The sequence below is a fragment of the Myxocyprinus asiaticus genome, chromosome 24 (assembly GCF_019703515.2).
Source record: "Myxocyprinus asiaticus isolate MX2 ecotype Aquarium Trade chromosome 24, UBuf_Myxa_2, whole genome shotgun sequence".
Lineage (NCBI taxonomy): Eukaryota > Metazoa > Chordata > Actinopteri > Cypriniformes > Catostomidae > Myxocyprinus > Myxocyprinus asiaticus.
The window spans coordinates 18,407,288-18,551,466 of NC_059367.1; the positions used below are offsets into that span (position 1 = coordinate 18,407,288).

Consider the following 144,179-nt stretch of genomic DNA (forward strand, 5'->3'; position numbering starts at 1 on the left):
ATTTGTGCAGAGTTGTGCAGATACTTAAGTGACTTAGAGTGTGTCATGGGAATGTCAGCAGGAATTAATTTGCAGACAAAAAAATCCAAGCTAATTTTAATTTACATGAAGTGCAAGTAACCTCTTTCCCACAGATAACTATAGGCTTGATAGGCTGAACACTTTCCCACTTGTGTTTGCAAGACAGGGTACAACGTGACTAAAGGCCTCCCGGGGTAAAAGGCACTTTTGATTTTCTTTTCTTCCAAAACATTAAACAGCAACAAAATCAACCACAATACTTTCTTTAACACCTGTTTGTCACTATACACCGAAAAATATTCCTGCGTGATCATTGCATGCAGTGTCTCAAGTTTAAATTTGAGGTAATTTGATCTAATATTAAATTTTTTTAAATGTTGCAAATGTAATGTAGCTAATGAGAGTCCCTGAAATTATCACATTCATTTTAACACAAAATACTTATCATTTTCAGTTTTGTTTTCCAGTTTTGTTTCCATTTCCATTTAGTCATTAAGAAGATGCTTTTATCCAAAGTGACTTACACTACCTGGCCCAGAAAAAAAGTCACATCATAAAAAAACTGACAATAGAACTCATGGCTATGTTTAATGGTGAAAGTAAGAGCATTTCCACACACACAATGCAACGAGAACTTACAGGACTGGGACTAAACAGCTGTGTGGCCACAAGAAAGCCATTTGTTGGTGAGGCTAATCGGAAAAAACAACTTCAATTTGCTAGGGAGCATAAAGATTGGACTGTGGAGCAATGGAAAAATGTCATGTGCTCTGATGAGTCCAGATTTACCCTATTCCAAAGTGATGGGCACGCCAGGGTATGAAGGGAAGCGCATGAAGCTATGCACCCGTCATGCATAGTGCCCACAATAGAATACGAGTTTTTTCTTTCCTGACAGCACAGGCATATTCCAGGATGACAATGTTAAGATTCAATGGGCTCAAATTGTGAAAGAGTGGTTCAGGGAGCATGAGGAATAATTTTCACACATGAATTGGCCACCACAGAGTCCTGACCTTAAACCCACTGAAAGTCTTTGGGATGTGCTGGAGAAGACTTTACAGAGTGGTTCGACTCTCCTGTTGTCAATACAAGATCTCAACCAAAAATTAAAGCAACTCTAGATGGAAATAAATGTGCCTTGTTTAAGTTTTTCGAAACAATGCCATGACAAATGCACGCTGTAATCAAAGCTAAAGGCGGTCCAACTAAATATTAGAGTATGACACTTTTTGTTTGGCCAGGCAGTGTAAAAATGAGGAACATAGCAAGCAATTTGTCATACAAAGTTCAAAAATATCTACAGTGTTGTACTGCCAAGCTCTCAAGGTAGCTGGAGTAGTATAGGTGCTAGTGCAGAAGAAACAGAGAAGTATATATATATACTGTATACACAGAAGTTTAAATACATTAAGGTTGAAGTCATTAAAACTTATTTAACCACTCCACAGATTTCATATTAGCAAGCTACAGTTTTGGTTTAATACTATAGTCGTTTTGATGTTTACCTACTTTGTGCATGACACAAGTAATTTTTCCAACAATTGTTTACAGACAGATTGTTTAACTTTTAATTGACTACATCACAATTCTAGTGGGTCAGAAGTTTACATTCAATAAGTTAACTGTGCCTTTAAGCAGCTTGGAAAATTCCAGAAATTATGTCAAGCCTTTAGAAAATTAGCCAATTAGCATCTGATAGGCTAATTGGAGTCAACTGGAGGTGTACCTGTGGATGTAATTAAGGCCTACCTTCAAACACAGTGCCTCTTTGCTTGACATCATGGGAAAATCAAAAGAAATCAGCCAAAACCTCAGAAAAAAATGTGTGGACCTCCACAAGTCTGGTTCATCCTTTTGAGCAATTTCCAATCACTTGAAGGTACCATGTTCATCTGTACAAACAATAGTATGCAAGTATAAACACCATGGGACCACGCAGCCATCATACCGCTCAAGAAGGAGATGCATTCTGTCTCCTAGAGATGAATGTTGTTTGGTGCGAAAAGTGCAAATCAATCACAGAACAACAGCAAAGGACCTTGTGAAGATTCTGGAGGTAACAGGTAGACAAGTATCTATATCCACAGTAAAACAAGTCCTACTATATCGACATAACCTGAAAGGCTGCTCAGCAAGGAAGAAGCCACTGCTCCAAAACCGCCATAAAAAAGCACATGGGGACAAATAATTACTTTTTGGAGAAATGTCCTCTGGTCTCATGAAACAAAATGGCCATAATGACCATCGTTCTGCTTGGAGGAAAAAGGGTAAGGCTTGCAAGCTGAAGAACACCATCCCAACCATGTAGCATGAGGTGGCAGCATCATGTTGTGTGGGTGCTTTGCTTCAGGAGGGACTGGAGCACTTCACAAAATACATGGCATCACGTGGAAAGAAAATTATGTGGATATATTGAAGCACCACCTCAAGGCATCAGCCAGGAAGTTAAAGCTCAGTCGCAAATGGGTCTTCCAAATGGACAATGACCCCAAGCATACCTCCAAAGCTGTGGCAAAATGGCTTATGGACAACAAAGTCAAGGTATTAGAGTGGCCATCACAAAGCCCTGAACTCAGTCCGATAGAAAATTGGTGGGCAGAACTGAAAAAGCATGTGCGAGCAAGGAGGCCTACAAACCTGACTCAGTTACTGTACACCAGCTCTGTCTGGAGGAATGGGCCAAAATTCCAGTAACATATTGTGAGAAGCTTGTGGAAGGCTACCCAAAACATTTGACCCAAGTTAAACAATTTAGAGCAATGCTACCAAACACTAACAAAGTGTATGTAAACTTCTGACCCACTGGGAATGTAACAATGCTGGCAGTGCTGGCAATGACGAAGATGTGAAGATGAAGAACCCAAGTGCAGTTTATTTACAAACGTGATAACCAATAACCCTAACTACAAACGTGAAACATAAAACATAAACTTGACTATGACTTGACTATGGCTTGACATAAACGTGGCTTGACTTAAACATCTACAATCACATTCAATACTTGACAAAGACACAATGGAAAACATGAGGCTTAAATACATGGACATGGGGGAACATAAACCAATGAAAAAACAGAACTCTAACAAGATAATTAAACAAAACCAATGAAAACATGACACATGAACATGGAGGGAAAACAGGAATCACATGACAAGGGATCACATGACATGAAACAGGAACTAAACTTTTCAAAATAAAAGACATGAATCAACAAAATACACATGACATATCCCCCCCACTAAGGGGCAGCTCCCGACGCCCCAACACATAAACAAAACATGTAAAACATGACATAAATTCAAAGTTCTGTAGGGAGCTGGGGGGTGTCTTGAGGCGTGGGACGTGGCGAGAAAGGGCGAGGGGCATAGGACCAGGGCAGAGTCCATGGGGGGTGGGGCCATGAGAGGCTCGAGGGGCGGAGCCATGGAAGGTAGAGCCATGAGAGGCTCGAGGGGCAGAGCCATGGAACTTGGTGCCCGGAGAGTAGCCGAAGACTCGAAGGTCCAGGGTGGAGCCGATGGCAGGGAGGAGCAAGGCGGAGCTGGGGGATCGGAAGACTGAAGTGGAGCCAGTGGGACTGAGGAACAAGGTGGAGCCATAGGGAAGGAGGTCCCTGGTGGAGCTGACAGATCGGAGGGACGAGGCGCAGCCAGAGGATCGGAGAGCCAAGGCGGAGCCAGGTGACCGACAGACCAGGAGGAGCCGGAGGGATGAGGGACCCTGGCAAAGCTGACAGGCTGAAGGACCACAGTGGAGCCGAGGGAACGCAGAGCTGAGGCAATGTCGAGGGACTGACAGGCCAAGGCGAAATCCAGGGCTCAGAGGGTCCAGGCGGGGTCAGAGGGCCGAAAATTCCCCTTGCCTGCTCAGGAGAACTAAGGGTGGGTATAAGGGTGGAAACCATCTCCAGGTCCAACTGCTCAGGTGTGGCTGTGACGTGGCATGGAGCAGGCTGAGGCGTTGCTGTGACGTGGCATGGAGCAGGCTGAGGCGTTGCTGTGACGTGGCATGGAGCAGGCTGAGGCGTTGCTGTGATGTGGCATGGAGCAGGCTGAGGCGTTGCTGTGACGTGGCATGGAGAAAAAGATGTGGAACTCTGGCTCGGCGGCGGCCATGACGCGGAACTCTGGCTCGGCGGCGGCCATGACGTGGAACACTGGCTCGGTGGCGGCCATGACGTGGAACTCTGGCTCGGCGGCGGCCATGTCGTGGAACTCTGGCTCGGCGGCGGCCATGTCGTGGAACTCTGGCTCGGCATCCGCCTCCTCCACAGTGAACATGGAACCAATGATCTGTAGGGCGAGGTCGATATATTGAGCCAGGCTGAGGGAACTGCGACTGCCAGGCATCAAGGAGGAGATCGGCTCACTTAACCCCACCCTAAAAATGTCCTTGAGGGTGACCACATTAAAATCCACCTGGCTGGCCAGAGCGCAAAAGTCCTCTACGTACTCCTCCAGGGGACGATTCCCCTATGTAGCCGTATGAGTAGAACCGCTGGGTGCATTGTCTAACGGTCAAGTATTCTGTAACGATGCTGGCAGTGCTGGCAATGACGAAGACGTGAAGATGAAGAACCCAAGTACAGTTTATTTACAAACATGATAACCAATAACCCTAACTACAAATGTGAAACATAAAACATAAACATGAACTTGACTATGGCTTGACATAAACTTGGCTTAACTTAAACATCTACAATCACATTCAATACTTGACAAAGACACAGTGGAAAACTTATTTAAATACATGGCTTAAATAAATGGACATGGGGGAACATAAACCAATGAACAAACAGAACTCTAACAAGATAATTAAACAATAAACCAATGAAAACATGACACATGAACATGGAGGGAAAACAGGAATCACATGACATGAAACAGGAACTAAACTTTTCAAAATAAAAGACATGAATCAACAAAATACACATGACAGAATGTGATGAAAGAAATAAAAGCTGAAATACATAATTTTCTCTACTATTATTCTGACATCTCAAATCCTTCAAATAAAGTAGTGATCCTAACTGAACTAAGACAGGGAATGTGTTCTATGATTAAATGTCAGGAATAGTGAAAAAATGAGTTTAAATGTATTTGGCTAAGGTGTTTGTAAACTTCTGACTTCAACTGTGTGTATGTATGTATGTATGTATGTATATATATATACAGGTGCATCTCAATAAATTAGAATGTCGTGGAAAAGTTCATTTATTTCAGAAATTCAACTCAAATTGTGAAACTCGTGTATTAAATAAATTCAATGCACACAGACTGAAGTAGTTTAAGTCTTTGGTTCTTTTAATTGTGATGATTTTGGCTCACATTTAACAAAAACCCACCAATTCACTATCTCAAAAAATTAGAATACATCATAAGACCAATAATAAAAACATTTTTAGTGAATTGTTGGCCTTCTGGAAAGTATGTTCATTTACTGTATATGTACTCAATACTTGGTAGGGGCTCCTTTTGCTTTAATTACTGCCTCAATTCGGCGTGGCATGGAGGTGATCAGTTTGTGGCACTGCTGAGGTGGTATGGAAGCCCAGGTTTCTTTGACAGTGGCCTTCAGCTCATCTGCATTTTTTGGTCTCGTGTTTCTCATTTTCCTCTTGACAATACCCCATAGATTCTCTATGGGGTTCAGGTCTGGTGAGTTTGCTGGCCAGTCAAGCACACCAACACCATGGTCATTTAACCAACTTTTGGTGCTTTTGGCAGTGTGGGCAGGTGCCAAATCCTGCTGGAAAATGAAATCAGCATCTTTAAAAAGCTGGTCAGCAGAAGGAAGCATGAAGTGCTCCAAAATTTCTTGGTAAACGGGTGCAGTGACTTTGGTTTTCAAAAAACACAATGGACCAACACCAGCAGATGACATTGCACCCCAAATCATCACAGACTGTGGAAACTTAACACTGGACTTCAAGCAACTTGGGCTATGAGCTTCTCCACCATTCCTCCAGACTCTAGGACCTTGGTTTCCAAATGAAATACAAAACTTGCTCTCATCTGAAAAGAGGACTTTGGACCACTGGGCAACAGTCCAGTTCTTCTTCTCCTTAGTCCAGGTAAGACACCTCTGATGTTGTCTGTGGTTCAGGAGTGGCTTAACAAGAGGAATACGACAACTGTAGCCAAATTCCTTGACACGTCTGTGTGTGGTGGCTCTTGATGCCTTGACCCCAGCCTCAGTCCATTCCTTGTGAAGTTCACCCAAATTCTTGAATCGATTTTGCTTGACAATCCTCATAAGGCTGCGGTTCTCTCGGTTGGTTGTGCATCTTTTTCTTCAACACTTTTTCCTTCAACTTTCTGTTAACATGCTTGGATACAGCCAGCTTCTTTGGCAATGATTGTTTGTGGCTTACCCTCCTTGTGAAGGGTGTCAATGATTGTCTTCTGGACAACTGTCAGATCAGCAGTCTTCCCCATGATTTTGTAGCCTAGTGAACCAAACTGAGAGACCATTTTGAAGGCTCAGGAAACCTTTGCAGGTGTTTTGAGTTGATTAGCTGATTGGCATGTCAAAATATTCTAATTTTTTGAGATAGTGAATTGGTGGGTTTTTGTTAAATGTGAGCCAAAATCATCACAATTAAAAGAACCAAAGACTTAAACTACTTCAGTCTGTGTGCATTGAATTTATTTAATACACGAGTTTCACAATTTGAGTTGAATTACTGAAATAAATGAACTTTTCCACGACATTCTAATTTATTGAGATGCACCTGTATATATATACACTATATTGCCAAAAGTATTCGCTCACCCATCCAAATAATTGAATTCAGGTGTTCCAATCATTTCCATGGCCACAGGTGTATAAAATGAAGCACCTAGGCATGCAGACTGCTTCTACAAACATTTGTGAAAGAATGGGCCGCTCTCAGGAGCTCAGTGAATTCCAGCGTGGTACTGTGATAGGATGCCACCTGTGCAACAAGTCCAGTCGTGAAATTTCCTCGCTACTAAATATTCCACAGTCAACTGTCAGTGGTATTATAACAAAGTGGAAGCGATTGGGAATGACAGCAACTCAGCCACGAAGCGGTAGGCCACGTAAAATGACAGAGCGGGGTCAGCGGATGCTGAGGCGCATAGCGCACAGAGGTCGGCAACTTTCTGCAGAGTCAATCGCTACAGACCTCCAAAGTTCATGTGGCCTTCAGATTAGCTCAAGAACAGTGCGTAGAGAGCTTCATGGAATGGGTTTCCATGGCCGAGCAGCTGCATCCAAGCCATACATCACCAAGTGCAATGCAAAGCGTCGGATGCAGTGGTGTAAAGCACGCCGCCACTGGACTCTAGAGCAGTGGAGACGCGTTCTCTGGAGTGACGAATCACGCTTCTCCATCTGGCAATCTGATGGACGAGTCTGGGTTTGGCAGTTGCCAGGAGAATGGTACTTGTCTGACTGCATTGTGCCAACTGTGAAGTTTGGTGGAGGAGGAATTATGGTGTGGGGTTGTTTTTCAGGAGCTGGGCTTGGCCCCTTAGTTCCAGTGAAAGGAACTCTGAATGCTTCAGCATACCAAGAGATTTTGGACAATTCCATGCTCCCAACTTTGTGGGAACAGTTTGGGGATGGCCCCTTCCTGTTCCAACATGACTGCACACCAGTGCACAAAGCAAGGTCCATAAAGACATGGATGAGCGAGTTTGGTGTGGAAGAACTTGACTGGCCTGCACAGAGTCCTGACCTCAACCCGATAGAGCACCTTTGGGATGAATTAGAGCGAAGACTGTGAGCCAGGCCTTCTCGTCCAACATCAGTGTCTGACCTCACAAATGCGCTTCTGGAAGAATGGTCAAAAATTCCCATAAACACACTCCTAAACCTTGTGGAAAGCCTTCCCAGAAGAGTTGAAGCTGTTATAGCTGCAAAGGGTGGGCCGACGTCATTTTTAACCCTATGGATTAAGAATTTGATGTCACTTAAGTTCATATGCGTCTAAAGGCAGGTGAGCGAATACTTTTGGCAATATAGTGTATATATATATATATATATATATTGTGTACAGTAAGTGCAAGTTAGGTTAAATATGTGTTCAATAGATCATGTGAAGGTTGGAAGCTGTTCCAATGTGTTGGAATGAAAGTGAACAATCGTGAAATAGACTTTGAGCCTCTTTGTGATGGGACCACTAGAGAGCGAGTTGGAGCATAGACCTGTAGAAGTGAATTGAAGAGGGTGCGGTTCCATTGGCTGTCCTGAAGGCCAGAGTCAAAGCCTTGAATTTGATGCGGCAGCTACAAGTAGCCAGTAAAGTGAAATCAAGAGTGGGGTGGCATGAGCCCTTTTTGGCTGATTGAAGACCAGACACGCTGCTGCATTCTGGACCATCTGCAGTTGCTTAATTGTGTTTGGTGGCCAGCCAACAAAGCATTACAGTAGTCCAGTCTTGAAATTAACAGAGCTTGGACCAGGAGCTGTGCAGCATATTCAGACAAAAAAGGTCTGATTTTCCTGATGTTGTAGAGCGCAAATCTGCAAGACCAGGCAGTTGATGAGATGTGGGTGGTAAAAATTAAGCTGCTCATCTACCACCACTCCCAGGTTCTGAGCTGTTCTGGTCGGTGTTAGTGTAGTTGAACCAAGATGAATAGTAAGGTTGTGGTCAACAGATGGGTTGGCTGGGATCATGAGGGTTTCTGTCTAGTTCTGGCAAAGTTGAGCTGAAGGTGGCATTTCTTCATCCAGGCCGAAATGTCTGAGAGTCAGGCAGAAATAGGAGCTGAGACAGTAGGGTCATCAGGTTGGACGACAGGTAGAGCTGTGTGTCATCTGCATAGCAGTGGTAGGAAAAGTCATTTGCCTCAATGATCGGTTAGAGTGATGTGTATATCGAGAAGAGGAGGGGTCAAAGCACTGACCCTTGAGGAACACCAGCGGTCAGCTGGTGTGACTTGGACACCGCTCCACTCCAGGAGACCTTGAACGATCTGCCAATGAGGTATGACTCAATCCATCCAAGAGCAGTTCCTGTGCTGCCCAGGTCAGAGAGGGTGGACAGGAAAATCTTGTGGTTCACTGTGTCAAAAGTAGCAGACAAGTCAAGGAGGATGAGGACAGATGATTGGTGTTTGCTCTCGCCAGTCACAGGGTTTCAGCTACTGACAAGAGGGCAGTCTCTGTTGAGTGTCCTTTTTTGAAACCAGACTGATGTCTGTTGAGTAGGTTGTTCTGTGAGAGAAAAGCAGACAATTTGTTGAATACGACCCTCTCAATAATTTTAGACAGGTAGGGTAGGAAAGAGACTAGTGCAGGGGCTAAAGGCCCCATTGAACACAGCTGAACATGAAAAATGTTCAAAGTGGGTTCACACTGACTGATCCAATCACAATAGTGATTAATTTGTTTATAGAATACTTGAAATGTCATGAAATGGCAAATGTGATTGAAATGGACAGAAATGGGTTAACGCATTTTTGAAGTGGCTAATTTGAATAAGCGTATCTTTTTTTTTTTATTATTTAAAAATAAAAGCATCTTCAATGTTTCAACTTAAAAGTATTTGGCAATTGTGGGGTCAAAGGCTCCCTCACCACTTTTTTTATTTTTATTAATTTTAATCAAAACAATCTTCGGTTATTATTTCTTTTCACACAAATTATGTTGCTCCATCAATATTAAATAAAAGGAAATGTTTTTATCTTGATACACTTTATAACCAGAAAAAAGCAAGTTTTCCTTAAAACAGGCAGCTGTCTTTGGTTTCGGATACTACTGGAAAACTGTATTGGTTCAAATGCGTGTTCTTGTGTATGGGTCCCTCTTTTTATGCGTCTATTAAATCGTTTGACAGTCATTATATTGTTTGTGTTTGCATTTAACAATGTTACACAAACACAATATGACCTGTTTATTCCTTTTTAAAGCAGCATACTGCATTCAATATTGTGTTACTTGAAGAGTTAAGGGTTAAAGTTATTTCCTCATCCCCAACAATAGGATTCAAAGCAATATTTGTTAATTTTTCTGATTTGTCTAATTCTTCTGACTTTATGACTGATCCTTGATATCAATCTAGTCTTACTTCCCTCTTCCCTCTAATTTCCCTCTTCAAATAGAAATAACACAAAACCCACATAGGGTTATTTTACTTTATAAGCTTGATAACATTATGCAAACAGTTTAGCTTGATAACATTATGCAAACAGTTTAGCTTGATAACATTGTGCAAACAGTATATGGTCATTCTACAACTATCATATAAGTCATATCATGCAAGTTATAAATACTTACATCTGGGCTTGTGTATAACGGAACATCTCCTTATGGTTCAACACGCGTCTACAAACAACATAGAATGGCAGTGACACTTATTCCCTTAAGTGTTGCATAAAGTCCCTTAACTGCCATTTTCCTGAGTAAACCTTAAGGGTAGTAAAACTTCACCTTAAGTGTTGGCTAAGAGTTACAAGGTTTCTTAAAAAAAGGAAAAATGGCGAAGTTTATAGAACCAATTGAAGAGTACAGCATACCAATGCAAATCTTTCGCTATAGGGAGAGCTCTATTTTAGCGATAATAAACAAGTGCAGGATTACTATGGGGAAACTCTAACATGATGAAAGGCAATCTAATATCACATCTAACACCTCAAATTCACCTCACTACTCACTATCAAAGGTGTCTTCCTGAAGTGGACACTCACCGTCCGTAAAAGCAGAATCCTCCATTAATTGCTTCGTATGAAAAACTCAATACGTTTTTTTTTTTTTTTTTTAATTCACACAGAAAAAAATTGTACACACAAAAAAGTATATTAATATAGTAAATATATTAATTTTGAGGATTATACCTGAGAAACAAATGAAAATCTGCCCGTGTAACCTCCACAAAATGAGTTTTAAAAATGTTTATGCAGTAATCTGCAGTAATCACATACGACTGTAATTGGCGCATACATGACAGCGCAGAGAAAAGTAACAGATGCCAAGTGACAATGGCGCAGACGCGCTAATATGAAAGCAGTCGGACAATAAGTTACACATCAATGATGATACTGAGAAACTTTATTAGTCAATAAAATGAAAATAAATAAATAATAATAATAAAAAAAAAACTGTAAAAATTTAAAGTATTCTTTGTGTTAAAATTGCTCAAATGTCTATATTATAGATCAGTGAAGAACGTGAAGAACGTGTCCATGGTAAGAGTAGAATTTTATTACGGTAAAACCTGGCTCACTGCAGTAAAACACTTAACGGTTTCCCTTACCTAAGAGAAGTGTCTAAGGGATTATATGCAACACCCCCAAGTTATTCCTTTAGTTAACCCTGTGAGGGCCATGGTTGTACTATTACAACAATTATTTTGAGCTATCCTAAAAATAAATAAAAAAAAATAATAATAATAAATTTGTTTTAGTTATTTTTTTTTTTTTTTTTTTTCAGACCACATTTAAATAATCAATGGGTCATGTTGGTCCGCCTCTGAATCCTATTGACCATTAAAATGTATAAAGGTGCCAGACCATCGAAGCTCACTCAACCTGCGAACTTTCTCGGAGCAACATAACCGGTTTTTATTGGATTGAATAGCTGAAGTTTCAAGTAAGTAAAATGCCTTAAATATATATTTTTTTGTGATTATTACAATGTGTACAATATGTAGATATTTAGCTAATGTGAAATATGTTTAAAAAAAATGATTTTGAGCTTATATTTGTGTTTTGCTATTTTACAATATACATTGCACTTCTCACTTGAGCCCAAATGGAAAACTAATACTAATAGAGATATAATGTCTTTGATTATTCACTATAACTAAGTTCTAAATGTGTTTTCTTTGTTAACATTTTGAATTTAGACCTGAATTGAAAAAATTACTACATTCTAGTTGTAAAAAATTACATTGAACTGGCCCTGGGCTTTGTTTGTTAGTCAGAAACAGTTGGACAGAAACAGGCCAAATCTGAACTTGGATTGTCAGGGAATGTTGTGATGAAGCTTGCTTCCACGCTTCCAGAAGGGAAGAACTTCAAAATCTATGCAGACAACTATTTCACCTGCATCCCATTGGTAGTTCAGCTCCTTCGTCATGGAATTCATTATGTGGGAACAGCCAGACAGGTACGCCTACCCAACTGTAACCTTGCAGACGAGAAGAGCTTGAAGAAGAGTGGGAGAGGAAGCTTTGACTTCAGAGTAGAGGGGAACCACAACATCTGTGCTGTCAAATGGTTTGACAACAGGGCGGTGACACTTGTGTCATCCTTTGCTGGTCCAGAACCTGTGCAGAAAATTAAACGCTGGGACAAAGCCACCAAAACCTACATTGAAGTTGAGAGGCCTTACATTGTGGGAACTTACAACAAATTCATGGGAGGTGTGGATTTATTGGATTCATTTGCTGCCAAATATAAGTTCCGCATAAAATCGAAACGGTGGTACCTGTACATCTTCTGGCACACCATTATTCTCGCTGTGATCAATGCCTGGCTCCTCTACAAGCGAGACTGCAAAGCGCTCAAGATTTTGCCAAAAGAGATGCTGAACAGGAGACAGTTTCAGGCAGAACTAGCAGATTCTCTTATTCTGGTGAGAATGCATTTCTGCTATTTACTGTTTGTAATATGTTTAATATTTCACTGTTTATAACATATCTGACTCGTATCTTAATGAATTTTTGACATCTTAATTGATTCTGTTCTAATCCAATTCAGGTGAACACAACTCCAATTAAACCAAAGAGAGGGCGACCATCTTCAGCCGGTGGCAGCACAGTAACACAGACGGTGACATCAAGGAGCCCTTTGAATGCTCACAAGAGACCGTCCTCAGACGGGAGTGAACCAAATGGGACCCCAGCTAAGAGGCCATCTGCAAACACCCCCGTGGACGTGCACAGGGACATGGTTGCACATTTACCAGTGAAGACAACAAGAGGACGCTGCAGACTCTGCAAAACTGGCTACACCAATACTCTATGCCACAAGTGCAATGTTCGTCTTTGTTTTTCGGAGGACAAGAACTGTCTTTGGGACTACCATGCCTGAACTTTGGGACTACCATACCTGAACTTTGGGACTACAATAGAACTTTGGGACTAAGTCTAAATTTTTTTTTTTTATTTTTTTTTCCTGTTTTCCTATATTTTTTATTAATAAATTCATACAAAATGTGACTGTGTGATTATTCATGATATATACAGTTATGGGGCTACATAAGCAATCAGCTGTGCAAACGAACACTTAGTTGTTCTGTATATTTGTTCAGACAATGCAAGTACAAATACAGGATTTCTGCTGCCCTCCCAGACCACTGCTGTAATATTACATGTCATTAAAAAATTACTAAAATGTAAAAACTTTTTTTTTCTGCATCAGAGGCCTCCTACAACAACATCACAGTGTTAAGGGGAAATAACGCATTAAGTGTCACACTTATAGGAAAAACTTAAGGTGCTTTATGCAACTGGGCACTGATCTTTTGATTATTTGAGGGAGACATCAGTTTTCTGTTCGATTTCAGAAATTTTGGAGTCGATTCCGATTCCTGGTTTTCAGAATCGATTCCAAGAGTCAATTCTTCGATTCTTTTTCGATTCCATTAAAAAAGGGAGGTAAAGTTAAATCTCATAATAAACAGCTCTTTATAAAGCGTCCTTTTAACTATTTGTGATAGAATGAATGGAAATTACTGTGTTTAGGTCTATTCTTAAATTTGGTCCTAGATGCACATCCCAAAGTGCAACGCTTCAGTCGTTATCGACATTGAAATTGCCTGTTACCACCGATCAAGTTGATCTTTTATAAAGAGGTTTATATTAGTATGCAGTTTTCCAATAACTTTTTCAGGCCTACCTTAAATAAAGATGTCCAAACATACACTTTAGTTTTATTTAAAAATCCAGGTTTTTGTACTGGTTTATTTCATTTAATATTACAATATTTTTCATAATGCGTATTTAAAATTTTGGTTTTGAATTTTATTTCCTAAAATACTTTTAATGTAAAAATTGTGTAAAAAGAATGAAAAACAAATATGCAAAATGTTTTAAAATAGGCTTACTGTAAAAAATATTAAGAATGAATAGAGAAGTGCTTTTATGAGTGCAGTCCATTCATCATTTAAACTTTAACCTACCGATTTATTGATGTGAACTGGGAAGCTAACTCGCTGTTACTTGATCCTCCTCTGCCAGCTCCTGGTTGCAGACAGATGTTGTAAAATCGGTGAAGTTGTTACTATACAACAATTTTCCAGCACGGTGTTGGCATTTTATTGTATTATTAGTTTGATCCAAAGTAAAACACTGGCAGATTACAGTATAGGTCTGGAAAGCAGCTGTCCGATGTGTTGAAGGACTTGTGCGATTGCGTCATACAGATTTAAACAATCGGAGCACATTTAATGGCTGACGAATTGCAAAAGTTTCAGAATCAGGATGAGGATCGTTTAGCTGAAGTAATTTTATAATCCTTTTGTGAATTGAATTACTGCTGTTAAGGCTTCTGGAATGTGTAGCAGATCAGTGGTCACGAAAATTAACATATCAGTCCATTTCCCCGAGCGGAATCGATTCCAAGCTTTAGAGTCGATTCTCGAGTCCCAATGCCTCGGAATCGATTCTTTTTGGAATCGATTCTTTTTGGAATCGATTCCCAGCCCAAATATTTTATTTTTTTTTCTGTCAAGAATTGAAAAAAAGCAATGAATCAAAGCAGCTAGTAGGCGTAGTCTCTCCTTTTCAGTCAATTACCATACTATACTATTAATGCCTGCGGCAGAAGTGCATGTGCATATTTTTTATGTCAGCCGAAGTTCCATACATTGTCATGCTCTGTAACCTTGTCTTTTACCTTATTTAAGTCCATCTCCTGGGCTGAACAGCATTCATGGTATTGTTGAACCAGCTCAAATTGATTATTGTAAAAAAATAAAAATAAAAAATAATAATAATAATAATAATAATAATATATATATATATATATATATATATATATATATATATATATATATATATATATATATATATATATATATATTTGTGTTTTTATTTTACCCCGTAGCCTAACGGGGTTAATCTAATGATACGGACCCTGCTCTATGTCAAGCTTTATATTATATTTAGTCAATAAATCATATTAAATTATTGATAAATATAAATATCAAACATAAAAATAAAATATTAGTCCATAAACATAAAATATAGGACACAAATAACTGATTTTCTGTGTATGTGCAAGAGCTCAAGGACGAAGGCAAAGAGGCAGCGCGTGTGCTCGCGCGCGCTCGTGTGCCTGTGCGTGCGATAATTTATCCAGCGTTGAGATGGCAAATGAGCAAAGACTCGCCCACATTTTCTGCCGACACTACGTAAATTTGTTTGCCCAATATCCGTTCCTTTAATACGTTTCTAGGCTGCCTTTCCCTAATCCTGAATTGATGTCTTAAATGCGGAGATAGATAGAGAACAGAGGATGCGCTATATTTATCGACGACTATATATTTTTGTTTTGTCCCCCCCCCCCCCCCCCCCCGTAACGCTCTCAACGTTCATCTTCTTAGATGACGGGAAATAAATGGACACTTCCGATTTTTTTTTTAAGCATCTAAAAGTAACAATTGATTCATGTATGACAAGCCTTCACCTTTGGACACCACCCAGGACTGTACAACTGGAAAACTTACCGCTTTTATAGAAAAGCAAATTTGGAAACTGGTCTCATAAATGTGACTGAAGAAACTGTCGCGAGGATCATGCATTCTGTTCCAATGAGGCGAAAGTGACGATCTCCGACATGTATGAGGAGAACCGAAAAAGTAAGTTTTATTTGATCATTTATTCATAAAAATATTTGTACTATTTAATAGTAGTTTTTATATAGGCTACCAATTGGTTGTCTACTTGAAGCTGAAGTTTAAGTTGTCAAATAATCATAATTTATTATTATTATTTTTTAAACAAGTTTTTCTTTTAAACTTGATATGTATTCAAATAATGGGTAACTGGATCTCCTCAGTCAGGCATATTGAGAAATGTACTAATTATAGGAACAAAACAATGTTCTAAATTGTAATTATAATGAAATATGAAGGTTTTTAGCCTCGAGGAGTGCTGCGATGAAATTATGAATTTATTTTTCCAATTAATGTTTCTCGTTCGGAGTACCAGATGTTTCTCTGCCGCAGGGTCATTTTCAGAGCACAACCAGCTTCTGATGTCTCGTTGCAAGCAATTGCGATCACAGATCTTATTTGTGAAATGTCTATGATATAACAGTGTATAGCAAGCAGTGCAGGTTAATGCACACAGTAGAGTGTAATACAGGGCTTCCCGTTGGCCTCTGGAGACAGCAAATTCTTGTTCTGCTGGTATAAGTTTGATTAAATCGTTTAAATCAAATTGAATTTAAATGTGGGCCTAATCTTTGATCCCTAACTAGCCCAAGAGCCAAATCCTTCAGCTTTTAGAAACAAGTCCGCACGTGAGTTTTGTTTGTATCTTTACACTTAAATAAGAAAAAAGAGGAAACACCTCTGCTTCTACTCGTATGTCATCAATAATTAATCATTCAATCATCCGTCATTAAATAACAACAACATCTGATGTTAACTGAATGAGTAAACACTCTTATAATGAATTCGAATTATTCATGGAACCACCTGTTTGTACTCCCAAATTTACCTTGTGCACGTTAAACTCTGTGTAATTACGTTGTAATTACAGCATGGTAGTATTATTGCCATGTAAAGTCACAGGCATTATTCATGCCTAAAAAACTATTTAGCCAGGTTTTAGACCCAATCCAGTGAGTACTATGAGGTCACTCTAACAAGGTAAATATTGAAAAAATAAAATATATAGAATATGCAAAAGCTTCAACTTATTCAGTACTGCAAGACATACGCCAGCAGCTGTGGTTCTAATTCTAATCATAATCATGGGCAGTATCAAGGTCGGTGTTTTAGAGGTGGAAATTACAAAAATGAAATTCTGTCATCATTTACTCACCCTGATGTTTATCCAAACCCATATGACTTTCTTTTTTTCCATGTAATACCTAAGGTGAGTTCTTTGAAGTATATCCCATGCCCTCTTCTCCCTGTTATGAAAGTGACCAGGGATTGGGTCTGTCATGCTCCAAAATGACAAAAACAGAAGCACCCTAGTATCATAAAATTATGGTATAAGTAGTTCATAAGACTTTCTCTGTTTAAGTTTTGAAATGGACTGCAAAAGTTGTATGGACTACAAAAAATTGTGTGTCGGTTTTTTTTGTTGGCTATTGACTCAGCTGACAAAGTAGGTATTGCTGCAGGACGGTGACCTCCAAATGAGGGCAGAATCTCCAAAAGAGGGTGAGGTTACTCCAGAAAGGGATTGCACCAACTCCAAAAGGGGGCATCACTTCCACTCACGGTTAAGTTTAGGGAAAGGGTTAGGTAAGGGGCTCCCTATATCTTTAATGGTGGTTTGGAGCTCCAGCATTTTTTGGAGCTCTGCCTGCAGCTATATCCTTCTCCAACTGATGCCAGTGGCCGCTGGTTTTTGTGTATTTCATGACTAAACCACACTGACGTCTATGGCGCCATGTTTGTGAAGATGTTCAGTGGATAGTAACCTACATTTTTGTCTGTTTCTCACAGAAAGCTAGTGTTTGGCTTCAGAAGACTTGGAATACAGTGCACGATTCATATGGAATACTTTTATGACACTTTTATGGTGCTTTCTGTCATTTTCATTTTGGAGCTTGTCAGACCCCATTCATATTCGTTGACAAGAGTGGCCAGGATATTCTTGAAAAAAGCAACTTTTGTGTTCCAGGGACGAAAGAAAGTCACACAGGCTTTTGAACAACATGAGGACGAGTTTAAATAGTTCCTACTTATGGGGGAAGTTTTATTTTTATTTGTTATATTCAGAAGTAGACCGATAAAAATTGATTGGTTTTACGAGATTGGTTAAACCAATTGGTTTTATGTGAACTTTGGACATACAGTACAGTAAACCTGTTATGCTTACCATTCAAGACTTTAAAATCAATTCTAATCAAAAGCAGAAGAAAGCCTGTTTTAGTCATTACAGTCAGGGATATCCACAGCTGTACTCTAAATAAACAAAAACTCTTACCGTTTCCTATAATTACTTCTTTTAATGACATGCTAGATTGGCCCCTCAATTTCCATTTAGAATGGCACCTTTATCAGCCCACAGCAGCAGTTGTGATAGCTCACTGTACAAACCTCAGACAGGAGTTTATTTCTGTCTCCTGCATACCCATTTAAAATTTTCAATGAAAGTACTGATGGTTGTTATCTCAGGCTGATAGGATTCCCTTCGGTCTCATTTAGGTGGTATGCTTATAATGAAGTTATAATTTGCTATCAGCTTAGTGTCTTCTCTTTCTCTGTCTCAGTTTCCGTTTTAATGTGCTAAATTGTCATGAGACATATTTGTACATTCAATTCATATTGACAAAGAGTTTGCATACAAATAAGACATTAAAGCATTTAAAAATAAAAGTAAAATGAGAATTATTATGATAAAAAATGTCTTTCCCCCTCCCCCGGCCGACTATTTCTGTTAGCTGACAGCTAGCTGTGCTGGAGGCTAACATCATCATGAGTCCACAGGTACTCAAATATGAAACCGCTGGCCCAGAATCCCATTCTGCACCCCCTCTCGTTTTGCTCACACTGTGAAGTAGGTCACAGCTGTTACTGTGTGGTTCTCTTCACCTAATGCAGAGCCCTCCTGTTCATTAGAGAGTGTGGCAGATTACAGAGCTTTGTCTACTTTATCTCTCTCTCCCTCACCCTCTTTAATATGACCAGAGTAATTAGACTTTCCATAGTTTTTAGTTACTCATGTCTCTGACTCTCCATCTATGTATCCAGATTACGATGAATACATGCTGTACTAACCGCCTTGATTAGACCAGTGGTTTCAACTGGTTTTGTTTCAGAACCAAGATTTTATTGGGCATCAAGTGGCGACCCAAAATATTTCCAAAATGGTTTATCGTACTAAAGTAAATAAAATGTCCTTAAAATCAAACATTGAAATGATATTACCATGGACTGCTTAGTACCAACAATATGCAAAACTCTTAATAAAAAATGGACAATTCTGTAATTGCATAAATAACATGGTGTGACGAGGAGGGTGGGGCCGGGACGTGAGTGCGCATGCCCGGACCCCAATCGGGCTAATCAGCAGAGGAGAGCGATAAAGACGTGCCAGATGCGGCAGCTGCGTGTGGCTCTCTCTCTCCCGAATTGCCGCATCCGGCTCTTCTTTATCCTTCTCTTTGGCTGATTAGCCCGATTGGGGCCCAAGTGTGCACACTCACAGCCCGGCCCCACCCTCCTCGTCACACATGGTATTTACGGCCTTTGACATCAGTGCATTTACTGCATTGGGAAAAATTTTCTACTCTCTTTTAAAAGTTGACAAGCCTCTTTTTTTGCTATCATAAATATATACAATTATAGGGTTAGTTGCAAATTTATTATTTGTGTTTAGCATTGTTATTTCCAACCTAGTCTCATAGAATGAATGTTACTATAACAACATTTTTGCAAACTGACTTTTATGTGCCGCATTCAACGTTTCGCCACAGTTTCCTGGTGAAATGAACACTAGAGGCGCTACAACAGCTGTGCGTTTCATGTGCTTTCACACAAATCACGGGTACTATGGCTGTTTAGGACTTTATAAACACGTATATTTCACTCTATTACTCACACCCAGTTATGTTATTACTTTAAAACAGTTTTACTCTAACTCATCATTTGAAAAATGACATATTTTAACGCTTGTATTACAGACCCACCTTCATTTACACATTTATTCAAGAGTGATTACCTTGCATTATAGCTCACCTCACAGAGTTTTGGACTTTGGACTCGAAGTCCAAAGTTTTAGGTTAGGGAGGAACATTTTACTTAGGTTAGGGAGGAACGTTTTACTTATTAAAACATCCATCTATACTGTATTCACCTTAAAAATTTTGGTTTGCAAAAATGTTGCCATTGTCAGGAAAATTTCATAAGACCAGGCTGTTTTTTTCCCTGCTGTCCATGACCCTATCAGAACCACCAGTTAAAAACCACTGGATGGGACTATCAATACAATAAATGTAAAGAACGCAGAACACTCCTACTAACCAAACATAACCTTTCTTTTTACTCCTAACACTGTGTCCAAAGCAGGTATAAGGAATTTATAAGTCCACACTGAAATAAAAAATTATCCAACACAATCAGAACATATTTGATGTTTAATATACAGTTATATAAAGTGATATTTTGTAGCAATTATATTTTACTGTGGGTGCAGCTAACCAGCACAATGTGACAGTAATAGAATCTAAGCGGCTTACAAAATATCCTGATACTTTGCTGATATTTTATTAAGTATTTAAACACTTTGCTGCTAAAATATCAGGAGAATCCAGAAAATCTGAAAGACGGATATATATATATATATATATATATATATATATATATATATATATATATATATAAAAAGTGAATATCTTCATGTCACTTGCATTCAAGAATAGCTCCCGTGTCACTCATTGCTTTTTAAAACACATTTGTTAAATTTAGCTCTGAGACTTCAGCAACTGGTTGTTTGCTGTGTCATCCACACATTTGGCCTTTCATTAAGTGACTAAACCTATCTTTTTAGGGAATGGGTGCTCCAATGAGGATGAGGAGGGTGGTGGTGAAGCGGAAGAGGAGGAGGAAGAGGGAGGAGGAGAGGGTGATGAGGGTGATGAGGAAGAAAAGGATGAATGGGAGGAGAATGGGCGGCCGAAGATGAACCGCACGGAAACACTTAACTCCACCACCAGCTCCACTGGAACACAGAAGAAGAAGAGTCAGCATATGAAGAAGCAGGTTCAGGGCAACAACCAGGTGCAACGTGCCCCTAGAGCTCTTTACTGCCTTAAACTGAACAACCCCATCCGCAGAGCCGCCCTCCACCTTGTAGAATGGAAGTATCCATTAACAACTCATTCTCTGACTGAAAGCAAGTGTTACTAATAATAATGATTGGCCTATTCATGAAACGTGAGCAGAAAGAATTTCTGTGTTCTTAAAGGGATAGTTCACCCAAAAATTAAAATTCTATCATCGTTTACTCACTCTAATGCCATCCCTGATGTGTATGACTTTCTTTCTTCTGCTGAACACAAATATTTTTAGAAGAATATTTCAGCTTTGTAGGACCATACAATGCAAGTGAATGGTAACCAAAAGTTTGAAGCTCCAAAATCACATAAAGGCAGCATAAAAGTAATCATTAACACTCCAGTGGTTAAATCCAAATATTCAGAATTTATATGATAAGTGTGGGTGAGAAACAGATCAGTATTTAAGATAAAAAAATTCTCCTCCGTGCCTAGTAGGTGGCGATATGCACAAAGAATGCAAATTGGCAAATACAAAAGAAAAATAAAGTGAAAGTGAAACTGGAGATTAATATTAAAAATGACTTAAATATTGATCTGAATATTGTTTAATCTTGCACAACCATGGTTTCTGAATGGGGACAACATGATTGTAGATGTTTTTCAGCCCCCTGCATGTTGGTGTAATTTTGAAAAAGGAAAACAATTCAAATAGACAAAAGAATTAAAGAGCAGAAATATTTGTAAAAAGTCTTTGTGTTCAGCAGAAGAAAGTCATACACATCCGTGATGGCATGAGTGAGTGAGTAAATGATGAGAGAATGTGTATTTTTGGGTGAACTATCCATTTAAAAACATAAATGTAAACTGTTGCATTCACTGCAATGTACATAAGAATAGTTTTATAACTGATTGACACCGAAATTCTTTCTGCTTGTGTTTCATGAATGAGACACCAATAAATGTATGAAAAAATGTATAACATCATAAATTGTGAAAACATATTTAAACTTTATTTAGTGGTATTTACATTATTAACAAACTATTAACACAATTCAATTTAAAGTGATAATATAAGCAAATGTTAAAAAATCCCTGATTGCTGAAACATTTACCCTTTATTTGTTGTGAACACGAGTAAGATCAAATACCTTTTTTGGTCTCCTAACTCACTTTATAATGATCACATTATGAACATAATGACACTATAATAGGTTAGAGTTGTAAAATTGCATTTTACCTTAACATCTAAATCTCCAGACCATTTGATATCTTCATTCTTCTGGCCATCTTTGCTAATTGTGTTGCTTTGGGGGTCTCTAAGCCTTTTCCTGAAGACGACTCAAATGCCACCAACCATGACCTAGTAAGTATTGAGAGAGAGAGAGAGAGAGAGAGAGAGAGTGAGAATGAAATTGGGGTGGACTAAATTTTAGTTCAGCTCCGATAATGGATTTTTTCAAAGAGATTGAAGAACATTTATGAAAAGCTACTACATTTTGTGTTTTGCAATTAACTGTAAATTAAGTGTCAGTTATTGTAGTATTTTGGTTATCTTATGGGTTTCTCTTTGTAACATCCATCAGTTTAAATTGGCTCTATTGCATTATAGACATCAAAAAATTATATTTGTAATGTAAAGTTCTGTATTGTAGCATAAGAGTGTGCAACAGCAACAAGAGAGAGAAGAGTCAGAGGGACAGGGAAAGCGGTTTCCCTTCCCAGGTTTGTTTCATAATCAGAGATACTGGGATGGTGCCCAGAAAAGAGTGCTGACCGAATTCCCGCTGACCCATTTGGGAGGTGTGTAATGGATCTCAGGTGCAGCCAGAATCATGTATGTGTCTGCGTTTATGTAATGTTAGTAATATCCAATGGCCTGTTGCTTCTGGTCTTTTTCTGGTCTCAGTCTGGTTTGTCTCTTGGTATTGTAGCTCACTTGTTTAGGTGCCCATTTTCTGTTTCTGTTGTCATAAATTTGAGCTTTGCTTCCCCTCTACTCTTTTTTTTTTTTTTTTTTTTGTCTGTCAGAAATATATAATCTCACTGTAATTTATATCCAAATTAAAGACAATTGCTTTGGAATAGCTCTCACCAAAATTCTGTCTTTATTTACTTATCCTCATTTCAAACCTGTTTTATTTTCTTTCTTGCTTCCGTGGAACACACAGGAAGATGTTTTGTAGAATGTCCTGACTGGTCTTTGCCATACAACAAAAGTGAATACAGACTGGGGCTGTCAAGCTCCATAAATGACAAAGATTTTCAGCAAATAATAACTTTTGGTCTATTCCTAGCATAAAAAGTTTGTATGACTTCAGAAGAAACAAAATCAAATTGGTTTTGGACCAAAAGAAGGTGAGTAAATGGTGATAGAACTTTTAATTTTTTTGGGGTAAACTATTCTTTTAATACATCACAGGGCTTTTACAGCAATGAGAGCCACACAATTACCTCAACTCAAAACTCACTGGGTGGGTTGTTTTGCTGCTGTCGCTGAATAAGGAAGCCTGTTTGTTGAATGGTTTTCAATCTGAATGTTGTATAATCGTGCACAACCATGGTTTCTGAATGAGGTCAACTTTATTGTAGATGTTTTTCAGCCCCCTGTACGTCGGTGTAATTTTGAAAAAGAAAAACAATTCAAATAGACAAAAGAAAACTATTTATTAAGTAGGCCCAGACGGAAACTGCGCACAGAACTCTCAGCACCATTTACCATAGAATACAATGTTTAAATCCCTTCTGTAGAATTCCGTAGATTTTCCCTCAAAATTAGCCCATACAATAAAAAAAAAGATTCCGTCTGAGCCTATTAATGAGTCAATTCATTCATTTGTTGGCTGTCAGTTCAGTTTGACACTTACATAGACATCAGAAATCAAATCCCTAAGCATGTCCTCTATAAAATCATGTTATTTAGAATGTACTTTTACATATATTATCCCTCTGAAAATACATACAAACACACACAAGAGGGGAGTTGGCCTCAAGCAGGAGAGTTTTGTCATTTTACTCATTGAAGCCAAAACATTATTTTGAGTCCTACTGTTGTCGCAATGTCAAATTACTGGAAGCTTTGTATTTTAAATATTAGAATCTGAACATCAGGTGAAAATCTCTCTTTTGCTGTTTGATGATATGGTATTACACTTTAATCCCGTTGTGCAGCCCTCACAAATTCCCTTACCTCCTACAACCTTTGATTCCCTTCCCTCAGAGAGTGTCACATGATTCACTCAACAGCAATTCTCAATCGCATACACCAACAGTCCTGCATTACCAATAGGGGTGAGAATCAGCAGGGACCTGGAAATATGATAATATATCAAAATCAGGGTCGCGTTACAATAATATCACAACATATTCAGTACTGTCTAGATTACTTCAGAATTGTAATCCAGTTTTACTCCAAATGTGGTCTTACTCCAGCAATTTCGGCATTACAAATGCCATCCATGTGAGGTAACAGATGAGACTAGTTATACATTTGTGAATAAAACGTTTCAAAAGTTATTTCAAAAGCACATTCATGTAAATCAAGTACTTGAAACTAAAACTAACTTTGCCATGCTAATTCATTCGTGGCATTCATGTGTGGATTAGGTTGTGAAACCGAAATGATGTGTATTTGGGCATTGTGATGCGTTTGATTTACAAAACCCTTCCAAAGACATAGTGACACATGGTTATATGATAAACAGAGTGATAATTCATATAATAATTAAATGTGTTCCCTGGAGGTGGTAAGACATTCAATGTAAATTTGAGAAAATACGCAAGCACACCAAATGCTTATTTAGATTTGATGTGGAATCACAGAGGCTAGGATAGTTTTGGAAGGCAGAGTTTTCTTTGCACAGTAATGTTTTTTAATGCCCTGTGTCTCCTTAAAAGTGAAATGCTTTTTGTAAATCCAGTGGTCAAATGCTGAGTGAGACCGCTTCATCTTAATTGTAATTATAGCCACCTGGCTTGTGGCTAGGATCAGGTCTGTGTTTGCAATTCCACAACCCTCTCCCTCTCTTCTGAAAACACTTAAAGATGACACTTTTGCAATTTGATTCCATAATCCAGATTACATGTAATCCAGTACTACCCAGCACTGGATATATTTTTATTTAGTGTATTGCAACTGATATTTTGCAATCTTTACTCACTTGCTTTTTATTCATCTTCATTGGACTTAAGTGCTTTGCTCAACAAGTGCTGAACTTCCTGCTTTACTTCATCATAGAGCCATAAAAGTACCATTAAGCATGGGAACATTAGTGTCAGTAAAAAAAAAAAAAAAAAACAATGTGAGGGAATAGCATAGTTTGGTTCCAGCATGTTTATTATTACATAAAATCGAAATGTTCAGCTGTAAAAGGATCAGTACTGACATCCTAATAAGTTATATTCTCATTTTTAAAAGATTGTTCCAAGTATACATATTAGTGAAATAGAAATAATTCATTCTTCATTGACCTAATGCAGCAGTACATTTTGTCTTCTTACAAACGTGCTCTGAGTGGTGCTTAATCTCTTTATTTTTAAAAAAAATGTAACTTAAAATATAAATTATTGGCGTTAAAATAGCAATATAGTATCGTGAGGTAAAATACTTTGAACAATAAGATATTTTCCCCACCTCTAGTGATGTCCATGTGAACTCATAGAATCAGTAAGTATCAGTCTACAAGTCATCGTAGCAACCTGTGTTTAAGACTACAGGGCTTTAATTTGCTTGCGGAAGTTCCTTTTAAAAGTTCGTGGCAGGGCTGCATCCAGGAAATGAAATAACGGATTTCTCCGTGGCTGCAGTGAGGCATGCGACAAATGTGAGGCTACATGAGCATGCAAAGGTCACTGAGTACTGAGAGAAATCTTAAAAGAAAGAAAATTTCCCCAGGCTATTGCTTCTAAGTGGGGGTCGCACCAAATTAAACACCTTTCATTTTAAAAGCCTCTAGTCCAGAAATCCTTTCTCCGCATCTCAGTCTGCACACTAGCGCTTTCATAGCGCTATGGAATCATCCATGTGAGTCTCGTAATTTGTCCCACTGTCATTTCGAGTGTACGAGCGTGTGTGACTGTGCCTTATTTGTACTCAAATGCTCAGTGAAACCAAGCAGGACTTGATGTTAAGTTCTGTATAGTGGAGAGGATCTTTCCTAAGGCATGTGAGAGAAAAACAGGACATGAGAGAGGAGATAAATCAAGTTGTATGTGATCAGGACCCTGGACACAACCCTCCTCAGGCATTGCCTCCTGCCTGTCCCATTAGAGTGCCACTTTCTTTTTATAGAAGAAGAAGAATTTGCATGCAAAGAAAGAGAAAGTGGCACTAAACTGAGCAAAGAGCCACAATTGTGCACAACTGAGTAGTCTACTGTAAGGAAGACTAATGAATGAATGCTAAGTAGAATATTTTACCCAAAAATTTACTCAAGCCCACATTGTTCCAACCCTGTGTAATTTCCTTTCTTCTATAAAACACAAAAGATCTTAGGCTGAATGTCAGAAGTTATGTTTTCTGTACAAGGAAAGGAAAACAAAAGCTCAGACATTTTGTCTTGCATCACGTTTGTGTTTAACAGAAGAAAGAAAGTGTGGTCAGAACGACATTAGAGTTCATAAATGATGAAGAAAAAAATATTTTTCAATTATCTCTTTAAGGAAACTTCACAACCAAGAACATCACTTGATCTCTGTATTCATACACAGAGTGGTTGTAATAATCATCTGCTGGATTACAGTACATACAGAACTAGATTTGTATTTCCAGAAGAAAACACAACTACTTGCAAAGCGTTGTGTTACTGTAAAGTTTTAGGTTTAGTTCTTTAGGTTTTTAAAGTTTTTTATGTGTTTGTAAAGTTTAGGTTCTGTGTAAATAAAATGCCGCATTAGAGTCGCCATATACTTTGCTGTTGTCATAATGCTCAGTGCGCTTGACTTGAGATTTTAAAACTTTAATATTATACTGTTTGTGTTAATATAACGTCTCGGTTATATACGTAACCTCGGCTCCCTGAGATGAAGGGAACGAGACATTTCATGCTAATGCATATATAAGGAGTCCTTCTACATGACCTAGTTGAAACCTCACTACAATAACGGCAATATTCTAATATTGGCTTTGGTGTTTGAGCCCTGCCCTTTTGGCACAAAGCTGTCCGCTATAAAACCAGGTGCGCAAACACCATTCCTCAGAATTTTCTGACTCAGGGACAAGGAGCGCATCGTTTGCAACTCAAAAGAACTCTTAGTCTTGTAGTGTGGCCAGCGTTCGAAATGTCTTGTTCCCTTCGTCTCAGGGAACCGAGGTTACATACATAACCGAGACGTTCCCTTAAGTCTCAGTACACTTGACATGCATGCTAACGCATATGGGGAACAGAATCCCATCATGCCACAATGGCCTGAATGCAGGCCGTTGTAAACTTTGTGATTTAATCATGCTTACCTATAGTGGCGCCGGCTTCAGGTGCGTGATACGCAGATATAGTCGCCACATAAACTTTGAGCATTGAAGGAGTGAGTCCTGCATCTAATCGATCTTGAAGAAATATGAAAATTTCATGTATGGGGCAGTTTACTGGGTCTTTGCCATGTGAAAGACACCAGTCAGTGAACACATTCCATTTTAGCGTGTAGAGGTGTCTCATGGACGGCGCTGTGGCCTTTAAAATGGTGTTCATGACTGAATGCATCAGTTCTGGCACATTTAGCACTCTCTGTTCAGGGGCCACACATGCAGGTTCCACAGCTTGGGCCTTGCCAGATTGTGCCTTGTGCCTTAGAGAGGAGATCCCTCCTTAGCGGTATTTCCCATGGTGAGCTGTATAACATCTCTATCACTGATTGGGCCATTTCGGCGCAACCAATAGAAACATTTCCTTGTCCTCTCAGACTTTGCATATGACAGAGTGAATTAGGCACACCGGGGGAAATGCATATTTGTGTTTTGCCGGCCATTTGTGGGCCATTGCGTCCACTCCCAGCGCGGCTTGGGACTTAGAGTACCAGAGGGGACAGTGTGCGTTCTCCACTGAGGCAAATAGATCGATTTCTGCTCTGCCAAATATTTCCCAAATCCTCAGGACAGTTTGAGGATGAAGTCTCCATTCCCCCTGTATCACCCCTTGGCGTGGCAATAGGTCCGTACCATAATTCAGACGGCCTGGGACATATGTCACTCTCAGGGAAAGGAGATGACGCTCACTCCACAGGAGGAGGTGACGCATCAGTCTCATCAATGGCAGTGAAAGAATTCTCCCTTGGCGGTTTATATATGCCACAACTGTCATGTTTTCTGAGTGAACCAGAACATGTCAGTGTGCTATTTCTGACTGAAAAGCCTTCAAGGCTGCCCAGTCTGAACTGAGACAGACACTGTAGAATGGCCTGAACGTGGTTACTCGTGAGGTGCGCATGCCCACTCATGGAGTCGAGGCGGGCTCCCAAAAAGGAGATTTGTTGGCTGGTAGAGGCCCAAGCTGTTTAGATGCTAAAGCAGTAAGTCTCTGTGCTGGCATAACAGAGCTTCTGTTTGAGCCAGTTACAGCCAGTCATCGAGGTAGTTCAAAATACACATGCCCCTCAGTTTCAGATGGGCGAGAACTGCATCGATGCACTTTGTGAACATGCAAGGAGCCAGAGACAGCCCGAAGGGCAGGACTTTGAATTGATACTCCGTTCACTCGAACGTGAATCTTAAAAACATCGTGTGACGTTGTACAGTTTGGACATGAATGTACACATCTTTTAGATCTATCGATGCAAACAATTGTCTGGGCAGACATGCGATAAGATCCTTGTCTGAGTAATCATTTTGAATGGGTGCTTTGCAAGTGTGCGATTCAATTGTCTCAGATCTAGGATTGGCTGAAGCCTGCCATCTTTCTTTTGGGACAAGAAAATAACGGCTGTAAAACCCTTTTTGGGTTTGACAATTTGGAAAAATCTCTATCACGTTTTTCGTGAGGAGATTGTGTATTTCAGCTCATAACACTAGCGCGTCTTCGGATGGAACCGTGGAAGACAGAACGCTGTTGAAACAGGGTGGTCGCGTGCAAATTGGATCGTATACCCATGTTGTATACGATTGTTTTTAGCATCCAATCTGAAATACCCATAAGGGCTTGCCACGCGGACAGAGGGCAATTTAGTTTGTTAATTGTATGATATAATGCACCGCTTGCCAGTGAGAAGCGGTTGTGCACAATGTGTGGGCTTTGAAAAGGAAAAGAGCTCTTTCTTGGGAATGTGTGAGCGTCTCATGCATGTGCAACGAGCGCTGTATTCTTTTTTGCATTTATTGCATTTTTTATAGTATTCATACAAATGTGAGACACAGAAACAATATTTTGAACAATAATTGTGAACAGCAATATTCCTTTCCCGACAAACAACAGTGGAGAGATGGGGAACAGTGTTGTGTGTCTCCAATCGAGCCTTCTTCGAAGCAGACCCGGAGGGAACAGCGGGCTCTGCATTTGCTGATACGGCTCCTTCTGTTTGGGCTTGCGTGGCCTCACCGGTGGCTTGGCAGTGGCAGGTGGTTTCACTGAGGCAGCGGGCATGGGGCTTTTGTCTGGGCGCTGGCTCGAAACAGAGTGGGAGTGAACTGGCTGTGATACAATACTCCGTTTCAGCATAAAGTGTCTCATAGCCTGTGAGTGTTGCTGAGTCACGACGTAATGCTCAGCAAACTTATCCACAGAGCCACCGAAGAGGCAGCTGGAGAAATTGGAGCATCCAACAGAGCGGCTTTTTCCTTGTCACTCATTTCCATGAGGGTCAGCCAGATGTTGCCAGAACTACCAAGCTTCCCATTGACTTGCCAGTGGCCTGTGCAGTGACTTTCGTGGCACTCAGTGCTAAGTCCGTAGCGGTGCGGAGCTCTTTGAATGTCTCTGGATCGTAGCCTTGCTCATCCATTTGCTTGAGGAGCTTGGCTTGAAAGACCTGGAGCACCGCCATCACGTGGAGTGCTGAACCAGCTTAGCCTGCTGCCAAGTATGCTCTTCCAGCCAGTGTGGACGTCAGTCGACAGGACTTGGAAGGATGAATGGGGAGTGATTTCCACTCCCTGCTACTCGCTGGGCAGAGGTGTGCCGCAAGTGTCTCCTCCACAGTGGGTAGTTGGGCGTAACCATTTTTTCCCCCATGATCTACTTCTGAGAGTATGTAATCACTGCGCAGGCGTGCTGAATAGGGCGTGCACCAGGATTTTGACAGTTCGTTATGAACTTCAGGGAAGAACGGGGCAGATCTATGAGTCGCGGTCGCTTGACGGCATCCGGATTGCAGGAACCATTCATCTAGGTGAGATTGTGTAGGTTCCTCTGGAGGAGACCACTCAATATCGAGTTCTTCGACCACCCTTGAAAGGACGCGAAGCATCTCCTTGTCAGTGGCGCGTACACGCTACTCGCCCTCGCTGGGGGAAGGAGCAGTAGCATCTTCCACTGACCACTCACCTGATGCAGTGAGAGACATGACATCGTCATCATCCCCAGCATCAGAACTGCCAAATGAGACGAGGCTGTGTGCTCCTGTGGAGGATCGGAGATTGTCACGCACATAATGTTGCATGGAGATTGAGGGGCTCAAAATTCACCTCAAATTCATACTGCTCAACCTCGCAGCCCCACCATGTCTCCTCATGTGATCCCTCGGGTATCACAGAAGAGGCAGGTGGGAGGGTGTGGGGGGCTAAATCATCTCTTAGAACGAGGGTGATTCACGAGCGCAGTGTCTTGAGACTCATGCCCTTGCAGTGAGGGCAGTCTGTCACCAGATCTGACGGCGGGATGTGCCTCTCGCACAAGGAACACTTATGGAATGACATCTTTAAAAAGACACGAACAGCAAGAAGAATGCTATTCTTCTCACCACAATTGTACAGAGCGGTTATCTATGTTACTGTAGACTTTGTCAATTCGAACCAGTCTGGCCATTCTCTGTTGGCCTCTCTCTTCAACAAGGCATTTCCTTCCACAGAACTGCCCCCCACTGGAAGTTTTTTGTTTTTGGCACCATTCATAGTAAATTCTAGAGACTGTTGTGGGTGAAAATCCCAGGAGATCAGCAGTTAGAGAAATACTCAGACCAGCCCGTCTGGCACCAACAATCATCCATGCGATTATATAATCATCCAATTATGTGGCAGCAGTGCAGTGTATAAAATCATGCAGATATGGGCCAGGAGCATCAGTTAATGTTCATATCAACCATCAGAATGGAGAAAAAATGTGATCTCAGTGATTTCAACCGTGGTATAATTATTGGTGCCAGATGGGCTAGGTTTTAGTATTTCTGTAACTGCTGATCTCCTGGGATTTTCACAAACAACAGTCTTTAGAGTTTACTCAGAATGGTGCCAAAAACAAAAAACATCCAGTCAGTGGCAGTTCGGTAGACAGAAATGCCTTAATGATGAGATGTCAACGGAGAATGGCCAGACTGGTTCAAACTGACAGAGTCTATGGTAACTCAGATAACCGCTCTGTGCAATTGTGGTGAGAAGAGTCTCTCCAAAAGAGTGTTTTGGCAGCACGAGGGGGACCTACACAATATTAGGCAGGTGGTTTTAATGTTGTGGCGGATCGGTGTATATATACACACAATATACAATATACCATTGCTTTATAAGGATACTCAACTCCTACCGAAGCGCTGTGGGGAACCAGGATGCTGAAGCGGCCCGTTCACCAGCGAAGAGGTGGAGTGATGTTCGCTGGAACACTACAGGGGAGCGGAGAGTCTTCTTGTTGCTGTGAAAATCCCTTCCGCTGACTCATGTAATCGGTGGCGAAGCAGTAGAGGGCTTCTAGACGAGAGATGAATCGCTGTCTTGAAGCAAGAAAATTCTGAGGAATGGTGTTGCATGCCTGCTTTTATAGCAGACAGCTTCGCGTCTAAAAGGGTGGGGCTCAAACACCATAGCCAATATTAGAATATTGCCATTATTGTAGAGCGGTTTCAAGGTCGTGTGGAAGGACTCCCCATATGCGTTAGCACACAATGTCAAGTGTACTGAGTCGTAAGGGAACTATAATAACACAAAGTTTGAATGAATATTGTATTTTATGTGGTTCAAGCTAAAATAATTGCTGAAGAAAAATACGAGAGGAATTTCAGTACAGTGCTGCCTTTCAAGCAGTGGAATTGTTTCAGATGGGGTGAGCATTTCTGCTAATTAACTGTGATTTTGCCTGTTCTTTTTCAATAGACCTTAGTCAGTAGACAGCATGTTTAATTTACAGGAATGAAATCAAGGGTAGTTGGGATAGACATACAGCCTGTTCAATAGGTTGTATGGTCTAATCTAAGGTCACATCCATGTTTTCTGTTGAAAATGCATTGATTTTTATATGTTTGCTCCACTCATCAAAAACAGAGACTTTCAAAAACGCAAAGCACGCTAGTTCTGCAAGCTTTGAAATATTATGACATTAGGAAACTAAAAAGGATTAGTGTGGACTTTTAATTTTCACAACCTACGTTTTCCAGTTTTTTGCCGAAAATGTTTGGGAAAGAAATATGTGATGTACTCCATCAAAATTGGGCAGTCTCAGCTTTCAAACTATGTCAATGTTATCATGAGATTCAAACTATAAATGTTTTTTTTTTTTTTTTTTTTTGCTTTTAAATGCTTTGTCAAACTACTTCAGCTGCCGTCAATTTAAATTGGAGCACTGCATATAGTGTCTCTCCACAGATCAGTGCTCCTCATTTATCTCAGAAAGTTATCCAATGTCCACAGTTAGTTAGCTTGAAAAAATGAACTCTAGAGAAGAGAAAGTAGCTAAAAATTCAACAGCAGATGCGGAGTGGATGCAATAAAATTCTGACTATTTTAGCCTGTAGAAGTGTGATCTCTGCGTGGATGCGCAATTTTCTTGTGGATGCACGAACTCCAGCAACAGCTCCAAGATGTGTGTGTCTATGCTGTGTGTGTGCTGGTGCATGCCTAAGTGTAAATAAATGGATATGTTCTAAGTATGCTTTATGGGGCCGCATTGATGCTTTAATACAAAGCAAACTGCGGTACATTTAAGAGGTACAGTAAAGTACATTCATCAGTATGTGTGTTCCCTTGCAAATCTAACCCTTGTTTTGGCATTGCTAGTGCCATGCTCTACCAGTTAAGCTAAAGGAACACTCATATGGTTTATATTACATTTATACAATGAAAGAACAAAAGACAACTATGCTCTAAATTATTTACTTTAAATTAGTTAAAACTGGGAAAACTAATGCATAATGTGAACAAATAATAACATTGTTTTAAGTTTAATATTCATATGGGCTCACAGTGCAAGCTGGGTTAAATCCACCTGCAGTGCTTCCTACTGTTGGGCTTGTTTGGAGGATAACATGACAACAAAATGATTTGAAAGATAAAGAGACAGGCTGGGTTATAAAAAGAGAGAGGAAGAGAGAGTGGTGGTCAGGGGAGATTGTAGATGCCTGTTCGTTTGGCTGCTCTAAATGCTCTTGGTCTTGATAAGCAGCTTACTGTATGCTTCCTCCCCTGTCTCTCATCACCCTCCCCCCCATCACCCCATCTATCTCTCTCTTTCCCTCTCTCTCATGCTCTCCATCTTTGTTCAAATGCTTAAAGCCACATCCTGGAGTCCAGGTGCAAAGGAGGGGACGTGTATTTAATGAGTGTGCGTGTTTGCTGTCAGTTTGTCCTGTCACAGAGCTGGTTGCTCTTTCCCTCTGCCATATTGTTTGCTGTATATTACAGTCCATCATCTTGGTTTCAGTTATCTTTGGTTCATTACTCCAAGACATTCTGTGTATATTATGCTATTACATCAATCATTCAGTTACAATGTGATGCAATAGATACATAATGAATGTTGCAATGGTTAATTACTCATCTATGGGAGGAAATGAATAAGGTTGGAAATCGAGAACCAGTTTTTATTCCGAACAATTAAAAAAAAGATATTAATAAATCGGTCAAAAACAGTCGGTTCACTTGAACTGTTGTTTTGAATCGCTTAGTAATTCACCCACTCACTAAATCGGTCGGGGCAGTTTTTTACTGAACCACATCTCATTACTTGTTGTATACAACCTGAGATTGTTTAGGTTTTGTTTTTCAGTTTTTTGTTAGGACAAATTATTATAAGGGGAAATTCTTCCTCAAAAGTACTAAAATAATAGTTCATGGATGTTCTTTTCTGTTCCTCTCAGTGTGCAAAAACCTTTTGAAAACATCCAACAGAAGCATATGGTCCAGAAAATGGAAGTTTATGCTGTATGCCATTTTACATTAAATCAAGTACTGCAGTGTGTGTGTGGTTATTATTGCCCATATGGTATTGTCCATCCTCCTCTGTCTCAGTCTATGAACTTAAACAGACGGTGTTAGGATGTTTGAGGTTTGGTTTGATATGTTTGTTTATATAGATGAAGTATATGTGTGTGTGTGTGTGTGTGTGTGTGTGTGTGTGTGTGCGTGCGCACAAGTGTGTGCCGCCACAGTGCACAGGCTGCTGTTGTACGGCAGCAGCGGAGAGAGAAGAGAGGATGACAGATTAGTAATCCTTTGAAACACAAACAAATCCCCATTTGAAAGTCCAGCGGTCCAGCTCAAGACTGGCTTGCATGATCCCTCTGTCTCTCTCTCTCTTATTTTGTCTTTCTTTCACTCGCTGTTTGGTGATGTGGACAGGTCATAAGGTCATACCAGCACCCCCACTTATAGTACATGCACCTATAAACATTACAACACACACTTGCCTATGCACACACACATATGCTATAATGGCTCTTGCATATACGCACATTCTCAATCCCTATATGTTTATTTTAAATGACAGTATTTAAAAAAAAAAAATTAAATCCTAGTTGGGTGAAACAAATATTCACACACACACACACGCACACACACACACACACACACACACACATACATACACACACACACACACACACACACACAAACAACTGCAGCGTTGGTGCAGTAGCTTTTTGATTTGACTGATTCGAGTGCCTCAGGAATTATTGTAATTTCTGTGTAGAGGACTGTTGAACTGTGTTAAAATGGGATGGACAGAGGAGTGTGCTAATAAATTCTTCTCTTTCAACAATCCACCTCTGCATCTATTCTGAAACATGTTTAATTCCAAGAAAATGCCTTAATCTTTCAGAAATAATCATTCTGATATAACAGCTAAATGCTGTGTTTGCATTGTACTGTTGCTTGTTTTGGATAAGGAACAGTACAATGTGTGTACATTATGTACAGTTTGTTTATTTTGATATGTGTGTTTTGTGTCACTCTATTGCAATACTGCGCGCTGCTTTGTGCATTTGTATATTTATATTAGGGAAGCATGATATATCGCTGCTGAACTTATCACTGTCTGACAATATTAGTATTTTTTTATTTTTTATTATTGGCATCTGCATGCTCAGACTGATATTGGAAGCAGCTACTATGAAAATTTTTTTTGTTTTGTTTTGTTTTGGCTACTATGAAAACTTTTTTTGTTTTGTTTTTTTATCACAATTTTGCATCTTTTATGGTAAATTATGGTACCAAAAAAAAAAAAGCAAAGCAAAGCATAGAATTATAATAGAGCACAACAGTGAGGTTCCAGAAGTAAAAATCCCATTTTCAATAATTTATAAAACCTTACTTACCAACTATGAGCTCTGGGGTTGTTAATCAATGGTATATGATTAGCCTATGTTAAAGCCATCGGTCTGCGTTATTTCAACTTTTTTTTTTAATGTAAAAAAGTCGTATTTAATAGTGGAATTTCTGGTGAAAAACTACATTACCTATGATCCTGGGAGGAAACGATCCACCAATCAGAGGGTCGAGGCCAACAAAACGCACCAAACAAGCTGTGCAGCTACCACCCACTCTTGATGTGCTGTAAATTATACAGTCATTTTGGTCTCTCTACGCTGTCAAACTACTTAAGTATATATTTGTTGTTAACTGAATATTGCAATAAAACCATAAAATATAGTTTCTTTACTTATAATCAACTACTTTAAATCAATAGTCATATATTTTTCCATAATTTTTAATTATGTATTTTAATTACAATACTTCATATGATTGCAGTTCATTCCCTCATGATAGACGTTAAGTACACAGTCTTGTTCCTTTGTCTTTTTGAATGATTTTTAAAACTTTTTTGCCTCAAATTAAAGTTTGTAATGTTGTTATATACCTTGGAGCTGGCTGGTTTTGTTCATGCATTACAACAATGAAATGAATGAATGAGAAAAAGGCTTCCGAAACCAAGATGGCTGAAAAAGTGTGTGGGCGCTGCTTTGCACTATACCTGCCATCATTTGGGTTATCGAACTTAACATAAAAATAATTATAAAATCATTTTATCCAAAGCAACTTCAAAGCATTCAAGGTATATATTTTATCTGTATGCATGTTCCCTGGGAATCTAACCCATGACCTTGGTATTCTATATTTATGTGTGTGTTGATCCTGTCTCCTCCCACTCTGTGTCTTCAGGAACAAGTTGAATATGTGTTTCTGATCATCTTCACTGTTGAAACGTTTCTGAAGATCCTGGCATACGGCCTCGTCATGCACCCGAGCTCCTACATCCGCAACGGCTGGAACTTACTGGACTTTGTCATCGTCATCGTGGGGTACAGCACCATCCTCACCACTCTGCCATTACCACTCATTTATTTTCCTTCTATTTTATTTAAAAATTAGTCATTATAATCCTGAGTGACATCACAGACTTTTCTCCCATGATTCACCTGCATATTAATTTTCACAGTTGATTTTTATTTAGGTTGTGTAATGGCCAACGGCCACTCTCTTATTCACAGTTCTCCTCCTGTCCTGCTGTTCTCATTTCCCCTTTACCATTTCCCCCTAATTTCTCCCTTCCTCCACCTCTCCTGTTTGCTCTCTCTCTCTCTCTCTCTCTCTCTCTCTCTCTCTCAAATTCAAATTCAAATTCAAATTGCTTTATTGGCATGACATACATAAGTACATATTTCCAAAACATTGCAAAATAGAAAAAGAAAAAAGAAAAAAGAAAAAATTATGCTCTCTCTCTCGCTCTCTCTCTATCTCTCTCTCTCTCTCTCTCGCTCTCTCTCTCTCACTCTCACGCTCTTTTTGTTTCTCAATCTGACTTGGTGCTCACCTCAATTTAATACATCAGGCTTAAAATTACTTTGGTGAATGTGTGTGTTTTGGAAAAGTGTACATGCACTTTTCTTCTTCTAAAACAATTCTTGATCTCCCATGGTCCACCACTGTTTTAATGGTTAGTTCTGGCATAAAAATTCTGTCATCATTTACTCACCCTCATGTCATTCCAAACCAATATGACTTTCTTCAGTGGAACACAAGAAGATACATTTCGATGTTACCCTTCTCTTTTTTCCATACAGTAAAAGTGAATGGTGACTGAGGCTGTCAGTCCCTAACTTTCTGCTTAACATCTCTTTTTGTGTTCCATGGTAGAAAAGAAATTCATACGGGGTTTGGAACAACATGAGGGTGAGTTAATGATGACAGAAATTTCATTTTTGGTTGATCTATCCCTTTAAACCCTCATAAATCATAGAGTGTTTAACGTGAGTCAATCCCCAGAGCTCTATCCCAGCTGTTCTGGGATCAGTAATGGCCAGTTGGTCAGCATGGATGGTTAATCATCTAAAGGAAGATGATCGTGCTAAGAATTTAGTGTCTTTTTGAGTATTATTTTGAGAGGAGTTTTTTTTTTTGGTATTGATTAGAGATTTCATTAAGCTCTCAGGCTGAACCACTAATGGACAGGTTGATTGATCCAGACACAGTATTACACATTACATTACTGCACATTCCATCCTAAGAATATCTTTTGTGTGTGTGTGTGTGTGTGGGCATGTGTGGGCAGGTTTTGGTGGTATACGAGGAAATTTTAAACTGAAAGTTACAAACTGGTCATTACAAGGGTATTATGCTATATATGTGGTTTATGAGGACATTTCTAGTGTCCCCATAATTCAAATCGCTTAAAAAAACATACTAAATGATGTTTTATTGAAAATGTAAGAATGCAGAAAGTTTTTTGTGAGGGTTAGGTTTAGGGTTATGGTTAGGTGATAGAATCTATAGTTTGTACAGTATATAAATCAATATGTCTATGGAGAGTCCTCATAAGGATAGCCGCACCAACATGTGTGTGTGTGTGTGTGTGTGTGTGTGTGTGTGTGTGCTATAAATGTGGTTTATGAGGACATTTTTAGTGTCCCCATAATTCATATCGCTTAAAAAACATACTAAACTATGTTTTTTGAAAATGTAAGAATGCAGAAAGTTTTTTGTGAGGGTTAGGTTTAGTGGTAGGGTTAGTGTTAGGGGATAGAATCTATAGTTCGTACAGAATAAAAATCATTATATCTATGGAGAGTCCTCATAATGATAGCTGCACCAACGTGTGTGTGTGTCTGTGTGTGTGTGTGTGTGTGTTTGTGTGTGTGTCTGTAAATGTGTATGCATGCAAGCAAGAACAAAGACGACTGGGGTGAGTGGTATTAATATTATGGCCCAGCCAAGCCCATGTAATGAAGATCTTTCTGTGCAATCAATAAATGTTCATAAAATACTCTGATTGTACTGATGTGAATGCTTTTTTGAGAATTTTTATCATTTCATAGTTCAGGAGGCATAATGGAGTTAAAAAAGACACAAATTTGATAATTATTGACATACTTTAATATATATCAATAAAATTAAAATTACTTTTGATTGTAAGGCATTGTTGACATTTGTTCTGGAACTCTAAAGGAGACATCTGAGATTAGTGTGGTATTTTCATTTTTGGAGAAAAATCAGAGAAGCAGGAGACTTCAGCTATCTCAAATTGCTCTCCATTCAATCTCATTGCTGTCTAGAAGAAACAATTCAGACATTTAAGTGTTTTTTTTAAAGTGAAACCTAACTTATTAATGCACTTAACATTAATTAACCAAATAGCATTGACAATGAAAGCGGTGTGACCCAACTTTTGTCTTTAATTGTTCACTTGGCATAAATTTAGTAAATTAACTCATAAACAGTTCCGATGCAATGTGACTGTTGAGAGAGATCATGATTGATGACTATCCCAAAAGAGTATGTGACTGTTTTGATTACTGTAAATAATACATAATTATTTTACACAATTGATGGATTTAATCACCACCTATGTGTGTCTGTGTGTGTTGTTTGTTTTGCAGGTTGTTCAGTGTGGTTCTAGAGACTGTTACTCACAAGTCAGGTGAAACAACATCTCACATGCCGGGGAAACCTGGAGGTCTGGATGTCAAAGCCTTACGAGCTTTCAGAGTCTTACGCCCCCTCAGACTGGTTTCAGGGGTGCCCAGTAAGTTTTTGTTTGTGTGGTTGCATTTGTAATAAAATAAAAAAACTGATGAAAATATGTTAGCCTGGAGCGCAAAGTCATTGTCTGGTTTAATCTATTTAAATTTTCTGCAAACAGTTCTGTAGTAAAAGTCCTTAAAAGGGTGTAATTCTATATAAAAGTACAATATTGCTTTAAAGGTATTCGATGGTAGCAGTCTTGTTTGTTTTTGTATGGGATGTGCTTGCGCAATTCACCAGTCAGCAATCAGAAGGAGTGTTAACGTGACGTCTCTAGTGTCATGATAATGTAAGCCTGTAGAATCGTTCACCATCCTCACCAGAAGAGTTTGACTCAATGCTGCAGCCAATAGCTGTGCTGTTTTGCCATCATTTCAAACATCAGAGGGCTGTTCCAGAAAGTAGGTTTAGGGACTAAACCGGTAAGTTTACTCAGAGTAAACCGTTAACCTCAACTTTCGATTCCAAAAACCGGAGTATCTTTCAAAGTATGTTAGTAACCATAGTACTTTCTCTAAAAACCTAACCTGCTCTGTAGCAAGTTATGTTTCAGAGATAGTTTATTTCAGGTAAATGTCATTAAGTTACAGAGGTTGTCAGCGCATGTGTGCTTTTTTGATAGCGATAGTTGCTTTTTACAGTTCCTTTAGTCAATGAATGTTAATATGTAAATTATAAAATTACATTCTGTGGTGTCAATATGCAGGGAAGGTCTGCCAATTCGAAGCTTAAGCAAATAAATTAATCACTCATTATTATTATTCACCTACTAGATAATATGTGATCATCTCATGGACTACAGATATAGCAAAGAGGTTAGAGATTTGATTTCTTATCTTTTTATTATCTGCAAATAGAAATGAGACATGCTGTCATTTAGAGTAACCTCCTTCAGCTGGTGGTCAAGTGATTCAATGAAAAGATGTATCTTTTTGATGCTCAGCCTCCTGTACTCCATTTGGAGCTGTATATGGTCTGAAACTAGTTAACGTCTAGGTTGGGAGGGTGGAGGAGGTGTAATCCCACATGCACCTAGATGTCCACTTGAACAGCAGGCAACAAGATAGCCACCCATTCATGAAAACCATCAAAGGCAATACTTTCTGAGGTGGCTGAAATATTTTTAAACACTTGCAGTAAACTGTTAATTATGTACAGATATGTACAAATATTCTATATAAAGTACATATTACTCTTTGTAAATGTCAATATTTTACTGAATAAAAGTGTCAGTTATCATAACTATAGCACTGTTCGTAAGTAAAGAAATCTGTGTACACATGGCCACAGGACCCCATTGAAGCCATGCTTCAAAGAGAGTCAATGGCAGATACCTTTACCATTAGACTTCAGGGGAGTAAAGATCGATTGGGTGAGAGGTTCTAAATGCATATTTTTGGGTCCCGTTCAGAAGCCATGCTTCTACGGGAACTTTTGGACACTATTTTCTTTGAATCTGCATCTGATAGGACATTGGGCTTTCAGTCAAAGTATTTTGGCCTGCCTAAAAGCACTGCCTCTTTATATGATGATTGGTCCAGATTTCAAATGGGCGGGACTTCACAACAAACAGCCAATAATTGAAACGGTGATGTATGTGACAGCGTATGAAATGTTAAAGCATTGTTCGGCCACTCAGAGATACACATGCAGATATTTCCAATCCAATGTAACACATTTATTTCAGCTTTTCATTTTTGGGCTTAGTTCATTATTTTCATTTATAAATGTCACAGTTTCAGTAGCAGTTTGAGCAGCTTCTAGGAGCAAAATTGTAGATACCAAAAACAATAATCTGTGACTCCCCACTTTTGATAAGCACCAGCCGCCACTGTTTTTTCCAGTCTTCAGATGGCCCCTTCTCACCTTTGTGCCTGAATGGCATCAAAGACTGCTGTCCATGGTCCTGAAAATGCAGTTCAGTTAGCTACAACACACCTCTGGCGATTTAACATCTAAGCATATTAGTTAGGAAGACAATATCCATTCTGGACATATTGGAGGCAATGACAGAAGACATGATGCTAGCAAACCTGGACAATTCTGACATCCAAAAACATATTATAAAACACTACATCCTTAAACACCTCTAGCCAGTGGATTATTCTACCAAGGTAACATTAGAAGCACTGGTGGGGATCTTTCCTGCTTGCTTCCATTAGAGTGTACAATGTATCTACCCCTCATGTGTTCGCCTGCATGTTAATCCTGGCAGTTTTCCCATTAAGGCAAAATGACATTGGACTAGGACACTTTCTCTTATTCATTTACCCATTACTATTACCAGAAAACCCACTCAGATTCCTCACTGTGCGTATAAAGCCATTATGTTCTGACTGGCATAATACTGATGGTAGGTGCTGTTTATCAATCAGTCAATCTGCTTGACAGTTATGTGAGCTCCACAAAAATGTCAATATGGTAAAATACTGATCAACAGTCAGTTTGTGAGGTTTTGGGTTTCAGATCCATAATAAAGGCCATAATGAAGTCCATGATTTCTCTCCTGTGTTTGTGCAGGCCTGCAGATTGTGTTAAACTCCATAATGAAGGCAATGGTTCCCCTGTTGCATATCTCTCTGCTTGTCCTCTTTGTCATCATTATCTATGCCATCATTGGACTGGAGCTCTTCATTGGACGAATGCATCGCACCTGCTATTATATCGGCACAGGTGACTATGCAATCACACACACACACACACACACACGCACACACACACATACTCATTTTTGAAGGCATTACCATTCAAGTCTCTCTATCTGTCTATCTCTTTCTCTTTTCTCAGATAATTATGCAGACGATGATCCACTCCCGTGTGCGTTTGCGGGTCACGGACGCCAGTGCAACGTGAATGGCTCTGAGTGCAGGGGAAAGTGGGATGGGCCTAACGGTGGGATCACAAACTTTGATAACTTCTTCTTTGCCATGTTAACAGTGTTCCAGTGCATTACAATGGAGGGCTGGACAGATGTCCTGTACTGGGTAACTATGCTGTCTTTTACGCATTCAGCTTGTGAAACATACTGTGATGGGGCATAAGTCGCTTTTAGGGATGTGATTGTTTATAACACTGGATTTGTTATTTTTTATGTGTATGACCATTTCTTTAGATGAATGATGCAATTGGATTTGAGCTGCCATGGGTTTACTTTGTCAGTCTGGTTATCTTTGGATCCTTCTTTGTACTCAACCTTGTGTTGGGTGTGTTGAGCGGGTGAGTTGATAGGAGAGTGAACTAAATGAGTGCTTGTGATAGTAAGTATGCAGGGTTCAATCTCAACTTTTCTCCAGCAAATGTAGGGTGAATTGAGAAAATATACTTATTATTTATTTATTAAATTTTGTTCCTATGACAGTTTAATTATTTGACTAACAAGATGAGCCAGTCTCCATCTCATGGCACAACTACGCATGTCACAAAAATGTGAAGACACATCAAGATTTTGTTCCATCTGTCAAAACTCATGTATTATTTGAGCTCTAACGTTGTTTAAATGGTCATTTGTACAGTCATTTTAGGGTTTCTTGACATTACATCGTCATGGCAACGAAGTAGTAAAATTGGCTATAACTTTACACAGAAGAGGTTAGTAAGTGATTTTATCACACTAAAATCATGTTTACACCAAATTGTTTATGTCCTGTGGCTTTACTTTTAAAACAATGAGTATTTTAACATTCAAAAATTGACCCCCATTCACTTCTATTGCAAGTGCCTCACTGTATCCCAAAATTGAGTTTTTTTAAAGGTGGGGCAAGTCAAAATTAATTTCATATAATAATCAATATTATGCCACAAATGCTGTAGATTGAGCTTAATTTGTATTGAATCCAGAATATTCCTTTAATGTGAGGAATATTTCATACGTGTCGGGCCGGCACATAAAAAACAAACAAAAAATACTTTAGGTATCATAAATTTACAGTACAATGGATAATTTTCCACTAAAATAAAAGTTGTTGGAAGACATGTAAGTTGTAATGACAATTTTCTGTAGAAGGAGGTTATATGTATTTGATTTGAATCAATACTGTCACTTACATCAGCGAGGGTTAAATTATTATCCTCAAAATGCAATTTAAACCGTGTGTAATGTTGAAATTCTTATAAAAGTACAGCCAGCTGCTGAATAATATTTTATTTACTTGCCAGTGATAGTTTTTACTCACATTGTATGCTTAGCGAGTGTTGATTTTGAACCCTGTAAGTATGTTTGTGTGTATGGATGACTTTTTGTGTTTTATGTGTGAGAATTTTGTGTGTCTGTTTGTATGTCTGTTTGAGTGATTGTTTAACAAAGGAAAGCAGGATTTCAGCAGATATCAGATGTTAATTATTGTATTCACCTCAATGGTATGATCCCCAGATGCTGAGAGCAGCAGATTTGTGGAGTCTGATTTCCTGTAGATTGTTCCAAAGCTCACAGAATTCCCCAGAGATAGTGCCTCATGCTGCTTATTATCCGTTAAACAGTGTGTGAATGTCTGTGTGTGTGTGCGCACGCACGCATGCGTGTGTGTGTCTTTGCTTACTTGTCTAACAGGCTGTACTTGTGTGTAGAGAATTCTCTAAGGAGAGAGAGAAGGCGAAGGCTCGTGGAGATTTCCAGAAGCTACGTGAAAAGCAGCAGATGGAGGAGGATCTGTGTGGATATATGGACTGGATCACTCAGGCTGAGGACATTGATGAGTTTGATGAAGATGGGAACAGATGTGAGATCACCCCTGATATTCACCCCTCCCCTGACTCATCTAGCCCACTTTGTCCTTGATCTCACCTGTTCGTTGTAAAAATATGCTTGAAACATGGCATTTATGAAAGAAAAAAAACCTGCTTTTTAAAGGTGAAGTTTGTAATTTTTTAAATGATAAAATGCTTTCTTCTATCCCAGTTTATGCAAAGATATTCATTTGTACTTTGATTTTCCCCCAAAGTGTAAACACTGCACCTCTGTGGTGCTATCAAACATTGCTCTGTTTGTTTGAGTATCCTGACCAGCCTGACACAGCAACATTAGCTCAACCAATGGTGTGAGTTTGGGGTTGAATTATCAGTTTAGCTGACTAATGGCAAATGGGGGAGTGTTCAGGAAATCTGTTTTGAAGGGGTCATGATACACTCTTTTTTTTTTTTTTTAATATTTTAATGATCTTCCCTGAGGTCCACTGATAATGTTAGTAAAGTATTTTTTTTTTTGCACCAAAACAGTCACAATTTAGTCATATATGTTCATTTTCCACCCTGTCTCTGGCCCTCTGTCTGAATGCTCGGTTTTGGCCTAAGCGCCTTTTTAAAGTTCAACATAAACGCCCACTGTTATGATTGGCTAACATCATGCAGCCCCTCAAATACAGCCATATATGAAACTCAGTTGGAAGAGAATGAATAAGCTCCACAACATCATAAAACTAAATTTCAGGGTTTAAAAATAACGCACATTCAATCTATGCATCCGGCTATATTTAACTATTCACTCAAGCACAGCAGCATCATAAGCTATTAAAACGATCAAAGACATCCATCTAGTGCATGTTTACATACACAAACAATTAAAAATAGCACAGATGGGCGCACGAACGCGTCCAGGAAGCGTTTGTCCCAAAACAACAAGACACAGCTCAGCTGAATGCAACAGAATGGTGTCTCCTTTTAAGTTTGCAACTTGACATTGTGTCTTTCAAAAGCAGCGCACGATACATGACAACTGTCAAAGACGTCTGTCTAATGCATGTTTGTATACAAAAATAATTAAAAATAGTCCAGATGGGTCCTCTTTGGTGTTCAGGAATAGTTAAGACACACTAGGCCTGTTTGTCCAGCTATCTCTCTCTCTCTCTCTCTCTCTCTGGTTACGAACTAAGTACAAGTGGGCGGATGTAAAGCAGGCACTGCAGCTTGGTTTCAATAAATGCTTTTATTGCATTGGGGATTTAGTTTTGAAATTTATAGTATATTTTTGAATGTTAAAATATCAAGGAAAATGTTATTCCTCATGACATGACCCCTCTAAAATAAGAATTATTTTTGCAGTTCCATTTGGTTCCACTAATGGTGCTGAAATTAAAATTTTCACCTAAATGTGAGTCTCAACATTTATGTTTTATGCAAAGACATCACCCTCCACATGTTTATATAATATAATATGTTGTATAACTTAATCACCTACAAACATCTTCAGATATTGAAACCATTCCTAACTTTTTTCCTGCTAACCTGCTTTTCCATCTGTTTTACTTTACATAAATTGCTACTCATTATGCTAAATTCTATGTCTCTTACTATTTTTCTTCCTCTTCATTGTTCAACCTCCCTCAGGTGTGACCTTGCGTGATCTAGCTGATAAGAAGAGAGGAAAATTCGGCTGGTTCAGCCACTCAAATGAAACCCACGGTACAGCCAATCAGAATGTTGTGTGAACACTTCACTCCCCTGCTATTATATTAATAGCTCCTCTCAGCTTTGTCTGGTCTAATTGTACAATTTACATCTGGGGCTACAAATCACATCTCTTGGATAGGCTCATTTTAAGTGGTTTGACCTTGTTTCAGAGAGAGTGCTTTTCTCCAAAACTGTGTCAATGTGTGGCCGACATTGTTCTTTCTCCCTGTCGTCTTCCTGTCTTTCTTTTTTATCCGTTTCTTGATCATTTTTGTGTCTTTTTCTTTCCCTCTGCCTTTCACTCACTATAGCAAGCCTACCAGCCAGTGAAACAGCATCCGAAAACACTGAGAACATAGATGAAGAGCATACAGATTGCTGTGCTGCTTGCCGGTAATACACATACACAAATAACACACTACACTGCTCATTGTGTTGTCACCCTTTAATTCTTCAGTTGCACTTATTATGTTAAAGGGATAGTTAGATAGATAGAATTCTGTAATTATTTACATAACCTCATATCATCCCACACCAGTATGTATTTCTGTCACTATCAGCTGTAACTGTATTCAAATCAGCGAACGGGACATCATTTAAAATTCCTCCTTTTGTGAAAGAAAGGCATACAGGTTTGGAATGGCACCCTGTCCTACCGGTCCTAGGGTGATGACAGAATTTAAATTTTTGAGTGAAGTATTTTTTTCATTTGCTTTCTGTACTTACTCGTCCAAGTCATTTCATTACTGTAAGCTTCTATGGCCATCTTTGTTCCAGCATCTGAATGGCATCTTTGCAAGTGCACTTCTCTGGAGCGCACTTACCAGAGTGCACACTGCACTGATTGCTGTGTGTTGTCTTGAGCTCATTGTTATTTTCTTTTGCTTTGTTCTCTGTTTTAATTAATTGACTTAAGCGCTAACATTATGAAGATCCCTTGCTGGTGAGTATTTGTGAGCAGAAGCACTTCAACTTCCACCGATTAGAAAATAAAACTTACTTAGTCACATGTTTTTTCATGCCCTGTAAAAATGCTCTGTATATTGATTTGTCCATTTTTATTTGTTATCTGTGTAATTTTGGCCTTAGCCGTGCACTGCGTCGCTGGAATCGGTGCATTCGTAGAAACTGTCGTACAGCAGTGAAATCAGTGACGTTCTATTGGTTAGTTCTGATCCTGGTCTTCCTCAACACAGCTCTTAGTGCCTCTGAACACTACAACCAACCAGACTGGCTCACTGATGTTCAGGGTATGTTGATAGCTGTTCTGGCCTTTTTAATTCCTTTTCAGTTATTATTGACATAACACTCACTGCTGAAAAGACCTGCATTTGCTGTGCTTTGGATGAATTTAGAAGAATTAAAGAAGTATTGACCTATATGTTGACAAAAAGATCACTTTTCCATATTTGCTCTCTCGCTCCTTCTCTTACTGTTTGTCTCATAGACATTGCCAACAAGGTACTCCTCTCGTTGTTCACGGTGGAAATGTTGTTGAAAATGTACAGTCTGGGGCTATGGGTCTACTTTGTGGCGTTTTTTAACCGTTTTGACTGTTTCGTTGTGTGTGGCGGGATTCTGGAAACGGTTCTGGTGGAAATGGAGATTATGCCGCCTCTGGGTATCTCAGTGCTGCGCTGTGTCCGTCTGCTTCGGATCTTCAAAGTCACACGGTACTCTCAGACCTCTCTAATATGACATTGCCATAGAAAGATGGGCTGTTCTCTTGGCAGCTTGAACATTTCAATAAAATATATTTTTAGGATTTTAACAATTCTGCCATTGTTTACTCACCCTCATGTCGTTCCAAACATGTGTGCTGGATAATGCTGCTAGCTTGTTTGTGTCCACATTAAAAAACTACCATCGTTGACACAAATGCATGATTTTAACGTGTAGTAACTGAATGTGATGCAATTTTTTATATTCTGGACAAGAACGTGGGCTAGATGTAAGCTTCTAATGATAAAAGTATTATCAGTGAATAACGACTTAAATTTAAATCCAATCCACACACAAAGCTATCCAGTTGTTCCGGAATACCTTGAACAGAGCACAAGTCACATGGACTACATTTATGGTGCTTATTTGGAGTTTCTTTTTGGAGCTTGACAGACTTTGAACTGTTTTATGAAAACATTTCTTCAAAATATGCTACTTTTGTTTTAGGTGAAAAAATTTAAAGCATATGGGTTTGGAACGACATTAGGGCAAGTACCTTAAATAATAAATGAATTTTCATCTTTCATAATTTAAGATTTTCTTAGGTCTGTGTGTTTTCTTCATTCTTTCTTTTCTGTGATGTAATTTAGTTTTGCTTGCTGTTCATCTCTATCTTCACCTCTTTTTCGCCCTGCTGCTCTTTGCCCCACTTGTCCTCCTCAGCCACTGGACAGCTCTGTCCAATCTGGTGGCTTCACTGCTGAATTCAATGAAGTCTATTGCATCCCTGCTGCTGCTGCTCTTCCTCTTCCTCATCATCTTCGCTCTGCTTGGCATGCAGCTCTTCGGAGGGAAGTTCAACTTCGACGAGACACAGACCAAGAGAAGCACCTTTGATACCTTTCCTCAAGCCCTGCTCACCTGTTTTCAGGTAAAACACTCAGCTTACCCAAGTGAGGACAGTAAAAACATAATGAAATACTATGTAATTTAATCAAGTAGAAATTGTCGTATTCACAGTTTTCACACACACATACACACACACACACACACACACACACACACACACACACATACACACACACACACATATTGGTGCGGCTATCCTTATGAGGACTCTCCATAGATATAATGATTTTTTATACTGTACGAACTATAGATTCGATCCCCTAACCCTACCCCTAAACCTAACACACACACACACACACACACACACACACACATACACACAAAAAGAAAAATCTGTGGAAAAGAGTCCTTTTTGTTTTTTGTTTGTTTGTTTGTTTTTACAAAAATCCTGATGCAGTTCCATCAAATAATGCATAAAGAGAAGTTTTAAAGTAGAAATTGTAAACTGCTGCTTGCAATATAAGGCCTCAAGACATTAACCTACCTTGTTCTGTATGAACATGCTCCTCAAAAGTGAAATCCATTGTGTACCATACTATTTAAGAAAACACTGCACTGCTTACTTAAATTTAAAAGGACATATTTAATTGATATAAACTCCTTGAAGTTACTAGTAAATTAAAAGACTTATTTAGCATAATTTTCATGATGCCCTTTTCCATTCAGCGAAAGTAGACTATAACCAGTGGCTGTCAAGGTCCAAAAAAGACTACAAATCTTATCAATAAAGTTTATTGTGTTGCTGAAATACAGTTAAGTTTTACGTTTCTCTGCTCTTGCAGATATTAACGGGTGAAGATTGGAATGTAGTGATGTATGATGGTATCATGGCATACGGTGGCCCTGTTTTCCCTGGAATGATCATCTGTCTTTACTTTGTGATTTTGTTCATCTGTGGTAACTGTATCCTTTCCATCTGAACCTGTTTTCACTTATTATGCAATTGCTAGTCAATGTATGTAATATATTTTGTTTACTTAGCTGACATAATTTAACACCAACAGATATTTACCAGTTGACAGCTCAACATAACCCTGACAACAGATGTGTTGTTGACCTGAAGAAAAAACAAATACTGCACCAGCATCCTTGCTGTAGATCCTAATACTCTTAATACAAAAAAGCCAGGTAGTCTAAAAAAGTTCTTCTTGTGGTAATATCAAAATGAAATGATTTAATTCTAGTCAAATTTATTATTTAATATGGCGGAATCAAAATGTGTTCAATTAAGGAAATTTTTGAGGGTCTGATCAGGTAGAAATAGCTCTTTAAAGAAGCAGTTGTACATTTTCTCTTTTTACAGTGGGTTTTACATTGTTTTCAGCACCAAGCTTCTGGGTGTGTTTGCACCATAAACGGATTTACATATTTTTTTTTTTTTGTGAATCAATATACTAGTGCAAATAAAATGATGCTACCAGCAGAACCATTCATTCTTAGTGAATTCTCCTCTGTGTGTTTTGCCATTGGTATTTTACTGTTTAGTGTGGTTATCTATGTGCGTCTGCTTGGATCTTAACCTCCACTTGCTCAGATATCCTCCTCAACGTCTTCTTGGCTATCGCTGTCGACAACTTAGCAGGAGGTGATGATGACAAAAAAAAGAAAGAGTGCGTTTTTGAATCATCTCAAATCATACTGAGCATTCGCTATTTTACAACTACAAAAATAAGATGTACAAAAACATAAAAAGAGTGTGACAAGCCGTTTTTTGATCCTTACAGAGAAAAGGAAGAGGTAGGACAGGGTGAAGGTGAAGGAGAGAATGGAGAGGTGAAGGTATGGAGATGAAGCTCTTTTGTCTTTGTTGGTGAAAAACAGTGTGACAATGACTTTCTTCTTTTGTTCTGTTGTCTACAGGTGGACATGGATGAGTATGAGGAGGAGCCAGAGGAGCCAGAGGAGGGAGATGATGAAGGTAAAGTAAGAGTAGACTGTAGATTAAATGAAAACAAGGCTATGAGGGATATACAAACAGTCTGTTCAATACATCATAATGCTGTGTACTGTACCTGGGTTTCAATCATTCAACCAAAAAACAAGGAAAGTGTGTCTTTCAAGAAATTTCCAGTGCATATATAGATATATTATATAGAGGTGGGGGGAAAAATCTTTCAGCGATGCATCGCGATTCATAATCAAACGATTCTGAATCAATGCTCAAAAGAATCAGAATCGATTCTGAATTCAGTTTAAATCACGGCAGAGCAGTGGTGCGTGCCAAAGACAGATGTAGAAACAAAAACGCAAGTTAAGTGCATACACTAAAGTCAAGTGCACAAACACGACTGTTTGCAGACCAGCTGTATCAAACACATGCCCATTTGTGCCCGAATGAAACTACGATCCCGAAATTTTTTCACAAACCCACGCACATAGCAACGGGAGAGTTTATTCATGATAACAAACAACATGAAAGACGAGCTCGCACCCATTATTGCACTGATTTGCACACAACAGGGGAAAACACAGAAGAAAATAATGACGAGGCAGCGGTTCAGAAAATGATAGTGATGTTTTCATTTAATTCTTTTTTTTTTCTTTTTTTTTCGATGCCTTTCTCTGCTCTTGCGTGTTCTCCATTTCATTGGCTTTTGCTTTATTGCCGGTCATTGCCAGTCACTCGCTTGTCAGGACAGTGCGCACACCTGATGATAAAGGTTTGAATCCATCGTAGATTTTGCGACAGGGTCGTGCGATCTTCTACCCACAGAGCAAACAGTTGGAACAGTGCATATGAGATGCTTGATAAATTTCTGAAGCAACAACTGCGCTATTTAAACCACTTTACTATCACCTGTGCAGGTAAGGAGAGGAATCTGACAGGTGCTCTCTCATAGAAGCAGATATATCTCTCATCCTGGACCAGCAACTTCCAGTTGTGGTTAAAAATGAAAATGAATAGCATGGCATAGATTAATTTTAAATAATAATTAAATACTATTAAGGGATTTACAATGCTTAAAAAAAAAAAAAAAAAAAAATTATATTATCAGTTGAAGTAATAGTATTCAGTGTGTTTTGATGGAGAACCCAAATGTTTTTCTGTGCTTTTAAGAGATTTTTATAAGGTGCTTCGTGCCGCCCCCAACACCCCCCCCCCCCACAAGATGCTGCCGCCCACCCGCAAGATGCCGCCCTGGGCAACTGCACATGTCGTCCATGCCTAAATCCTCTACTGATCGTGATACATCGAGAATCGTTTTATAATCGAATCGTTACCCTTTGAATCGTAATCGAATCGAATCGTGAGGCCAGTGAAGATTCACACCTCTAATATTATAATTCCTAAATTCTTTATAATAATAATAACAATAATAATAATAAATAAATAAAAAATCCAGATTTTCAGTGTGACCTCAGACTTTTGGACCCCACTGTATATGTGCATGAAAAGCTTATTTACTTTCCCTTTACTCCTATACTGTGTTGTATTCTGAACCAAAATATTTTCGGTTTATTTAGCAGACATTTTGGCTATAATTAGTGAAATTTGACAGTCCCTCAGGCATGACCCAAAGTTAAAAGCCTTTCTCATGGGCAAAATAATGGTAGAGCTGGACTGTGATCTCAGTAACTCATCGGTCTCCCTTTGTCTATCTCTACCTTTCTCTTTCTCTCTTTCTTTCTGTCCTTCTCTGCCAGAAGAAGGGAGAACTCAGCTAAATGTTGCTGACTTTGCTCCTCCTAAAGAGAAAGTTCTACCAATCCCAGAGGGCAGTGCGTTCTTCTGCCTCAGCAAGACCAATCCGTGAGTGTGCAGTCTGACCACACACACACACACACACACACTAATCGATAACTGACCATTTATTGTACCATATTTTTTATTTTATGACATTTTATCAATTTACCGTATTAGAAGTCCATTTGTAATGTTAGTCAAGACTTCTTACTCCAAAAACTGGAGAAAGTTCTTGCTCATAAGTTAATTTTACATGACAATTTTAAAAGTCTTTCTCTGACCCTTAGAATTAAACAGGCTGATTCTGTTACTGTCAAAATAAATGAAGGAACCGCACACCTTAAGATCTCCCATTGACAGGATTTTAATAAGTTACTTTTCGAGACGTTAGTTTCAAAGGTCTATGGTGTGTGGTTCCTTCATTTACTTTGTTGTGGTATCTTTTTGGATCCTGCACCTTAATTTACTTCATTTTTGGATGTGTGTGCCTTTTCTCTAAATATTTGTGATTTTGCTACTGTACCTTGAAGACTTCTATATGTAAATTACCTCTGTTATGAATGTCTAACCTCCACTTACTGGTGTGGTGTAGTCTTGGTCATCAGGACAGACCAAGTTGCTGAATACTGAATAGGAGTTGAAATGTAAATATGGGCTGTTATATGTTATGGATGTCATATTTGTGATGTCAGTACCATGACTATTTATGAACGACCTGTTTTTGCAGCTGATTTTCCACAAATAATTTGCATGGACATGGGGAGAGAGCTTTTTTGTTGTCTGGGTATTTTTAATGTTGTATTACTTCAAACTCTTTTATTCCAAAAGAGCAGGAACATACTGTCTCTGTGATATTTGCCCCTTTTAAATCATTGTTACAATCAGAAATCATACATAAAATATATATATAATCAAACTCTTTTAATCTTTCTTTCTATTTTTGAGGGATAGCTCACCCAAAACTTAAAATTCTGTCATCATTTACTCACCCTCATGTTTTTACAAACCCATTATGACTTTTTCTCTTCTGTGGAACACAAAAGGAGATGTTAGACAGAATTTAAGCTTAAGTCACCTTTCACTTTCATTATTTGGAAAAAAAGAAAAGGGTGACTGAGGCTGCCATTTCCTAACATTCTGCCACTTTTTTAGTGTTCCAAAAAGAAAAACATAAGGGTGGGTTTATGATGACAGAATTTTCATTTTTGGGTGAACTGTCTACCCTTAAACACAAGACAACATTCTATGTTGACCATTGTTTCTGTGTGTCTCTTTGCAGGATTAGAGTGGGCTGCCATACACTGATCCATCATCACATCTTCACTAATCTGATCCTGCTCTTCATCATTCTCAGTAGCATATCTCTGGCTGCAGAGGATCCTATCAGAGCTCACTCCTTCAGGAACAATGTGACTTTACTGCTCACGCAAACACACATACACATACACACACTAACACGCACACACATATGCACAGAAATAGTTATTTACTGCAGCTGTCCTTATTGGCATGTTGGATGCACACTTTAGTGCCTGCTGGGAAAATGCCATCCTTCAATCAGCTGCCTTCACCCACTGACCATCACACACACACACACACACACACACACACACACACACATGTTGGTGCAGCTATCCTTATGAGAGTCCTCATAAGTCCTCCTTCTTCTTACAGTCCACCCATAGACATAATGATTTTTATACTGTACAAACTATAGATTATATCCCCTAAACCTAACCCTCACAAAAAACTTTCTGCATTTTTACATTTTCAAAAAACCTAGTTTAGTTTGTTTTTTAAGCGATTTGAATTATGGGGACACTAGAAATGTCCTCATCAACCACATTTATAGCATAATACCCTTGTAATTACCAGTTTGTAACCTAAAAAAAAGTCCTCGTAAACCACCCAAACCTGCCACCCCCCCCCCCCACACACACACACACATGCACACTCACAGCTTAACATGATTTACTCTAGTATGACATGCTCCTGAATCAACATCTTTGATGGTCCAGGAAGAACATTTCTATCAACCAATCAGAGTGCAGGTTGGGTTTAGGGTAAGGGTAAGGTTTAGGGCTAATGTTAGGGATTAAGGGCTCAAAAAGCATTCCTTATTTGGATTTTAGAGATAGATTATGGTTAGTGTTGGGATCAAGATTGTTTGATTGTTCAGTAACAACGGATGATGATCTCGGAAAATGTCCTGCTTGGCTAAATCGCTATGTGCCACACATATACAAAGCAGTCACAATATATCCTTAATCCAACAAATGAAACATGATTCACTGATTTCTGTCTAACCTGCTCTCTGGCTTTCTCTCTCTCCCCACACAGGTGCTGGGTTATGCTGATTATGCTTTCACTTCCATATTCACTGTTGAGATCTTACTGAAGGTACCACCTCATTCCTGTCAATCAATCAGCCCGTCTCTTATTTTCACTCGTTTTTGAAGATGGATGATTACAGATTGATAATGGCAACAGAAATGTTGCTATACTGAAATGCCCTCAAATTTCTCAGTATAACTCTAATGACCTCTCTCTCTGTCTTGGTCTGTAGATGACAGTGCATGGAGCATTCCTCCATGAGGGTTCCTTCTGTAGAAACTGGTTTAATTTGTTGGATCTTTTGGTGGTCAGTGTTTCTCTGGTCTCCTTCTTCTTACAGTAAGTTTGGTACATTTACACTAAACCTTACATCAAAGCATCACTGTTTATTTGTGATTTGTGTGAGCAGGTGAGATTACAGTAATATCAGCAGTAATATCTCATATATGCCCTCTGGTGGACAAATAGAGATTGTGCCTGTTCCACTAATATTTTTGAAGCTTTTAAATGGATAGTTCACCCAAACATTTATATTCTATGATCATTTACTCACCCTTATGTTGTTTCAAACCATTATTACTTTTTTCTTTCATGTAACCGAAAAAAGAGATGTTAGGCAGAATGCTAGGGACTGGTAACCTCAGTCACCATCCACTTTCATTTTAGAAAAAAGGGCAGTGTCAGTTTTATTAAAATAATCTCCTCTTGTGTTACATGGAGGAAAGAAAGTCATAAAGGTTTGTCATGACGAGGGTGAGTAAATGATGACAAAATACCTTTAAAATGCCAACTTTACATTGACATTTGAATGATTTATTTGGACTGAATAACATAAGCAGTAGTGGTTCTAGCTTGTATGGCACCGTGCAGCTTCAGAACCCTTTGTACTTTTCTGCAGATCTTTTTTAGTTCACTTGTAAAACCATGTCTCTTGCTCTCTGTCTCTCAGTTCCAGTGCCATCTCTGTAGTAAAGATTCTGAGAGTGCTCAGAGTGCTCAGACCTCTTCGAGCCATCAACAGAGCCAAAGGACTCAAGGTACAGCTTTGCATGAATGCTTGTGTACTGCGTCTGCAAATAGAGTTCTCAATTAAAGTTAAAGGGCAGTTTGCTTGTGTAAATTAGTCCGTTACAAAAATAAGGGTAGATCTATACAATCATGTGGGCATTTTATAGACGTATATCTGATACGTCATAGTCATAGAATGTTTTAGTATGTCAGTGTAATTGTAAGTGCAATGTGTAAGTGCAATGTTTACTCTTTCTCTCTTATAGCTGATATATGCATATGTGTGTGTCTCCAGCATGTGGTGCAGTGTGTGTTTGTGGCTATAAGGACCATTGGGAACATCATGATTGTAACTACTCTGCTGCAGTTCATGTTCGCCTGCATCGGTGTTCAGCTTTTCAAGGTATCCAGCAATCACACATACACATACACACAAAGATAAACACTGTGCACTTCCTGTGCGTATTAAACATACAATATTTGTCAACTGAAATAGTGTTGGAAGCCCATGTCATATTTAATTTTTTGTGCGTATTTGTACTTACTATTGTCATGTTATCACACATTATTCAACAATTGATTTACTGTTAATATGCAAATATGAAGCAGTTGATAAATAAAATGTTATTATTTTACTGTATTTTGTAGGGTAAATTTTATCGTTGCACAGATGAAGCCAAAAACACTCCTGAACAGTGCAAGTAAGTCCTTTTCCAGCATCTGTCATTACTGCTTGATTCTGTTCCCATATTAACCATATGTGTTTGCCTTTGGGCAATGTGTGCGCACATAGTGCACTGTATGTGTGATGTGTGTTAGTGATTTATGCGTACTGTATATCCATATGTGCATATATATTTTCATATATGTTTCTATGTGTGTGAATGACACAGGGGCACATTTGTGGTATATAAAGATGGGGATGTGAGTCACCCAATGGTGAGAGAGAGAATCTGGCACAACAGTGACTTCAACTTTGATAATGTCCTGATGGGAATGATGGCCTTATTCACTGTCTCCACCTTCGAGGGCTGGCCAGCGTAAGTGTGTCCCCATTCCTTTATAGGTCATTGAAGGTCACCTTGGCCATGTTCATTCACCAGGCTTCACAGAGGGAGTTCTAAACATCCAGTTTTTCTTCATTCAGGCTGCTCTACAAAGCCATTGATGCCAACGCAGAGAATCACGGCCCCATCTACAACTATCGCATTGAGATCTCCATATTCTTCATCATCTACATCATCATTATCGCCTTCTTCATGATGAATATCTTTGTGGGTTTTGTCATCATCACGTTCCGTGAGCAGGGAGAGGCTGAGTTCAAGAACTGCGAGCTGGACAAAAATCAGGTTGGTGGAAAGGCTTTCAGAGAACATTTAAAAGGGTCATACCATGGAAAACTGAGTTTTTTTATTGATCTTTTGAAATAAAAGAGCTTGATGTAGTATGACAACTGATTGTAACATTACTGTGATGTCAACTTCCTCACCTGTCCAAAAAGACCATATATTGATACCAAGCTGCAAAAATGTCTCATGCTGAAATCCTTGGATTTCTGATATAAGAAACCCAATCATATTAACACATGATTGCAAAGCACAGTTACTCATTTCACTTGCAAAGAGGGCATTTAGACTAGTCTTAAAGGCACAGTGGCAAAAAAACAGTCAGTTTACAGTAATTCTAAGGGAGCGACAAAGGATGGAACATCATCATGAAAAACGGAATTATGACTGTTTTGGTAAAGAAAGCCTTGACTAACATTATACAGTTGAGTATATACAATTGCAAATGTTTGCATGCCACTTTTGTCGCACAAGTTTACGCACCCCTTTCAGAATTTATACAACATCAAATAGCCAGTATTGGGAAGAACTCAAATGTGCAGAAGATGCTGAGAAACCAAAGAACATGCAGCACCTAGAGGATTTTTCTTAAGAACAGTGGACAGCTTCACTGTTTAGGACAAAGCAGGAACTCATGCACAACTTTCACAAGAGACACAAACAGTTATTGATTATCAAGAAATAATAAAAAGAAAAAACATATTAAACGGATAGTTCACCCCAACATTTTTAATTCTCTTATCATTTTCTCCCTCTCATGCCATCCCAGATGTGTATGACTTTCTTTCTTCTGCTGAAAACAAAGAGTTTTAGAAGAATATTTCAGCTCTGTAGGTCCATACAGTGCAAGTGAAAGGTGACCAGACCTTTCAAGCTAAAAAAACAAAACAAAAAACAATTCACATTAAGGCAGCAGAACAGTAATCCATATGACTCCAGAGGTTAAACCTGTCTTCAGAAGCATTATGAAATGTGTGGGTGAGAAACAGTTCAAAATTTCAGTCCTTTTTTTTACTATAAATCTCCATTTTCACTTTCATATTCTGAAGGATTGAAATATTGATGTGTTTCTCACCCAAAGCGATTGCATCTTTTTGAATACTATATTATACATCTGGATTACTTTGATGTACCTGTATTTGATTTTTTCGGAGCTTGAAAGGTCTGGTCACCATTAACTTGAATTAAAAGGACCTACAGAGCTGAGATATTCTTCTAAAAACCTTTGTGTTCAGCAGAAGAAAGAAAGTCATACACATCTTGGATGAAATTAGGGTAAGTAAATGTTGAGAGAATTTTCAATTTTGGGTGAACTATCCCTTTAAGAACCAAAGGGATGCAATGCTGGACTTTTCAGGAGGGCAGACTCCTGTGTGGACTCTCATTTTCTCACATTATGTTTCTTTCTTCTTGTCACACACAGAGACAGTGTGTTGAATATGCTCTGAAGGCCCAGCCGTTGAAACTCTACATCCCCAAAAACCCAGTGCAGTACAAGTTCTGGTCTATAATCAACTCCACAGGGTTCGAGTACATCATGTTTGTGTTGATTCTTCTCAACACTGTTACTCTGGCTGTGCAGGTAAACAGCTGAGTCTGACAGGTCCTACAATAGCTGTATAATCAGCATGTAGAACTACAGACAGATTGTTGTGTGTGTGTGTGTTGTGTGTGTGTGTGTGTGTGTGTGTGTGTGTGTGTGTGTGTGTGTGTGTGTGTGTGTGTGTGTGTGTGTGTGTGTGTGTGTGTGATTTTTTTTACTTTTTTTATTCTCAGCTTGTAGCCCAAAACATTTTAATGCAGACTTAAAGGAACATTACCCAAAAATGAAAATGGTCATCATTTACTCACCCTCCATGTAACACAAAAGGAGACGTTAGGCAGAATGTTAGCCTCAGTCACCATCAGTGTTGGGTGCAGAGCATGTTAGTGGAGCGGAGCGGTGATAATTTCACCTGAGCAGAGAGCGCTTTTTTGAAGATTCTGCTCCGCTCGCTCAGGCCACTCAGTGCCGCTCGCTCAACCCAGAATGTGCTTCGTGATATGCTGGTTTAGGAATCTGCGAAATAAGCAATAGGCCTGAGGTTATGGAGCTCTACCATTGTTTTAGTGAAGTTGCAAACCATATAACCTAAATAAATGCAAAGTATAAATCAAAGTTAAGAACGAGGAAATCGAAAGGAACTGTGGAGAGACCGTGAGACTTAGCAAATATTATTTTTGGAATCGTACGTGCCACATTGCCAGAGAGCACGAGGATGTGCTATGCGAACATGGTAGTGCAGCAAAAGTTGAGCTAGTAGGCTACACTACTATTTGATAATAAATGAATAGATAAGTAATGTATCTTGTTGTTTTGCCATCATGTCAGTGCAAGTTGCCAGCTAGATGCAGGCCCGGTTCTGCAGGGTTGTGAACGTTTGAGCACCCTCAATTGAATATGTAAGCTTAATAATACTGTATATTGGCAAAGCATTTTTCCTTGAATCCCGGTGAACACACACAAAAAATCCCTGCATCAAAACCAATAAACATGTATGATCTTGCAGATCAGTGCATCCTAATTTGCAGGCGAAGCATTCTGCTTTCATGCCTCCATTGTACAACTGAGCATTTGATTAGAAAAGATTTCCGCTCTCGCATAGAGAATTTCATAGCGGAATTATCTCACTTAATCGACCGCCAGTTGCTTTCGATTTCTGCTTCAAGATAAAGTGGCTCATAACTGCTGGTCAGTTTCCCAAAGCCAAATCCACACCTTAACGATAAGTGAAACGTAAAAAAAAAAAAAACGACTCTAGATTAGTGTTTGCAGATAACATCTTCGACATCGTTTGCTGCATTCATGCGCAGAGAAAAAAGCTATAAATGATTGTACATTTATAAAAAAAAAAAAAAATTCTTAGACGAAGGCAGTGTAATTTGTGAATTAAATAATTTTTATTTGTTTTAGGATCAGTACACATGATTTCATCGAATATATATATTGGACAAAATCTCACTTTATGCAGGACAAATATGTTTTATTTGTTTATCGTTTGACGCAGATAAACGTCATGGTTACTTGTGTAACCTCCGTTCCCTGATGGAGGGAACGAGACGTTGTGTCGATGTAGTGACACTAGGGGTCACTCTTGGGAGCCCAAGACACCTCTGGTCTTTGATTAAAGGCCAATGAAAATTGGCGAGTGGTATTTGCATGCCACTCCCCCGGACATATGGGTATAAAAGGAGCTGTTATGCAACCACTCATTCAGGTTTTATGCTGAGGAGCCGATATAAGGTCCGGGCATTTCAGCGGGTAGTTCAGCGTTGTGGCAGGAGGGACACAACATCTCGTTCCCTCCATCAGGGAACAGAGGTTACACAAGTAACCATGACGTTCCCTATCTGTCACTCACTCGACATTGTGTCGATGTAGTGACACTAGGGGTCCCTATACAAAACGCCACAATTGGCTGAACTGTTTTATGTGAACTGGCGGCGTGTGGTGGGCAGACTACTGTGTGCCTCATAGCCAGCACACCAGGTCGACACGTAACCTCCCCCAACATAGTTATGAGTGTCGAATGGCCCTTTGGGGACAAGTCGACTACTCAAGAGATAGAGACAGGCTTAACCCAGTCGTGGCCTCTTTTCCCCTTCTCTTTTTCCACTCCCTAAAAAAGAAGGGGGATTATCCGACTGGGCCGCCAGGTCTAGTCGAGGGGTGTCCCTCCAAAGGGGAAGACACCGTGGAGACCACACCTCGCCCAAAGAGAGGGGGGGATATTTAAGTGGAAGAATACATCACATGGTCTTTCCGACCATTTGGAGAGTCTTCAAGGTAGATCCTACCCAATGGGGGAGGAGTTACTACAAACATGGAGACTGGGGCAGAGGGGCTCTGCCCAAGGAAGACGCAGTTTGCCAACAGGGAAACAAATTAGCAGAAGATATATATCGCATGGGGTTAGCCTTACAGGGAACTGCCACATGCGGAGCACCTTCCCCAGAACAGGGCTCTTAGTTAGCACGTGTACTGGGCCGGCAGCGAGTCTCTCCGAAAACTCGACTGCCACAGGGCTTGGAGGAAGTCAACCAGGGAACAAAATTTGTGAACATTACTGGGAATTAATGGTGCACGTCTTCAGCTCAAAAGGAGGTGGAAGGCGCTATGTGCAAGCGATACACCCGGCCGGCTATCCTGGGCTTATCCGCTTGTATTGCGTGCCACTACCTGGGACGAAACTGGTTCCACCTGGAGGTTGTAGAACCTTGCAAAGGTGTTGTGTGTTGCCCAGCCTGCTGCTCTGCAAATGTCTGTTAGAGAGGCACCCCTGGCCAGGGCCCAGGAGGCCGCTACACCCCTGGTAGACTGGGCTCATAGCCCTACCGGGGGCGGCATGTCCTGGGCGTGATATGCCATAGTTATGGCGTCAATGAGCCAGTGGGCGATCCTCTGCTTGGAGACAGCGCTTCCTTTCCGCTGTGCACCAAAGCAGACAAAGAGCTGTTCAGAGATCCTAAAGCTCTGCGTGCGATCAAAATAGATGCGTAAAGCGTGCACCGGACACAGCAATGACAGGGCTGGGTCTGCCTCCTCCTGGGGCAGCGCTTGCAGGTTCACCACCTGGTCCCTAAAAGGGGTCGTGGGAACCTTGGGCACATAGCCCGGTCGGGGTTTCAGGATCACGTGAAAGTAGCCCGGACCGAACTCCAGGCATGTTTCGCTGACAGAGAACGCTTGCAGGTCTCCTACCCTCTTGATGTAAGTGAGCGCAGTCAGGAGGGCAGTCTTCAAGGAGAGTGCCTTAAGCTCGGCTGACTGCAAAGGCTTAAAGGGGGCTCTCTGTAGACCCTGAAGAACTACAGAGAGGTCCGATTAGGGAACGAGGCGCGGTTTGGGGGGATTCAGCCTCCTGGCGCCTCTTAGAAACCTGATGATCAGGTCGTGCTTCCCTAAGGACTTACTGTCGACTGCGCCATGGTGTGCTGCTATGGCGGCAACGTACACCTTCAAGGTGGAAGGGGACATCCTCCCTTCCAACCTCTCCTGCAGGAAGGAAAGCACTGATCTGACTGCGCATCTCTGGGGGTCTTCCCATCGGGAAGAACACCACTTAGCGAACAGACGCCACTTAAAGGCATACAGGCGCCTCATAGAGGGGGCCCCAGCCTGAGTGATCGTGTCTACCACTGCTGGTGCAACCAGGAATAACACACAATCGGAAAGGCATCTTTAAAAAGACGCATCTTTAAAAAGACATTCCGTGTGTGCCGCTCTTTTAGAGAAATATACTCTTTTAGAGAAATATACTCTTATTTCTGCCGAAGCGCCCAGGGGCATTCTCTGCAGTGCACCATTGCAGAGGAGGGAGAAGCCACTGAAATGCGCCGTCAGATCCAGCAGAGGTGAATGAACAGTCGTGGGAATTCAGCTCAGTGAGTATGACCGTTCGGCTCCGAAGAGAAAATCTGAATGAGTGGTTGCATACCAGCTCCTTTTATACCCGTATGTCTGGGGGAGTGGCATGCAAATACCACTCGCCAATTTTCATTGGCCTTTTATCAAAGACCAGAGGTGTCTCTGGCTCCCAAGAGTGACCCCTAGTGTCACTACATCGACACAACATCGAGTGAGTGACAGATAGGGAAGTCCAGATTCACTTTATAATGCTTTAAAAATATCAAGGAAAAACAAAGGGGGCACATGGACTAATATAATAATTATTATATAAATAACCACAGTCCTTTAGATTGCATATGATTAGTACATATAAAATTATAGGGCATATTAATAAAGCAACAACACTGAAAAAGAGAAAAACATTCACTGCTCTTTTCTGGATAACTTAAAACCCTTTAAAACTAAACACAAAAGAAGTTGTTCATTTTAATTTACAGACCCAAAGTCTGATAGCATTAAATCAGAAACCTATTAATGTATCAAATCTACAGTATAATCATTCCGTGGAGACAACTGATAAACAATTATGAATTTCACTTTTACCTGCAATATTTTTCCCGGTACCAGTCTATGTTTTCATTATTTCCATAAACGACTCGAACAAATTTTAAAGTTGAAATTATTGTGTTTTTCTGGGTCGGTTGTATCCAGTTTAAACTGAAAAACGTGAATTTGTGCGTATGCGAGTTTCCGTGCCAACGCACATATGTTTTATCACTTGTAGAGGCATGTTTGATGACTTGTTTAAAGTAAATAAAGGTAATTTAGAACTGAAATTTTTTTAAGACATTATTTGAAGATGTTTAATGACATATGTGCTAACAGAGAAATATTTGACTGATTACAAATGATAAGGAAGGTCTGGTAGACCTGATTATCTAACAACAGTTGTAAACCAGTCCAAAATAAACAGCGAGATTTCATATACAAAAACACAACAATACAAATACATAATTTCAGATGTGTACATTACTAATCATTTGATAATTTAATAAATGTCAGCCTATAGTCTATATTTCATCCAGAGGGGCACCTCAGCCCATGTGGGCAAAGAGGCAGTTGCTTGAGCCCTGTGTACGTGCTTGGAACCAAGTATACTACAGATACATTTACTGTCAGAGCGGGATTTGAGTGAATGCTTTTTTACCGATGAGCGTGAGCATCCACTTGGGCTGTGAGCGGCTGAGCGGAACGCACATGCATGGAGCGTGTTTTTGAGCGGAGTGTCACACCGCTCTGCTTCACTCACATGCTCTGGTTGGGTGTAATGCATTACTAAGTCATTAAATACTCATTAAAATATTTCATTGAAAAAAGTAAAGTAAGGGATTACTCTTAATTTTTCAGTAATTTAATTCTGATGTAAATGTGTTAAATACTGTTTAGACTATAGAACAAATCTATATAAAACAATGGTGAATTTAAAATCGAAGTGTAACATCTAATGGTAAAATATATGTTTTCTAATTTAACACTGCCCCCTTAAATTTTTTTGCCCAGTTCATGAATAATTTATTTGATTTTATATGATTTAATTGAAAGAATTAAAATAAGAATTTCATGTCTGTCCTTGTATTTTTCATCTGGTCGAGGTTGATAAGGGTTTTAGAAAGTAATTAGTAATAAGTAATGCAGTTACTTTTCAGACAGAGTAATTATTACAGTAATCTAATTACACTGTAGAAAATTTAATTAGTCGTTAGTAACGAATTACTTTTTTAGAGTAACTGACCCAACACTGGTCACCATACACTTTCATTATATGGAAAAAAGATATAATGTAAGTTAATTATGACTGAGGCTAACATTCTGCCTTACATCTCCTTTTGTGTTCCACGAAAGAAAGTCGGGTTAGGAACAACATGAAGGGTGAATATTTTAGAATTGAAAAAATGACATACTTCACATTCGAAGCTATCACAAAGCCAGCCTTTATGAACTTTTAATGAGGCAGAGTAATATTGATGAGTTGTATGATTTGAGGTGGCACAGATTTATTCAAAGTAGGCTGTGAAGTCGAAAATCAGAAAAGATTTCAGACAGAGGATTCTGATTGTATGTCAGAATGCTGAATGTAGAATCATGTTGTTTCTGGTTGCATCCACAGCATTATGACCAGTCAAAGTTCTTTAGTGACGTGATGGACATCCTCAACATGGTTTTCACTGGCCTTTTCACCTTTGAGATGATCATTAAATTGATGGCTCTCAGACTAAGGGTCAGTCCCCATATTTTCCATAATGAATACAGTGTTTACATTTGCCTGTTAGTATGGTTTGGTGGATAAAGTTACTGATGTTACAGAATAGAGTGTGTAAAGACATTCTGGGATATTTTTAGCTATTTTTAATCTTTTTGAACTGGGTCATTCTTGATGTTTGGTTGAATTGAACACTTTCTCCCCTCTCTAGCATTACTTTGTTGATGCTTGGAATTCTTTTGATGCACTAATTGTGGTGGGAAGTGTGGTGGACATCGTGGTTACAGAGTTTAGCGTGAGTCCCAGTTTTCCTTTTGCCGTAAGCTGAATTGAAAAAGATGTGGTTCCATATTGGCTAAACTATCTTGGCCATTGAAAAAACTCACAAAATAAGATAATAATTACTTGGCATATGGAAGGGGTACTCAATATATTAAATGACCATTTATTTTAGATACATTTTATGTCAGATCATTAAAATATATTTAATTTGTGCCTTGTTAGAATCTAAGGATGATAATTTTGGAGAGGTTCCATGTTTAATTCAGACATTGGCTAGTCTACAGTAAGAATGTGATACAGGATCTCATTGTATATTTTCTGCAGAGCAGGGTCTTTCAAACATTCTGATTCCAAGGACCCCCAAATATGATGATCCCAAGGGAGGGACCTCCTTCTTTAGATATAAAGGCAGCTATTTATTTTCATATATTAAAAATCATATATATACTATGTGAAAAAAAAAATAGTATGCGTTATATTACAAAGACATGTTGTTTCCAATATTAGTCTGTCAATAGAATAAAATAATAAATCTATTGATTTCCAACCAGTCCTTCGTAAGCAGAATGAAACCATTATAATAATTAAAATTCAGTAAAATTGTTATTTTTATTGCGTTAAACCTAGATAATTAATATCATAAAGTTAACTTTCACAGCCCTAAAAATACATATTGTCAAAACTTTTTTTTTCGCTCACTTAAAATTTTCTGCGGACCCCCTAGCATCCATTTGCGGCCCCCTGTGGAAAACTCCTTCTGTAGAGTCCATTATAAAATGTTGTTATGTACATTATATGTTTTTATAATGTGTTATTGTTTTACTTGGCTCTTCCCTCCTTTCACCTTAGAGCTCAGAGGACAGCTCTCGTGTGTCAATTACTTTCTTTCGTCTGTTTCGTGTAATGCGATTGGTTAAACTGCTCAGCAAAGGGGAAGGCATTCGTACCCTGCTCTGGACTTTTGTGAAATCCCTCCAGGTCAGTGGACAATGAAAAATGCCTTATCTTTTTCATATATTTTAGTATACGTATTAGTTTACATTTTATGTATTGTTCTTTTTGTCCTACAGGCCCTGCCATATGTAGCTCTTCTGATTGCCATGATCTTCTTCATCTATGCTGTGATTGGTATGCAGGTGAGTCGTAGCAGCAAAAATGTCTTGCTTTCTGTTTTAGAGAAAGACATGGACAGTTTCCTATGAATTACTAATCAATTAATTATTAATGTGATTTTTGATCTCTATGTCAGACTTTTGGGAAGATTGCCATGCGAGACCACACGCAGATTAACAGGAACAATAACTTTCAGACCTTTCCGCAGGCTGTGCTGCTCCTTTTCAGGTGAGAGAGACAGCATTAAAGACAAATAGTGTGACATCCACCCCATGACAGTAGCTCTGATGTCTAGATGTGCCCTGTGTGTGCAGGTGTGCTACAGGTGAGGCGTGGCAGGAGATCATGTTGGCCAGTCTACCGGGGAAGCGCTGTGACCCAGAGTCAGACTACGAGCCCGGTGAAGAGTTCTCCTGTGGCAGCAACTTTGCCATTGTCTACTTCATCAGTTTCTTCATGCTCTGCGCCTTCCTGGTAACCCCACCTCAACCCCATCTCACAGCTTTGCTAATGGTGATATTGTATAAGCCAAATTGATTTTAGGTGTCTTAAGCTTCCTTGTACTGTACATAAATAGCATGCCAATAGTTTCACAACAGCAAACTGATTAATTAAGTACATATGGTAATTTCACTGATCATAACCGATTTTTCACTTCAGTCACTCCAATATGATTTGCAAAGTAAGCTTTTGTCTTTGTTTTTTTTTTTCCTCTCTCTTCAGATTATTAATTTGTTTGTTGCCGTCATTATGGACAATTTTGACTATCTGACGCGTGATTGGTCAATTCTTGGACCACATCACCTGGATGAGTTCAAAAGAATCTGGTCAGAATACGACCCTGAAGCCAAGTATGACCACTTATCTCTATCTAATCTCTCTAATGCTCTTTTTATTTAAACATGAATACAACAATTTGATTCTGATTAACTGTTTCAGAGGGCGTATTAAGCACTTGGATGTAGTGGCTTTGCTGAGGAGGATCCAGCCTCCACTCGGATTTGGGAAACTTTGTCCTCACCGTGTAGCCTGTAAGGTATGCACACACACATGCTTGTTTGCCTATCATGGTGGGGACCTTACATAGACTTATTGTTTTAATACTGAGCTAAACCTCACAGAATTTTTTCTGTTTTTTCTCTTTCTCTTGTTTTTTCATTAAGACATTATTTAGAATGTTTTAAGCCATTGGCTGTAACCCACAATGTACCTGATTTCATTTTTTTTCTCCTTTTGGGACATTTGGGCCACCAGTGATGACAAAATCTGACCAAAATCTGATTTGGTGTGTTCTCTCCCCTTTCTGTCTTTCTCATTTATTTGTCTTTCTTTCTCTCTCTCTCTTCTCTCTCTCTCTCTCTCTCTCTCTCTCTCTCTCTCTCTTTCTCTCTCTCCCTGGCAGAGGCTGGTTGCCATGAACATGCCCCTTAACAGTGATGGTACAGTGACCTTCAACGCCACCCTGTTCGCCCTGGTCAGAACTGCACTGAAAATAAAAACTGATGGTGCGGATAGGCCTACACATACACACAACACATTTGCCACATACTAATTCACTGTCAGTTTGAGCTACAGATGATGATTCATGTAGATCTGTACCTTGCGTAAAAATACTGTAAACCTGTGGGCATTCATTGAAAATGTTCTACTTTATTCCAATATACACTACTGAATTCCACCTCATAAAACCATTTACAGTTTTTTACAATCGCTAACATCCTTTTGTCCAATCTGTAGTCACAATTAGCACAACATCCGTCTGTTGTGGACCATACCATTAACATAATTCATGTTGTTTTCAAAGAATAGGCAGTCAATTAGCACGTTTCTAACATGCTTAAATTTTCTTTATATACAAGCTTACCCAATACCAAAATCATGGATCTTTCTTGTCTTATTTACAAATGCTTGCACACAGCATGCCAGAAATGAAGACCTAATATTCCAAACCTTAAATATAGTATAAAGCCTCTACTTCTGCAACAACAGCAGCTCAAAAGCTATATTGAAACAGCTGATAAGCATTTTTGAATGAACAGATCATTGAAACAGAGAAATAGCTGATTGCAATCTCATTCAAAGACATAGCAAGGTGTTGAAGTTCTTTCCATTACATGGACATACACAGTAAAAAGAGGACTCTTTGGATTGGTTTTATTCAATGTGGATACAGAACAACACAGAGGAGCAGAAAGATAAAAAATAATGTCTGGACGAGGGAGAGGAATAGTTGGACAAGGGAGAGGAGTAGTTGGACGAGGGAGAGGAGTAGTTGGACCAGGGAGAGGAGTAGTTGGACCAGGGAGAGAAGTAGTTGGAACAGGGAGAGGAGTAGTTGGACCAGGAAAAAGAGTAGTTGTAACTGTAGGCCAACTGTAGTCCCAACCCCATTGAGGAATTTTTTTCTGCCTGGAGGTGGAAAGTGTTTGATCATTGGCCACATGAACAAATGTCCCTCCTGGATGCAATGGATGCTGGCTGCAGACACATCTCAGATGAAGACTGCCAAGAGTGGATAAGGCATGCCAAGCGTTTCAATCCAAGGTGCATAGCGAGAGATGACATAAGATGTGACGAGAACATGTGGCCAAATACTGAAGATCGTATAGATTAGAACAGGACTGTGCATCTTCATGTTTTTTTCCCCCTTCTGTGCCTTTTTTTACTGTAATTGTGTTTTATTTTTACACATTTGGAATCAAAGGCCAAGGATTTTTTGTTGATCACTGGCAGCAATTTCATGTTGCTAATAAAGCTTTTATTGCAGAAATTCTGTTACTTACTATTTTTTTCTACTGTACATTCTATAAAGTAATGATGACTCGTTCACTTTTAGATAGCATGTTGCCAAGAATGCACACATTCGACACTCAACCAAAAATGTAGAGTGGTTTATAGTAAAAGGAAACTGAATTAAAAAACAATGGATTTCATATTGTCTATTGTATGCAGGTAGAACTGAAACATGACATGTAATGCAGTTTTTGTAATGCCATCAACTGTTAGTATTTTGACAGTCGTTGTGCTATGATTGACTATATGTTCCTGTTGGATAGAAAATGTGCTAGTGTTTTGACAGAATGATTAGATATTGAGTCGGGTTTGCCGTGTTTTGACAGAGTTAGTGTATGTAGAGAAAGTGTTTTTTGCATTTTGAAATATAGAGTTGGTATTTAATTAACAAAATGTGGTTTTGAGCTGAAAATTAACTATTTGGCTAATTGTGTGATGTAGGTGTATTGCTGTGTTAAGAGTTTAGAAAAAGTATCTTAAGTATAGGTAAATGCTTGTTAGGAATTGTAAAAAAAACTGTAAATGAGCATACATAATATTTAAATACATATGCAATACAGCTTTTTTACTGTTTCTATTGTGTATAAGTACAAGTCACACTGTCTTACTGAATTAGCTGTGTAAGGTAATGTGACTGTAATGTTCTGTTCTTAGGGAACCCTGATCAAGAAAACGAGGAGTTAAGAATCATCATTAAGAAAATCTGGAAGAGAACAAAACCCAAAATCCTGGATGAGGTTATTCCACCCCCTGCTGGTGAGAAAGATCACAATGTATTCTAGATTCACTAAAATCAGTCACATGAACCAAAACACAATTAAAAACAATTGCAGACATCTAAAAATACAATAAATACTGTTATTGTTTTCTCATTTCAATGTGTTTGTTCTTGATTCTTTCTCTGTTGCAGAGGAAGAAGTGACTGTTGGTAAATTTTATGCAACCTTCCTGATCCAGGACTACTTTAGGAAGTTCCGCAAAAGGAAAGAGAAAGTGGGTCTGGAGGATCCAGAGGCTGGTAACCCCTCAGCTCTACAGGTAGATCTCTATCCCAGCGTCATTTATATTATACCCACTGCCCATATACTTTGATATGTTTCATATATACCTTGACACAATAGATAAACATGAAGGACCAAAACATGGTTCCTTCACCTTATGCACAACAGAGATCACATTCTGAATTTGTAATTGAATAGATAAGGCTGAACATATAGTGCAGAACTCTGGTGTGCTTTGCACTATAGTGTGGTTCTACATCCAGATTCATTGCATCAAATGAGTACAAATCTTACAATGAGACATAATTCACTTAAGTAGAAGAGACAAACAATAGTAAATTTCTTTCACTAGAGCTATGGTCCTGGCAGTGTTCATGCCCAGTATAACTTTACAGTGTCTGGTTTTTATTCTCTGTGGTTATGCTATCTATGGTATTTTAAGTTAGGTTTTGTGTGTTTGTGTTCATGCATTTCATCATTCTAAGAGACCAATTCATCTTTTTTTTTTAAAGCTGTCCCAGGTTACTTAATATAATCATCTTAGTTACATTCAGCTTTTACAATCTAATTTTTTTGTGAATACAGCTGTGAATTTTTTGCAGCACACATTAAAATTTTGTCTATCCTTGAACTATTAGCAACACAGATTTAAAGGCTGGAAACAAATACCTGGATCTTGTCACTATGTACTTCCACAACATCTTTGCCAGTGCTGTTGGCAAATCAAGTGTAGTTTCCAATTACTTCCCACCTTAATCTTTCCCTCTTGCAAAACACCTTTAAGGTGGTACTTGAACCAACAATGGTAAGCTATGGAGGCTGATGCTGTATCCACTACACCACTGTGTCTTACTTTTATTGTTTTATTCTATGTAAACTCGTCAGTAACACCAAATGTTAGCTGCCATTCTGTCTCTCACTGATTGTGCTCATAAAAAAACAATTGTTTTCAAAAAAAGGATTGCAATTTATCCTTCACCAGTCTTGGTGTCAAAGGAAAACACATTATGTTTACTGCCTTACTCTTTCCCTCCTGAAAATCACAAGTAATAACTACTACCAGATGGGACTTGAAACCACAATCCCCAACACCACAAGCTGATGCTTCATCCATTAGGCCACTGACTCCTTCTGTGGTTGACTTATTTTATGTTTACTTTGTCAATAATGCTTAATATAAGCCATCATGAATAAGTCTCTCACTCAGAATAGACAGAAACAACTGGAAATAGAGTTAAATGAGAACCCTTTATGTTTACTGCCTTAATCCTACCATCTTACAACACACTTATATTGAGTCCACATGGGACTTCAACCCACAAGCCCCAGCTCTGGATGCTGATGCCTTATACATTAGGCCACTGGACCTCGCTTCTGATGGCTTCTTCCATGTAGTCTCAGTCAACAATACTTAATATAAGCCATTATGAATGAGTCTCTCACTGGCTGTGCTCAGAAAAACCTTTAAGTTTACTGCCTAAATCATTCCCTCTTGCAAAGCACCTTTACTGAAACCAGGAGAGACTTGACCCCACAATCGGTAGCTGATACCTTATACACTACACCACTATATCTTACCTTTGAGGTCTTATTCTATGTAAACTCATCAATAATACTTAATATTAGCCGCCATTCAGTCTCTCACTGACTGTGCTCAGAAGAAACAAGTTTCTTCAAAAGCAGGATTGTAATTTAGCATGTGCCAGTCTTGGTGTCAAAGGAGAAGCCTTCATGTTAACTGCCTTATTCTTTCCCTCTTGAAAATCACAGTTATAAAATGCTACCCAGGTGAGACTTGAACCCACAATCCTTAGGTCTGGAAGTTGATGCCTTATCCATTGGGCCACTGGATCCTACTTATTTTGGTTTTTTTCTATGTTTATGCTGAAAATAATACTTAATATAAGCCATCATGAATGAGTTTCTTACTGGCTGTGTGCAGGAAAACAAAGTTTTTTTAACTGAACAACTGGGAATAGAGTTAACTGAGAAACCTTAGTTTTCACTGCCTGAATTGTTCACCCTTGCAAAGCACCTTTATAAAACACAGGGTGGGACTTGAACCCATAATCCCCAGCTTTGGGAGCTGTTGCCTTATCCACTAAGCAACTATTCTATGTAAACTTATCAATAATACTTAATATTAGCTCAATTGAGTATCTCACTGACTGTGCTCAGAAGAAACAAGTTTCTTCAAAAGCAAGATTATAATTTAGCCTGCACCAGTCTTGGTGACAAAGGTGAAACTTTTATGTTTATTACCTTGATCTTTCACTTTATCAGTCACAGTTATTGAATACAACCCAGGTGGGACTTGAACCCACAATCCTCAGCTCCAGAGGCTGATGTTTTATCCATTAGGCCACTGGGTCTTACATTTAATGTTATAATTTGTTTACTCTCTCAATAATACTGAATATCAGCCGTCATTCAGTGTCTCACAGACTGTGCTCAGATGAAACAACTTTCTTCAAAAGCAGGATTGTAATTTATCCTGCACCAGTCTTGGTGTCAAATGAGAAGCCTTCATGTTAACTGCCTTAATCTTTCCCTCTTGCAAATTACAGATATTGAATATGACCCAGGTGGGACTTAAACCCACAATCCCCAGCTCCAGAGGCCATTGGACCTCTATTTTATAATTTATGTAATCTCAAGACAAATATACTTCATTATCAAAATCTCTCTCACTGACTGACAGAAACAGTCGGCAATAGAGTAATTTCCCTTTTGCCAGACCTGCTTGGAGTTAAATTAGCAACTTCAAGGTTTGTAACATCAACCCTTTTCATTTGTGCTCACAGATGATTAATCAAATGCAACTTAGGTGGGACTTTAACCCAGAATCCACAGCTCCAGAGGTTGATGCCTTATTTATAAGGAGCTGGTTATGAAGTTGAAGAGAAACATTGGTAGAGAAACATTTAATGAAGTGTTGCAACAGTTGTCCTGGTCTCAAGGTCTTTGGACAGTTTTTTAATGTTTATATTGAGATTTAGCTTCTAGCACAATGAGTTAGACAAGGATGCTGATATGCTGTTTTACTGGTATAGCACATTTTTATTTATTTGACCGCATCAGAGCATATGTGGTTCAGCATCTCCCTTGTGAACTCTGGTTTAAATTCCACCTAGGTTATTTAAAAAAAAACTACATTCATAAATGTAAATGTGTGAAAGTAAAACCTGTAGGACTTTGTTTTTTCTTTGGACCACAAAAGGAGATTATAGGCAGAATGTTAGTCTCAGTCACAATTCAATTTCATTGCATATTTTTTTCCATACAATAAAAGTGATGAACATTTTGCCTAACATCTCCATTTGTGTATTTCCAGAATTTAAATTTTTGGGGGAACTATCCCTTTAACATTACATCTAAACCCCTAAAGTGGTTTCATTTTGGTGGAATGACTGGTTTTTGATAGTGTGTGTTGTGTAACTCAGTTGTATTGTGAGCTGCATATATACTGTTGTACCTCTCTCTCTCTTTCCGCGTGCATCTGTGTCAGGCCGGGCTGCGAACTCTGCAAGACTTGGGGCCAGAAATGAGACTGGCCATGAATGAAGATATGGAGGAGGAAGAGGAGGGTCTGGGGGATGAACAAGAAGAGGATGCCTGTTATAAGGTGCTCAAGACCAACAATGTTCTTTTTGAGTGTCACATGCCCTTTGGATATATTTGGAGCCTTTCAGATCATTTAATTACCCTGCACATATTTCAATCAATTAGTTGATTTTGTTTAACACAATAAATTCACCTTTGAGATTTGCTGAACGGAAAATAATCTGTTATAACCTAATAGTCAGATGCAGAAAGATTAGATCCCTATTCCAAGTAAAGAGGCATCTGCTCCATTGAGAGAGTTGGTAATTAGAGTGCCAGATTTACTCTGACAGGAGGACATATCAGGTAATGAAGAAGGGTTTGGACTGATAGGTTTTGTAGAGTTTTGTGTAGGTGTTGTAGCTTGGCTGTTAAAATGAAATGATTATATAAACAATTACAATCCCTCAGCTACTTTAGTTGTCAGAATTCATAGTTTATATTTAGGTTCTTAAATTATTTACCTGTCAGTCAAAGAGTGTATAGTATAAAATGGTTTGTGCACCACTTGTTTGGACAGTTGAGACATTTGCTTAATGACACAATTCATCCCAATTTACGCATTATAATTTATAAACATATTGCATTGCTTGTGACCTAGGTGGGACTTATCTTGAACCCACAATCCCCAGCTCTGTAGGCTGATGTCTTAATCATTAGCCCACTGGGCCTGCACATGGCTTTAGTTTCAAGGGCAAAACTCTTGAATATCTTTAAAGGATTTGCATAATCTTTGAAACTGCTAAGCAGAGTAAATAGGTCTACCTCTGAAACTCTCTCCTTTTAGTGTGTCATGCCATGTTTGCAGCCCAAATCCTTAACCATGTTGCCTAAACGGCCCTGGAAAATGTTAACTTTACCAGAAATCTACTGTAAATGTTAACTTTTCAGACAAGAAACTACTAGCTTCGATTATTGACAGCACTCACTGAACATTTGTGTGACCCAGGTGGGACTCAAACCCACAATGTTTGCAGCCCAAATTCTTAAACATTTTGCTTAAACAGACTTGGAAAATGTTAATTTTACCACAATTCTACTGTAAATGTTAACTTTTCAGACAAGAAGCTACTAACTTCTATTTTTTGACATTACTCACTGAACATCTGTGCAACTCAGATGGGACTCAAACCCACAATGGTTGCAGCCCACAGTCTTAACCATTTTGCCTAAACAGACCTGGGAAATGTTAGTTTTACCAGAAATCTTAGGAACTTCTAGTTAACATTTTTGACAGCACTTACTGATCATCTGTGCAACCCAGATGAGAACTGAACCCACAATCTACAGTTCAGATGGATGCTTTTTTCATTAGGCTATTGGGCCTTCTTATGGATGGCTATTTTACCTTTTTTCTTTAAGGCTTTTAGGTGAGGGTAAAATTCCACTGAAGGCTCACAACATTAATTGTTTGTATCACACCAACAAAACAAATTAACAGGAACCAATTCAGATGGTTCCAAATAATGTTTTAACAATTATAATATTTTGAAATATTGTGTATAGGCTTTATGCTCCTTAATTCTTCAGCAGTTAATGTCATGGAGAGGAGGATTTTAGACCACTCTACAGTGATGTAATGATTTACCAATGCTGTATGCTTTAATGAAACATTCTGGTGCATTTCCCTCTAATATTGTTGACCTTTTAGAACGAAAATGGTTATGCAGGCCACGTCGAGCCCTTAAGTAAAAGCCGCCGATCCTCTTTGGCCACCACTCCCACCGGTGCTCCTGTTCCTGTCCCAGGAGGTGGCTTATTGAATGGGGGATTGGGACGCAGAAGTTCCCTAGCAAAAACACAAAATGGGAATGGTGCTCTGGAGCATGAGAACTTCAGGAGAAGAGACAGCATGCGTTCCTCCCTTCATTACCAACACAAGAATGGAGTGATTGATCAGCGGCCCAAGAGGTCAGTCAAGTTGTTTTAGAGATGAGTTCATGTCACAAATAACAATTTGATTGAATTATTATGTATTTTTATTGCATTACACGTGTTAAAATGTACACACTGGTTTCTTTTTTGCATGGTAGACCATCATCCTACAAATATCCAAGGTAAGCACACAGCACAAAGGATCATGTCTGCTGGTCTGTCTTTACCTTGTTTTTCCTTTTTACTGGTCTCTCTGTAACTCCTCACTCTTTCTATCTGCTGGACTCTCTGTTCCCCTATTTGTTCCTGTCTGCTGTTCTCTCTGTCTCCACCTAACTGCTGGTTTTCTCTCATCTGCCTCAGGAGGGTCTCCAGGGATAGATTCTCCTCTCCTCTCTCACGGAGAGAGGAAGGGTGTGAGTACCCTGGAGAGAAGCACTTCTATGGAAAAGATGAGGACAACGATAGTGTCATCTCCAGAGAGAGGTACAAAGTTTTTGTTTTTTTACCTTCATTTCTTATGAATGAATGATACGTTTTCATCTACATGTTAATAACTCATCTTCTATTCTTAATAGCAGATTATCAATACATCTATAGTATATTGCTTGTCACCATAATGATTAAGTGCACCACACAGTGATTAAATTAAAGGGACAGTTCACCCAAAAATTACAATTCTGTTATCATTTACTCACCCTCACATTGTTCCAAACCCATGTGACTTTCTTGCTTCTGTGGAACACAAAACGAGATGTTAGGCAGTCACCATTCACTTTCATTATGTGGAAAAAAGATACAATGTAAGTGATAATGACTGACGCTCTCAATTACATTTTGCCAAAAAACTGCTTTCATGTTTCACAGATGAAAGTCATTTGGGTTTGGAGTAATATGAGGGTCAGTAAATTATGACAGAATTGTTATTGTGGGGCAAACTATCCCTTTAAGAATTATAAAAAAATAAAAATAAAAATAAATCCCCCCCCCCAGGCATGATTATCCAGATGAGAGTCCAATGTACCCTGGACGTAGAGACATGTATGACAGACACTCTACAAGACACCCTGTCTATGGTAATCACTATGCAAACAGTTACGGAGAGGGCAGGAGGACAGCAAGGAGACGCCTGTTGCCAGCAACACCTACAGGTAAAATTACTTTGAGAAAACAGCAACAATATTGTTTATTATTCCTTAAATTATACTTCATTGCTTTATGCTGTATTTTGCTTGTGTATTATTTATAAATTAATGGATTGTTATTAAAAGTAAAATGTGCAATATCTGTGCCACTAGCGTCACCAAACAGAATTGCTAAAATAATGACAAATTTCAAACTGGTTTCCTAATACTCATCTGCCACTGTTCAAAAGACAGATAGTCCAGGCCCAAAATCACATCACTGGTTGAACAAATGTTGCTATGTCAGTCTGGTCAGGATACTCAAACAAACACAGCAATGTTTTACGCACTACAGAGCTATTGTATTTACACTTTTGAGGGAAGCTATTATCATATTAAGCTGGGATAGGTAAAAGTACTTTCAAGGAATGGTTAATGAAATCAGAAAAATTCCATCATTATTTACTGGCCCTTATGATGTTCCAAACCCATATGACTTTCTTTCTTCTGTGAAATACAAAAGGCAGAATGACAGCCTCAGTCACCATACACTTATATTTATGAAAAAAGATGAATGGTGAATGTGAATGGTGACTAAAATACTGCCTAATATCACCTGTTGTATTCCACAGAAGAAGAAAAAAGTAATAAGGGTTTGAAACAACATACGAGTGAGTAAGTGATGACAGAATGTTCATTTTCGAGTGAACTATCCATTTAACACTGAAAAAATTGACATTTTGCCAAAAACCTTAAATTATTATTATTTTTTATGTAAACAACGTGGCTCGATCACAAAACAAATAACTTTACCCCATCATCTCTCTCTTCTCTCAGGGAGAAAGAATTCATTTAATATACAGTGTTTAAGAAGGCAAGGTAGCAGCGATGATCTGCCCATCCCAGGAACGTACCATCAGAACTCTCCGCCCTGCAGAACACGTTCGCAGGTAACACCACCATATACTTTAAACAGACAGATTTCATGGGGCCTGGGTAGTTCAGCAAGTAAAGACGCTGACTACCACCCCTGGAGTTGCGAGTTCTAATCCAGGGCGTGCTGAGTGACTCCAGCCAGGTCTCCTAAGCAACCAAATTGGCCTGGTTGCTAGGGAGGGTAGAGTCACATGAGGTAACCTCCTCGTGGTCACTATAATGTGGTTCTCGCTCTCGGTGGGGTGCGTGGTGATTTGTGCATGGATGCCACAGAGAATAGCGTGAAGCCTCCACATGCGCTATGTCTCTGCAGTAACTTGCTAAACAAGCCACATGATAAGATGCGTGGATTGAAGGTCTCAGACGCGGAGGCAACAGAGATTCGTCCTCTGCCACCTGGATGGAGGCAAGTCACTATGCCACCACAAGGACTTAGAGTGCATTGGGAATTGGGCATTCCAAATTGGGGAGAAAAGGGAGAAAATAAAAAATATATAAAAACTGACAGATTTCATCACTGGGGAACTAGGCCTTGAGTCTTGACACACTACAAAAAAATTTTTTTTATTTTGATGTCTTCTCTTTTACCTTTACATAATTTTCCAAAAATGTGTATTCAGATTTTTTTTGTACAGACATGGATTTTATTTATTATACTATTTTCTTTATTACATATTATTGAGTGCTTGATGACTAGGAAAGTATACATTTTTCTCTTTCTCTCCCTCTTAGGCATATGGTAGTTACGATTCTCGCCACAGCAGCGTTAGATCGTCAACAGGTTCAACAGCATCCTGGGCTAACACCGGCCCTCAACCAGGTCATCTCCTTTATGCTCCACTTATACTAGTAGAGGAAGAGGGCGCAGCAGGTGCTGGTAGCGTGGACATCTGGGACAAAAAGGCCAATGCTGCTGGAGAGCCTGGGTCGGTTTGTCAGGGATGGTACTCTGGACCCTCTGCTGTTGGAGGGGGGCAGCCATACAGAGCCTACACCACCCTTAGAGTCCCCACCCAACTTAGTCCTCACTACAGCGAGAAGAGAGGCAGCGCTGACAGTCTAGTTGAAGCGGTATGAGTGCAGATACATTAGAGCATTACAATAACATTACAGACACATCATAGCCGAAATATATCAACATTACAGTAACGTAATAACTAAAACTACATTCAAGTATCAAGGGAACATTAGCAAAGTATGACATCAACGTAATAGCAAACACAGGAGCTCTTCATTAAATAGGTAATGTCTACATTAACCAGAAGAGCAAAAGGAACAGGAAAACAGATGGCCACCACTAATAGAGCAAAATATAACATTTTTATTCACAATATGAAACAATTTTAACATGAAGTTATTTTTACTCCTAGTTAAATTCAATTACCATAGTGTAAAATTTGATTTGTACATCATTTTTAACCTTACTTTAAAACCACAAACACAGTAAACAGGCTTTTTGAATATATAATATATTGTTGTAAATAGTATATTATTTCAATTTGAAAAACATTACTGTGCACCTTTAAAATAATACTGTATATACCTGTATATCTGGTTGGTTATGTCTACTACCATCACTTTAGATGACAACAGATCTTTCTCCTTTTCTCCATCTCAGGTCTTGATCTCTGAGGGTTTAGGCTTGTATGCCAAGGACCCAAAATTTGTAGCCTTTGCCAAGCGTGAGATTGCAGATGCCTGTCATATGACCATAGATGAGATGGAAAGTGCTGCGAGCGATCTCCTGAGCCGAAGGGGATCTGGGGAGAGCCAGGGCTTCATGAACCACACAGACATGGGCCCTGTTTACAGTGATGAGGAGCCAGTCAGGAGCCATGAGGAAGAAGAGCTAGCCGATGAGATGACATGTGTTACGTCTTTCTGAGTAACAGATAAAGAGAGCCAATCAGAACATGAGTGGGAGGGGCAACAGGAAGGCTGACAGGCCAATCAAATTTTTCATGCTCTTCTGAGTCAGAGAAAGACACATGTGTGAAGATACTGTGCTGACAGGAGGTGGTTTTGCTCAGAAACATTGTGGCCGGTTCATACTGGTCTCACAGAGTCTGTGAGAGAGCCCAGCACCAGTTTGCTCTGTAAACATGCCACTTTTTAAATTCTGAGAAGACTCTTTTATTAACAGGTTATCATGTTGAACATGTTTTATATCTGTAAATGTGTTTTTACTCCATTATTTTTGTTTTATGTCTGTCTTTTTAGTTCTCCTGTCTTGAGACAAACACTGTATTTTAAAATATTTATAAATATGGAACGATCTCAGTGAATTCATCAGCATCAACACAAATAGCCATTATGTTTTTGTTTAGATTCCAACTTTTGTCTTGCATTGTGTGTACATGTGTACTGAATTTTATTGTGTATTTTTTCACAGTTTTCCATAATTCCGTATTGATTAATCTTCATTGGTACATTGAATGAGTTTACCGTGATTGCATTAAGAGAATGGAATAAGAAGGTATTGTGGCGTTCACTTCGAAGGCATACTTTTGTTCAATGAACAGAGCAATAGATCAATGAATCCTATTTGTATGGGGTTTTACAGAGCCTGGTTTGAGTTTCAACAACACTTTTTTTTAGAACAGCAAAAGATAAAAAAATATTTTGTAAATGATTTGTTTAATTTTGTATTTCTTTTATATTTAATTAACTGTTTTTCATTGTTTTCATAGATGTGGTTTACTTTAAAATATTGCTGATATGCCTAGTCACCCTAAGTCTTGTCAGTGCCCTTTTATTATGACTGGGCCTGTTCTCCAAATAATTTGCTTAATATAAACATAACTGCAGATGTTGATAGAATCTCAAACTATCATACTACAACATCACAACACAACTTTTACCCACTGGTGTTTGCCCCTTACAACATACATTTTGGTCTATTAATGTAAATATACAGCATATTTTTAGTATAATCACTTTTCATGGAATATTATGGTTAACTTAATATCAGATTTATACACTGAGATTGAATGAGAGTTTATTTATTAAATTCTGAATTATGTTTGTAAACTGAAATATAATAATGAAATATTTTTACCCTAGTCCTTTGTCTTTCTTTATAATGAAATCATGGACTTGTGTGCCTTAATTTTATTCTTATTTTCTCTCTCAGCAATGGCTTTTGTACAGGTGTATAGGACAAAATAATTATCACTTTTAACATAAAAAGTATATTTTATTCTGAAAACCTATGAGTCTAGCTTAAGCCATTTTGTGATGCAAATACAGTAGCATGTCATTACAGGTAGGCCCAGCGGCCTAATGGATAAGGTATCAGCAGTGTTGGGTAAGTAAAAAAATGTATCCACTACAAATGACTAACTACTTCTCTAAAATTATAATCAGATTACTTTACTGATTAATTTGTTGAATTAATCACATTACTAATTACTTTACTTTTAATTTCTAAAACACTTGTCACAAACATTATTTTGTTTTTCCACTCAACAAATTAAAAATAATGTATTTTTTCTCCTTGTTCATTGTTGCAGTCAGCTGTCAAAGAAATACAAACAGACTTACATATGAACATTTTAATTGTATTACACAAAAATATATATTTTTAAATATTTGTAACCCAAATAATGTACTTATATGTAATTACTTTCATTGAAAGTCAGTAACTGTAATCTAATAACAAGAATTTAAATTGTAATGTGCTAACTACTTTATGTGCCTAAAAGTAATTAGATTACAGTAACTAATTACTTTGTAATCCAATTACACCCAACACTGGGTCAGCCTCTGGGGATTGTGGGTTCAAGTCCCACTTGGGTTGCTTTCTTGGGCTTGCTTGGCATGTGTGCCCAAATTGTTTGGCCAGAGGAATAAAATTGATCATCATTGCTTTCTCTAAGTTGGAAAGATGCCAAAATCGTACAGATTCGTATGAGTTAGCTAAATCGTACGTTGAGTTGGGTCAATCAGGTGACTCTCCCTCGTCTCTTTCTGAAACGGGACAATTACTTTCTTCCGTCATGAAAAACATACTATTTAGCTTCAAATCATCCTTACAGACTCTACTAAGGTTAGGTTTAGATATGAGGTTTGGAGCATGGACCTGTGAGAGTCTCGCGTGAAGACGGATGAGATCCTGATTGGTGGCGTTTAAGACTACACTAATGTAAACAACTTGAGCCCATATTATGCTAATTTACAAGTTCATGATTTTATTTTGGGGGTCTACTAGAATAGGTTTACATGCTTTAATGTTCAAAAAACACATTATTTTTCTCATACTGTACATTGCTGCAACACCTATTTTCATCCTCTGGCTCAACCGCTCTGATTTAGCTCCTGTCTCTTTAAAGCCCCCCTTTCAGAAAAACTCAGTCTGTTCTGATTGGTCAGCTTACCCAGTCTGTTGTTACTGGTCAACCATGTGTCAGAAATGTATAAGCCCCTTACCATAACTGAGTTTCAGGCTTCCTTAACAGCTGTAAACACTGTTGTAACTACGGAAACAGTGGTCGGTTTTTGCCATACCAGTTTGAGTCTGATAATGAAAGTTTAGAAGAACCACCTTCGCAAGCATGACTTGAGCAGGACGTTTCACAGTGGTAAGTTTTAATTTTGTAGCTTTCTTACAAGTACACTGTTGATTATTGTGAACCTAATAAAGCTTCAAGTAAAAGACACATAGTACATCTAAGTTAGTCATCTTTTGCTGGAATGGGTGTAGCCGAGCTTTTGTCGCCTGAGCTATGAACAGAGGCTTACTCCCGGTTAGTGAGCAAGTTAGCCATGGACTACCATGGATCGCAGCCGTAACATTACAGCTTGTAATTATATAATTATATAAGACTCGAGACCGACCATTTTGTTACACAGTTTTAGCTCAAAGCTGGCCCACAGCTGAATAGTAAACCCTTACAAAAACAATAACATTACATAGCAAGTTAGCCGAGCACTACCGTGGATTGCAGATGTAAAATGACCGTTTGTAAAAATAAATACATTTCCACACTTGATCACTATTCATAATAGTAAGAACAACAAACAATCTGCATAATTCTACACAATTGTAGGTAAAAGTGGGCCCGCAGCTGATTAGCAAAACTATTTCAACACAATAACATTAGCTAGCAGGTTAGCAGAGGCCTACAGCTGTGCACTGGGTGTACACCGTAGCTACAACACAAAACTCTGTTTTGAAATCTCTGTAGCAGATAAATCCACAAATAATCAACCATACTTACAGGTTGTGACCCTGAAGTGCCAGATTGTCCTAACAAAGTGATTAACTGTATAAATCCATGTAAACATCCAAGTTAAGTGTAAATGCCTTTTGCTCTGCCATTCACGTGATTGACAACTGGAGCGCAAACGGCACGAGGCGTGTCGTAGAAACAACCTCACATATTAACTTTTAAAATACTTGGATCTTACTTGTTATTCTTATTAAATAATAAATTATACAATAAATCTTCATTCTGTTTGTCATTTTTAATATATATGTTAATATAAAGAGTAAACATATTTTATCAAATGTACATTATTGTATTTATTTGTTATGCTTTAGTATCTTTAAACTCCAATACAAGCTGGGTAGTGTTTGTCATCTGACCATAAACAGCACCAAAGTTATCATAACCTACATGTTTTAACTGAATATTTAAATCATCCACAGAATCATCATTTCCACTGTGTGCAGTCTTCTGAGTTAAAATAATATCACCTGTGAATTATTTAGTAAATAAAGAATTCTTCATCTTAATGGCAAAATTCTGTATAAATATAAAAAAAGAGTATATTTTAAAATGTATCTGTATGTTTTGCCTCTCTATATGTTATTATGTTATTTTAATCAAGTAATAATTTCTCAAAAGGTAATTTAATACATTCAGCATGAAATAAAACATTGTAGGAGTGAAGGAAGCAGTAAACTCCCAGCTCGTACGTCTTCCCCGTGGTGGATTATGGGCAATTAACCATCGTCGAGTGTACAGCAAATGTACACTCGAAATTAGAGTGCATTGTGGGTAACAATGAGTGAACAAAAGTTGGGAAGGAGTGGCTCACTCAGAATTCAGACACTCCTAAAAATGACAGACACCCGAAATAGCGCACTATATAGTGGATAGGAGGCGGTTTCAGACACAGAGAGTGTTCCGTGACCGGGGTTGGTGCCCTACGCGGGCTGCGTACTCTGCGTTTAGACAGCGGCAGTACTGCTGTACAGAACTAATGATCTAAATTCTTTCAACACTGAAAACTGTAACTACACTGAAATAAGAATCCACACAAGTCTTTAAAAGATACGAAATAGCAAAAGTAGGCATTAATAAAGCATGGTTTTGGTTTATATTTCAGCATTATATATAATGTCCCTGTGGGACATTTTCACATTTTCACTATAATAATTACTAGAAAGGTTTCCAAACCTCTCTTCTTATTGAGAGATTCATCCAGATCTGACAAGTGCCCTTAAAGGGATAGTTCACCCAAAAATGACAATTCTCTCATAATTTACTCACCCTCATGCCATCACAGATGTGTATGACTTTCTTTCATCAGCTGAACACAAATGAAGATTTTTAGAAGAATCTCAGCACTTTTGGTCCATAAAATGCAAGTGAATGGGCACTAATATTTTAAAGCTAAAAAAATCTAATAAATAAGCATAAAAGTAATACATAAGACTCCAGTGGTTAAATCAATACCTTCAGAAGCAATGTGATAGGTGTGGATGAGAAACAGATCACTTCCACATTCTTCTTGTGTTTTTGGTGATTCACATTCTTCTCTGCATATCGCCCCCTGCTAGCAAAACAATTACAAAAATTGATCTGTTTCTCACCCACACCTATCATATCACTTCTGAAGATATGGATTTAACTACTGGAGTCTTATGGATTACTTTTATGCTGCCTTTATGTGCTTTTTTGTGCATCAAAATGTTGGCATCCATTCACTTGCAAAGTACTTACCTACATAGTTGAAATATTCTTCTAAAAATCATAATTTGTGTTCTGCAGAAGAAAGAAAGTAATACACAACTGGGATGGCATGAGGGTGAGTAAATGATGAAAGAATTAACATTTTTGGTTGAACTATCCCTTTAAAGTGATAGCTCAGACATAATTTAATATTCTGACATAATTTCCCATGTTGTTCCAAACCCGTGTGACCTTCTGTATTCTGTGGAACACAAAAGATGTTAGACAGAATATTAGGGACTGACAGTCTCAGTCACCATTCACTTTCAAATTACAGAAGAAAAAAAACAAACACATTCACTGAAAGTAAATAGTGACTCAGGCAAACATTCTGTCTAATATCTCCTCATTGTGTTGCATGGAAGAAAGAAAGTCATACGGGTTTGAAACAACATGCTGGTGAATGATGACAGAATTTCCATTAATAATAATAATAATAATAATAATTCTGTAACACATTTTAAATGTGTATTATGTAATGGAATACTGGGGAGTTAACATCCATTATGTCATTTGCGAAAGTACTTGAGTACTCTTTTAATTGGATACTTTCTTACTCAAGTAATTATTAATGTTATTATTTTCCTTCTACTTGAGTAATTATTATTTTTTTAAGTAATTGTACTTTTAATTGAGTACAGTTTTTGGCTACTCTGCCCAACTCTGGGAACTCATTATGGACTTAACGATCAATTCCCCAGAGAAATACAGGAGAGAAGGAAAAAATTTATCACGATAATGAAGCAGTATCAAGAAAAAGGAAAGTGACTGTATTGACTGTGGATAAACTGTACATAGATGCTCAACTCTTCAGAGACAGTACCATCACATCGTGGCTATAACGGCCAAAAAACTACGATCACATGCCACTTGAAATGCAAAATGCAGAATCATCCAGTCCGTCTGTAGTGCTTAATGTTAAATTAACTTCACTCTATCACAATTTATGTTCTGTATTGTCTTTGTTTTGTGTCTTGTTTAAATGTGCACTCTGTGTATTTGATACTTGAACGTTGTATTAAAGGAATAGTTCACTCAAAAATGAAAATTCTCTCATCATTTACTCACCCTTATGCTATCCCGTTTGTGTATGATGTTCTTTCTTCAGCAGAAATTAAGATTTTTAGAAGAACTTCTCAGCTCTTTTGGTCCATACAATTCAAGTGAACGGGTTCCAAAATTTTGAAGCTCCAAAAAAGCACACCAGATAGCACACGTACACCTCCGAGATGATTGTTTTAGATCTTTTCATCTGGAAAGCACTGCATTTAATAAACATCCCCTGAACATCTTACAAAGATCAGATTTACAAATATTCTAAATCAAAAATGTCTCAAAGACATCTGCTGAATATCTGATTGACATCTGAGAAGAAACGTCTTATAGACGTATTGCAGATGAGCAAACAACCTAAAAAAATATGTCTTCCAGATGTAAACGCACACATCAAATAGATGTCTGGGTGATGTACGTGTGCTATCAGGGACGTAAAGGCAGAAAATAAAGTCAGACACTTCTGGGATGGCATGAGGGTGCCCAGATAGCAAAATAGGCTTGGGCTGGATCTGGCAGCATTTTGGGAGCGAGTTTTGCCCACATACCATGTGGATTTAGGGTCCAAAATTGGCCCAAGTTACTTGCCGAAATTTGAACGGACCCACTACAGAAAGTGGCCAAAACTCAGCCATAACATTTCCTGTGTCCTCAGTATCCCCAGAAAGCAGCCATTACTTGACCAAACACATGCCAAACCCACCCCACAACTTACCCTGAAGTCCCAGAAAATAGCCGTTACTGGACCACAACTACACCAGAATGCTCTGAAGTCAGCCATACCACAGACAAACACATGCCATACCCAGAACTTACCCTGAAGCCCCAGAAAGCAGCCTTAAGTGGTGCACTGTTATGTCAGAATCCTTAGACATTAGCTAGAAAACAGACTTTACATATTAAATTTAGATATGGGGCTTGCTAATGTTATTTCATTAAATAAGTGGGGAAAAAAGAAAAGAAACCAAGCAAAAGCAAAGAATGTTGAAACTGACTAACTCTTATGTCTAAGAGTGTCTTCACTGAAAAGATTGTGTTGTCTTTTTTTTTAACTTGGAAAATCAACAAATTACATGTTTTGCATAGGACTGCATAGGACTGCATATGGCACACTCCTAATGGCACAATTATATAAGCAGCAGCGATTGCATGGGGCCCCGGATGTCGAGAGGGCCCCCACCCTGGTAGGAAAGCTCAGCAAAAACCGCTTGAAGTGACATGTTGTTCTGGGTACACGCGCGAACACGCCGTTGTCAGCGCTCTCAGAGCGGTTCACGTTAGAAGCTGCCAGGTTCAGGTCAGTAGGACTTTGGGTTTGTAATTTATGAAAAAATATATAGGCCTTCCGAACTTGTTTCACTCACACGCTCAGATACACGCGAACGGATGAGTTAGGGGCCGTTCACATCAAACGTGTTTTTGTGTGCGTCTGCTCTGTTTTTTCATTGTTTTCCTATGTAAACGTGCTGGACGAACGTCCTTGACTTCTGCACCGCGTCTCGCTGTTTCTTCAGTATCTCATGCAGTGACCGCCACATTTTTAGACACTGTTTGAAGTTAATAAGAACTTCAGGTTTCAGAAACGCATGTCGAGACACTTGCTTATTCTGTTTCATTCATTGCTCTGCGTCTAGACTGTTTTTAATGCATGTGTCACAAAGATTTAACGTTCAGTGAGGTGACTGTTACAATGTTTAACATTATTCCAGATTGTTCTGCACCAAGCAAAGTTTCAGCGCTTGATAAACGGCAATGTTTTTTTCCCCTTCTCTAGTGTACTGAGGGGCCGCCGTGCTTGTGTGTTTACTGTTACTATTATGAATGTTGCCTACGATGCTAACAAAAAATACAGCCTTTTGCAACATGGTGAACAATACCCTGCAGCGTCAGAATATAAGATCCAGGAGAAAGTAAAATAAATACGACAGGAATACAATACTAATGTATAAATCCTCAAAGTAATAATAATAATACTGTATCATGTTATAATGACAAACTGGACAACAATAAATACTGTAATTGATGGGTTATAATATGAATAAATACCAACTAAATTCCAAAATGTTACTGGGTGAAGTAGTAGGTTTTTGCACACCCTGTTCACAAAAAACAAAAAAAAAAAAAAAAAAAAAAAAAAAAGAAACAATGTGTAAAAATATATGTAGTTAAATATTGCTTTTTTACCTGTCGAAAAACTGGAAAACATGCATTCATTATGTTAACTAGATTTTTATTTCATTAAACATTTTGAATGTACTTGGCTACAGTGGCTGATAGGATGAATTTAAAATTATGATTTACAATCAATTTTATGTAAATTTTTAAGCAAAAATTTCCAAAATGGGGCCCGGGTTGGTCGGTTGCTTGGGGCCTCAGAAATCGTAAACCCGCCCCAGTATATAAGATCCTGTTATACTGTATAGGCCTGTGTGAAACAACTTTAACTCACACACAATATTACTTGGTTTTCCTTTTTACTGGCTTCAAGTTATCCATCTCTTCCTCCAACTGAAGATCAGTCTGCCACTCTGTCATACACTGCTTCTGTCATGCTTTGCTGTAACAATCTGTGAATGACAGAATTCAAAAAATCAAATACATCCATGCTTTGATCTTATTACTTTTATCTTTTACTATTAGCATTTGTTTAATATGTTACATGATTATGAAGTATATTCATAAGTACTTGCTGTATACTGTACATGACTTTAGTAAGTCCAACAATAAGGACAAAAATGTGTTGTGTTTGGGCTGTAGTGATCAGGGCGTAGCAACATCTGTATTTAATTATCTTATTTTCTTTACATCCTCTCTCCCTTCACTCTATTAACAATAAGTAAACACAAACCACATCTTGATGCAAACAGAAATCTAAAAATCGCTAATTGTTGGATCTTTAGTAAAATGTAGACACACTTTTCCCTACTCTACTGCATTCCATAAATACAAAAACACATTATTTTATACAACTTTGAAATGTCATTTTGTTGTAACAACTACTAACTATTAACATAATAAAGATGAGAGCTGGTCGAGGAACGTCATGCTTTAATGGTAGTAGCAGGGAAGAATAACGTGAGCAGCCAATCACATCCGGTTGTAATAACCCGGAAGGCAAGAATGACTTCCGGCATATTAAAATATTTCATTAAATGAATACAACATTTTCCCCTTTTGTAAGGGACAGCTTGCTAAGTAACTGAGAAACTCAACATTAAGTAATTAACATGAGATTATTTTGTCTTAAGCCAAATTTCAATATCAAGTGCACTGTAACAACATCCATTTATGGCAATATCAATAGTGCAGAATGTCAACATGCAAAATAAACAAAACATATCAAGTCTGAGTAGTTAAGATCCATAATAACAATAATAATACAGACACATTCAATGCATTCAGATTAAGTGTAACGTTGTTGCTGCTGGCAATGACGAAGACGATGACGTGAAGAACCCAAGTGCAATTTTATTGACAAATGTGATATCCAAAAAAAAAAAAACAACAACAACAACAAAAAAAAACAATTACAAACATGAAACATAAACATGAACTTGACTTGACTTGACTTGACTTGACATGAACACATGACAATGTTACCAATCACAATACCTGACCAACAACAATGGAAAACATGAGAGCTTAAATACTTGGACATGGGAGAACATAAACCAATGAACAAACAGAACTCTGGACAAGATAATCAAACAATAAACCAATGAAAACAAGACACACGAACATGGAGGGAAAACATGAAATCACATGACTAGGGACACATGACATGAAACAGGCAATAACTTACAAAATAAAAGACATGAAATACAAGAATCAACAAAATACACATGACAATAAGTGACATAGTTGTTTAACCAGCTAGGCTTTTTAATATCACGCTTGGGTCTTGGCGTGTGGGTGTGTCTGGATTTACCAGTGTTCTCAGAAGGTGTGGCTGATGGGCATGGGAATGCAGTGAGATGGGAGGCATTCAATGTTAGATATGTGTATGTATGTGCACTCCCCTCATCTTTTGCTTACTGTGAGGGGATCAGTGAACTTCCTGTGTCCTTTGGGAACATGCAAGGGGTTCCGAACCCATACCCTGTCCCCCTCTCGGAAACAAGGCGAGTGAGCACCACATTAAGCATCAATGTACTTTTTCATGTTATGTTGCAGGTGGGCAACCCTGCAGTGGACAGTCATGTCCATGAGTGTAGGTGCAGAGGTAGGTGGCAACACAGACAGCTTTGTACGCATGTGCTGTCCATAGAGCAGCTGAAAGGGCGAAGTTCCAGTTGCAATGTGCGGAGTAGCACGATACACTTGCAAAAAGTCAGTCACAGTTGATTTCCAAGGATGATGCTGCTGAATGGCCAGCTAGACTGTGTGCTTGACTGCATAATTGAACCTCACTATGGCACCATTGGCAGCAGGGTAGTAGAGTGAGGAACGGCGGTGACAAATGTTTCTGTCCTCAAGGAAGGCAGCAAAGGCGGCAGATGTGAACTGAACACCATTATCAGTGACAATGCTCAGTGGGTTGCCATGATGACTGAACACAGACAGCAGGAAAGAGATCACAGCCCCAGCAGAGATAGTCGGAGTAAAGGAGACCTCTAGCCACTTACTGTAATAGTCAATCAACGTTACAACATCCCTGCAAGCAGATGCAGCAGTGTCAAATGGGCCAACAATGTCCACAGCAAATTTCTGCCATGGCCCTTCATGCAGAGGCACAGGTTGAAGAGGGGTAGGGTGTGTCTTTGCAGACTTATCATTGAGCTGACACACATGGCAGGAGCGGACAGCACTGTGAACGTGGGCATCCATTTTAGGCCACCAGTAGAGGTCACGAAGGCACTGTTTGGTTCTCACCTCCCCTTGGTGGCCCTCGTGTGCTATGGAAATGAGCGCAGAGCGAAGAGCAGCGGGTGCGATTAGTCATGAGTCACGGAAGACAAAATTATCCTTCACAGACAGTTCCAGACGAAGTCTGTAGTATGGCAACAGTTTGGGGTCCAGCATTACAGACACAGCATTACAGTTAGCAGAAAGGAGAGCAAATAATTCTTTATCAGCCTCATCAGCATGTGCAGGGGCAACCACATCATCAGCCCCTGGAGGAGCAGCAGGTAGGGGCAGATGCGACAAGCAGTCAGCAGGAGCGTTTTGAGAACCTGGGTGGAAAATTACATCATAATTAAATGACATGAGAAGAGCAGACCACCTTGCAACACATAGTCCAGCACGACCATCACCCTTTGTGGTGAGCAAGGTTGTTAGCAGGTGGTCTGTCCGTAGGGTAAAGCAGCATACCCACAGGTATGTACACCACCTTGCAAAGGCTACAGTTCGTTCAATGTTATTAGGGCCAACCTGTGAGAGCACGGCTCCAAGCCCATAGTCTGAAGCATCTGTTGAGACGATGGTGTGTAGTGCAGGGTCGAACAATGCCAGAGCAGGGCTGTTTACCAACAACCATTTGATTTCAGACAGGCTTTGCTCTGCTTCTTTTGACCAGGTAAATTCACTTCTATCCTGCAGGTATGCACACACTGGAGCAAACACAGTGGCGAAATCAGGAATTAACATGAGTCCAAGTAAGGAGTGCAATGTAGGTGTGTAGGAGGGCACAGGAGCATTGATGATCGCCTGTACGAGTGACATATCAGGAAGGAGTCCCGGAGCCGATATGGTGTGGCCCAGAAACAGCAGGCTGGTCTGATGGAACTTGCAATTTTCTTTATTAAGCTGAAGGCCAGAAGCTTCCAGGTGCTGTAAGACAGCTTGGAGTGTTTTGTCAAGTGCAGGCATGTCACGTCCATGGATGATGACGTCATCCAGGAAATTTTCTACCACTGAAAGGCCAGCAAGGATAATGGCCATCATCTTTTGGAATGCCACAGGGGCCCGAAGCCAGCTCTTAAGTTACCCGGCAGAAACGGAACAGTCCATCATGGGGGATGAAAGAAGTAAGGTCGCGACTGTCCTCGTGCAGTGGTACTTGGTAATAAGCATTAGTAAAGTCAATTGTTGTGAAAACAGTGGCACTGTGGTGAGCAGTGCGGGGCTGAGTGGTGTCTTGGCAGAGCGAGGCCGGGAAGATAAGTGGCGAATGACTTTCACCTGTGTGCCATAACGGTCTCGCGTTCCAGTGAGTGGCAGCGGGAGTACTTAAGGAGAAGAGACAGTGGCAGACGAGAGAATGCAGGAAGCAGTTTGTGTGGGTCTGTGTGTAAGAAGTGCGGGTGCTGAAAAGCAGCGCATATGTTGAATGTACGGCTGAAAAGTCTTATACAATAAATGTCTATGTGCATTGTCAACCCAGTCCCGGCTTCCTGCTTACCGTTGTAATTGTTGCAGGCACCTTTAAGGGCAGAAAGCAGTTCATCCTTATGGGGCAGTGAAAAAGAGTCCACAATTACTGCTTTATTTGACTCTATCAGGTTAATGCACATTAACATTTTTCCTGAATTTTCCTGCACAGTAACCTCTGGCAGTTCAACTTCATGGACCTCGTGTGTATTTTATTGCATTTTTACATTCCCTGTATGTTGCATTTGCAGCAGGGCAGTTTGCAGCGTTCACTAGATGAGCCTCTGAGCCGCAGCAAAAGCACGATTTCCTTGTGCCTGCATGAGCAGAACCATGAGCTGTATTAGGCTGTCTCCCCTTCGGTCTGCGTTTGACTGTGTGCTGCACAGCTTGTACTGGGGCAGTGACGTGATTAGAATTCTATATGGTTTTAGCCTGATCGGCAGTTAAATTTGGCTAGCAATCATGCCGGCTTTGTCCAATGTAAGATCAGTTTCTAACTATAGTCTCTCATGTATTTGTGGGCTAAGCACATTCTCCACCAGTTGGTCACAGTCATTTCATCGGCACTGACACCGAACTCACATGAAGCCACAAGTTCGCGCAAGGCAGCCACGTACTGTATAACTGTCTCCTGAGGCACCTGAGAGCCAGGGGCGGAACTAGGGGGTGGCCAGGAGTAGCCGTGGTGGGGCTGATCGGGCCGAACGGGCCGCAAAACAGTGCCACGATATGCCAAAGGGGGCCATGATATGCAGAAGTGGACAGGGAAATTCATGCACAATCTCAAGACAGCCAGATGTTACTTTGACCTGCAACAATAAAATGTGGTAGGTACATAAAGTACGTAAAGATTCTGAATGGGTAGGAATTTGTAACAGGCAGTTTACACTACTAGGTTTTTTTGAAGTTTATATGTTGTAATGATGCATTGTATCGTGTTGGTGGAAATCTACAAACTGATCTAAGGCCAGACCATTTGTCAAATCGGTCAGTGGCTACAATTACAGTGGTGTATTGTAGGGGAGGACACTTTCAGTAGCATTATTTCTATTTATCAAATATGTGTGTTTATCTTTTTCCACTCTAAAAATAGTGCATGAGTCATCATTAGCAGTCATTCTCGGAATGGTTACTTCCCCCGAGGAGAACACTCTTTTTCAGCCTCTTCTGTGGAGTCTATAAAAGATAGTATTGATTCATTTATTAAATTTAAATGATATTTGTTGGAAATACAATGGTCTAAATGTAGCAGCTACTGGTCTCTATTGATGCTAAATGGGCCTAGTGTCCAATTAAATAAGTCAAGTAATTTTTATTTGTATAGCGCTTTTCACAACACACATCGTTTCAAAGCAGCTTTACAGAAAACCATGTATTAACAGAAATTGAAAACTGTAATATCTATAAAGTCTTAAAGTCATCATTGTATAATTTGATTAAATATGATTGTAAATTGTGTATAAAAATTTAATAATTAAATAATAATTGTATTTAGAACCCCTGTGAGCAAGCTGAAGGTGACTGTGGCAAGGAACACAAAACTCCATAAGATGTTGGTTAATGGAGAAAAATAACCTTGGGAGAAACAAGGCTCACTGTGGGGGCCAGTTCCCCTCTGGCTAAACAGTAAGAATAAAATGCTAATATTAGTTATTTGTGTGCAGTGCGAGTCATGGTTTAAAATTTGTAAACTAAGTAAGTGTTAAGGTCCATTGTTTAAACAAAGATTTTGTATGAACTGTTAGATTAATGACTAATGTCTCTGAAGTTCAGCCTGGATTAACTGCAGAAGTTTACATAGATTCATTGTCCTTTGTTAGTTGGCAGATGAAGGCTTTTGTTGGCAATTAAATGATAGTCTATGTATTCCATTTCTAGAGTGTAGTCCATCAATAAATAAAGGTGATGCAGGCAGAGATCAGTAAGGTGCATCACAATTCAACCGGCAGGTCATTTCGGTGAGGTTTCGTGGGGTCTATCCTAAGTCCAAGGTTCAGGCAGTGTCATATGAAATATCCGATGACTTGCAGTTGGAGTTGGCATCAGTTCATCCTCTAAAGTCCATCGTAAAAGACTGAAGTGATGTCTGGCTGGCAGCAGCTGTAGTTTGTCATCATCATTCAGCGACACGTAGCAGTGGAGTCTGACACCAAGCAGGAACGGAGCTGGATCTGGCAGGCTCTAGTAACCTCGGGATATGAATGGAAACAAATAGAATAATATTAGCGTAGATGCCATTACATTTTTTGCAGAGATATAGATCATGATAGATGTTTCTGGTTCCGGCTGACCTAACTAAAGCAGCCTAATTGTGAGTTGATGGATAAATTAGGTGTATGCCTGGCTAAACAGATGAGTCTTTAGTCTAGACTTCAACTGAGTGAGTGTGTCTCTACTGAGTTGCTCAAACAACATGTGCACTGTTCTACCTATAGATTCAGACACTAGACCTAAGTTAATAGAGTTGCTCTTCAAGTTGTTCATAATTGTGATGTTTTTTTAAAACCCCTGGGGAAGAACAGCTATTATTCATCAAATGAAAACTGGGAGTTCAACTGGACCAGTGCAAAATAAAACCATCTAATTCAATCTCAACTGTGAGTGGCCGCTTGACTCTTGTGGTGTGAGTGATCAATCACATTCGTAATTTACGGTGTTGTATCGAACTCTGTTTCCCTGTCTGAATGGATTCTATTTCCCCCTAGCCCCGCCCCCGTCCAAACGGCAAAGGATGCTCCTGTTCACAAAAAGCTTGACCCCAAGATGCTGTGCTCTTACTGCAGAGCTACTATGGAGAGCGCTAAGGCTCAAAGCAATATGGAGGGTGCTAAGGCTCAAAACTAACGTTTTTAACAAGTTTTATCAGCAGAATGTTGTATTTTAGAGGTGAAAAGCAAATTTCATGACTGTCTAGTTATATTTTGAAAATGGGGTAACAGAACCTATGTTTGTTGCTTTTTTATGTCTTTATGAACATAACCACCTACTGTTATTTCAATAAATAATATTATATTTGTGAGAGTTTTCATTTTGAATATTGTAGACTTTTGGATGAAATGTGTGCTCACTCACATAACTGTGATTTTATTGGCTAAATATGCGACAGTTCTCACAAGGCACAATACCTGGACATATTGATCATATTTCTCTTTTTTCCCCTTAGTATTTTTTTTTTTAAGAAATGCAATTGCATGATTTGGCCACAAGAGAGCTCCGTTGTCCACTTTCAGCTGTTTAGAGTAAACTAAATCCAATGGTTTCCCAACAACCTGATTTTTCAAAGAAAAAAAATCCCCCTAATTTTGTGCCTATGCACCTGTGAAATATTCATCTATAATGTTGTAAGTAAGGACAACTTGCCATTGTCCATGTTTGACATATATATCTGCATTTAGTCCTTCAGTCATTTCAGGTCTGTAATTGCTCTCCTGCCCACCAGCAGTACTTATTCTATTCGTTTGGCTAATATTCACCAGATACTTCACATGCCCATGCACACTTCTCGTTATCTATTAGCCTCTGTAAATATCATTAAATGGTCTACATATCCTAAACATTTCTGCAACTGTTTCTGGTTCTGTTTGTCTGTGTGAGCAAATGTCATCCCTTGAACTTCATTGATTGTCTTGAGTGCTAACCAGTTGCTGTTTGACATTATTGTAAGGTAAGAGATTATTTCAATCCACAACTTGTCAGCTGAGTCTGCTCCTAGGTGTAAGTTGTTTAATAAGTTCTAACTTACTGTAATATATACACAACTATTATTTAGTATTACATTTGCAACTAGATAGGGTACAGTATCTGACAGTAACATTCTCAGCTGTCAGGATGTTTTCCCCCTGCTATGATGGACAAATTTAGGGATAGCAAGCTAAAAATCACAGGACTTATCTATTGTGGGGAAACAAGTCAGCAGTCAGTGTTGCCAGATTCGTTTGACATTTTTCAGCCCAATGATTGCTCAAAACCTGCCCCAATGAATAAAAAACCGCCCAAATAGTGTATATAAAAATGAAATGCACATTAACCATAATACTACAGCATTGCCTTTACAACCTTGACAACACAATTAAGTGACGCAAAGATAAAGTTTCCAAAAACCTTTCCATTTACCCATTTTTCTTTATTCACACATATAATCAAACACACACACACACACACACACACACACACACACACACAGTAAAGGAACAAATATGCTGCCCTGGGATTTCAAGAAGCCAAATAATGAAAGTATGCCATTGTGCTATGATTGCAGTTATGTGTTTGCCATTCAATAGGCCTATTTTGTTAATTAATATGTCATATAAAGGTTATATATAATCTGTCCTAACTTTTTACGCTGTTATGGCTCATTCCAAATTCCAAGAAAACTGTAAATCTTTGTAGTCATTTAAGTAAGGTGAATTCACTAATACGCAGAATAGTCAAAGTTCCTAGACAGCTGTCATCGTGGACGTAATGGAGCTGATTTTCAATCATTCTGTGTTCCTGTGTGCACATCCATAAGTCAAGAAAGAGCAGCAAATTAAAAAGTCACTTTTAAGTCGTGTTACTTTATGATACTACTGTCTATGATCACCATGAGTGCCAACTTCATGATATATATCCCGCAGTGTTCTCAACAGCATTAAATGTCTAGCCAAAAGGCATCAGTGGCCTGGTCATGGGAGAAACTCAAATGTGCAATTTCTCCAAGAAAAACTCCACAGATAAATCCTGGCATTAACCACCACTTGATATCTGGGTAATTTCCCCATTTTCTATATGCTCTCTTACATTTTACGGCTTTGTCATTGTTAAGATTGTCTAATTTCTATCACAAAATCAACAAGCAACACCTGCAGATTGTGCACATTCAGAAATTACTGGTGGGTGTGGGAAATCGTAGCTCCTCTGAACAGGATTAAACACATTTTCTGTCAATCAGTGTTCTGGCTATTTGATTGAATGACTGTGTGTGGAGACATTTTCTTTATTTTAGTTGCATGGGCAATGGAAGTTCTTAATTCAATGAGTGGTGGTGGCGTAGTGGACCAAAGCACATAACTGGTTGCTGGTTCGATCCCCACAGCCACCACCATTGTGTCCTTGAGCAAGGCACTTAACTAAGGTTGTCCCTGTAATAAGTGCACTGTAAGTCGCTTTGGATAAAAGCATCTGCCAAATGCATAAATGTAAATGTAATTCCAATAAAACCAAAATCATTCCAAAGCAGCCCAAATTTTGACCACCCGCCCAAGCACATTTTTCCCCACACAAATCTATTGAAAGTAACCCTGGCAGAAATGTTCCCAGCTGTCAGGATGCATCCCCCCTGCTATGATGGACAAATTTTGGGACAGAAGGCTAAAAAAAATCACAGGAATTACCTGTTGTGGGGAAACAAGTCAGCAGTATAAATATGACACATGTATGAGCTTTCTTTCTTATTGAACACAGGGGAAACAGTATCTGACAGTAACATTCTCAGCTGTCAGGATGCGTTTTACCTGCTATAATGGAGGTGGTTTTAAGACAAAGATAAAACCTAAAAACTTGTGTGATGTTATTTTTTTATAATTATTATTATTAAGTATACTTGTTGGGACAGAAAACCATCAGATGTAGTTTACTCTAAACAGCTGCACTAAAGTGGACAATGGAGCTCTCTTGTGGCCAAATCACGCAATTGCATTTAAAAAAAAAAAAAAAAGCTGTACTAAGGGGAAAAAAGAGAAATATGATCAATATGTCCAGGTATTGTGACTTTTGAGAACAGTCGCATATTTAGCCAATAAAATCACAGTTATGTGAGTGAGCACACATTTCTTCCAAAAGTCTACAATATTCAAAATGAAAACTCTCTCACAAATATAATATTATTTATTCAAATAACAGTAGGTGGTTGTGTTCATAAAGACATAAAAAAGCAACAAACATAGGTTCTGTTACCCCATTTTCAAAATATAACTAGACAGTTGTGAAATTTGCTTCTAAAATACAACATTCTACATTTAAAACGTTAGTTTTGAGACTTACCGCTCTCCATAGTGTCTTGAGCCTTAGCACTCTCCATAGTACCTCAGTGGTAAGCACAGCATCTCGGGGGCGAGCTTTTGTGGCGCTTCCTTCGCTGTTTGGACGAGGGCGGGGCTAGGGGGATACAGAGTTCGATACAACACCTGTCTACGCAGCACGTGCACCGCGCAACTGAAACGCCAGCCCATTGTTGGGGGAAACATTTTTAATATTCGACAGCATTCCTTCAGACGAATCTCACTGACGTTCACACCGTCATGTGAATTGTGACAGGTTGACAATCTCCTCGCACAGGTTAAATCCGCGTATGTCTACTCATCCTTCTTTGGTCTTTACGCACCAAAATACGCCTTTCGAAGCTCGTGACGCAACTGAGGCTGTTACGTTGATATTTAATTTCCCCTCCCCGGGCTGTTCTGCTCCCATCACTCTCCTCCCTCCGTTGTAACTATTTCTCCTATCTCCGAGCAAGCGACTAACATGGATATTATAAACCAGGTAGGGCGTTTTGGACACTATTGAATCGACTGATATTAGTTTGGATATTAATGCTATGTTTATTATGTGCATGTTTTCCTTTATCTTTGGCCAGAGGTGCATTGTATGTGATGAAGATGTGCTAAGGAATTGTGGTGGAAAATTCGTATAGAGCAGAGGTGTCCCGCTGATGTCCGTCTGTTCACCTATATTTCAATATTTCAAAGGGGCTTTTGTGGGTGACTTCTTTCATTTTTGTTTGTTTTTAAGACATCAGTGACGTTATGATTTTTGTATTTAATGCAGATCTGATGAAACGCTAAATTGAACGTATTTGGGTGGGCTGATAGATACAGTTGACATACAATAAACTTACTAAATTATATAATAGTTTGTAGTAATATTATATTCTGTAGTGTGGAAATGCGTAACATCCATCCACAGAGACTGCAAGAGGCCCTTCACATGCAGATGCGCTTGTGGAGATGCTGTTTAAAATGGCAGCTGACTTCCATCCCAATACTGTGACTTTCAGCTCTTAGACGAGACCCATCTGCATTATTTCTACATGGATGTTAGGCTGTATAAGACATTGATCGTGAAATTTGTACCAACTCAAGCACAATCAACCACTGGTAAAACAGACGTTTTGACTATTATATTGCCATTACATCATCGAACAGACATTTTTTTTCAAGGTGACGCAAGCTGAATTCATAAGTAAGCAAATATTATACATATCAATGTATAATATAATAAAGAAGAGTCTTGGATAGATTTATTGAATTCCCCCCGGATGGTGCGTAAGGAGGACCATCCTCGCGGGCATACAGTGGTGTCGCGTGAAACCGCACCTTCCCACGTCACTCTGTCTACCCGAATAAACAGAATCAAATTGACCACCGAACTGATTGGCAAATATTTGTAAATATCATATCATGTATGCATGAAACGGAACAAACGGTACATCTCAGACGTGAAGACCATGATAATTTGCCGTCAGTGAAGGGCCTATTTTCATCCTTCTGAAAAACGGTGTAAGGATTGCTAAAGAGGAGCACCGTCACTCATTAAGATTGGGTTTTAAAAGGCTAAATCTCGGGTCTCTTTCACGTGACATGCACTCTGGCCACGATTCAAGGTCCTTTTTTTTTCTTTGTCTTTCAGAGCTTTAGTGACATACAGATAGACCTTTTTCACAGACTGTGATGACGCGTTTCCGCCTTATTTATCAGCGTAAATCTCGCAATTTTTGTTATAATCCATTTTTTAAATATTGAGTGTACATTTATCTAACATTATGCTTTGTGTTATATTACCCTGGAATTAGTAAAAAAAATTAAAAAAAAATAAATAAAAAAAAATACGAATTACCACAGCTGCAAGGGGGTTTCTATTGCAGCTGCTGAGAGAGTGACAGTACATTTGGCATCTTCTCCCATCTGACTGTCTTAAGCTAGCACTCTCAATTTTTTTCCTCTTCTGGAAAGTCATTCAAATGTAATAGTGGATTTTTTCTTTTGCCCTTGGAGCAAATGGGTAAGTGAAAATAATATTTGCTGTGGTCTCCCATTTACTCCCATTCACCGCTGTCGAAGTTTACCCTGCAAACGTTTACTTCCGTGTTCCATAACCCAGAGTGTGAAAAACGTCTGTGATGTGTGTTGAGTCATCTTGGCGAAGAGACATTATCACCATACTAATAACAAAAACAAATGTCATTCTTTTTCTGTCTGTATGTAACATGTCCCCCCATCTTTGTTTGTTTGTTTTACAGTTGGTTGCCAACGGGCAATTCAGGGTGCTGAAAGTCCCATTGGGCTTCATCAAAGCCTTAGAATGGGTAAGTTCTCTCTTTCTGTTTAAACTATGGTGGATTGTTGACCATTTTTAGTTCATACATCAATTTTAGCCATCTGAAACTGAAACCAGAGATTTGAGCTTTGTCCAGAACAGATGATTACAGTCTCTTATATATTTTATCATGATGTCGTGTTACTTTAAACATATTGTATGTGTATTCTGTTGATCACAAATGCATATTTCAGCGTTCACAGCCACTGGAGTTTCAGACTGATTACTCAGTGTCTGTCTCATACATGTCACACTCTGATGCACTGAGGTTGACGGGTACAATGGCACACGTGGGAAGATCTGCATTAGTTTGACATATTATCGTTCAATTACTTAATTGTTATTTTGTGTTTGGTTTATATTGCTGTATTTTTTTCTTCTTCTTAGCCTTGTATATTCTCTTCTGATTTGTCTTTGTTTAGTTTGGTTTACTATAGCTATTATAGATGTTTGTCTATTGATTTTGTCTGTGTTGTTGTATACACAAAAGAACACATAGCCCTGCTCAGAGATATGACAGATGGCATGAGGATCTCAGTGAAATTGAATAGCTTCATTCTCCATGCAGTCCCTCCTCCAGCCAAAGTCCACATATAATCTCTACCAGTGACTCAATCTCCCAGATTTAAATCCTGAAAGGAAAAATAATGTATTTGTGTCCACACCAGGATGCTGGACTCGCATGGAGAAAGATGCTTTTCTTTGGGTTTTTTTCTTTGGTAATTTTTAATATATTTTAGTAGCTATAAATTGATACACATTTTCAAATATATATAGGATTTACAACACACCTTTTCAGTATTTTCACAAATGTTATCCCACCACCAAAACTATGTTGCTCTGTCACTAAGGCTGATTGGGCAATACAGCGTTTCAGTCATACTAAAATGCAAAATACAGTTACAGCCATAATGCAGAACACCTGTTCTCTAAGCGATTGTGTATATCACTGCGCAGCACCCATAAAGGCTGACTATTAACTCTTAACCTCCTTAATTTTTCCTAAATACACAACTCTTGCATGAGCCCTTGACTCAACTGTTAGTGCATCTACTATTAAACATAATAAATCTCTACTGTTCTCTTATTGTTTCACTGTGTTTCACTTACATCATTGTCCTAGCTCTTACTTTTCTGAGCAAGTTTGGAACATTGTTTTGAGGCACAAGGATACATTTTGGATAAAAATGTCTGCTATGAATAATTGCACATGCAAAAGTTCTTGCTCTTTTCTAGGTGTTTGCCATCTTTGCATTCTCAACCTGTGGGAGTTACTCGGGCTCCTTCAGGATGAGTGTGGAGTGCAAGAACATATCACAGAGTAACCTGAAAATAGACGTGGATTTTGAGTATCCCTTCAGGTACACTTAACCTTAAGAGCTGTGTTGCCATGTCATAGTTGTTTACTTTATAAAGTCATTGAACCTAATACATTTAAATTAATCTGAAGTGGATCCGCACACTGTTTAATCATTCCCTTTTATTAATTTAAAAATCACAGCAACATTTTGATCAGAATGATGGCCGTCAGGCACACATCAATAGGCAACACATCAATTTAAGTACTTTTGTTACAACTAAACACATCATTATGTTCACTTGTTAATAAGCATGGTCAATTTTCTGATGATCACTCAATCTCACTTAATGAGAACAATTAATTAAGAGTTCAAACGTTAGCAAAACATACACCAGTCTCCCACAATTACAAACAATTCACAAACATCAGTGAATCACGTGAATCATGTAAATGTCGCAATTTAAGTAAAAAAAAGTTTAAAACAGCAAATATCAGACACAGGTCAAAGTCAAACAAATACAAACACTGATACAAAGGTAAACATTCCAAAAATTCAATAAGTCACAAGAATGGATGGATATCGGGGGGCCTGGGTAGCTCAGCGAGTATTGACGCTGACTGCCACCCCTGGAGTTGCGAGTTTGAATCCAGGGTGTGCTGAGTGACTCCAGCCAGGTCTCCTAAGCAACCAAATTGGCCCGGTTGCTAGGGAGGGTAGAGTCACATGGGGTAACCTCCTTGTGGTCGCGATTAGTGGTTCTTGCTCTCAATGGAGCACATGGTAAGTTATGCGTGGATCGCGGAGAGTAGCATGAGCCTCCACATGCTGGGAGTTTCCGCGGTGTCATGCACAACGAGCCACATGATAAGATGTGCAGATTGACGGTCTCAGAAGCAGAGGCAACTGAGACTTGTCCTCCGCCACCCAGATTGAGGTGAGTAACCGCGCCACCATGAGGACCAACTAAGTAGTGGGAATTGGGCATTCCAAATTGGGAGAAAAGGGGATAAAAAAAAAAAGAAAGAACAGATGGATATCAAAATCCAAGTTAAGACCCATAGGATACAAGGTGTTAAGTGTATAAATATAATAGGCCTCTCTTTGTTTAATACAATTTTATTAACATCACCATCTCTTCTGGGTGATTTGACATGTTCAATACCAATGTATCTAAGAGTTGAAAGATTATGTTTTTTCAAATTAAAATGAACTGCCATAGTATTCTCTTGATCATTTGTGCGTATACTACTACGATGTACCGCAATCCTTGTTTTTAGAGCACGTAGTGTTTTTCCAATATAGGCTAATCTACAAGGACATTTAATCATGTAAACAACATTATTTGTAGTACAAGTGACACCCTTGATTTTTAATTCTTTACCCGAATAGGGATGGGAAAAAAACATTAATTTTAACGGTAATATTACATTGGACACAGTGACCACAACTATTAATTGCCAAATGGGATAGATGACAAAAAATGAGTGGGACGGTCCATAGGCAAATCAGCTTTCACGACAGGATTATGAATGTTAGGGGGATGTTTATATTCAAATCTAGGTGACTCTTTAAAAACATCATGAAGAATGGGATCTGAATTTAAAATGTACCAGTGTTTGTTGACAATCTTTTTAAATCTGTACAAATACGAGAAAATGGAACGAGAAAACAACTTTATTTTCTTCAGATTTAGCCTGATTTGTGGTTAAGCATATGTCCTGATTTTTTTTTTTCAAATCTCCTAACAGCAGACTGTATCCAATTTTCATTATAACCACTCTCTTTAAATTGTTTCGTTAAGTCAATGCTTTGTAGTGCGTAAGACTCATTAGAGCTACAAATATGACTTATAAAATTAAATTAAATTAAATTTGACTAATAGGCAAACTACGCTTCAGAGGGGTAGGATGATAACTTTGTCCATGCAGGAGTGTATTACGATCAGTCGGTTTTCTGTACAGATCTGTAGTAATCTTATCGCCATCCCTAATAATAAAAATATCAAGAAAATGTATTTGGGACCAGCCAAAATTGACAGTAAATCAAAGATGTTCATCACTTGCATTAAGAAAGCGCTGAAACTGTAGCAGTTCATTCTCAATACCAGACCACAACACAAGAATGTTGTCAATGTATCAATGCTAGAGTCTTATATGCGAAAAGAACGGATTCTGAGAACAATTGAAAATGTGTTTTTGTTCAAAGAAACCCACATACAAATTGCCATAATTTGGTCCCATAGTGCTTCCCATGGCTGTACCTTTAGTTTGAAGAAAAAGTCATCTTTGTATCTAAAAAAAAAAAAAACATTTTGTTAGCACCAAATTGGTTAATGTTTTGATGCAATCAATACTTGGTCTTTTGTTTTGATGTGGATTTCTTAAAAAAAGAGACTCAACATAAAAGAGTATATAATGTATCATCAGATAATTCAATAATTTTCAAAATCTTAATCATCAGTTGAATCCTTTGCAAAAGAGGGTAATGAAGACACAATAGGTTTTAAAAAGTAATCAACAAAGGGCAACATTTTCTCAGCAAGAGACCCAATCCCAATGATAATGGGTCTTCCTGGAGGCTTTTCAAGATTTTTATGTATTAAAATTTTTTAAGTATTTTTAAGTATATAAATAACTGGAGTAATTGGGTAATCAACCTTCATGAAAGTAAACTCCTGTTTTGTGATCTCACCCACATCCAAACAATGTTGCAAATATTCATGAATCTTAGTTATAAACCTTAGTGGGATCAGAATTCAATTTTTGATAAAAGACATTGTCACTCAAATGTCATTTCACTTCTTGATCATAATCGCAAAAATTAATAACTACAATGGAGCCACCCTTATCTGCTGGTTTAACTATAACAAGTTTTATAATTTTTATTTCCATTAAAGCTTTTCTTTGATCTATAGTAATGTTGTTGTGTACCTTGTACTCACGTTTGTTGGGAAAAAGTTTGTCGGACATCCCCCTCTACAAGATGACAATATGTCTCAAGTGAAGCATTTCTATTCTTAAGAGGAACAAAGGATGATTTACCTCGAAAGTTTGTAGTAAATCTATTTAGTTCAGAGGAAGAATTAGGATCTTGTGTAGATTTCTACAGATCTGTACAGAAAACCGACTGATCGTAATAGTTTACCAATTAGTCAATTTAATTGTATACGTCATATTTGTAGCTCTAATGAGTCTTACGCACTATACAAAGCATTGACTTAATGAAAAGATTCAGAGAGCGGTTATAACGAAAATTGGATACAGTCCGCTGTTAGAAGATTTGAAAATAAAAATCAGGACATATGCTTAACCACAAATCAGGCTAAATCTGTTTTCTCATTCCAATACTCCCCTATTTGTACAGACTTAAAAAAAGATTGTCAACAAACACTGGTATATTTTAAATTCAGATCCCATTCTTCATGATGTTTTTAAAGAGTCACCTAGATTTGAATATAAATGTCCCCCTAACATTCATAATCTTGTCGTGAGAGCTGATTTGCCTATGGACCGTCCCACTCATTTTTTGTCATCTATCACTTTTGGCAATTAATAGTTGTGGTCACTGTGCCCAATGTAATTTTACCGTTAAAATTAATGTTTTTTCCCCATCCCCATTTAGGTAAAGAGTTCAAAATCAAGGGTGTTATCACTTATACTACAAAGAACACTGTTTACATGATTAAATATCCTTGTAGATTAGCCTATATCGGAAAAACACTACGTGCTCTAAAAACAAGGATTGCGGAACATCGTAGTAGTATACGCACAAATGATCAAGAGAATACTATGGCTGTTCATTTTAATTTGAAAAAACATAATCTTTCAATTCATAGATACATTGGTATTAAACATCAAATCACCCAGAAGAGATGGTGATGTTAATAAAATTTTATTAAAAAGAGAGGCCTATTTATACACTTAACACTTTGTATCCTATGGGTCTTAACTTGGATTTTGATATCCATCTGTTCTTGTGACTTATTGACTTTTTGGAATATTGTTTACCTTTGTGTTGGTGTTTGTATTTGTTTGACTTTGACCTGTGTCTGATGTTTGCTGTTTTAAACTTTTTTACTTAAATTGCGACATTTACATGATTCACGTGATTCACTGATGTTTGTGAATTGTTTGTAATTGTGGGAGACTGGTGTATGTTTTGCTAACGTTTGAACTCTTAATTAATTGTTCTCATTAAGTGAGACTGAGTGATCATGAGATAATTGACCATGATTATTAACAAGTGAACATAATGATGTGTTTTGCAACAAAAGTACTTAAATTTATGTGTTGCCTATTGATGTGTGCCTGACGAAGATCATTCTGATCAAAACATTGCTGTGATTTTTAAATGAATAAAAGGGAATAATTAAACCGTGTGCAGATCCACTTAAGTTTTATTTCAATGCTTTTTGCCCTGATCCAGCACCTGATGCAGAAGTGCTGGATGTGTGTGCATTCCCCATCCCTTTATTGAACCTAAAACGACCATTTATTGTTTTTTTAAATCTGTTAGTTTTTTTTTTATTAGATTTTTTTTATTGAACCTTAGTGCTTCTGTGCTTTTTCTCCAATGTGCTTTTTGCCATCCTAAGTACACACAGATACACTACAGGTCAAAGGTTTAGGGTCACTTACTCATTCTTTAGTATTATTATTATTTTTCACATTTTAGAATAATAGTAAAGTCATCAAAACTATGGAAGAACAGAAATGGAATGATAGGAACTGTGTTGTGACTAAAAAAAAATCCAAAATAAATCAAAACTGTGTTATATTTTAGCATCTTCAAAGTAGTCACCCTTTGCCTAGAATTTGTAGACATGTACTCTTGACATTTTCTCAACCAACTTCTTGAGCTATCACCCTGGGATGCTTTTTAAACAGTATTGAACTATGTTGGGCACTTATTGGCTGCTTTTCTTCATTATTTGGTCCAAGTCATCAATTTAAAAAAAAAAAAAAAAATTAAGTTTAGTTTTATAATGAAATAAACTTATATGGTGGCACAATTATATTTTTGTCTACAAAACTAATTTCAAATGTTTAAGCATACGTCTTCAGATCAAAAGGTTTTTAAGATCATGAGAAACATTTCAGTCAAGTGACCCCAAACTTTTGAATGGCAGTGTATATAGTTTTCCTTTTATCAATACCCTTTTCATGGGCTGTGATGCGTTTAAAAAAATTTTTTTTATACATTTTAAAAATGATTCTTTGTGTTATATTATCGTAGTTTAAAAAAAAAAAGTTACCACTACTGCAGTGGAGTTTTTAAATACAGCCGCTGAGGGAGTGACAGAAAATTTGCCATGTTTCTTCTCACTGTCATAATGTCTCACTCTATTTTCTTTTCTCTTTTTGAAAGTCATGGAAAGTCACTGGTGCAAATGGGAACTAAAAAAAATTATATCTGCTGTGGTCTCAATAGAAGTTTACCCCACTTTAATTTATATCTGTGTTCCAAATATGGAAATATAAAAAGGGTCCATAAATTTAAAAATATAAACCATACCTTTTCCCTAGCCAAATGTAGTGTAGTACTAACATTGAAACTAAGGCTCTTGTAAGTCACACTAGATAAGACTGTCTTCTAAATGCTTTATATGTAAATGTACTCCCATAACCATAACATTGTCTTTTATCCACATACACCAGTTAAATAACTGTGTTGTTCTACCCAAAAGGAGTGTTATGGTTCTCTCAAAAACCCTAATACACCATTCTTCTCCACTTGATCTCTTCCAGACTCCATCAAGTGTATTTTGATGTCCCCACCTGCAAGGGTAGCCATAATGACCGTTGCTTTCTGGTTGGGGATTACTCATCCTCAGCAGAGTTCTTTGTCACCATCGCCGTTTTTGCATTCCTGTATTCCATGGCAGCTCTTAGCATCTACATCTTTGCCTTTGAGAAGTACCGTGAGAACAATAAGGGACCACTGATTGTGAGTTTTCCTAAATTATACATTAAAGAGTTAAAGACTCCATGAACTCGCTTGACGAGCACAGTTTTCTCTCCTGTTGACGTATTTCCTATTGAAATAGTACGTTTTGGCTGGACACATAGAACGTTTTTTGTTTGTTTGTTTGTTTTTTAATGGGCTTTACGGGGCAGTGGTGGCTCAGCGGTTAAGGCTCTGGGTTACTGATCAGAAGGTCGGGGGTTCAAGCCCCAGCACCGCCAAGATGCCACTGTTGGGCCCTTGAGCAAGGCCCTTGACCCTATCTGCTCCAGGGGTGCCGTATCATGGCTGACCCTGCACTCTGACCCCAGCCTAGCTGGGATATGTGAAAAAAAGAAGAATTTCACTGTATATGTGCAAATGTATAATGTGTGATAAATAAAGAAAATTATAATTATAATTATAACTTATGCTACAACCATCAACCATGATTTTCTACTTGCTAGTTGGTTGCAGGTGGTATTAGAGGAAGGAACATTCTCATTCTAGGGAGAATTTAATTGGAAAAATCTAATTCTGTGTAGTGCAGGATGAGTAATCTGTATTTTTGGTCCATTTTCCTGGAAAAGAAACACTATATTTTAAAATTAGCTTTTAATTTTGTCAAACTATCCACATTAGCATATAGATAGCTTCAAAATAGCCTCTTTCCCACCTACATCCCAGTACATTTCCCCAAAAAACTTTATAGATGAGGGACATGCAAGGAGACTTTTATGCTCTTGCATTCGCACTAGTAGTGACGTCATCTTGTATAGACCATTTTTGTTCTGACTTTGTTTGCACGCAAGATTCAATAGCAACAGCAACTAAATCAACAACACCGACGGAGAACACCAGGATCGGAGCTACACTTTTGTTAGGGCTGTTTTACACAAACTTTGGTTGCATCCGAAAACATTGGCAGCTGCCTAATCAGTTAATGGTTTAAACGACAGCATTTTTGAATTAATGGAACTCTTAAGGAAACTGGTTTTTGAACCGTTTAAAAAGCACCTTATTTCATCATACCTCCTTATTCAGCCTCAGAAGGCAGCATTTTCCAGTTTTCGGAATCAGCATGTGTCTTCAGGTTAGAGTTTACACTTGCCATGTGAGCAGCATGGTGCAGCGTACCAAAGCAACAGTGAGAGGAGAGATGAGGTGGTCAGACTACCACGCAGCACATGCTGAACTCAGCGGACAACATGTTGAAAATGCTCTATAAACCTATTTATCAACATGATTTTTTACAATAAAGGCCTTTAAGACTCAACATAAATTACTGTACTTACAGTGCATCCGGAAAGTATTCACAGCGCTTCACTTTTTCCACATTTTGTTATGTTACAGCCTTATTCCAAAATGGATTAAATTCATTGTTTTCCTCAAAATTCTACAAACAATACCCCATAATGACAACGTGAAAGAAGTTTGTTTGAAATCTTTGCAAATTTATTAAAAATAAAAAACAAAAGTATTCACAGCCTTTGCCCTGACACTCAAAATTGAGCTCAGGTGCATCCTGTTTCCACTGATCATCCTTGAGATGTTTCTACAACTTGATTGGAGTCCACCTGTGGTAAATTCAGTTGATTGGACATGATTTGGAAAGGCACACACCTGTCTATATAAGGTCCCACAGTTAACAGTGCATGTCAGAGCACAAACCAATCCATGAAGTCCAAGGAATTGTCTGTAGACCTCCGAGACAGGATTGTATCGAGGCACAGATCTGGGGAAGGGTACAGAAAAATTTCTGCAGCATTGAAGGTCCCAATGAGCACAGTGGCCTCCATCATCCATAAATGGAAGAAGTTTGGAACCACCAGGACTCTTCCTAGAGTTGGCCGCCCGGCCAAACTGAGCGATCGGGAGAGAAGGGCTTTTGTCAGGGAGATGACCAAGAACCCGATGGTCACTCTGACAGAGCTCCAGCATTTCTCTGTGGAGAGAGGAGAACCTTCCAGAAGAACAACCATCTCTGCAGCACTCCACCAATCAGGCCTCTATGGTAGAGTGGCCAGACGGAAGCCACTCCTCAGTAAAAGGCACATGACAGCCCGCCTGGAGTTTGCCAAAAGGCACCTGAAGGACTCTCAGACCATGAGAAACAAAGATTGAACTCTTTGGCCTGAATGGCAAGCGTCATGTCTGGAGGAAACCAGGCACTGGTCATCAGCTGGCCAATACCATCTCTACAGTGAAGCATGGTGGTGGCAGCATCATGCTGTGTGGATGTTTTTCAGTGACAGGAACTGGGAGACTAGTCAGGATCAAGGGAAAGATGAATGCAATAATGTACAGAGACATCCTTGATGAAAACCTGCTCCAGAGCACTCTGGACCTCAGACTGGGGCGAAGGTTCATCTTCCAACAGGACAATGACCCTAAGCACACAGCCAAGATAACAAAGGAGTGGCTCCGGGACAACTCTGTGAATGTCCTTGAGTGGCCCAGCCAGTGCCCAGACTTGAACCCGATTGAACATCTTTGGAGAGATCTGAAAATGGCTGTGCACCGACGCTCCCCATCCAACCTGATGGAGCTTGAGAGGTCCTGCAAAGAAGAATGGGAGAAACTGCCCAAAAATAGGTGTGCCAAGCTTGTAGCATCATACTCAAAGACTTGAGGCTGTAACTGGTGTCAAAGGTGCTTCAACAAAGTATTGAGCAAAGGCTGTGAATACTTATGTACATGTGATTTATTTATTTTATTTTTTCGTTTTTTATTAAATTTGCAAAGATTTCAAACAAACTTCTTTCATGTTGTCATTATCGGGTATTGTTTGTGGAATTTTGAGGAAAATAATGAATTTAATCCATTTTGGAATAAGGCTGTAACATAACAAAATGTGGAAAAATTGAAGCGCTGTGAATACTTTCCGGATGCACTGTAAATACTCATTCATTTACTTAAAAAGACATCTTGATGCAAGCTAACCAAGCAGTACAGGCACACCATTCTTCCCCCATGTAAAGTAGATTTCATGACGGTTTAGTGTATAATCAAGTTCAAATACCACTCTCAATAAACATCTGATAATTTCATCCCAGGAAAAGATCAATGTAGTAAGTAATCCATAAATCACTATATTTTCTGAATAGTCTCACAGTTCAAACAATACAGATGCGATGAAAACTCAAGGCATGTTTTGAACACACACACATTTGTGAAATGGGTGATGCTCTTTGGATACTTTGTTGGTTTTATGTTATTTCTGTTAAGGGAATTGTAAAATTAGCACAATCCTCTGAGTAGCAGGCTGGCAGCTACAATTTTGTTTACAAATGGCATTTCTCATTGCATTGTGCGTCATAGGTTTTTGACCAATCACAGGCTGCAGCACCTCCCGCAGTCCCTCTACACCGCCAAAAGTACCTACCCCTAGAGTAGGAGCTAAAAATGTCCCTTAAAATGGCTACGAGAAACTAAAGTGTGTCTCATGTGTGAAAACAATGAAAAGTACTTGTCCCGGGGAAAAGAACCTAAAATGGGCTCTAGTCCCTGCAGTGGGAAAAGGCCTACTGCTAATAATAGACTAAAAGCCACAAAAGTTTATTTTTTATATCAGCAGTTGGTTTTGTTGCTGAGATACATGTGAGGATGTGTAAACAAAGTAATAAAAAAATATATAGAATTATTGAAGCAGAGATTGAGATTTTGAACAACTACATTTATATATCATCAATACAGGATTTTGGCGTGACATGTGTGTTCACCTTCATGTGGCTTGTGAGCTCATCAGCATGGGCAAAGGGTTTGTCAGATGTGAAGACAGCTACGGACCCCGAGAAAGTCCTGGAACTGATCCCTGCCTGTGAGTTGGAGGGTAACCGCTGCCGTGAAGTTTACGACCCTGTCATGTCTGGTCTTAATACTTCTGTGGTGAGTCAGTTTTTTTTTTCAGCTCGACTGTAGTTTTAGCTGAAATGAAGCCAACTTAAAAACCTGTGTCTGCAAGAACTGATTATGGACCAGACCAATGTTGGCCAATGCCCTGTAGATGTAATATTGATATGGATAGACAAATAGTGCTTGAATGTGTGTCAGTGACACGCAATGTGAAATAAACAAAGAATTGAAAACTGTTACCTGTTCCTGGCCCCTCTCCAGCATTAACACCTTATTGCAGCTTTTATGTTGTATACTTGTCATGGTACATGAATGTATTACACATGTGGTGTGTTCTTTCTCGTAATCGCAACTTTATATCTCGCAATTGCCACTTTATTTTGACAGGAAAAAAAGATTCCTTGCAAAAGTTAGATTTAAGCTAATTAAAATTTTATTTATTTGAATATGTTTAACTAAGTATAAAATAAGTTCAATTAATGCCCAAAGCAAGTTTTTGAAGTTCATACTCCTCCTTAATTTTATGTGAATACTTTTTTTCTGAATTCATAATATGAAAATTATTTAAAGGTAACTCAAATCAGATTTGAAATGTGTAAATCTTAAAAACTCACTGAAATATTTTTTTAGTTTATTTGAGATCTTATGTATTGTGACACGTGGTTGATGCCCTGGGCCCTCAAGACCACAATCCATACTTGTTTGTCTGGGTCTCTTTTCAAAGACATGATGGTGTAAAAAATTTTTTTAATGCAATATCTCTCGTTAACTCTCTGCACTCCAGGTCTTTGGTTTCCTGAACCTGATCTTGTGGACGGGTAACCTGTGGTTCGTGTTTAAGGAGACCGGAATCATCGCACCATTTATGCGCCAACAGCCCGCCCAGGAGAAGCAGCCCGCCCCTGATTCCTACGGACAGGGAGGTTATGGGCAGCCAGACCCATACGCCAGCTCCCAGGGAGGCTACCAGCCTGACTACAGCCAGCAAGGCTACAATCAGAGTGGAGATTATGGCCAGGCCGGCTACGAGCAGCAGGGAGCACCCACCTCCTTTGCCAACCAGATGTGAGCGGAGAAATATCTGAAGAAGCGGAAGGCGACTGGGGAGTGGAAGGTAATGTTTAGAAATGTATGGCTGAGTTCGTAATGGCATACTACTGAAGTACTCGTACTATTTCTGTGGTATAAGGAGAAGTAGAGTAGTCAGGAATTATGCCATTCCGAACTCCGCTTATGCTATGCTAAGAAAGGAAATATTCTGAACATAGCTAGCCTACTACATACTGAATACTGCACACTACACAATACTGTGTACTACCTAGAAAAAAAAAATATTATTTTACTTGAATTGGACATGTTATCCAACAATAAACATTTCAAGCAAGTGCTACGCTATATTGTTGTTACATGACCTCATCACATTGCATGTCAGGGGTGTCCAGTAGTCATCTTAATATTTTGCATTTTTAGTTCAGTTTTGTGTAACAGAAACTACGTTTCCATCCAAGGTTTTTTTTTTGCAACAAAAGGTGTAGCGCATCAAAAAGTTTACCGATGTGGCTGATGGAAATGCAAATTATCGCAAAAATTTCACAAGTGTTGACATAATATTTTTCCGTTTAACTCTAGCGCATAAACTCTAAGTTATACATCCTTGAAAGCCAATTTATTGTATGTGAAGCATTACTCGCACTGTTATGGATTGGTCTTAACGGCATACCTGCACAGATCCGATGCTGCAAACACACCTGTGTCTTGACACTTCCAGAAGTGCCAACACATATCTCGTATGTATCATGCACCTGTCATCAACAAGTGCAGTGAGAACAAATAAATGGCCACTCTTTGCGATTAATGTAATCGCGGTAGCCATACGTTTATTTATTATAGCTGCTTTTCCAAACCATTCAAAATGATAGACGGCAGTCACAGAATTAGCCCACAATACAAAAGCATATTTCTGTGCACTAAGATGTTTTAAATTAAAAATAAATGCACAATACTAGGAGAAAAGCATCAGTGTGCTTTTTTGGAACTAACATAGCCCAGTTATATAAAATGATTGTTTAGCATATTTTTAAAAAAATGCAGGCAAAATTCCCTGTATTAAATTAAATAAATTACCAAATGAATAAAGCATTAAATTAAAAAAATAAATTACCAAATGAAAAAATAATTTACAGCCTTTTCACAAACTTAAATTAGCCTTACCCTGTTTTGTAGATGAAAAATGTCAGCTGAATGACATTCTCAGAATGTTCTACACTTTTTTCAAGACTATAAACTATTAGAACTATTTGTCCAATGCTGAGATCACTTTCAGAAAACTAGCTTTTGAACATTTGAAAACTTTTTAATATTTTAAATCTAACCCTCTTTACCTCAGATCACATTTGCTGAGCTTCTTCAGAACATGTAAATTGCATTATGATGCTAAAATTAATTTTAGACGACAATCAAGTTCAGTTGGTCGTTAAAAGTTGCTGGACAAATATGCGGGACTTAATGCAGTTGTGATGGCAATGCTTTAGTTTAGATGATTGTTCAAAATAGAATATCAGGAATGTATCGTATGTAAACCCAGATGTTACACCGCATCATTTCTTTTTTAATAGCTGTGCACACAGCATATACACATCGATGGATGGTCCTTATACTATGGGTACGTTTACACGACAACAATGTACTAAAAACTGAAACGTTTTTCCTTTGCGTTTTTGAAAAGTTTCGTGTACAGACGACAACGTTGTCAAAACGATCCCCGCGAAAATGACTAAAAATGCTGTATTATGAATGCCAAGCCAGTAGTTGACGATGTCACTTTGTATAGAAACACTACGTGCCTGCGCGCGTAAGCATTCTTCCACAGAGCGGTGAATACAAACAATGAAGATGGCGAAAGCATCGAGCAATTTTGTCTGGACAGACGATGGGGTTGCTTTATTACTACAATTACTTTGCTGGAGAAGCATCAATAAACTCAAAATCTTGAGCAGCGAAAACACAGTCCTGTAGTCCGCCATTGTAGTTTTGAATGTCTCGCGCGCATGCCTATAGACTGAACTCTCAAAATTATTCAATAATCTCTGCTCATTTTTACCATCACTTTGTCTCCTGCCTTCTGTATTCCCCCTGCTGACTCTTGGGCTGATAGGAGAGTGAGTTAACATAACAAGCTGTTGATGTTGACTGGTTTTGGATATCAGACAGGACTCTGATATATGGATATCTTCTGACGGAGAGAGAGGTCTTGTGTACACTGGATCTAACATGCATTTTCACTGCCTCATGTTTTCATATTCTAAGCATATCACTGAATACTGTACATGGCATCACATCTCTGTCTATAGGCTATATACATAAGCGGTGGGTGAATGAATTGCAGGGTAAAGGTACATCAAATAACATTTAAAATACAAATAAATTTTTCCCACCTGAATCCATACATTAATTTCAAGATTTTCAAATTGCAGGTTCTGCCTGCTGTACAGTGTTCACACTCCATACAAAACACTCGAAATTAATAATTTGTTGATTTTCGTTATTTGCACAGACACCAGTATTTATATTGATAATTATACATCTCAAATTGATGCCTATCAATCCATCATTCTTTATATAACACGCAATATGCGTGCGCATGTCGTCATCGTTTTCACAAATTTGCATTTTTTTTATGTTTACACGGAGATGATAATGGCATCGTTTTCAAAAACTTTGAGTTTTCAGCCCCCAAAACGCTGTTGTCGTGTAAACGAACAGCCAAAACTCATAAAAAGTGTTCCGTTTTTAGTTGAAAACGTTGTCGTATAAACGGCCCCTAAGACCGAAAGTTTCCCCCACTACTTGGTGCAGGTTGCCAGCTTGAACCGGGCCATGACGATTCACTTTCGGGTCGGAACTGGTGGCAGCCTGCGATGGGCGCAACATCAGGACCAATATTACTCGTCTTCTGACTGCATTTATTTGTGAAATTAAAATGACTGTAAGCTGGCTAATTTCAATGAATTGTTTCAATACTATCCCCATTTTACAAAGACAAAAGGTACACAATTAGTGATATACACACATTTCTGTATGGAAATGGCTTAAGGGCAGATTTCTTTTGCAATAATCCAAAACTTATGTGACAAAGTTTATTTTTTTTTTTTAACCATTATGTCATCACGCACACCATTTGTATCAATAAAAGGCCATTTGAATGGAAACAGGCAGAAGACGGCAAATTCCGCAAACTATGTCAGTCTTAAAGGGATAGTTCACCTAAAAATGAAAATTCTCTCCTCATTTACTCACCCTCATGTCATCCCAAAGATTTTTAGAAGAATATCTTCTGTTTTTGGCGATTCACATTTTTTGCATAACCTGTGCATATCACTACCTATTAGGTAGGGAGGAGAATCTTTAGTAAAAAAGGACTTAAATATTAATCTGTTTCTCACCCACACCTATCATATTGCTTCATTGGTGTTCAACAGAAGACAGAAAGTCATACACATCTGGGATGGCATGAGGATGAAAGAATTTAAATTTTTGGGTGAACTATCCTTTATATAGTTTTCTTCTCACTTTCTCTCCACAGAAAGAAGTTGATCGTGTGACGCTAGCAGTGTGGTGCCTGAACCCTACCCACACACCCACACTTCTCCCTGTCTGTGCATCTGTGCTTACGTCTGTGAACAATATGAGGGGGGTGGTGGGGGGGCTAATCTAAAATCACAGATAGAGGGCAGAGGGATTTTAATGTGCTGTTAATTATTGTGATGTAAAAAAAAAAAAAAAGGTTAGGATCGATCAAACTTTAAACCACTTGAATACTGTACCAAAATATGAAAAAGATTTGAAAAATTATATAAAATCGTATTGCTATATGAATTTTGAATTGATGATGTTGACAATAGTAATGCTAAACTTCAGAGAATGTATTTGTCTGTGCTGTATAGATATAATTATAAACCTCTCTCTCTATCTGTTTATATATATATATATATATATATATATATATATTTCCTAAAGATATGTATGGGATTATTCCACTGTAGTGTAGTACAATTTAGAGACCCTCAAATGATTATAATAATCATGTGAAAATATTCAAAATGCCCCACAGAAATTGCTCCTTGAAAATTGTACCTCTCATGGTTTGTAGCGTGGTACAGGTCGGAAGTCCCATTCATTTTATATGTTCACCTGTTTTGTTTGGTATTTTGTTGGTTTTATTTATTCATGGGTGGGATGGAGCACTGATGTGACTGAGGATAATAGGGACATCCAGGGATACTTTGAGCAGAATCATTCCCAAACTCAAAGAGGGACCACATTTCAACCAGCAAGCAAAAGGGTTAAGGGTATCTTGAAGTATTTCTAATTTCCTGACTAAAAGCATTGACTTTGTTTCGTTCTCTCTCTTTCTCAAATCTCAATATTATGAAAAGTACAAGCGTTCTCAGTAAAGAATTAGCATGGCTGTTCATAACACAATGCCTCCTCTGAGTGCTGTATTGATGTAGTGCTGTTTAAGTTAGAGGATGCTAAAAATAGATATAAATGTATATGAACTGGAGTTTTGTTGGTATTGTGTGAGCACCAGACAGAGAGAATCAATCCTGTGTGTTGAGATGTCAGTAGTGTAGATATACAGTATGTGCCAGTTTCAGTCTCATCAATATATCCCCTTCCCCTTTCTCAAAAATAAAATAAAATACACTATTACAGGATTTAACCCTGTGATATAAGAGTATATTTTCAGATGTACATATAAATAAATATATATATGTATATATATATATATATATATATATATATATATATATATATATATATACACATATGCGAAGCACCTGCACATTCTTTACCGATATCATAAAATGCTGTAGTGTGAAGATTTCTATGATTGGGTTGCATCAAAACATCACATGAATGCCAGCATAAATTTTATATATATATATATATATATATATATATATATATATACACATACACACACACTGGCAGCCAACATTTTTGAATAATGTACAGATTTTGCTCTTATGGAAAAAAATTAGTACTTTTATTCACCAAAGTGGCATTAAACTGATCACAATGTATAGTCAGGACATTAATAACGTGAAAAATTACTATTACAATTTGAAAACTACTTAAACTACTTCAAAGTGTTCTCATCCATGTGCAGCAATGACAGGTTTGCAGATCCTTGGCATTCTAGCTGTCAGTTTATCCAGATACTCTGGTGACATTTCACCCCACGCTTCCTGTAGCACTTGCCATAGATGTGGCTGTCTTGTCAGGAACTTCTCACGCACCTTACAGTCTAGCTGATCCCACAAAAGCTCAATGGGGTTAAGATCCAAAACACTCTTTTCCAATTATCTGTTGTCCAATGTCTGTGATTCTTTGCCCACTCTAACCTTTTCTTTTTGTTTTTCTGTTTCAAAAGTGGCTTTTTCTTTGAAATATTTCCCATAAGGCCTGCACCCCTGAGTCTTCTCTTTATTGTTGTACATGAAACTGGTGTTGAGCGGGTAGAATTCAATGAAGCTGTCAGCTGAGGACATGTGAGGCATCTATTTCTCAAACTAGAGACTCTGATGTACTTATCCTCTTGTTTAGTTGTGCATCTGGCCTTCCACATCTCTTTCTGTCCTTGTTAGAGCCAGTTGTTCTTTGTCTTTGAAGACTGTAATGTACACCTTTTGTATGAAATCTTCTGTTTTTTGGCAATTTCAAGCATTGTATAGCCTTCATTCCTCAAAACAATGATTGACTGACGAGCTAGAGAAAGCTGTTTCTTTTTTGCCATTTTTGACCTAATATTGACTTTAAGACATGCCAGTCTATTGCATACTGTTGCAACTCAAAAACAAACACAAAGACAATGTTTAGCTTCATTTAACGAACCAAATAGCTTTCAGCTGTGTTTGATATAATGGCAAGTGATTATTCTAGTACCAAATTAGCAATTTAGCATGATTACTCAAGGATAAGGTGTTGGAGTGATGGCTGCTGGAAATGGGGCCTGTCTAGATTTGATCAAAACTGACTTTTTTTCAAATAGCGATGGTGCTGTTTTTTACATCAGTAATGTCCTGACTATACTTTGTGATCAGCTGAATGCCACTTTGGTGACTTAAAGTACCAATTTCCTTCCAAAACAGCAAAATCTGTACATTATTCCAAACTTTTGGCCACCTGTGTGTGTGTGTGTGTGTGTATATATATATATATATGCTAAGCACCTGCACATTCTTTACCTATATCATAAAATGCTGTAGTGTGAAGATTTCTTTGATTGGGTTGCATCAAAACATCACATGGATGCCAGCATAAATGATTTGTTTCTGTTTGATTGATCAGTCACAATGCAATATCTGGTATAGCTAGTCCTCCCTGCTGGAATCTGTAGTAGCGAACAGTTTTCCATGATGATAGTTTGTTTAAATTAGCTATGAAATCCACATTTATCATTCCAACAGCTTTTGTGACAGGTTAACTGGTGCAATAAAGTCCTAACGTTTTTGTATGGTGGTGTATTCAAACAATGTACTATATCAAAGTCTAGCACTTGAGATGAAAGGATGCTGAGTAAACATATTATTAATCTAGTAAGAGCACCAGATTTGGGTCTCTTCTGAGTTGATCATCATTTTATAGAGGTTTATGTAGTGCTGATGCGGCAGACATTGTTATGATGAAATTCTTTATATTATTGCATGATCAGATGCTCATAATGCAAGCTTACCCAAACTTATAACTGACTAGCTAATATTTTTTAGACTGTTTAATTTGCCTGCGAATTTGAGAAAATCAGGTTTGCTTTTGGGTAGAAGGCCATCGGCCTGCTAAATGTAATAGTGCATCTCTCCGCTTCAAGCATCACTCTTTCTCTCTCTCTTTCTGTCTCACTCTCTCCCTCCCTCTATCTCGCATTCTCTGCTCTGACCCACTATTCTCTTCCAAATTAATATGCTACTCAACTTCTCTGTTGTTAGTGGTGTTTTATATGTCTTGTGAATCTCTCGATGCCTTTGGGTTGTGCTGTATTTAATGTGTACAATATATTCTTAGCATTTTATGAAGATATTGATGAAAATGATTATGACCATGCTGAAAACTCGATCACCAAAAATATCCAGAAGTTCTGTTGTATTGTTCTATGGAATCCATGAAGGAAAAATTCAATAAAGAATATGTTATCCTGTTGAAAAAAAAAAAAGTTGTTTAAGATGTTTTCTGTTGCTTTGTTTTGATCTTCGTTGACAGGAATCAAGAATCTATTTCATACACATGAATACACTTTGTAGAGACTTCATGCATTTAAGACATTTTAACCCTAAAATGCAAATGTGGGTCAAAATAACCAAATTTTGTTTTCATCTGACACTCCAGGTTTTCCTTAATTAAAGTATCTTTGATCAAGTGAACTGTCTAACTTAACATTTAGTTGAATAGTTTTTTTTAATTTTAAGAGAGTTTGCATAACTACCCTTAGAATGGGTCTTATATGACCCGTATGTGTTTACTATGGTATTTAAAGCACTTAACACTGGTATTACACTTGTAATACATTTTCCATCTGTTATGTAATTAAGTATATGTTAAGGGCCATGTTCATATATGTGTAGTATGCAAGTATACAGTAGCAAGTTTACATTTAGCTGATGCTTTTATCTATGTGTTTGAACCTGAAAATTTATTTTTTTCAGTACGTCTCACCACTCCCAACAACAAATATAGCTACATAGAGAACTAAAAGAAATATGGTTAGATTTACAGTAAAATACTGACAACTGTTGTTGCTAATTAAAATGTGCAGTTAATCACTGTGGTAACTACAAAAGGCCACATGATGACTTAAAGTTCATCAAGAGTGGCCCTTTCGGGAGCAATAATTAATATATACAGTATGTAGAGACCGTTCACAGTGTTACTCACACAAACACAAAATGCCATCAGGGTAAAATGTGACACTAAAATAATGCTAAAAACATTAACTAAACTACATAAAATATAACACCCCAATGTACATAACTGATATTAAAAATAAGAAACATTCCAATAAAATGAAATGTGATGGGTCACGCAGCAACATCTAGGAATGCCCGATTATTGTTTTTCACTGTAATTAAAACAATAGTTTACCGTAAAAAGTATGTCTTGTTAAACATATATATTTCTTACCATTAATTACAGTATATGGTAAAAATCATACTTTTTACATCTTATTTTTACATGTTTTGTCTTTTTAAATATATTATCATTTTTTACCATATATATTAATACGGTTGCCATTTTACAAGTTTATATCTACATTTTTCATAAAAAAAAGAAAGAAAAAAAGGTCCTAGTCCATTGTACTTTTTATTTATTATTTATTTTATCCCCTTTTCTCCCAATATGGAATGCCCAATTCCCACTACTTACTAGGTCCTCATGGTGGCGCGGTTACTCACCTCAATCCGGGTGGCGGAGGACAAGTCTCAGTTGCCTCCGCTTCTGAAACAGTCAATCTGCGCATCTTATCACGTGGCTGGTTGTGCATGACACCGCAGAGACTCACAGAATGTGGAGGCTCATGCTACTCTCCGTGATCTACGCACAACTTACCCCACGCCCCATTGAGAGCGAGAACCCCTAATCGCGACCACGAAGAGGTTATCCCATGTGACTTTACCCTCCCTAGCAACCGGGCCAATTTGGTTGATTAGGAGACCTGGCTGGAGTCACTCAGCACACCCTGGATTCGAACTCGCGACTCCAGGAATGGAGTCCATTGTACTTTTGTATGTGTATGTGTGGGTAGGGTTGTGAGACATTTTAATATGTTAGCACCAAACGTGGAAATTGCCCATATTACTGTAATACAGCCTTTTTTATGCTGTCACCCAAAACTTCTACTCTATTTTCAATGTGTGTAAAACTCTTCAGAATTGAATCAAATATATATCAAACATTAAGAAATTTTAATTAGCCTATTAATAAAATTATCATTACAGTTAATTTAAAAAAATAAATAAATATATAAATAAAGTAGTTTCAGAAAGAAAAAGTATCTATTTCACCTGTGTCTTTTTCGACCCACATATGCATTTTAGGGGGGTAAAGTCACATATGCATTCTGGGGTTGAAGTACGTTTGCATAAATTACAGCATCAGTAGCACCCGTATTCATCTTTCAATTAGACTTCAGAGACTAGTAAGAAAGAAACAATTGTTATATTAAATTCTTACATCTTTAAAAATTTTATAAAAAATAAATATATAAAAAACTGAAAAACAACTACTTAAAATGTTAAATGTTTCAGTGAATGCTTAACATAATTATGCAGACTTCAGCCATTGTAGCCATGACACTTCAAAAGCATCAACAAGTTATGACACAGAAGAGTCAACATATACTCCAGGAGGAAAATCACACAATTATTAGAACGTTACTATTGGCATCCATTTGCCTCTTGGGTTTATGCATTCACTTTAGTCTGTATTAATATTTTGTTTATTTTGGTCATAAAGTGCACACCATTATATTGTAGCTATATCCTGTGTGTTTCTAGTCTATATACACGTGTTATATTAGTATTCTGGGAACTTCCGCAGACCACAAGGGGTTGTGGGCTCCTCTGTTACACTTTGATGATTGATTGTCTGAGGTCTCTTGTATTTTCTTCCCTTTTGTTCACTTTCTGTTTCTTGTTCCTGCCTCAACCCTGTTGTTCCTAATAAGTAGTCTTACATATAGGCCAACCCAGTTGTTTGTAGCAAATAATTGTGTCTTATTTATTTCTTGTTAAAGGAATAATTTACCCAAAAATGAAAATTTGCTGATAATTTACTCACCCTCAGGCCATCCAAGATGTATCTGAGTTCCCTATCTGTCACTCACTCAATGTTGTGTCGATGTAGTGACACTAGGGGTCGAACTTGGGAGTCCCAATCACCTCTGATATTTAAGAAAAGGCCAATGAAAATTGGTGAGTGGTATTTGTATGCCACTCCCCCGGACATACGGGTATAAAAGGAGCCCCGCATTCACTCATTCAGATTTGTTCTTCAGAGCCGATCAGTGTAAAGATAAATTCCACTGGTGTTCCTTTCACCTCTGCAGTGGCTAGGCTGTTGGATATACGGCGCATTTTACAGCGGGTTCTCTCTTCTCGCACAGATAAGTGCAGAGAACGTCCCTGGGAGCTTCGGCAGCCACACTAAAATAATTTATTTATCTAAAAGAGTAAGCACTGGTGGAAAGCGTCTTTTTAAAGATGCCTTTCCATTTATGTGCAGTTTCTGGGTGCGGTCGCTATCTTTCTGCCACAATAGCTGTCTCACGTGTATGGGTCGTAGTCATGCTGAGACAGCGTTTGTGGATGGTTCATTTTGTCACTGCAAGAACATGACCATGGCAACATTGCGGTCGCGGCCACTCCAGCCGCTCCCTGCTTACACGCACAAGGCCATGGCGGCTAGTGCTGGGGGCGATTTGGGGGCTTCAGTGGGAGCATTTCTGCCAGATGAATCCCAGTGGACCTCCCATTCCCCAGCACGCTCGTTTCCACCGGTCGAGTTCATGGATGGGTCAGGCAGCTCGCCCCAGTGCAAGTTTAATGTCTCATTCGGGGCCGCGCTCTGCCCCAGTTCCTTTCTTCCCGGAGGTGCATGAGGAGCTCACGAAATCGTGGCGGGCATCTTTTACTGCCTGGTCCCATTTTTTGAGTTCCACCGCTCTCACTACCCTCGTTGGCAGGACGACCAGGGGGTACACAGAGGTTCCTCAGGTGGAGCAGGCGATTGCAGTGCACCTTTGCCCGCAAAACGCCGCCACCTCCTAGGCTCCTGTCCAAGGCCTGTAAGTTCATGTCATCCCTGACGGCCAAGGCTTACAGTGCTGCTGAACAGGCCGCCTCCGCATTGCATGCCATGGCTCTCCTGCAAGTCCACCAGGCAAAGGCATTGAATGAGCTGCACGAGGGTAGTCCTGACCCGGGAGTGATGCAGGAGCTGCGCTCTGTGACCGACCTCGCCCTACGGGCGACGAAGGTCACGTTGCGGGCTCTCGGGCAGGCGATGTCCACTATGGTGATCCAGGAGTGCCACCTGTGGCTCAACCTTGCAGAGATGAGGGACGCAGACAAGGTTCGCTTTCTTGACGCCCTATCTCTCAAGGTGGCCTGTTCAGTGATACTGTCGAGGACTTTGCCCAGCAGTTCTCGGCAGTTAAGAAGCAGACGGAGGCCATCCAGCACATCTTGCCTTGGTGTGATTCCACCTACAGGCCGCCGAGATCATGCACCCCGCTCGTCGCCAAGGGCGTCCACCTACGGCAGCAACACTGGCTCCATCATGACAGCCATATATCGAACACTCTCCCCGGTGCAGAGCATCTCTTTTCTTGGGATGGAGTTGGACTCAGTCATTATGTTAGCGCACCTCACGAGCGAGCGCGCTCAGTCGGTGCTGAATTGCCTGAAGTCATTCAGGGGAAGAACAGCGGTCCCACTGAAACAATTTCAAAGGCTCCTGGGGCATATGGTGTCCTCTGCATATGAGACCACTTCAGCACTCGAGTTCCGAGATGGGCATGGCACCGTGGTACGCATTGCGTGGCTATCACGCCGATCTGTCGCCGCACATTCAGCCCTTGGACAGGCCTTGCATTTCTATGGGCAGGGGGTCCCCTAGAACAAGTGTCCAGGCGTGTTGTTGTCACAACAGACTGTCCAAGTCAGGCTGGGGCACCGTTTGCAACGGGCATGCAGCCTTGGGCTCCTGGACAGGACCTCAACTGCATTGGCATATCAACTGCCTTGAGTTGCTGGCGGTATTGCTGGCTCTGCAGAGGTTTTGGCCGTTGATCCAGGGCAAGCATGTGTCAGTCCAAACGGACAACATGGTGACGGTAGCATACAGTTGTGCTCAAAAGTTTGCATACCCTGGCAGAAATTGTGAAATTTTTGCATTGATTTTGAAAATATGACTGATCATGCAAAAAAACTGTCTTTTATTTAAGGATAGTGATCATATGAAGCCATTTAGTATCACATAGTTGTTTGGCTCCTTTTTAAATCATAATGATAACAGAAATCACCCAAATGGCCCTGATCAAAAGTTTACATACCCTTGAATGTTTGGCCTTGTTACAGACACACAAGGTGACACACACAGGTTTAAATGGCAATTAAAGGTTAATTTCCCACACCTGTGGCTTTTTAAATTGCAATTAGTGTCTGTGTATAAATAGTCAATGAGTTTGTTAGCTCTCACGTGGATGCACTGAGCAGGCTAGATACTGAGCCATGGGGAGCAGAAAAGAACTGTCAAAAGACCTGTGTAACAAGGTAATGGAACTTTATAAAGATGGAAAAGGATATAAAAAGATATCCAAAGCCTTGAAAATGCCAGTCAGTACTGTTCAATCACTTATTAAGAAGTGGAAAATTCAGGGATCTCTTGATACCAAGCCAAAGTCAGGTAGACCAAGAAAGATTTCAGCCACAACTGCCAGAAAAATTGTTCGGGATACAAAGAAAAACCCACAGGTAACCTCAGGAGAAATACAGGCTGCTCTGGAAAAAGACAGTGTGGTTGTTTCAAGGAGCACAATATGACGATACTTGAACAAAAATGAGCTGCATGGTCGAGTTGCCAGAAAGAAGCCTTTACTGCGCCAATGCCACAAAAAAGCCCGGTTACAATATGCCTGACAACACCTTGACACGCCTCACAGCTTCTGGCACACTGTAATTTGGAGTGACGAGACCAAAATAGAGCTTTATGGTCACAACCATAAGCACTATGTTTGGAGAGGGGTCAACAAGGCCTATAGTGAAAAGAATACCATCCCCACTGTGAAGCATGGTGGTGGCTCCCTGATGTTTTGGGGGTGTATGTGCTTTAAAGGCATGGGGAATCTTGTGAAAATTGATGGCAAGATGAATGCAGCATGTTATCAGAAAATACTGGCAGGCAATTTGCATTCTTCTGCATGAAAGCTGCGCATGGGACGCTCTTGGACTTTCCAGCACGACAATGACTCTAAGCACAAGGCCAAGTTGACCCTCCAGTGGTTACAGCAGAAAAAGGTGAAGGTTCTGGAGTGGCCATCACAGTCTCCTGACCTTAATATCATCGAGCCACTCTGGGGAGCTCTCAATCGCGTGGTTCATGCAAGACGACCAAAGACTTTGCATGACCTGGAGGCATTTTGCCAAGACGAATGGGCAGCTATACCACCTGCAAGAATTTGGGGCCTCATAGACAACTATTACAAAAGACTGCGCGCTGTCATTGATGCTAAAGGGGGCAATACACAGTATTAAGAATTAAGGGTATGCAGACTTTTGAACAGGGGTCATTTAATATTTTTCTTTGTTGCCATGTTTTGTTTTATGATTGTGCCATTCTGTTATAACCTACAGTTGAATAAGAATCCCATAAGAAATAAAAGAAATATGTTTTGCCTGCTCACTCATGTTTTCTTTACAAATGGTACATATATTACCAATTCTCCAAGGGTATGCAAACTTTTGAGCACAACTGTATATAAATCACCAAGGCGGTTTACGCTCATGTCGCAACTCGCCCACCATCTCCTCCTTTGGAGTCAGCAGTGACTGAAGTTGTTGCAGGCCACTCACATCCCAGGCGAACTCAATCGCGCTGTGGATGTGCTTTCGTGACAAGTGACGCTCAGAGGAGTATGGAGACTCCACCCCCAGGTGGTCCAGCTGATTTGGAGTCAATTTGGCGAAGCGCAGGTAGACCTGTTTGCTTCCCAGGAATCCTCCCACTGCCTGCTATGGTACTCCCTGACCGAGGCCCCGCTCGGCATGGACGCGTTGGCATACAGCTGGCCCTGCGTTTCCCCCAGTGAGCCTGCTTGCACAGACTCTGTGCAAAGTCAGGGAGGACGAAGAACAAGTCATGTTGGTGGCACCATACTTGTCCACCCAGACTTGGTTCTCGGAGCTCACACTCCTCGTGACAGCCCCTCCCTGGCAAATTCCTCCTTTCTCAGGGACGGGGCACAATTTGGCACCCACGCCCAGACCTCTGGAACCTCCATGTCTGGCCCCTGAACGGGATGCGGTAGACCTAAGTGTGCTATCACTATCACACTATCACACATACGCTAACACTCAGGCCAGAGCTCCCTCCACGAGGCAGCTGTATGCCTTGAACTGGCATCTGTTCGCGAATTGGTGTTCTTCCTGATGTGAAGACCCACAGAGATGCACAGTTAGGTCGGTGCTTTCCTTCCTGCATGAGAGGTTAGAGGGGCGGCTGTCCCCCTCCACCTTAAAAGTGTATGTGGCCACCATAGCGGCACACCACGATGCGGTAGATGGTAAGTCCTTGGGGAAGCACGACCTGATCGTCATGTTCCTAAGGGGCGCCAAGAGGTTGAATCCTCCTAGGCCGCACCTCATTCCCTTGTAGGACCTCTCTGTAGTCTTGCTGGGCCTACAGTGAGCCCCGTTTGAGCCTCTGGAGTCAGTCGAGCTAAAAGCCCTCTCACTGAAGACGGCCCTCCCGACTCGATGCCAGGCCCAGTACTCGTGAAGTATGCCCTGTCAGGTCAGCCCCTTTACTTCGGATAGGTGCTCCATATGTGGTGGTTTCCTGTCGGTAATCCCATATGAGGTGTTTTCCACGGTAGGGTTTGGTTTAGGGTTAGTTGCTTGTACAGTTATTACTATAGTCAATACATGTAATATGTACAACAATGACACTGTAAAATAAAGTGATACCTTAAGAGCAAATAAAACCAAGGTAATTTAAAAACAGTCTAAAAGCTAGACCTGTTTCCAGTACTAGAGCAGTACTTCCCTCCTTAAACAATGGAGGCTGGAGTTTCCTTGGCAGTTTCCTTCGAGCAGCACCAGCAACTTTGTCCAAGTGCTCCAAGAGAATTAGTATTTCTCATTTTCAAGTATTTACCACATTAAATACATATTACATAGTCCCGTTGATTAAGATATAAAAATGATTTCACACAATGGTGATAATTTTGGAATGAATATTTCAAATGTATGCTTCAAAAGTTTGTATTAGTGTTAATTGTGTCAGAGTACGTTTATATGTGCCACAAATCGCACGCTGCTTGTGAGGTAATTAGATGATGGTTATATCGATTTATTAATGTTTTGCTTTATGCTTAATGTAATTCGGCAAATTTGATGAATTTATTGTCAAGTAACACCAATGAACTGGGAGAATAATACCGTATGTGTCTGAGTGAGCTTGGGCCACAGACAAAGGCCTAGAACTGAAAGAAAGAAGTATTTGTTTTGTGTTTCCAAACTGTAATTGGTATGTGAGAAGTATTTGTTTTATACCATTAATTAGACATAAATATTTGGTAAAGAGTGTTTAATTTAGAAGTCAAAGTGTATCCATGCATGATAGGTTTATGTGGTATTGTTTATCATACTGTGACATGTATTGTAAATGTTAATTTACTATGTACTGTAAAGTACCATTCAGGTAGTGTTGTACCTGAATGATTTATTAATATTCCTTTTTTTTAGGAGTGTTAAACATGAAATTCCTGTTAAATGCTTTACTTGTTACATTTATTATTATTTTTTATTTTTTTATAAAGGTACTAAAAGATCAAGATTGTAGAGACAACTGAAGATAATCAGACACTTTCAGCAATGGAGAGAAAGACAAAATTCATCTAGTCATCAAAGGGGACCATTTTATCCGCTGAAATTGTAAGTCTGCACTGGGTTATAAAGTAATCAAGACTGATTAAAAATCAGATTAGTAGAAATTAAGTTGGTTTGAAAATAGATATGTACTGTAGAAAATGAGAAGGTGATGCTCATATACTGACTTCAGAGGTGGGTAGAGTGGCCAAAATCTGTACTCAAGTGCTAATTCTTTAAAATAAAATGATTACTCATGTAGAAGTAAAAGTACTAATAATACTGGCTGCAACCAAGTCTCATAGAACGAATGTTACTATAACTACATTTCTGCAAACTGACTTTTACGTGCCTCATTCTACATTTTGCTGCAGTTTCCTGGTGAAATTAACAGTAGAGGTGCTTCAACAACTGTGTGTTTTATTCACTTTTACACAAATCATGACTACAATGGCTGATTATGACTTTATAAACACTTATTTTTCAAACTATTTCTCACACACTGCTATGTTAATAATGAAACACTTTTACTAACTCATAATTTAAAAAACAACACATTTTAATGCTTGTATTACAGACCCTCCTACATTTACATACTTATACCAGTATAATTAGTTTCTGTGGCAGTTTACCTGATAGAGTGTTGGATTTTGGACTCTGAGACTTGTGCTCGAGCCTAGCCAAGCACGCAAGCTGACACGTGAGAAGAAAGTATCATAGAAGTGACACGAAATGACGTGGTTGCTTCAGAAAATGTGCTTTTCATTTCGCATTTGCTTTTAGGACACTATTGGTTAGGTTTAGATGTTGGCTTAGGGTGAGGATGTCTGTTTTGTTTACCTCTAATTTACTTTTAGATCACTTTTGGTTAGGTTTAGGTTAACGTTTAGGGTTAGGGAGGTATGTTATACTAATTTCTCAATCTAATATTTACCTTAAAACCTAGTCTGATTACGACACCATTTCACTCACTTTTGAAACTTCAGCAAAACATGTAATGAAGCAAGTCAATTCTTTTTGCAAAAATGTTGCTACGGTCATGTAATGTTCATGAGATCAGGCTGTAATAATACGTGAGTAAGAGTAAGAAAGTATCCAATTAAAAGAATACTCACGTAGCACTCGTTACTTCTGATCTGATTTTTATTATTAACACCTTGCGTGCATGGATCATGTGCCTATGTCATCCTTTATGCCCATTGTTACATTGATAGTTTAAAGATGAAAATTCTGTTATCATTTATTCACCCTCATGTTCTAAACCCATATGCCTTATACACAATGAACACAATTAAGATGATGTTAGACAGAATGTTAGCCTCACTCATCTTTCAATTCCATTGCATAGTTTTTCTCATTTTTGAAAGTGAATGGTGAACGTGGATGTCAGCCCCTAGCATTCTGTCTCATGTCTAGTTTTGAGGTCTAGAAATGACAAAGTCACAGAGGTCTGGAACAACAAGAGTGAGTATAAATAAACAGAATATTTATTTATGGGTGAACTATCATGTAAGGATGCCTGACAGATTTGGTCAGGTCTGAAAAGTAGAAGTTTGGAAATTTTCCTATTAATTATTACAGTGAAAAATGACAGCTTTTTAAAGTACTGCAAGCATTCTTAGCTCAGTATATTATGTGGCTTACAGTACATACGTGACAAAATAATAACCAAGCGAAACTAAAGTTTTGTCTAAAACAGCAATGTTATGATCAGAAACCACTCGCAAAGCACAGCGCTCCAGTCCCAGATGCTGCTTCTTCCATCGGCTGCCTACAGAAGGATTGACTAAGGAACATCTGTTTGAAAAAGCTTGGAATAATTTGTTTGTGTGCGCTTTTCACTTTATTGGCAATAAGTCAACAGCGGGGATTACTTATATTATCCACCGTTACGGTCCGGCTACGATAGACATCCAAAAACAGAGTGCAATGAATTACATAAACAATAGCATTATTGTGCTAACAGGTGTGTGTACATGTGCTGAAAGTTCAATAGAAATTTTGAGAGTTTGTTCATTTCTATTCAGCCTTTGTGAATGCTTCACGTGTTTTGAAATGGCATTATTACTGAGTGTAAAAAAGAACGGTGTTTTTACTGAACTGTCTGTGAGTAGTGACAATGTTTTCAACTGTTTTCATGCTGTGATGCTAAATGGATAAATTCTACAGTGAAAGACCATAATTATTAGATGTGACGTGTACAGTGGTGAGATGTTTAATCACATTTGAAATTAACTGTATTCTGATTTTCCTCTGCCCTGCATTTTTCCTGCTCACAATTCACTTTCTTTTGAGTGTCTTTGCAGAATGTCTCTTCCCTTAAGGGGAAAAGGTGATTTGGAAAACAGTGTGGACATTAATTCAGTATCAATTAATGTTAATTAATACAGCTTTATATAATACATACTGTTTTATAGTTGCTTTACAAAGAACATTGAACTTTTGTGTACAATGGGGTATAATGTATGTCCAAATAAATATGCTTATTTGTATTGCATGAAGTTCTTTTTGTATGGTACAGTTTATTGTATGGCTGCTAATACACCATTATTTCCTACACAAGAACAATAAATTCAATCTATCAACAGGATCAGTTGCTGTGACGAGGAGGAGGGCGGGGCCAGGCCGTGAGTGCGCACGGCCGGCCCCCAATCGGGCTAATCAGCTGAGGAGAGAGATAAGGCCGAGCTGGATGCGGCAGTTCGTGAGAGAAAGAGCCACAGGCAACTGCCATGTGTGTTTGTGTTTTGTGTCTTTTTGTTTAATTAAATATTACTTTGACTGTTCAGCCAGTTCCTGCCTCCTCCTTGCCATTTGAACCATGTTACGTTGGTGCCAAAACCCAGGAAGGAGGAGGGATGTGCTGTCGTGGAGTCCTCGCCACTGCCGGACGTGGAGGAACAGCCGCCGTCCGCGAGGGGAGGAGGGGCTCGCTGCTGGCCACCTGGAATGGTGGAGCCACTGCCAGGGGCGCCATAACGCAGAGGGGCGTTACATCCACCAGGGGTCGAAGGACTGAGCGGCTGTTGTCCGCCAAAGGGTGGAGGAGTGGTCGAGGACTAGGCGACAGCGTTTCTGGGAACCGGTGAGCAATTTTTTTTCTCTCTCTCTCCTCTCTCTCTCTCACTGTTGCTCCGCCTTGCCCTTTCCCTCTCCTCTTTTCCCTCCCCTTGTCTCCCTCCCAGCAACCCCCCACCCCCCCATGATGTACATCGGCCTGAGGAAAAGGAGGGAGGAGTGTGACGAGGAGGAGGGCTAATCAGCGTATAAGTGAAAGTCGTATTGTGTGTGGGCGCTCAGCTCTGCTCGTAATTTCTCTCACACGATGTGAGCTGCAACCACAGGAGCACCAACGATTTCCACGCGATCTCTCCCGACTGGAAAAATCGGTCGGGAGCTCACAGGACAGCTGAAAATCGCACACTGTGTACACCCGCCTTTAATGAGATAAATAGATTGTTTGCACGTGCAGCGTTTTAAATGTGAGCGCTTGTTAATGTGTGGAGCCGGTGTTGTGCAGGTGTTATGGATCAACTGGGGACTGCGTTAACTGGGGATGAGCACGTGCACGTGAATAATTTTACTTGACTTTTCAGCAGATTCGTTTAATGTAAATTGTCAAGGAGCAAAGGAAAGACGTTTTGCACATTATAAAAAAATGTTGGTATCATTATTAAAACAAGTTTTTTCATCAATGTCTGTTCTAATGAATTTGACACAGTTTAAGAGCGATTTAATCAGTTTCACAGGGAAACATGGTTGCCCATGTTAACGTGGGGCATTGGTTTGAATGGGAACTGGCGATTACATTTGTCAGAGCAGTAAATCGCATGTTGAATTCTTTTATTTGCAACACTAAAGCATCATTTGCTGATATGTGTCAAAAATATACTTTCAATTGCTTTTGTTTCTTTATAATGAATAATGGCTCGATGAACTAATAGTTTGAGTAAATTTCTCCGACCATTAAATATAACAAAGTGAATGAATAATAATAAGTGAGACACTGGTCCAGTGGTTAGTCATACTGGCAGTAAACATAGTGACCTGGGTACAAATTCTGATCAGATAGTACAAATTTGAAGCTTTGCTGCAGATTATGATGTATTTTTAACAGGTCTATTGAAAACAATTTTGTAAATTACATACACAGACACAATTTATTATATTGTTTTAAATAGATTAATCAAAATGGAAACAGAATCTAACAGCCAGTAATTACAGTATACGCTACTGAATTTTCTGAGAATGGTTGAATTACTGGGAAAAGTTTCTAAAGTTTTCAGGCTTTTTAAAATTGTCAAACAATTTTGAGATTTAAGATTGAAAATCTTAAGATTTTGCCTAACAAACAAAATCATTATGTTTCTGAAGAATGTTTCTGAAGAAAAATATTGCACTGTTCTGAAAGATCATCTTTTGGCAGTGTCATGAGTAGTCAAACATACGACATTGGCTGTGTCTCGTTTTGAAGGATGCATACGTCATCAAGGCTGTCTCTTTCAGAAAAGCGAGTAGGACACTCCGAATGCAGCCTTTGAATGCGACCTTCTTTCAGGGGAATTCAGAGGATGCATGAGGTGTATACTTCGTGGGCACATCACTAACCACAATTCTTCAACAGAAATGTCTAAAATAAATAAATAAATAAATAAATAAATAAAAATGACGCCAATTTGCCCATAAATATGATGTTCAAACGCAAGGAATGTTAATTCCCAAGTTGAAGTACCTCAGTAGATGGGTGCAGAGTATGTAATATGTATAATTATATTAATATATAATTAAAATAAAGTATTAGACTAAAAGTAAAAATCTATTTTCTTTTCTCTTTACATCATTATAAGTCTCCTAAAATGCATCTCATACATTCCCTTCTAAAGGGACTTTGTTCCCTTCTCACTCAAAGCGCTCGCGCTTGTTAAAGAGTGGCCTGCTGTCATAGCACCCATGTTACTTTCCGTTCCGTTTGTCCTACGAAGGCCGTCTCGTTTTAACGAGGCTTGTTTAAAAGAGGACACTCGGTATACTGCAGCCTTCAAAGGACGCGTCCTACCTAGCACGCAGCCTTCGAAACGAGACACAGCCATGTTATACACAGAACCCTTGAAAAGTAAAAGATGCTATTATAACCATTTAAATAAAAATGCAGGTACTCACAAGGAATTGAACCCAGGTCTGTATTCATGGTTAGCAAACACACTTCCTCTCGACCTTTTATGTGAAGAGTAACAATTGTTTTATCAACTTTATCAAGCTATTGTTATATATATATAAGTAATTTAAGAGTATAGGCATATTGTTGACACATATAAGCCTATGATGCTTTAGTGTTGCAAATAAAAGACTTCCACATGCGATTTACTACTCTGACAAACGTAATCGCCAGTTCCCATTCAAACCAATGTCCCACATTAACATGGGCAACCATATTACTGTGTGAAACTATGTTAAAATCACTCTTAAACTATGTCAGAATCATTGGAACAGACATCAATCATACAAAGCGGGTTAATAATGATACCAAAAAAAAATTATGACGTGTAAAACGCCTTTTCTTTGCTCCTTGGCAATTCACATTGAACAATTTGCTGAAAATGCAAGTAAAATTATTCACGTGCATGCGCACATCCCCAGTTAACACAATCCCCAGTTGATCCATAACACCTGCATAGAGACACAAACTGTTCATACCTTTACAGATCCTTGTATCATACACGGAAAACACTATTATGAGCATTGCATGCTTTGTTTGTAGCAGATGACAGCAAGCAGAGCGCTAATTCACTTTTAGCACCAGACATATACAGACTACATATTTATTTATTTATATAATAGCCTTTTGAGGTTTAATAATTCCTGTGATTCATGTAGCGACCTGCTTTTTTTTTTTTTATTATTTTTTTTTCCAAAAGAAAATATCAAAACAAACAATACAATACAACATTTCAAATGCTAGGGGGAGGTATAAACAATATTATAAAAATACTTTAAAGAGTGTACATGCTTGTAAAATTCAAATAGCTTTTTGTTTCTTCGAGGGCAATATTGACTCAATATAATGCTTCACTTCATTTTTAAATACTATAAAACATGTTTTTCCCCCGGAAATTTACATTTATGAATGTGAACTTTAGCCATTAAAATAAAAATATTAATAAAATAAGTGCAGGTTTGTTTATCTTTGGAGTTTACAATAATACCTAAAAGAACATCTTTCCACTGTAATGTAAAATTTTCATCAACATTTCCAACAATAAAATCAAGTACATTTTGCCAAAAAAAAAGACACATAAGGGCAGTGCCAGAATAAATGAACAGCTGTCTCTGGCTTCTGCTTGCAAAAGCTACAACTTTCATCTATATCTTTTTTTAAACTTGGTTAAATAATGTTTAGCAGGGTATATTCTGTGAAGGAGTTTAAAAGATACTACTTTAACCTTGTTTGTTAAGAGATAGCGATTGGGCAGAAGCCAGACTTTTTTCCAGTCAACATCACTCACAAACTGACTCCAATATGCAATTATATTTGGTCTCGAAACAACATCCTTCCGGAAAAGGGCTCTTATTGATCTATTATAATTATTACAATGACAGGAGAAAGATATTTTCCCTACAAGGGAGTGATTTGGTGAGTGGGGTGGGAGTTGCTGGTAATTTAATATTTTTTGCTGTTTAAACAACATATATGTTTTAGAAGAAATTGCGCCAAAGACAGTTGCGAATTCCCTTGGTGGTATGGGAATATTATATTTTGCTATGAATTCCTTATAAGTAAAAAGAAGGCCATCTGAATTAAATAATTGTTCCACCAAAACAATATTATTTCTAAACCAGTTTTCAAAGAAAATAGTCTTTTGTTTAAATAGAATGTCCTTATTTTTCCAGATAAAGTATTGGTGAGGTGACAAGTTGTGTTTGTAAATTAAACTCCATGCTAGAAAGGCTTGACGATGAAATGCAGAAAGTTTCACAGGTATTTTGTTAATATCAAGATTGCAAACAAGGAAGAAATTTCTGCCACCAAGACTAGATAAAATATGGAGGGGAATAATATTCCAAATAGATACTGGATACTTAACAAGCTGTCTAATCCAGTTGATTTTAAATGTATTGTTTAATGTAGCGAAGTTCAGGAAATTGAGACCACCATTTTCATATGAGTTCATTAAGATTTTCTTATATAATGTATCCTATTTTTCCAAACAAAATCAAAGAGCATTTTATCAATCTCCTTTGATATTTTATAATCAACCTGAAGACCCATAGCTGTATAAATTAACCAGGATATACCTTCTGCTTTGGAAATCAAAACTCTCTCTCTTAATGACAAGTCTCTTAAAAGCCATTGATTAAAGTTTTTTGGATAATAGGATTAAAACTTAATGAACTTCTATTCTGTTGATTCTTATTTATTGTAATTCCTAGGTATTTGACTTCTGTTTTGACTGGAATGTTACAATAAGATGCCACTGAACATTCTTTGACCGCCATAAGTTCACACTTCTTTACATTCAAATAAACACCAGATGTTTTAGAAAACTCCTCTATTACTTTAATTGCGATGAGTATTTGGTTATCATTTTGAAGAAATCTGCTAATTGTGTTATAACTAGTTATCTATCAATAATCATACCTTTAATCGTACTGTCTTTAATATAATTCTATAACTTATTATCAAAAATAGATATGGAGAGACAGGGCAACCCTGCCTAATCCCTTTAGACAAATTTAACCTACTAGATATGCCAAACAACAACTGAATTGAACTGTTGCTGTTCTTATAAAGAGTTTTAATTGCCCTAGTGAAGAAATTTCCAAAACCAAATTTTATAAGTGACTCAAAAATAAACTGATGCTCTACAGAGTCAAAGGCCTTACAGAAATCAAGAAAAAGAATAAACCCATTATCTACATTAAATTCAGGATAATCCAAAGTATCTCAAACTAAATGTTGTTTGTAATATACCTATTCCTCATAAAGCCAGATTGTCTTTCTTCGATAATTGAATCTAATACAGCTTTGAGACTTTTAGCAAATATCAGGACATATACTTTATAATCATTGTTCAGTAAACTAATTGGACGCCAATTATCAAGAAAGAGTAAATCCTTTTTTGGTTTGGGTATTAATGTGATTAACCCTTGAGCCAAGGTGGGTGGAAGGCATTGATTACTGATACTTTCATTAAACATCTTGAGCAAAAAAAGGGCCAAATCTTTAGTAAATTGCTTATAAAATTCTGTGGTCAAACCATCCGTACCTGGCTATTTATTATTTTTCAAATATTTAATTGCCTTTATCACTTCCTCAACAGAAATTGGCATATCACAAACATAGCGACCTGCTTTTCTGGATTGGGACTCTGCCGTCATTATGTCAGACCTCCTTGGTCTAACAACACAGAAACACTTCAAAATAAAAGCTAAGCCAAAATAAAAGCTCAAATTAAATTAAAAAATTATGACAGAAATAGATCACTACTATATAGTTATGTAACATTCACTGTTATACTAATACTAATACTAATAAATCAATAGTAACTGTATTATATTTAAGCAATATCTCACATCTGTGATGCTTTATTATGCAGCGCTTTATTTGACAAAAATAACTCCAATGTTGTATTTTGGATTTTGCTGTGAGGTTCTGTATATAAGCACTTCATTTGATAAAAAATAATACAATATTATGTTGAAAATTAATTGTTATACTTTCATTTGATTACATTTTTAATTAATAAATTGATTTGAATACAGTTTTGATGATAAAAATAAAATTAACTGCTGTTATTGAGTTCAAAAAAAAAAAAAAACAGGTATCAGACTCTGTATCGGAGAGTACTAAAAAAAAAAGTATCGGTACTCGTACTCATTCTCAAAAAAATGGTATCGGAACATCCCTAGTTATAACCATCATTTGACATTTAGTATCTCACCTATTGCATGAATTAATGATGTACAACTATATAGGCCTATATAAAAAAGCTAAATTATTTTATTTGTATTATTTCTAAACAGTCTAAATCTGTAATAAAATAATAACATTTTCAATTTCAAATGTTTTACTTAACTGTATATAATTAAAAAGTGCAATTATTAGTCCATTGCCTTTTGAATATGTTGGATAAGATATTCCATATGAATGATTCAAACATTATATACAGAGTAATGACCAACTCATTAATAGATTTTTTTTTTTTTTTTTTTACATTTTATTAAGAACCAGCTTTTACAAACCAAAAAAATATACATATTTAAACATTTTGCAGAAAATTCCTGTTAAAGTTACAAACACAATGTAAAAAGAGGTAAAAAACAAAGTCAGAAATTAAGTCAAGTTGCGACCTTGTGTTTAGCACATAGTGAAAATGAAAAACTTCTTTAATCAACCGTAAAAAAGCAAAGTGAAACATAAAAACAAACAATTTAATACAAAGCAAAAATACAAAACAACAGCAGCACCACAGACTGTAAAGTTTGAAATTCAACAACACTGAACATACGACAGATGGTTGTTAGAAGAGAAGGGTGTCCTGAGTGACTAATAGTATCAAACAGTATATGTTTTATATGAGTCTAGACTGTCTACTATGTGTTGGTGTATGGCTTCACATACTAAAGTTCACTTGAATTACTAGTCACCTCTGTCCTGTGTGGGGGCTGCAAACTGGTCTCTTCTTGGATGGGTTGGTTCTGTTGTGTGGTGTTCTGCCCTGTTTTGTGTTGTAGATAACAAATTGTCCCCTGCTATCCTGGTAAACCCAGATGGTCCAGTGCAGTTTTGGAGACTATCTCTGAGCTCGGACAGCTGGTGAGAATGGTTAAGAAGGGTGCTATTAACATGAGACAGATACCCATCAGAGTGTCTCTCCAGTTCTCCCCGAATTTTCTCCAGGTCTTCAGCTAGGTGTGCCAGGCCTCCACACTGGCCCTCTACACGGGTAACACGACCTCCGACTTCAGTCACCTCCTTCTGGACACCTAAGGCAGTGGTGCGGCAACCCTGGAGGTCTCCGGACACTCTGCGCCGCAGATTGTGGAGTTCCCCTTTCAGATGGGTCAACCTTCGTTCCCCAGTGCCCAACATAGATGCCTGTTGTCCCACCAGCTGCACCACACCCTTCACCTGCTGCGCAAGCCTCTCTTCTCTCTCTTGCCAGGTAAGGTTGGTGTGGCCCACCTCTTTGATCACAGAACCAAGTGACTCTTGCAAGCCACAGAGAGATCTGTTAACAGAGTTCACAGTGACTTTCAGGAGGGTCACCTCATCCTGAAGACCAGCCTCTTCCTGTTTCTCCGCCAATTGGATGAGAAGATTAGATAGGGTGGTGTTGAGGCGGTTCAATCTCTCTGCTTGTAAATCAAGTTTCCCATCCAGTTTCATGTGAATCTCCTCACCTCTTTCCTCCTCAGTTGCCAAAGGAGCTGCATATCCTGTAAGAACAGGTTGTGGAACACATGATGACGTACAGTGGACCTCAATGGATCTGAGCTGCTCCTGAACATGATCCAAATCCTCCTCCACTTTTTTTCTGAGTAATTCTACTTCAGATTCCAGGATGGGTACAGCCTGACCCTCTAGCAAGGCTGGTGAAGTGACATTACCGAGCTCTTCCACAGCAGCCAAGAGACGATTTTCAAGAGCCTTTAGCTTTGTCTCAATTTGTGCCTCTATGCTGCTAGGCACTTTTTTGCTAACATTAGCGTCCTCTTGATTAATTGCAACATTCAGCTTGTCTTCAACATAGCCTAGCCGGCCCTCTAACATGCCCTCTATATGGTCCTTGTGTCCATCAAGTTCGGCACTGAGGTGTATTTGGGATTCATTCAAGCCACCCACTGATTTCTCCAGATAAACTACCCTTTCAGTTACACCAGACACTGCAATGCAGCAACCCTCTTCAGGTTCCAGGCCTTGAAGCTGAGCTTGGAGTTTTTGAAGTTCTGTCCTCAATCCTGTCACCCTTATGTCTAGGACTTTCTCAGTCTGATCCTGTCCATTCAAAAGTTCGTCCTTGCACTGGAGCCGCACCTCTGCCACCCGACCTTCGCATCGCTCCTCAGCACTCTCCACTCTCTTTTCAAACCCGTCTAGGATTGCCACCCGAGCCTCTCTCATTTTGGACTCCACCAGTGTCTCAAGGACTTTTTGGAAGTCAGCTTGAGTCAGGTTCCCTGACCCATCTGATAGACTTTGAAGGGTGTTGTTGTGACCCAACACTGCCCCTTTCAACTCTGCCAGCTCAGATGTCTTTGCAACTAGCTCCGCTCCCAGCTCTGATACCCTTTCAGCTAAATCAACCAGGTTTGGGAACTGCCCCATCACATCTGAACCTTTAATATCCGGTGCACCTCCAGGCAGATCTCCGAAACCCACGGAAGAATCTCTGGATAGAGATGGAGCAGCAATAGGGCTAGGAGCAGCAGAAATGAGTGCAGTCAACATCCGATTGGCGTCTTCACGGAGGGAAGCACGCAAGCTGTTCTCCAGGCCTGTCACTGTTCCACGGAGAGTCTCAAGACCAAGTGAGAGTCTCTGCACATCCTCCTCTAACCTATCCAGTCGTTCATCTTCGATACTGTTCTCATCATGATCTGTGAATAAATTGTATTTATTTTGTTAATCTGGACATACTTAAAACAGTTTGCAAAAAATGCTGATTCTAAAAGGGCTACACAGCTGCCATTATAAATCAAGATGAATCTTTATAAATATGTATACTATGTTGTTCTGATCCACTATTGAGCTTTTTAAAATACAATGTAAAGGATGTAACTACACAGTACACCAACAAAACAGTTACTTGATTTTAGTGTGGATTTTGTATTTACTGCGATTTTCTCAAAACCTGTGACAGGACAACTAAGAAACCAGAATTTAGTCAAAATGTGAAGATACTGTGCCTATGCAAAGCAGAATAATCAATAAGAATTTTTTTTTAAATATCAGGAATTGTATTGGAATTGGATTGTGACTCCCAGAATCGGAATTAGATCGAATCGTGAGGTGCCTAAAGAATCACACCAAAATGAATATGGTTATTTATTTATATAACTCATATCATATTTATATGGGCTTCTCACTTGTTTAATGATTCTGACTTCATATACATTTAAATGCTTCAATTATTTTATTTCTTAAATATGTGTATTTATAACTTTAATCTAGCTACAGTATAAACTATAGTTTCCTCACCTAGGCTTGTTTCACTACCACTAGAGTGCGTCTGTGCATTGGGAACAGGCTCTGTCTCACTGCGTTCTGGTATAGTGCCATGGTTTTCTGGCTGAGGATCCTGGTAGTCTGTGATTGGCTCAGGACCTTCAGGAATTAGATCATGGCCAGGATTTTCAGGTTCTGGCATTAGTTCAGAACGATATATTTCAGGCCCCTGGCGGTCCGGATAATCTTCAAATGAGGTGTCTCGGAAAGTGGGCCCAGTATTAGGGCCTGGGTATCCATTCATTCTATTAGATGGTGCCTGAGGTTGATTCCAGGGGTTCACATCATAGTTGTGTTGGGGCATTTGCTCTTTAAAATAAGGCATTGGACCCTTTTTAGAGGGATAAGGACCTTTAACTGAAGGTCTAGGACCCTTCTGTGCAGGCATGGGCCCTTTATAAGAATGCACAGGACCCTTCTGTGCAGGCATGGGCCCTTTGAAAGGAGGCATAGGACCCTTCTGCACAGGCATGGGCCCTTTAAAGGAAGGCATTGGGCCCTTTTGAACAGGCATTGGCCCTTTGAAAGTAGGCATAGGACCATTCTGTGCAGGCACTGGCCCTTTAAAAGATTTCATAGGACCCTTCTGTGCAGGCATTGGTCCTTTGAAAGTGGGCCTTGCTTTCATTCCATAGACTGCAGTACAACCAACACCTCCATATCCAGGACAACATTTCCACTCCAGCTCAGTCAGAGTCTTATATGCCACTTTATACATGGGCTTATAGAACATGCGATACCTGCTAAAAATAAACAGGGTGTCAAAATGATCTAAAAAGTGTGTGTAACTGTACAAATGTATTACAAAAACATTCTGAGTTTAGAGTAGACAATTATGAATAGCTGATGTCTTACTTTAGAGCTGGGCATTTCTGACCCCAGGCACACTTGTTGTACTCTGCCTTCACAAAGGGTGCTGCTCCACCCTGAACAGTGAATGAGACAGTCTTCTCCACAACATATGCACAGTGGTTCCTGAAGGGAAAGAGTTGGGTGGGGGAGATTTAACTCTCAATAACTGAGGTGGTCTACAGCAAAGAGATTCATTATTTACACTCCCTAAACACTGATAAAGCTGCTTTGAAATGATGTGTGATGTGAAAAGTGCTATAGAAATACAAATCACTGCTTTTTGCTGTGCTGTACTGAACATGCTGTGTTTTCTAACTGTAAAAATATTGTTTATAATAATAGATACAACAAAAATACAGAAATACAGGAATTTATTCTTTATGAATACATTTCTGAATAACAAATGTGGTGCTGACTACCAAACAGCTTATATCAAACAGTTATACCAAACTGGATAATGTTAACTCAATAGGTATTTAGTAGGTGTCTGCAGGGAGCAATGGCTTTATTAAAGTGATTCACTTGAAAATGAAAATTCTGACATTATTTACAACATTAACATGTTGTTACATACCCGTATTAATTTCTTTCTACTTTGGAACACGAAAAAAGATTTTAGGCAGAATGTTAACCTCAGACTCCATTCACTTTTATTGCATTTTATTTTATTTTTTTTAATGCAATGAATAGTGACTGAGAGTAAACATACTGACTAACATCTCTTTTTGCATTCAACCAAAGAAAGAAAGTCATACAGATTTGAAACAGCCTGAGGTTGAGTTAATGATGACTTTTCATTTTTGTGAAAATCATATTCTAACCACAATCTTCATTTATTACCTCACATGACACTGGCCATGGAATAAACATTAAAAATGTTTGCCTTACAAAGGAGTCTGGAATTATTAAGTAACTTTTAAATGCCATTTGACCACCTGTGCCATTAATAAAGAGAATTAGTATTTCACTCATGGATACTCACTTATGCCTGGCAGCTGGTTTTGGGGAGCCGTATTGTGGTGGGGGTCCAGAGTAGAGGCTAAATTGGTTGGGTTGAGGGTGAAAAGCTGTCACAGTCACAACAGCACTCAGGAGAATCCAGAATTGGAGAAAACACTGCACCCTCATCTTCCAATAATGTGATGTTATCAAGACTGAAAATTAAGTAAAAGAGGGTAAACCCTCTATTGGCAGAAAAATTGAGAATAGATCTAAAAACTGGCATATGACCTTAATTAGGCCATTAAAACTATCTGTAGATATGTCACATCTGCCCACTTACTCGGTCTTAGAAATTAAAAGAAAAGCTTGCAGATTAAAATGGCATATATTAGCTCTCTGTAAATGCACAGAAAAAAGTTCTGGTGTCAGAAAGGGTGATGCTGAGAAGATTCCAGAAGACTGCTGGGGCTGAGAGTCTTGGCCACCTCATAAAACACTGGACTACTTCATTTACATAGATCCACCCACCCACAATTCCACCTAACACAATTCACACGAAGGTGGCAATTTCTGAGACCTGACCCACACAGTTGAAGAACAATATCAATGGAAAGAGTTAAATATGGATAAAACGAATGAATATTAATGGGATAGTTCACCAAAAATGAAAATTCTATCATTGTTTACTGACCCTCATGTTCAAAAACCTGAAATTACTTTCTTTCTTCAGTGGAACACAAAAGGAGATGTTAAGCAAAATATTAGCCTTGGTTACCCTTAACTTTAATTGTGCGTGGAAAAGATGCACTGAACATACCCTTTAAATGATAAGTAAACGATGACTTAAGAATGGAAATGTTTACGGTGAAATTTCCCCTTAATTATAATTTTGTTTTACTATGAAACTGTAAATGAATTCATTGATAAAAAAAAAAAAATAAAAAAAAAAACAGGGTTATCAATACATACATTAACCGTTAAACGCATACTCTGGGTCTTTAGAGACCTGGGCCGGGACCTCATTCCACGTACCTTGTCCATTTTTTAGGAGTTGTGTAGTCTTTTTTGCATCTCATGAAATTTCAGTGTGAAAGTAATGAATCCTGTTCTAGATTTGTCCTGATTTGTTGCATTTTCTCTTTGATATATGAAAAATAAAACATCAAAATATATTTTATTCTATTATTTTCTAATTGCCTTCAAAATATTTTGAAAATTTTACACTTTTGCAGATCATTTTGTAAATCCATTTGTGATAGATATAAGTGTCAGGTCTCTAAAGACCCAAATATGTAAGATTGTTTGGTGAAATTTCCATGCATGTAAGGGTTAATTAATAATAATTATCAAATACTGTAATGATATAATTTTAACAACATGTTTAAACATCACCTCTTGCTTAACACTACTGGGTTGGTCATCAAGTTTTCAGAATGTTTTTTACACTGTCAGTCTTATGTAATGTTTTAATTATAGCCTGTTTGGCTGTTTTGTGAACACTGAATGATACAGGAGCATATGGCTTTGTACATAAGTTAAGAAAACATATGGACTCACTAGCTGTAGGCTGCACTCACATGTACAAACACAAACATGGACACAGCCATATGGAACAAATACAGTTTTCCTCAGATAAACACTTGTAGTCAGACTGTAAATAGTAACGATTACCTGACAATGGCAAAACAGCTCTAATGAAAAATATACAAAATGATAATTTTATTTGTTGTGTGTGGTCTTTAATGCTCTTTTGACCATGTTTGCCCATATATGGTTAACAGACCTAAACAAACTAATAATCATTGAAGTTACCGCTCTTTTCTCTTTACTGCTGTGACATCTGTCCACGGCTGTCACTATGGTAGCGTTTGAGGCTCTGGCTGACTTGCAATTGTTGAACAGTGAGAATTCCAAACACTCTTTACTACTCATAGACCTCAATTGTGAACACGAGAAAAAAAGCCACTTCTCCCACACCACAAGTAAACACACCCCACCTCAAACCTCCCTTCTAAAAACCACCAGGGCAAAACACAACATGCCTTTGTTTTGTTTCAGTGGCTAATTAGCCGACAATGTTTACACTGTTTCTGAGAGCTGTACTACTCTAATGTGGAGGGTCAGGAAGCTGTTTAAACATTAATTTCACTATTTCACTCTTCCAATTTATAAAGACCTGCTAGTGTGGCAATGCAGGTCTGAAATAAAATGCTTTGTCTTCATTGTTTATGTATAATGTATTGTACAGTATGAAGTCTTAAAGACATTAGTCAGGGTACAAACCATATTTAATTTTACCTGAATGAAAGTTAGGCTGTGATTGATAGAAATACCTTATTGAGAAAAAAAACAAAAACATTTTCTTTCTAGAGAATTTCCTAAAGAACTCCTAAAGACAGTACCACCTTTTGAAAGGACTATACTTCTATCTTACACAGCCTCATTTTCATTTTTGTCAAATTAAACATGGTATCTACCCTGACAAAGGTCTATATATCCTTGCATCTAACATGAATCTTTCTTTGTTTTGTATTGCAGCACTGTTACTGTAATGCTTTCCTCATTTGTAGATCACTTGGATTAAATTGATTTATTACACAGCTCTCTGGAACGCTTGATACTGTCTGGTCAACCACTATAAAATATTTTGTACAATGATAGCTAATCTGTAGAATTCACTGTTGTCCCAGGCAACTGATTTATTATATACTGTAGCTGTACTATTTTCATGTGTCTCGTATCACTTTTCATTTTCACTGTGTTGTTGTCTGTC

The 144,179-nt window shown here is 38.7% G+C and overlaps 3 protein-coding genes across 3 annotated transcripts; 2 read left to right on the forward strand and 1 right to left on the reverse strand.

The window, feature by feature from the left end:
- Positions 1-15,596: 15,596 nt before the first annotated feature.
- LOC127414877 (voltage-dependent L-type calcium channel subunit alpha-1D-like) lies at positions 15,597-80,020 on the forward strand. Its single transcript, XM_051653248.1, has 48 exons — positions 15,597-15,801; positions 20,678-20,990; positions 22,164-22,269; positions 36,406-36,545; positions 39,120-39,265; positions 41,785-41,937; positions 42,052-42,248; positions 42,377-42,480; positions 43,828-43,979; positions 45,583-45,657; positions 45,957-46,038; positions 46,562-46,588; positions 46,735-46,895; positions 47,093-47,318; positions 48,031-48,238; positions 48,999-49,119; positions 49,751-49,826; positions 49,941-49,995; positions 50,077-50,134; positions 51,865-51,967; positions 53,181-53,310; positions 54,242-54,301; positions 54,468-54,574; positions 55,185-55,272; positions 55,539-55,646; positions 55,892-55,944; positions 56,137-56,283; positions 56,391-56,592; positions 58,013-58,171; positions 64,146-64,256; positions 64,450-64,533; positions 65,370-65,498; positions 65,591-65,656; positions 65,770-65,861; positions 65,948-66,107; positions 66,357-66,484; positions 66,573-66,669; positions 67,036-67,138; positions 69,081-69,182; positions 69,337-69,464; positions 72,936-73,052; positions 74,682-74,941; positions 75,064-75,087; positions 75,269-75,391; positions 75,899-76,056; positions 76,867-76,979; positions 77,698-78,036; positions 78,584-80,020. The coding sequence occupies exons 1-48, from the start codon at positions 15,780-15,782 to the stop codon at positions 78,848-78,850; spliced, it is 6,180 nt and encodes a 2,059-aa protein (XP_051509208.1). The 5' UTR covers positions 15,597-15,779; the 3' UTR covers positions 78,851-80,020.
- A 17,396-nt stretch (positions 80,021-97,416) lies between these two features.
- On the forward strand, positions 97,417-111,857 carry LOC127414865 (synaptophysin-like). The gene is made up of 6 exons (XM_051653222.1): positions 97,417-97,811; positions 99,568-99,633; positions 100,881-101,005; positions 106,693-106,891; positions 110,585-110,776; positions 111,528-111,857. The coding sequence occupies exons 1-6, from the start codon at positions 97,794-97,796 to the stop codon at positions 111,810-111,812; spliced, it is 885 nt and encodes a 294-aa protein (XP_051509182.1). The 5' UTR covers positions 97,417-97,793; the 3' UTR covers positions 111,813-111,857.
- Positions 111,858-136,858: 25,001 nt separating this feature from the next.
- On the reverse strand, positions 136,859-143,983 carry emilin3a (elastin microfibril interfacer 3a). Its single transcript, XM_051653249.1, has 4 exons — positions 141,447-143,983; positions 140,468-140,587; positions 139,586-140,355; positions 136,859-138,984 (listed from the first exon to the last, which is right to left on the reverse strand). The coding sequence occupies exons 1-4, from the start codon at positions 141,590-141,592 to the stop codon at positions 137,024-137,026; spliced, it is 2,997 nt and encodes a 998-aa protein (XP_051509209.1). The 5' UTR covers positions 141,593-143,983; the 3' UTR covers positions 136,859-137,023.
- Positions 143,984-144,179: the final 196 nt, after the last annotated feature.

What these genes read in the sequence shown, in the direction of transcription:
- LOC127414877 (XM_051653248.1), top strand. Translation starts at nt 15,780, where the DNA reads ATGTATGAGGAGAACCGAAAAA. An exon ending in ATTATGAAGATCCCTTGCTG is followed by an intron (nt 46,589 to 46,734) that starts GTGAGTATTTGT and finishes TTTTGGCCTTAG; the next exon opens with CCGTGCACTGCGTCGCTGGA. An exon ending in GTAACCCCTCAGCTCTACAG is followed by an intron (nt 69,465 to 72,935) that starts GTAGATCTCTAT and finishes CATCTGTGTCAG; the next exon opens with GCCGGGCTGCGAACTCTGCA.
- LOC127414865 (XM_051653222.1), top strand. An exon ending in TCATCAAAGCCTTAGAATGG is followed by an intron (nt 99,634 to 100,880) that starts GTAAGTTCTCTC and finishes GCTCTTTTCTAG; the next exon opens with GTGTTTGCCATCTTTGCATT. An exon ending in GATTTTGAGTATCCCTTCAG is followed by an intron (nt 101,006 to 106,692) that starts GTACACTTAACC and finishes GATCTCTTCCAG; the next exon opens with ACTCCATCAAGTGTATTTTG.
- emilin3a (XM_051653249.1), bottom strand. Translation starts at nt 141,592, where the DNA reads ATGAGGGTGCAGTGTTTTCTCCAATTCTGGATTCTCCTGAGTGCTGTT. An exon ending in AAACCAGCTGCCAGGCATAA is followed by an intron (nt 140,588 to 141,446) that starts GTGAGTATCCAT and finishes CTTTCCCTTCAG; the next exon opens with GAACCACTGTGCATATGTTG. An exon ending in TGGTAGTGAAACAAGCCTAG is followed by an intron (nt 138,985 to 139,585) that starts GTGAGGAAACTA and finishes ATTTATTCACAG; the next exon opens with ATCATGATGAGAACAGTATC.